Source organism: Uloborus diversus, chromosome 7, assembly GCF_026930045.1.
Source record: "Uloborus diversus isolate 005 chromosome 7, Udiv.v.3.1, whole genome shotgun sequence".
Taxonomy (NCBI): Eukaryota; Metazoa; Arthropoda; class Arachnida; order Araneae; family Uloboridae; genus Uloborus; species Uloborus diversus.
Window position 1 is genome coordinate 161,226,186 of NC_072737.1, and position 134,816 is coordinate 161,361,001.

The window sequence follows — 134,816 nt, forward strand, 5'->3', positions numbered from 1 at the left end:
TTCTTTAAACACCATCGATAATGCTTTTAAACATAATTTTTGAAGTTGGCGCAAAAACGAATAGATGAAATCATTCACAGCCATAACTCAACTACAACTATAAATTTAACCAGGCCCAGTTTCTTCACTATCGCATAAATTATGCATTGATGACAACATATTTGAATAACGATATAAATGTTTCGTTCGTAACTGTGGATGCTTTTCTGAAAAAAATATGAAAGAAGCATGGTTACACTGGATTTTACGTTTTGTTTTTGCGCCAACTTCAAAAATTATGTTTAAAAGCATTATCGATGGTGTTTAAAGAATAAAATTATTTTTTACTTTTTAGAGCAATTTTGAAGTCGGTTCTATTTTTTTTTTCAAAATTTTTTTATTTCTAGAAAAATTGGCTGTGTTCATTTTGAATGTGTGTATTAAATGTGTGTAACTTATTTAAAAAACGAGATTCCGTGCCATGGTTTTTGTTAGTTGCCAGCTAAGCAACACTAATACCTAATGAAGCAATCTCTCACCAATCCACAATTTTGTTTTCTCGAGTTTTTACCGATCTGTGGGTCCAAAGAAGTTGAGGAATGCTGCACTATTATAGTCAAAACATGTGCTTTTCTGAATTATATTTTCTCGCTCTTTTAGGCAGTCCGGAATGTCTATTGTTCTCAATTTGACGAGGCCTTGGCTAAGAATTATTTATTCGGTTCGAAATAGATTGATAGGGAGTCACGTGATCTATTGCGATGCGTCCATTTGAATTCCTGAAAACAAAATTGTTGAAGGGAAAAATTGCGTTTTTAGACATAAATATTGTTTTCCTTTTTTCGTAAGTAGCTTTTCTTTTCTTTCTTCTTTTCTGTTGTAATAAGGGGAAATTACTCTCGGATTGAATGTTCTTTGTTTATTATTTCTGTATATTGCTCGTTTGGAAAAGGAGTGCCACAATACGAAATTTATAATTCTCTTTTTTTTTTTTTTTTTGCTTAAAGGATAATGTGACCAGACGTCTGGTCACGTCTCGCTTTTGGCGGGCAGTCCCGCTTTTTGTCTTACTGTCTCGCTGCGGGAATGTCCCTTCAAAGTGTCCCGCTTTGCCGAAAAAGTCCCGCTTTCTTTGTTTAAATTCCGTCACACAAGAAATATAACATACAATCTAGATTTTTTAAACGCTTTTTCGATTTTTTGCTGTCAGTAAACGTAAGAACGCCATGTAAAATGTTATTCTTTAATGTTGAATACGCTGAACTACCTCCACCATGGATTGAAGCTTTGGAGGAGTTGTTAAGCGACAGGTGTTGGGCGCGAACGGGTGAAAATAAATTCATACAAGGAAATCCTTTATTTTCTGAAAGGCAACAAGAATTTGCTTCTTAAAATTGCTTCTAACAGCAAGTACAACTGAAAATGATAATTTTGATGATTAAATTTGTTGTGTGATGCAATATTCTTTACATCAATACTATTAAATTATTTTCAACTTGAGTCCTTTATTGGTACATTTGAGTTATTTCTTGGCATTTTTCTGTTACGTAAAATATTGAGCCTGTGGAAAAAAAAAACTACTCTACCCCCCCCCCCTGTCATGTGTCCTGATTTTTAGCTAGAAAAATCTGGTCACATTATTAAAGGACCTTTAATATTCAAAATTTTCGACTTTCTGGGAAAAATATATGTTGAGCATAATTTAATTCTGAACAATTTGATACCTTATTTATTACCATACGCAAAAACCTTTCAAGTTATCGTAAAAATGCGTAAACTTTCCTCATACAGATTTACGTTAACAGCAACTGTTACTTTTTCTCAGGTGTCGGTTTCTTGTTTTGCGTGCGTGTTATCTCAGAACGTTTCTTATATATTTCCGTAAAATTTTTCATGCTTGTTTGTCTGGTTTATTTTTATGAGCTAAACCTAAATTTTAGCTAAAAATAAAAAGTTAAATTAAAAAAAAAAAATCTCCCAAAATTTTTGAAAATTTTGTTATTAACTAATAAATTTCAAAAAAATAAGTAAATAATTTTTAAAAAATAACAAATTTAGGTTCAGATTAAAAAGACGTAGTGCGGGCAGAGGCTCCATGATGAGAGGTCCGGGAGATCGCTATGACCTTCCAAAAATTTCTGTATTCGGCGATTGAGTCTGACGGTTCGGCAAAATTTGGAATTCTATCCGGGAAAATTATCATCGTTCTGCAAATCAAGAATTTACACTCTCCTAAAAATTTAAGTTTGCAGTGCCCCTGAGTACGGGGTCCATATCAGATTTTTCCGGAACTATTTTGGGATTTCATTTACTCCTTACTTTTTCAAAGCTGGTTTCATTTTTCGTAAAAGGGCAGTCCACAAATGTTGTAACGCTATGAGGGGCAGGGGTGCCCACAGGGGGGGGGGAAGGATTATGGCGCAAGTTGCGCCATCAAGATTTTTGGGGGGATTTCAATTTTTTTTAACTTATTTATTTAGATTCATTTATTGATTTATTTTTAAGTCGAATTATTTATTTTACTTTATTTTAATCTGTTCATATTTTATTTATTTACTAGTTGCTGTGTGTGTATGTTATTGGTGTAGTACAGAACTTTCTAATAAAATAATTAAAAATAAATAAATAAATAAATTTAAACATAAAAATTAATTTTTAAAAAATAAATAAATTCATATTTTTTTAAAAAAATAAATCAAATAAAAAAAGAAAGTTTAAAATAAAATATAAAATAGAGAAAGAGGGTTGAGAAAAATTTTGGGGGGAATTTGCGCCATTGAACTTAGGGGGAGGGGGATGTGCACACCGACGAATGAGAGAGGGAGGGAGGTTGTGAAATTTTGCTAGGGTTTTTTTTTTTTTTTTTTTTTTGTGACAAGGAGCCGGGAAGGCATAACAAGAAGTGTGACATCACACAAGAATAATATGCTTCTAAGAAACAGCTTGACGTGTGACTATAAGGGAGAGGAAGGGGTAAGTCGAGAAATGTGACACTTTGGGACACATGTAACAGGAGGGTCAAAAATGTTTAAAAAAGTGTGATAACATTTATATGGATAGCCCCATAAGGCATCAGTTCTTGCCTATTTTAGGCAACATAGATAAATATCTTTACATCATCGTCAGTACGTAGTTATTGGTGAACCTTTTTATAAACAAACTAACGCTACGACGTTGAATACAAAGTACACGCACGCAACAGTTCAGGGTTCTGTGTCTGTGGTTCTAGCATGTGATGACAAATGGCTGTGTGAAAAAAACGATTTGTTTTAGGTTGCCACATATCTTATCAATGTTTATTTAAGGTAAACATATTTAATTTTAAGCTGATTGACATGAGCTGAGCTACGTTTTTTTCCCCTCATAAGACTTGAAGACATCTTGTTTAGTTGCGTTTTAAACACGGAAATACAGATAAAAGCAGAGAGCTTATACATTCTATTGAAAAAAGAGGTGCATCTAAAGGACGATAGGTGAGCAAGATGGTTAAAATTAAACTGACAGCATGCAGAGTCTCATACCTCCGATTCTACCCGAACAATTTCAAAAATAAAATAATAGTTTTAAAAAGTAAAAGAACACGCTTTCGTAGCAAAATGAACTAAAAAGTGAAAAATAATCTTTGGATGATAGTAGTTGACCAATCACTTAATTTTAATGTAATACAAAAAAGCGTGGGGTACTGTCTATTTACATTTTTGCTTGGACAACAAATGGAAGAAATTCAAGACAACTGATAAGAAGCCCCCACGCTTTTTTGTATTACATTAAAATTATGTGATTGGTCAACTACTATCATCCAAAGATTATTTTTCACATTTTAGTTAATTTTGCTACGAAAGCGTGTTTTTTTAGCTTTTTAAAACTATTATTTTATTTTTCTGTTTTTTAGTCTTATGTTGGAGAATTATCAGGCAACAAAATTATTTATAAAACGAGTGCGAGGTAATATCTTAAAGTTAAGACAAGGGTACCCCGATGGGAAGCTACTGTGAGTCATCGATGTATGTTTACGGAAATCATATTTATATTACTTTGAAAATTTGAGATGCATTTGAGTAAAAGTTTTGTTCAACAATGGTCGAATCAGCAATGAATTTCTAATTGAAGGCTCACCTAAATTTTGGCATGAAATTAGTTAAAAACAATTATATTTCATGTTCTAATTACCTTGGAACACTGAAACAAATTTTGTCTGATGCAGAAAAATTAAAGGTTTTTGTAGATATTTTTAAATAATTTTTGCGAGCATTTTTTAATGTATTTCTTTATTTTTTTTCCTTTTTCACATTGTTAGATTTATGCCAAAATATTGATTAAAATTGGAGGAAACTAACAATTAAAAGAGTTAAATAATTAATTTGATTATACAATATTGCATTGTCATCGGGTCAGAGTTCGCGTGCCAAATTTCAAAAGAATCTGATCGCAAGAAGTGGGCGAAATTTGAGCTGCAAGATAAGGTTACAAGATGCATACATACATACATACATACATACAGGTGAAGCTAATAAAAATGAGTTTAAAAAAAAAATCCACTCGTACAGAAGAACCTCAGAAATCCGAAGCCCCCGAGATCCGAAACTCCAGATTATCCGACAGCTTGTAAAGTGAAGACCTAAAATTAAATTTCAATAATGAAAATCAATAACCACCACTAAAAAAAATGTGTAAGGTTACCAGTATTAATGGGTGTAACGTTACACAAATTCTGAAGTGTGTAACATCATTGTTTTAAAATCTCAATTGTTTGAGGAACTTCCCACTATGGTTTCAATAGAATTCAAAGCGCATGCGTAAAGATCAGAATCGGCGCAGAGCAGTTAAACTCTCATTAGCGAGACGATAACCGTCCTTGTAGTAGGGGAGATAGCGATAGTTTTTAATACATTATTTATATAAAGCCAGAATTTTTTTAAATATTAGATTAGTTTACTTGAAAGAAGAAAACGCGAGACGACCCAAAAAGTTATCGTTGCAATAATTAATAAAAAATTTTGCAATATGTTGCAAAAACTTGTGAAATTGTCTTATATATATAAGGCTGAAACTCGGTAATATTATTGATTACGTATAAACATAACGAAAAATATGTGTCTACCGCGTCCGAAGCGTTGCCTGCCGTGTCTACCACCCACGCAAGGTGCGAAAAAAATCAGTCAATTTTGACTTAAATACATAAGCCTAAAATTTGTTTAAATAATTGTTTATAATGTATAAAATATAAAAACAAAAGTCTACCAGTTGTGTTATGTTGCAAAGGCATGATAGACGCCACGGAATGTTGACCTCGTACCTCTATGTACCGTTTATCGGGCCGCTAGCGCTCGCTCAAAAAATTTTGCTTGTCGTCGCGAAATTTCAATAAATAATGCTGATTTGTTTTTTAATAAATAGTTTAAATCCTGTTTTTATTAAAATTTTTAGTCTACCGTGACTAAGAGGTTGCATAATCTTTGGTACACGTTGCTTAAAATATAAGGTAGTTGGAAAAGTATGATTATTTTATCTTTTCATTCTCTTTTCTCTTATTCATACTTTTGTTACATTATTCATATATATATATATATATATATTTAACTTGTTCAAAAGTATTTTGAATCACCACCTTTTCAAATACAGTTCGTAAATGGGGAAGTAAAGCTGTTTATTCATCTACTGCGAAGAAAGAAGAGGAGAGAGGGGAAGGACACGCCTTATGGACCTTGGGTGTGGGGCCTGGACCTGAGTAAGGTACCTACAGTGGAGGAGCCGACGCATCCGCCATTTTGGAGCAAACTTGATCTGGTGCTTCGCGGCGATAGCGTTGCTGCTGATGTTTATATTTCTTTAGCATATGTTAAATTGGGTCAACAGATAATAGCCATCTGCAGAACTGAAAAATCTGCCTTACTGCATTTACTGGAAAATAACAGATTTTTTTTAAAAATGAGCACTTTTCATAATGCACTCAAAAGGACAAAATAACTTTTCTGGGTCAGAAAGGACAATTTAAGAATTCCTGTAGTTTTCAAAAATTAGCTAGAAAATGACACCACAAACGAAGAAAAGTGCGATTCTAGTCATGTAGAGAATGTTTTACCATTATCTAGCTTTCAATCATAAATTTGAGTGATGAAACACGCATTTTTTTTTTTTCTTAATGGGAAAGTTCGGTTTAAAATGAGTTGAGCGCACTTTTCTTCGTTTGTGAAATCTTTTTCTTCAAAGAATTAGAAACTGCAGGAATACTTAAATTGTCCTTTCTGACCCAGAAAAGTTATTTTGTTCTTTTGGGTGCATTATGAAAAGTGCTTATTATTATTATTATTTTAAATCTGTTATTTTAAAGTTTTTCGTTTTCAAACAAAATTTTACTTTAGAATTTGATTTTTTAGCGTTAAGTTGTACCTTAAGGTTAAACAAATCATTTAATGAAATTCTGAAGTCTGTAAGTGGTCTATTGCTGAGTATACGCAAAAGAATGGCTCACAAAATATAAGTAACTTGGGATAAAGATCCTAATACATCTTTTTACTTAGCCACGTTATCGATTATTGCCATAGATGCATAGATGAGGATAAAAACCCTAAGAAAGCAACGACTGTGAATAAATTTCATTCTTGATCCAGAGAGAACTTGATTCAACATTTTCATTATGATTACTATTAACATAACATTTGCAAGGCAACAAAATTTGTAACAATGGATTTTATGTTTAAACATTTAATGGGGAAATTACATCAAATTTGCTATTTTCCATCCTAACCGAAATAATGATGTTATTTCAGAATTTTAAATCATTTAGTAAAATTCAGAAGTCTCTTAGTAATCTAGTTGCTGAAATATAAGCAAAAGCATACCTCAGATTACTCCATTACAATCAGACCAAGTGTAATAAAAGTGCTTAAAAACACATCAATTCTGAACCACCAAAATTTCTCATCTATGATGGATTCTTTTTATTATATCTAATGAAAGAAATTCCATCATCTTATGCTATTGAGAAAATTATTAAGTATGTTTAGCAGTATTCGTAGTAATTGTTTTCGACACGTACCCCGTCTCCTTCCATAAAAGATAACGAACATATCGTCGCCTCAGAGCAACAGTAAAATATCGAATCCCAGAATTAATACTAAGATATCTTACTGTTGTTCTGAGGCGACGATATATTAAGCGGAACTCACAGAGGTCAAAAAATTCAGATAGGAGACTCTGCAACACGTCCCTTTGACTTTTTGAATCAATTAAAAAATATTACTTTTAAAGAAGATTTGCTAGAATATTTACTAAAAAACTGGGAACGAGATAATAAAGCGATTTATTTTGAAGATAAATTTGTGTATATTAACTACAAACAGTGTTATAGATTTGAAACCATCAACAGAAAAGTTGTAAAAATAGTAGATCACATTCAATCGTGCCCCAAACCGCGAAGAATCCGTCAGAAAAATGATTTACCATCTTTGTAATTTTTGACAAGCTGCAGCCTACATATGACGTCCACCTACGATGTTCTGATACTGACGTATTAGTTACAATATTGGCTAACATGAAGTTTTTGAATTCTTAAATAAAGGTCTGGATGGAAGTTGGCGTTGGAAAATCATTAAGATGTATCAATGTCTCTGAACTTTACAAGAATTTAGGAGAAACCTTTTGTTTCGCCTTGATTGCTTTACACGCAATGACTGGTTGCGATCAAAATCCGGCTTTTTTCATAAAAGCAAAAGTCCGGCCATACGCTCTATTTACAAAGTCGAAAGAATACACAGGAGCGTTAACAAATTTGAGTAAGTATCAGCCATCGCACAATGTAAAATGCATGTCGCAAATTCGAATACAACTCGAAATTTTGGAAGAGTTGTGCGCCGAATGTACAGACAAAATAAAATGGAAAAAATTAATGATGCAAGAACCATTACGTTTTTAAAAGTTTATCAAAATTTTGAAAAAAAGATTAAGTAATTCTCGAAAACGTGAAGAGTTTTGATCCGTCATCCTTAACACTATGTTAATCTGAACTTCGTGAACATTTCCTCAGAACAGCTTGCAATTCGCGAATTTGGACAAATTCTCATTTAAAAAAACTGACAAGCTTATCATCTCTTGATTGTGGGTGGAAAATTGAGGACAACTGAAAAGTTTTTAAATGGTTTACTGAAAACAAGTACCGCAAGCAATAAAAGATGTTACATTCGAAGAACAGCCTTCTGCCTCAGGTAATCATTTTTTTTTTCGACCAGACTTGGCTTTTAATAAAATTCTTTCTTTATTTATCAATTGTTTTCTCTTACAGATATTGATGATTTTACCGAGGCAGCTAATAATAGTACCGACATTCACAGTGATTATGATGCTAAGTTGAGCGTAAGACATTTTGAATATAAATTTAGCAACGAAAGCTAAAACGAAAATTATTTGGGCAAGTCAGACGTGAGCGGCGATGTACCTGATGAATAGTTAGTTTAAATAATATTATGTTCCTTGCTAGAGTTTTATAGGTTACAAGTGGTAACCGCACGGCTTTGCTCGTAATAGAAAAATTAAAAGGTCTTTTGGTTCGCCTGTATATTTACAAAGAATGTATGGTGAACTTTCTCGCCAATTGGCTTGTACCCATGTTACAGTTCCACGTTACGATAATTTCGTATCTCGCCAATTGGCTTGTGTCCATGCTACGGTTCCACGTTATGATAATTTCGTAATTTACTCGTCCATCTTATGATAATTTTGTTCTTAAAATTGTAATAGAAAAAGAATCACATCGAATTTTCGAAAAATCGCTTGCACAACCCCATGCTACAAACTAACTTTGTGCCAAATTTCATGAAAATCGGCCGAACGGTCTAGACACTATGCGCACCACAGAGATCCAGACATCCTACAGACATCCTCCGGACATCCAGACAGAGAGACTTTCAGCTTTATTATTAGTAAAGATTAATTAATATGTAAAGTACTGTTTATTTGATTGTTTTTAATTATTTATTGTTATGTAAGATCAATGCAAAAAATTTTATTTCATAAGTACTTGACCATAAAAAATAAAAAAATAAATAAATAAAAGAGGCATAACTTAAAAGGTCAAGACATTATTAATGAAAAATAAATTTCACTATAATTTTGTACACAATTTTAATTTTTATAAAATATTTTTTAATTTTGTTTAAATGTTAAAATTATTTTTTTAATATGCTCAAATCATTCATACTTTTCCAACTACTTTATAATTTAAGCAACGTCAGTAGTAGCCCTGCCACTCCGTGCGGCAGAAGGAGGAAAACAACTCAACAGTCCTGAAGGGGGCGTGGTCACCTTGGAATTTTCTCGTAGTCTTTCACGGGGGTATTTTAGGATGACGTCACTGATTTCTTGTAATCTTGTACGGGGGTATTTTTTGGATGACGTCCCTGATTTCTTGAAGTCTGTTACGAGGGTATGATGACGTCATCTATGACGTCATGAACGACGCCATCTTGGCTCGTCCGCCATCTTGTATTACGTCATAGAACATGTTCATTCATGTCTTAGCTTGTATGGCTTAATTTAATTAATTTGATTTAATTAATTTTATTTTATTGAATTTATTCGGAAATATTTACGAGGGTAATAAAATGCTCTCCCCGGGATTTGAACCCGGGACCTTTCGCTCCGAACTAGGATGTGCTAACCGATAGACCGGACTAGGCAGTTAGTTGGGAAGGATAATAAAGCTTTAAACGCATAACATTCAGTAGTGGCGCCATCTATTGGAGGCTAGGGCCATGACAGAAAGCTTATGTAAAAGTGTGAATTAAATTGAGTAGATTTGCTGGTGGCGCCATCTAGTGATAATGAATGATAAAACTGCTTAATTGCGAATGTATTTTTTAAGAGTTGTTTCGGAAGGAAAAAAAATGTATGTGGAAAATATTTTGGAAAATAATTTAAATAAAGATGGTTGTCGATGGATAAACGATGGTGGCGCCATCTATCGGATATTTTATGACTTTATATTTTCATTTTACTTTATTTATTTATTTATTTTGGTAGAAAAAAAGGTTTCTGGTGGGAATTGAACCTGGGATCTTTGGGTTGCAAAAAGGAACCATAGATGATTGGCGCGCGCTTTACCAATCATGCTATGGCGACTTCATGATGTTTAAGTTATTTATGAAAGACTTGGGGGAAACAAAGTTTAATGACGTCAGGGTGTCGTTCCTACACGTTCTAACATGTTTTATGTCGAACAAAAGATTTTGCTACTTCAGCAACAGTTATATACGTCATCAATTACGTCACAGAAAAACTTGACCAATCAGAGATCATTTCAGCAAACATATAAGATCTCCCGCTCATTCGAGACTTCAGTTTGCTTCGCACGGTGTTTGGATTAGGACCTATAACTCTTTCAAGATGAACTCCAATAACAACCAGAAAAGAAAATATCTTACCCCTTCATATTATGAGCTCTGGCTGTGTAACCTTTATGCTCCGGCGAAAATAGCCATGAGCAAAATTGTGCACATGCAGAATACCCTTTGAAAATTCGTTCTGCTTCTAATTCTTTCTGTGCTGCATATTGCGCGACAACAAAGTTCACAACATGTTCTCCTGATGTCTGGTCAGTCTCAAAGTCGAAAAAAATAAGTTTTTCGCTTTGTTTCTTTTGTGGTACCCTGCGTAAATAACATCGATGTTCGTCGGCTACAACAAATTGATCGCAGGAAAGACACTTAACAGTACCGCAACGGTGTTGATCTTTTGGACATTTTCTTCTGTGTATGACTTTGCAACAGTCCTTGCATTGGTAAATCTGGTAACGAAAAATAGAATTCATTAGAAGAAAAAAAAATCAATAAAAAAAAGATAAACATACGTGATTATATTACTTAACTTACCAGATCACATATTGAGAGCTGTTGTTTACCAGAAGTACTTTTGTGGGCAAGATAGCATTCTTCGGAGCGGCACAATCATCGCATCGCTCTGGTGTATTAGACACACAACATTTTCGCAAACAAATGCGGCAAGAGTTTGCACACCAATGCTCTTCTCTTCTATGGTAAGCGACTTCGCATTCCTCACAATAGAAATGCGTACCATAAAATCCATTTAAGCCTTTAATGACGTCATAGTGTTCATCATGCAGCCACAAATTTATCCGTCTTGGCCTTTCAATGCCCTTGTAGGAAACCTGAATAAAAATAGAGTTGCTAACTTAAAAAAAAAAAAAATAAATAAAATTCATTTTATACTTATTATCAAAACATTGAATAAGTCACACTTACTTTCTGCATATTTTCTGTGGCGATAACAACAATTTGGACATTTAAATGCTCTTCGAATTGCGCCACTTCTTTGTAGGTACAAGGCCCTATTCGGACTCCCGCAGCTTCATGCAAAGCTCGAGCTCTGTTCAGCAATGTAGATCTTCGACGATCCCTCAGGGCATCAATAGCCGTCTGATTTTTTTCCAAATGTGCCAAAGCGTATAAAATTGCTTTGGCACAACATAATCCTTCATCATCCGATGGTATTTCGAGGATCGACTGCTTTCGGTGCGGGTCCACAGCAGTGTTAATCACTTTTCTACGGCCGGCTCCCACATCCCTCCGAATCGTTACAACATCGGCTGAAAAACCCGAATCAATGGCAATCTGATCCTTTGACTGCAAAACTTTTAAAATTGCAGCCATCACAGTTTCCAGAGTGAGCTCTGATACCGACATCAGCCTAGTCGAAATCGGCTTGTCCAAGCCATCTGCCTGAATGTATATCCGTATGAGATCCGTTGGCCTCAGTCCTTCGTTTGTTCTACGAAGTAGGGATCTAAACAGCTCCCTAACGGAACTCACTGCTGCAGCCATTGGCGTATTTTGTAGTCGCTCTGGTAACTTTTCCAAACTAACCCGAGCTCTGAAAGTCAACTGGTTCGCCTTATACTTTTCATTCCATCTCCCTCTAAGCAATTCAATTTGCAAGGCATCCTGCATCTAAAAAAAAAAAACCATTTTACTCAAATGGTCAAAATAAGATTTCTCAATTTATTTTTACTAATAAAAATAAAAGCCCTTAAAGTTTACTTACGTCTTGAACTTCATTTGTTTCCTTTTCATCAAACTCGGGTTCGGCATGAGAAGGACCAGGGAGATTCTATAAGAGATTTTAGAAAAAGATATAAAGTTATGAAAAAACGCGCATTGCTATAAATACACTAAATTAGTTTCACAATAATCATTACAAAGTACCTCAAAACCAGAGCCATTTTGATTACTCAACTCAAGCGCATGAAACACTTCCGTTGCTTCAGCAAAAGACTGGGTGTCTGCTCCAATAACCTAAAATAAAATTTCATAACATTCAGTAACTCCGTTAAACATTAAAAATAATAATAATTAAGTTTAAATCAATATAACTTCTTACATCGTTGTCATCAATTTCATAAAACTCTTGAGTTGACTCTCCTATCAACTGTAAAAGAGAAATAAGTTGTAAAATAAACAAACTCGATTAAGAAAACAAGGAAACTGAAAAATAAATTCTGAAGTGTAAAAAATATATATAAAAGTAAATACATGAACAATTAGACATTAAAAAGAAAAAAAAATACTTACGTCATCGTCAGAATCTCGTAACTCTTCAGCATACTGAAAAGAGAAAATAAAAATTAATTAACTCCGCTGAATATTCTTATAGCTAAACTAAAAATGAAATGAGCCAAATTTACTTACATTGCTAGAATCTTCATCCTGTTTTCTCTTATTTCCCAAAGGCATCATGCACAACTGTCTACAGAGGACAAGAAAAAAGCCAACAAACTGTAGCTCAAAAATTCAGAAACTGAGATAACCAGCTGATGGAAATGGTATTTATGTGGTCTAAACTATTACGTGTACGATGTCGTCATCAGAAAGCTCACCAATCCCATTAACGGGAACGACATGACGTCAACAAGAAACAATCAGCGCCCTCTAACACAGTCATATTGCACAGGGATTTAAATCCTGTTCGTTCTTGTCTAAAACAGAACCTACGCAATAGAGCGGAACCTGATTTAACACAGTATGAGTCATATCAGTTCAATCGTTCGCTCTACATGTTTATGCAAATCTGGGAGCTACTTCAAATAAGCAATGCATGTTTAAGACTTTGACTCACATAGGAGAAAAAAATTAAAAGCATTTACCAATATGTCTTTTTTTTTTCCTTTATAAATGTAATGACAATGTTTTTTTTATTTTCTCTTTCCATTAATCTTTTTTTTTTTTTTTTGAAATAGAATAAAATTTTGTAATCAGATCTTTTTTTTTTCCCTCTGAAATATTTTTTTCCTTTTTTTTTTTTAATGTCCTTTTATAAAAATACTGTAAGACAATGAAAACACAAATTTATTCTAAGCAATGACATTTTATTTGAAAACTAGTTGTTTAATACATATTTATAAACTTTCTTTTTTTTCTTACATATTTACAAATTATTTTTTATACATAAATACAAAATTTTATTCAAAATATTCAAATGCATCCGCTGGGCATAGCTTCTCTCGGGCTAATCTTAAAACTTTATTTAATTGAGCTTGTTTGAAAAACAGTTCAGTAAGGTACATTGCAGGCTTCATGTTCAGGAAGGGCTGTTCTTCCCATAGCTTCTCTCGAAATGATTCTGCGATATCCTCTATTTCAATTGTAAAGGCTACCGAATTGAAATCCTCAATGCGGTTCCCCCACAATTCCTCAGCTAACATTGTGGGCTGCTTGAGACCTTTTTCTTTCATGATGCTGCATATGATGAATTCCAACACGTTGAAAAGGTACTGGGTACCTAAACCGCTATCTAGAGATTCAGGTAGAGGGTTCTTGGCTAAAGGTGTTTCCGCGATCGAACTGTAAACCGAAAAAAAATCCATTCCTGCAAACCGATGGTCTAGAAGAATATTGGAGATAGGATTGTATTGGCGGATCATTTCCCCCCACTGCTCTGCAGACAGTGTTAGGGATCGGGTGTTCGATTTCTCTGTTTGTGCTAAACGGGTAAACTTGAATTTCGCAAAATCGGAACTCTCGATGGTCAGCTCATATTCAAATAATGTATGCAGTTCTCTGTCTGTTTGGGGCACGGTTTTTCTTCCAAAAACGTAGGGAATCCACCAGGGGCGCAGAGTTATGCCTTCGGTCGTAGGGTAAAACTTCTCTCCGTGTTTCTGAAACTTCCTTACATGAAGACTAACAGTTGACTTGTAAGTAGCTGCATACACGAAAACATCCTCTCCAATGGGAAACAATCCTTTCGGTATGTTTTTCTCCATAAAAGGTATCCCAGTTTCTTCATTTTTTGAAGATTTAGCTGTTCTCTGCGGCTCTTCATATTTTCTTTTCTGGTTGTTATTGGAGTTCATCTTGAAAGAGTTATAGGTCCTAATCCAAACACCGTGCGAAGCAAACTGAAGTCTCGAATGAGCGGGAGATCTTATATGTTTGCTGAAATGATCTCTGATTGGTCAAGTTTTTCTGTGACGTAATTGATGACGTATATAACTGTTGCTGAAGTAGCAAAATCTTTTGTTCGACATAAAACATGTTAGAACGTGTAGGAACGACACCCTGACGTCATTAAACTTTGTTTCCCCCAAGTCTTTCATAAATAACTTAAACATCATGAAGTCGCCATAGCATGATTGGTAAAGCGCGCGCCAATCATCTATGGTTCCTTTTTGCAACCCAAAGATCCCAGGTTCAATTCCCACCAGAAACCTTTTTTTCTACCAAAATAAATAAATAAATAAAGTAAAATGAAAATATAAAGTCATAAAATGTCCGATAGATGGCGCCACCATCGTTTATCCATCGACAACCATCTTTATTTAAATTATTTTAAAAAATATTTTCCACATACATTTTTTTTCCTTCCGAAACAACTCTTAAAAAATACATTCGCAATTAAGCAGTTTTATCATTCATTATCACTAGATGGCGCCACCAGCAAATCTACTCAATTTAATTCACACTTTTACATAAGCTTTCTGTCATGGCCCTAGCCTCCAATAGATGGCGCCACTGCCTAGTCCGGTCTATCGGTTAGCACATCCTCGTTCGGAGCGAAAGGTCCCGGGTTCAAATCCCGGGGAGAGCATTTTATTACCCTCGTAAATATTTCCGAATAAATTCAATAAAATAAAATTAATTAAATCAAATTAATTAAATTAAGCCATACAAGCTAAGACATGAATGAACATGTTCTATGACGTAATACAAGATGGCGGACGAGCCAAGATGGCGTCGTTCATGACGTCATAGATGACGTCATCATACCCTCGTAACAGACTTCAAGAAATCAGTGACGTTATCCAAAAAATACCCCCGTACAAGATTACAAGAAATCAGTGACGTCATCCTAAAATACCCCCGTGAAAGACTACGAGAAAATTCCAAGGTGACCACGCCCCCTTCAGGACTGTTGAGTTGTTTTCCTCCTTCTGCCGCACGGAGTGGCAGGGCTACTACTAACGTCTACCAAAGACTAAGCAACCTCTTAGTCACGGTAGATTAAAAATTTTAATAAAAGCAGGATTTAAACTATTTATTAAAAAATAAATCAGCATTATTTATTGAAATTTCGCGACGACAAGCAAAATTTTTTGAGCGAGCGCTAGCGGCCCGATAAACGGTACATAGAGGTACGAGGTCGACATTCCGTGGCGTCTATCATGCCTTTGCAACATAACACAACTGGTAGACTTTTGTTTTTATATTTTATACATTATAAACAATTATTAAAAAAAATTTTAGGCTTATATATTTAAGTCAAAATTGACTGATTTTTTCGCACCTTGCGTGGGTGGTAGACACGGCACGGCAACGCTTTGGACGCGGTAGACACATATTTTTCGTTATGTTTATACGTAATCAATAATATTACCGAGTTTCAGCCTTATATATATAAGACAATTTCACAAGTTTTTGCAACATATTGCAAACATTTTTATTAATTATTGCAACGATAACTTTTTGGGTCGTCTCGCGTTTTCTTCTTTCAAGTAAACTAATCTAATATTTAAAAAAATTCTGGCCTTATATATATTGTCGTAAAATTTCGGTCGCTATCTCCCCTACTATTGTATTGGTGGCTGAGAGGTGAAAGCTCTTGCTCTGTGACCAGACTGAGATTCGTTCTGGGTTCTGACCCCACTCAGGTCATTTTCTCTCTTAGTGCATTACAAATGTCTTGCTTGTATATTAAAATAAGAAAAAATGTTTGTTGTTAAAAAGCATGAACTTTAAGTCAGCTGAAAGCTTAACTTTTGTAAACATACAGAAAATTCTGGTGTAACCTTACGCAGAAATGAGTGAGACGTTGCGCTATAGTTACATTACCATGGTGTAACCTTCCACAAGCGACTCACAGTGGGGCGAAAACGCCAAAAAGCGCTTATAAATGGGTTTTCCCCCCCCCCCCCCCCCTATATTAAACCAATGGAGGATTAATAAATTTGCACAGGCCTACCTCTCAGGCAATCAGAACTGGAATTTTAGAGCCCTTCGTCCGCTACAAAGCTGAAAAGAGCCTTTAGAAAGTTGAAGAACCACCAGGCTGTCGTAGCACCAGGCACAATCTAACAGCGATCGGGATTTGAAGGAAAATGCTGACTTTATTTAAAAACTGTTGACCTTGTTCAAATGAGAATTTTTAATTGCCCGTGCTAATTTCTTTTCTACGCCTATAAGTATTATTGATTTATATTTTGTAGGTTTTTTTTTCCTTTCACTTTGTCACACGTATCTCTATGAAATGTAGAGATTAAAAATGTGCTTACTCCTATTAATTAAAAATATTACGATCTGTAACAAAATGTTGGTGAAATTATTAAGTCAGATCATCCCGCACGTAACGATGCCCACTCATATTTTAACCGCAAAAAATTCCACCGTCAAAATTTCTCTCAATTCCACATTTCTTAGATTGAATAACGAGATAGGGCTTGGATTTAATCTGCATTGAGCAAGCGAACGTCTTTCTGAAGCCTGATAAGTGTTTTCGCTCCTTTTTTTGTGCCCAAGATCGTTTCCTGTCTTTCATTCGCTTTCGAACTGCAGAAGGGCGTCTGAGAATATTCTAAATCCACTACTTCTACGAAACACTGACTGATAAGACGAAGAAGTTTATCGGGGAGCATCTTTATGCGAGTGGATCACTGAAAAATCGTATTTTCGAACCGCAGTTGCAGTCAGTATTGGAACATTCTGTGGACGTTGTTTCGGAATACTGTTATTAAAAGGTAAGTGCAATTTGTATGAATCCTTGCCTCTTGCTAAGAATTCATCTGAAGTACAGTGACGTTCAGAAACGTTTGGGGACTAATTTTAAAAAAAAATGGAGACTAAAAATTTTAGTATTATTAGTACCCTTTCTCCAACAGCACCTATGAAATTAGTTAACGTGACATTAAATTTCATTTAACTCGATAATTTTTGTGTTCCAGTAACAACCCAAAAGCTAATTTTTTATTTGGTAACTTTTTTTTGTTTGACAAAAAAAAAAAAAAAAAACCCTCAGCGATTAAAAAAAAAATAAACAAAAAAAAATTAATAATAATAATAATAATTAATTTGAATTTTGACGTCTTGAGTTCAAATTATGTTTTTCGCAATCATGAGTGTGTGTGTGTATGTAGGCATGTGTGTTTGTGTCCAGGCATGAGTGTGTGGGCATGTGTGTGTACGTGTGTGTATATGTATGCGTGTATTTATGTCTGTGCATGCATGAGTGTGTTTGAGTGCAGGCATGAGTGTGTGTGTGTGTGTGTGTGGAAGTATGCGTGAGTGTGTGGGTAGGATATGGACGCAACCTGGAGACGGTTTTCGCTAGAAGAGCAGCATCAGGAGGGGCCGGTCAACGGTGGTGCTGCAGAGAACGGCGGGGAAAAATAAAATCATAGGAACATCAAAATCATCAAGTGCGAACGATAAGCAATGTGATTGCTAGAAAAAAAAAAGGTGATTAAACATATTAATATCATTCACCACCCAGCCCCCATTGTCCCCAAGAGACTTGGATGCAACAGGTGCTGTGAGGTGGTGTGGTTAAGTAGACACTGGGGGGCGCTACAGCCACTCAGGGCCGGATTTGGAAGTGTGGAGGCCCCGGGGCAACGAAGGAGTGGAGACCCCTAATCAACGTTTGAAAAGATCATCATGTTTTCGAAAATATCCAATACTTTGATATATATCCGAATATTTTAATATATGTATATATCCAATATTTTCAACTCGTGAAAGTTAAGATATTTTGTAAAAATTTTACTGTGGCGGCCCCTTTGTTGTGGAGGCCCCAGGGCAGTAGCCCCGCCTGCCCTCCCCTAAATCCGGCCCTGCAGTTACTGTCTAATGGCGGGTGAAAAAGGTAAAGCAAACAAATGCCGTAACTTATAACTTGCATTGAAGCTTAGTGAATGGCAGTAAGTTTTTTATCGTGTTTGTGGGAAGCTTTCTTTTCTATTCCTCTAAAATTACATTACACAGCAAACTGTCTGAAGCCTGTAATTTACTCCAAGAAAACACATGGAACTGGAACGAAATGTTTTACCTTTTCCGGTAGTATTGTTAATTACCACAAGGTAACGTATTCGAGCTCCCGGAGTTGCGAATTAAAAACTATTAATTATGCTACTTAGATTTCGACATAAAATCCCTATTTTTTTTAGGCTTTTCTCCGTTCAAATTATAATTCAGTGCTTCATCTCAACTTTCCGTAACAGCGTTTTGATTAAAATTTGTAGCATGAAGAAAATCATTGAGAAGAAAGATCTGTTGCAATTTTTTTTTCTCGAATATGAACAAATAAAGTACTGGTTTTTGGTTTAAAGGCTTTTTTCCTGTAATCGGAAGATTTAAAACGTTTACTATTTGGTTATTTTCCGCAATCTGCAGCAAAATTTTACTGTTTTTTTTTTTTTTTTTTCAAGCCTGATTGTTGAACACGCGCCACTTGACATTACTTTTATTTTCGAGGTAGACCGTGCAAAGATGGGCGACGCAGCTAGTATATTTTAAATTTTGGTTGTCAAAAGTTTTGTTTAGTTGAAAGATGTTACTTTAAGTGGATCGAAGTTTATTTTTGTCCCTTTTTGGAGTTTTAAATTAATGATGGATCCATTTAGCGGTGCTTCCGTTTTGCTAGTACCCAGTAATTGGCGCATTTATACAATAGTCACTATTGTGTTTTGAAATGTGTCACTGGTTTGATTTCTGATACATTTGCAGCAACAATATTGTATAGGTTGTACTGATGATTTAAATCCTACAGAATCTGCTGTTAAATTTTTAAGAGAAACAGTAAAAACCAAATTTTTTTTAACCATCACAGTCAGATACTGCTACTGTAGAGAATCGTTTCATTTTTTATGGTACTTTAGAATCTTCGGGTAATGTTCCTTTTTCCGTGGAAACAGCAATAATTCGTAAATCAAAACTGCATACTGACTGATGAAACAACAATAATTTGGCTTTTTTTTCCTTGTAACACTCAAAATTAATTTTCATTTTTCTAAAATATTTTTTCAACACATCAAGATGTGTGATTTAACACTAATTTACGTAAAATTATCTACTTTAAATTAACATTAATTTTGTTTCTTATGATGATAAAAGTGTTAGCTAAAAGTAAACGAGCTGATGTGTGCATCACATGACTTCCTTTTACTCCAATTTAATGTCAATTTCTCAGTATTGGCAGTTTTAATGTGATTCAATAGTTTACTTTCTAAAAATCACCAACAATGGCCAAATTGAAACCAGATTTTAAAAAAGGCAAAACTGCCACTAAGTTGGCGACAAAACTTGTTGACTAATAGACTGGCGATATATCGCCAAGTGTCCGCCAAATTATAACACCACTTGAGTTAACACCGAAATTAACAATGATTTCCCCCCAAAAAGGGGCAAAAGACCCCCTAAGGAGCATATAAATGCAACCAAAAAAGCAGGTGCACAACTAGACCCCACTAGGAGTCTAAGTACCAAATTTCAACTTTCTAGGACATTCCGTTCTTGAGTTATGCGACATACATACACACATACGCACATACATACGAACATACAGACGTCGCGAGGAAACTCGTTGTAATTAACTCGGGGATCGCCAAAATGGATATTTCGGTTGTCTGTACGTTCCTAGGCATATATCCACATGTGATCGGGTTGAAAAATGAACTCAACATTCGTTCGTGGGTGAGCAAAATGGAAATTAAGGCCGATTTTTGAGTGAAATTTTTTTCGCGAATACAATACTTCCTTTTTTGTAAAAGGAAGTAAAAATAAAGTGACTTTCCAGTTCTATTAATGTGTGCCAATCACTGGATCACAAGTTGTCCTACACTGTTACATCAGGTGCCAGTGACTGGTGATTTTGTAAAGTTTTTATACATATACTTTAACAAAAATATCTATTTAAATATTTTTGTTTTTATTGAACTAAAAAAATGCACAGATGTGTATTCTTTGATACAAAAACATTTGCAAGTGACTATTTTTTTTCTAAGTAATGAAAAAACAGAGGTAAATTTAAAGACTAACTCTTAAAGTGCCAATTGCCGGGGTCGTTACCCGGGTAGAATCAAAAGTTCCATTTAAATGTACATTAAAATTTAAAAACATCAACCTATTGCAAAAGCAGACCATTAAGTAACATTATAGATTGCACTGAAATGTAACATAATTTTTATACCGAAGTAAACATTAAGTTAAATATTCCAACAAAAGTTGAAAGAATCCGGTAAGTAAATAGAAGAAACCATTCAATAATTTAAAAGTCATATTAAAGTTATTATTTGGCGCAGATGGTGCAAGAGTGGTAATAGCATTCGTATCCATTCATCCCAAAGCTTTTTTCAGGGTTGCCAACTCCTAAAAATGTTTTCCCCTAAACTCAACTCATAAAACCCCTAAATGCGATTGGATAAATTTATATGACGTTAGAAAGTCACGTGATCCTTTAAATGTGACGTCACACATGGGATAAAAAGGTCCTGTGACCATTGCTATTTTTCGTTGCTGAGTGAGAAAAGACATTTTTATCATTTTTATGTCATTTCTGATCAAAACCAATGGTTTAAAGATTCAAAAAATACATAAAAGTAAAAAAAAAAATAACGAAATAGTCGAAAAATAGCATTTCCAAAGATAAAAGAAAACATTTTTTCCTGATAAGACCCTAAAATTTAAACCCCTAAAAAAATCCAAAAAATTTTATCCCCCTAAAGAAATTGCATTCTAAAACTGTCCCCCTACCCTAGTTGGCAACACTCGCTTTTTTGTTGGCTTAGAAAAGCGGTTTCCCGTATGATAACAAAAAACGCCTTGAAAAAAACTGATAGCTAAAATTGAGATATGTTATTATTTTAAGGATAGGTTTTATTGATTCAGATTTAAAACAAATGCGATATGAATATGTAATTGCTCACGGGAAACATTTTCCTGAATGCTGTTTTTAAATTCAAGAAATCATTATGTTACTTGATTTGTTCAAAGTGACTTATTATTGAGCAATCAAGAATTGCTATGAAAGCATACTTGACGGAGCTCTGATTTTTCAGATTACCATGACGACGATATTAGGTCTAGCTCATTGTTTTAATGTTTACTAGCTGCGTTGCCCGGCTTTTCCCGGTCTACCTTGAAAATAAAAATTGTGTCAAGTGACGTATCTTCAACAATCAGGCGTAAAAAATAAATAAAAAAAAAACATCATGATTTCCTTTCCCAAACAATGACGACAGATATTAAAATACTTTTAAGAAATTAAATCCAGAAAGATGGAATTAAAATGCGTAACCATGGAAACACAAAATAAAATAAGGTTAAGGAAATAAAATGTGAAAGAATATGGTTCACAATTTGATGGATCGAGATTTCTTAAACTTGATTTAAAAAGGCTTGAAACTTTTTTTCCTTTTGAGATAAAAGCTTATTTTTTCGACCATAGGTCGAGTTAGATCCGGAGTAAAAAAGGTCGCTTTTTCCAATGGCGTCAAAATGAAAGTTGTGGGACAATTCCTTCACTTTTTATTCATTTTTTTAATGAAGAAAGTAGTGCCTAAATTTCAGCTAAGCCTAAAAAAATTCGAGCTAAAAACGCTAATAACTCCTGTCGTAATAAAGTTAGAGCATTAAAACAAACTGCATAGAACGCGGAAAATTCTACCCTTTCTAACGATATGTAATATTAATTAATATGTGCAAGTAATTTTTTACCCCCATATTTGACAATTTATGTAAAAATTAGAAGTAAATTGGAATAAAAAGAGAACTATTCACCAAGTTTTATTCGAACTGGTCTGCAAACCTTTTCAGGACTTAAAGGAACAAACTGTGAAATTTTCAGCACAATCGGCCGGGTAGTTCTCGAGTTTTGCGAGTTCAAACACACAGATGCTTTTTGGCAACTTCATTTTATACTATGTAGAGATTAAGAGAAAAAATTTTCCTCGCCATGGCTACAAATCGGCATGGTTACAATTATAGGCTGGGCCGTGGCAATCGCTGAATCCCATGGCAACGAAGAGTTCGCTACAAGGCACCCCTGTTTGCATTACTTTGCCATTGATTGGTGGATGCAGAGGTACTCTGTTACGCCTCTTGCGGCCAAAAAGGGCCGACGTCCAATCAAAAATAAACAAACTTTGAAGCATTGTCATTGATTGGTGGATTCATGAGCTGCATTGAAACGTTGACGTTGATTGGCGGATGCATGAGCTGCATCGGTTTAACACAGAAAAATCAAAAAATGTCAAGGTCCGTAAGTGTAAGCGGAAATTTAGTGGGGACAGGGCTTAACTTAAGATTTTTGGACCTAGACCTTTGCGAACAATACTGTACACCGGCCTCGGCGAGCGAGACTGCAAACAGTTACACGGTGTTAGATAATGCAAATACGGAGGTTGATCAAGGATACAAATCTATTTTCTGTCCCCGAAACTGAAAAGTGCAATGAAAGGAGCTTTTTGCGACGATGTTCCAGCAAGAGCCCTTTGAAGAGGACAGGCTAACCTATCCGACATTTTGGTTCCAAGACATCTTTGGATTTAACCTTGTTTATAGTGTTTATAAATACGCTATAATATTCGTTAGTCACTATGTCGCAAAACAATCGATGATAAGTTGAGCAAAATGTCACTTAAGGTAAATCTAGAAAGATAATTTTCCTCTCTAATTCCACAAGAATGTATCGGGAAATGTTTACTGTACGTTTCGTCTTCATTTACAGAATAAAATAATCAAACATCAATGAGGCAATACATCAAAAGCTAGGGCACCAGTTTTCTGCAACGAGGCTTTTGTACAAAAACTAATTTTTGCAACCAAAATGTCAACCAAAATGTAATTTTGGAACTAAATTTTCGGTTAAGTTAGCTCCCATTATGTAGTGGCCTTTGCTCCAGCCATTCAAGCTCCCCTGACATAGGAGGTAACGGATATTCTCCAAACCGAATTTAAAATGTCTATGGATCAGTTAAATAGATCCTATTTTGAGTAAACATTAGCTTTAAAACATATTACCGAGCTACCCATATTTAACTATCGTCCTGTATATAGGACAGATCATATTTATTGCATTTTGGCAAGGGTTATCACATTTTTAGTTTATAATTTGGTATTTTTATAAATCCTACGTTTGATAAGTACTGTAGACAAAATTTTAGAGTTCAATTATAAATATTTTCATTTTATTTTTATTTTTGAATTTGACAATTTTTTGCTGTTTTATAATGCATAATTTAATAATTAATTAAAATATTTGTGCAGAAAATATGCCAATATCCTCTTTCAATTTTATCATTACTAATCATATACATTAGTACTGAGTAAAATTTGCAAAGATAAAACTACATTTAAATAGGTTTTATGAAGGTTTTATTAGCTGTCCTGTAAATAGGACGATGGTAAAATCCCCTGCTATGCGCGCTCCATACAAAAGTAGCTTAGCGGTTGGAAAATGGAGTGGAAATCTTGATTGCTCTCTTTCAAAACTCAATACTATGAAGTTTTCTCACAATGAGAGTTGAAAGAGCATGTTTTTGGGGGTCGTAGGGAGTTTTTTCTTGATTAATTTATCATCCGCAATTAATGCGTTGTGATGCTATCTTCTGGATTGAGTAAAAATATTTGCTGTTCAAAGTATGAACGCTGATCTCATAAGCCCATAAATTAAAGAAAGAGTACATGTGGCATATTGAATAAGAAATTATTAACAACTGAACTAGCTATAGAATATGTAATATTATAGGAGGATGAACCCGTGAGAGTGACCTTGACTTGAAAATATTGCCATCTGATCCAGATACAGTCACTGATGATGAAGAAATTCATGAAAATAATTCTAGCATTCTGTATAGTTACTCTGATTTTGACGAAAAACTTCTAGACTCCTTGAGCAATAAACATTTCAAACGGAATCAACACTAATGAAGAAATGAATATATCAAAATAAAAACGGCCTAAGTGTGTACCGAAGTTTGCATAACTTTATGAATCACTTTCAAATGAAAATTGTCAGAAGATATTGTTGGACATAATTTCAGGAAAACACTCGTGAAACTTTTCGAGAGCGTGGTTGAAAATATGATGAAAGCGGTAAAGGAAAGTAATAAGTCACCCTGGCCTAAGAATAACAACGATTTTTGTTTGACAACCTCAAAATTGAAACACTTTTGAGCATAATGTTATGTAATGGATATTATATAATACCCAGTGAAATGGGGAAGATGCTTCCGATAAAGGAACAACTTTTGTTCGTCAAACTATGTCATGAAAATAGTTCTTCCATATCAAGCTATTTTTACAATTTGATGATAACTCTACTATTGATTTAGATAGCTACTGTAAAGTTCGCCTAGATTCTAATTTTTTGAATGAAGCTTTTCAAAAAATTGGAGTGTTTTCTGAGCATTTAACCACTGTTGAAATAATTGCCCTTTATTTTGAAAAATAGAGATGAAAAATTTACACTCAAGAAGTTTGGTAGTAAGCTCTCGATTTTCAACTGTTTTGGTGGTTACCACTTTAAATTTTATACTATATCAAGGATTACAAAAAAAGATGTCCGATTCCAAAAATTGTTTCGACTGTCATAACAGAGCTGAAAAGATGAAAAATGAAAAGAATTACACTCAGGTAACACAGTTAGTATGTAATGCAGTTGTTGATAATTTGCTGTCCATTATTAAAACTCCTGCAGGGCACAAAACATACATTTTTTTTGTCTTATAATATTTTTGTTCATCTCAGAAACAAACAACTATTTGAAACGGAAACAGTAAGGGAAATTGGAATGAGAAAATGTCCCTTAGAACCATCCAAAATCTTGAACATTATGGCATTTAAACATCCGATAGGAAATTTCACACGAAGCACAAGATCACAGCTGTTCGTTGAAATGATGGCAAAGAACTCATCAGCAATTTCGAAGATACAAAGGTTTTCAAAAAAAAAAAAAAAAAAAACACACAGAATAATGAAGAATTGAAACAAAAAGGAAAACATATGAAACTTGGTGTGGACTTATATGAAAATCATATAGAAATATTATGCATCCATATGTAACACAAAATGGTAGCGATCGACCATAATTACGAAATGCCTTTGAAGCAGTACTGGATGCTGCTTGGAAAATATCGAAGCTGTTTGCTTCTGAAGAAGCTCTAATATGTATTAAAACCTGTAGAAAAGTTAATATTGTTTACATGGGTTTGTGTGTACTTCTAAATATTACTGAAAAGCAACTGTCAGTTCATCAAAACACGACTCGAACCATACAGAAGAACCTTTTGAAGCTGCAGACTGAAAACGTTTTAGTAAAAACTTCGAACTGAAAACAACACAATAAGTTGAAGCATTGTACTAAGAAAAACAGTGGCAGTTCATGAAAAATATTATTTCGGACTTTGCGCAGAGTGTTTTCTTCCATTTCACACGTACCAGAAAGCTTGAGTGAAAAACCAAGTATATAGTAGTGGAATGTACCATCGTCCTAAATATAGGACAGCTTGTAAAATGGAAACTAATACATATTTGGTAATGTTTAAAATTTTATGTGTATTCCTGAGATCTCCTTAGTCTAAAATAGGAATTTTTATGAAAAATATTAAGTTTTTCATAATGTGGTAAAATATGGGTTAAGCTCATTTTATTTTATCATTAAAATGTTGGGTCACTAGGGCAGCCAAAAAATACTGATGACCTTCTGGAGGGGGTGAGGTTGATGAAAAATACCCTCTGGAGAATCTTTTTTGATGAAAAAGACATTCTAGAGGGTTTTTTTTAAGCAAAAATACCTTCTGGAGAGGATTCTTTTGATCAAAAATACCTTCTGAAGAGGATTTTTTTGATCAAAAATACATCTTGAGAGGATTTTGTTCAAAACAGCCCTTTCATATGATAAGTTACTGTATCAGAATTTGCAGTTATGTTAAAACCAATGGCTCTGGGGGGTGTTTTCACCCTCAAAGTCCTCTTCGCTGCACCACTCTGTTGGGTAATTTTTAGATCACACATAGCACATTGATTTGGGAATATAAACTAAACAATGCAACGCACTTTGTGGGGGCTTGTACTTCCTTTATTCTCTTATGCAACTATTATCTCCCTCTATTGGTTTTTCCTTTTGCCTCTCCATCGCTGATAAGTTTCGATAAAAGCAAGATAAGTTTCCACAATTCATTCATTTCCTCTATGACTCATAGTAACAGAATTTACAAATTTAAGAAGTAAGCAATACGCACCACGATTACGGAGCGCTTGAGGTTTGGACACAGACGCGTATGTATATAAAAAGAACTTGGTTCATTTCATCAAAAACTGGACATATGTTCCTTTAAGGGTCGTCCATAAATGATGTCACACTTTTCCCAACATATTTGACACTCTCCCGTCCCCTTGTCACATGTCAAACTATATTGTATAAATATATCGTTGTAAAAAAAAAAGTTTCTAAGTTTCTTTTTTTTTTTTGAGTAGTCACATTGCTTATTGTTCTCACTTGACTGTTTTTGGCGTCCTATGATTTTATTTCCCCCCCCCCCCCGACATCCTCTGCAGCACCACCGTCGACCGGTCCCTCCCGATGCTGTTCCTTTAGCGAAAACCGTCTCCAGGTTGCGTCCACATCCTTCACACACACGCGTACACACACACACTCATACACACACGCGCACACACTTACACACACAGACACACACACATACACACACATATATACACACGCACACACATACAAACGCACACGTACAAACACACACACATGCACACACACTCATACCTGCACACAGACACAAACACACACACACCCACACTCACACACACATACCCACACACTCATTCCTGCACACAGACACAAACACACGCGCCTACATACACATCACACACACTCGTGATTGCGAAAAATATAATTTGAATCCAAGATGTCAAAATTCAAATTAGTTTTCATTTATTTATTTATTTATTATTTTTTTGGCTGTTCATAAGCTGTTTGAGGCAGTGAGAAGCAAAGCAAAGTAAGTGCCAAAATTTCAAATTGGAGGTAACCAGTGCAAAGTAGTAGGAGAACCTCTCCTCTGTTTGGGGGCAAGGCATTTTACTGTAAGCCCTGTTAGGTGCTGATATACAGCATGATTTAGGCAAAAACTTCAATGAAAGCCAGGACCCGATTAAGATGATGAGAAGCCCCAGACCAAACACTTTTTCGACTCCCTCTTGTAGTCGAACTTTACAGTTTTAGATCTTCAGCTTAGACTACATGAGCCAGTTGGTAGCCCCTAAAAAGCGGGGGCCCTACGTCACGGCCTGCTATTCAGTAATCAGGCCCTGGTGAAAGCCGACCTGGAATCTGAGATTTAAACGAGCTTTTCCCAAAACTTTATAAAATCCACTTACATCCTTTTGTTTCTCACTGCCTCAAATGATGCCCAACTTTTTTCAACATTTCTAACCCCCTACTCCCTCTCTTTTTCCCAAAAATTCACTATACCACGCCCCCCACCCTTTTTGCCTCAAGGCAGGCCCTTTTTTTTAATTATATTCTTGCAAAAATGCATATCACTCTTTTTCTTGCCCCCTTACTGCCCTTTGTCACAAACTGTCCCATTATCACAGACCCACCTCCCCCCGTCCCCCTTAAAGCGTCACATCATTTGCGGGCATTTCCTTAAGAAAAACGTGTTCCTCTTATTACATCTCCCTTGAACTTTGTCCCATACTGTCACAATTTTAGGTATCCCTTCCCCTTCTAGGCCATGTAGCCGTATGAAATACGGCTACATGGCCGTAAACTTCGATAACTGCTTTAAAACTTTTTTTTTTAATTTAAAATTTTGCATAAAACGATCTTCGTAGAATAAATTTCTGATCTAATTCGCATCCGTCAGTTTCTGACTTTGTGCGCATATATAGCACGTTAGCAGTGCATTTGCTTCGACACGATAAGTACTTGTTTAAATGTCTTCTATCCCCCTTAATTTTTGCCCATGAGTTTTGAAAACTCTGTATTGAATAATGAAGAGTACTTCTTTAAGTTTCGTAAAAATAACCTATAACTTCTAGCAAAACTCCATAAGTAACGAAACCAAAACTTTTATGAATTAAAATTAAACAGCAGTACAGTAATCTGATCATTTCCGAGGCTAACAGTATTGATGACCGAGCATTTTTGTAAACATGATAATATGCAATATAATCTCAAATAATGAGTAACGCAAATTGAAAACGTATTTGAAAAATAACATTTTAAACACTGTTCGAACAACTGAAAAAACTTTCGAATCTGGAATACCAATTAAAACTAAACTAAACAATAAAACAGGTGTGTTATATCATTTAAAACTTGAAAACATAAATTAAAATAATTAAGGAGCGAAACAAAGAAAGGTATTAACATTATTGAATTACATAATTAAAAAATATAGGAACTGAGAAATAATGACCGTAAGTAAAATATCTCTTTATCTCTCTCTCAATCTCGTACAATTTACACATATTACTTTCAAACTTCAAAAGATTAACTCTATACATTCGTCCAGAACTGAGAATACTATTAATTTAAAAAAAAAAACGAAACGTTTATGCATCAAACTAAAATTACGTTTGACGTTTCATTTTCAAGCTGGTTTTACAAATCTATCTATTCTACAAAATTATTAATTCTTAGTATGACAGTACTGTAGTATGCAACATAATCACAATTAAGTGACTGCAAATTGAAAACATATTTAAATGAAAAATAGCTTTTTAAACTTCTAGACTTTGAATCTGGCATACTAATTAAGACTAACCCACACAGTTACCACCTAAAAAGTTTACTTCCCTCACCGCTCCCACTCTCTCTCACACAGAATGGTGGGTATCGTGCTGAACCTATTCATATATTAATTATTATATAATTGAACATGTAATCCCTAATTTATGTGTACTATAAAAGAGAGGAATTAATTTAATTGCATTCTTAAAATTATTTTAATTAAAAATAAATAATTTTAATGCAGCAAAGGCTTAGTTTATGGCACCCTGTCATAGTGTCATATCTCAGCATCCGGGGAGATCTCCCCGCTCTTCGGGGGGCTCAGCAGGCAGGTCCGTCCTAAGAAGGGACCGCACCCTGAGCGAATATTTTCTGCCCCCCCCCCCCCCTCTCTCTCTCACACAGAATGGTGGGAAAAAGTACTCGTACATTTTTATATTAATTTTGCAATAATTGGATATATAATCCGAAATCTATGTGTTCCATAAAAGGCAAGAATTTCGTTTAATATATTTGCTTCTTAAAAACTTTTTTTTTAATGAACTAGGGGGCTCTGTCCCCTGCTCGCTAACGCTCACCAACCCCCCAAGAATGCTTCGCAATCTTATTTGATTCGCAAAGATTTAAATCGTCAATTAAAAAGAAACAGATTAAAAACGCATTATGATTTACGCCCTTTGGATTAAAAAGCACCCCTTCTCCGGGTTTCAAAATAACTTGCAGAGCCGTTAGGGCTAAGGGGCTCCTGAGCATTGCAAAACTGCAGTTTTGTACGTTTGAAAAGTCGCTTTCATACTCGTGGTCTCTTGTAATATATTTTGCTTTTCAGCTCGAAGCTTGAATTGAGTTGAGCCTAAGATTTTCCGTTAAAATCGAAACCTTTAAAGTTTGTGAATAAGAAAGAAAAAACATGCGAATCGAGAAGACGTAACTATGGCAACGCCAAATATAACATAAAGAATTTTAATGGAGATGATTATTCGAAATCGATTTTTAGCGGCTTGTAACTTTTTTCCCTTAGGAGTTAGAAGTTTAGTTTTTCGACCATAGGTCGTGATATTTCTGGAGTAAAAAATGTCGCTTTTTCCAATGGTGTCAAAATGAAAAACTATGAGAAAATTCCTTCACTTTTTATTGATAGATTTCATGAAAAAAGTAGTGCCTAAATTTCAGCTAAGCCTAAAAATGTTCGAGCTAACGACGCAAATCACTCCCGTCGTAATGAAGTTAGAGCATTGAAACAAATTCGCAACTCCAACGAACTATAGGGGGCACTGAAGTCACTGTCTAATGGCGGACTTAAAAACTAAAACAAACGCACATGGTAACGTAGAAAATGCTAAAAGTGTTGTGAATTTTGTTCGTACGTATGATTTTTTCGCTTTATTCTCTTTTAATTAATTTTCAAAGTCTTGCGGATATTCTGGCCCACGTAGAAAGAAATGAGAATTCAAGAAGCATTACTAAACGTCAAAGATTAATGCAAACTACGTAGTTCGTAGTTCTAAGCAGCTATTTCCACGATGTTGAATTCGATATTTATCAATTCTTGATAAAACTAAATAATAATTGTGGCCTGACAAGAACAACAATTAATGCTAGAAAATTCAATATGACATTACAAATTGTTATCGAAAGAAGATGATACTTTTTTGCCTTGCTTTGGTTAGCGCTTATTGTTTTCCATTTGTAGCTGAGTTATTTCTCTCGAATTCCCGAATCGGTTAATTTAAAAATTTTCTGTTTCGATTTTTCTAATTTCTGAGTTACGATTTAATTGTGTCATGTTATGCAAATCATCAACAAAATTCTCACGGATATATGGTGGTAGTTTTCTTTTCAGTTGATTGACCACTATTTCTTTTCACTTATCGAATTCTGTAATCTTACTACCATTTTATTCCACTCATGATAAAAATTAAAAATGGTTTAACTAAAAACGCGAAATCTCGCCAAGGCTACTTTGCTCGCACTATACTAAAACTATAACCCTAAACAAATTTGGCGAAACCTTTCAGCTGAGAATAAAAGGAATAAAGTAAATTCTTTCTCGGTTATTCATTTTGTTCTACGATAATGTATTCAAGAAAATATTTTGCATACTGTCCATTCCAACTAAATGCTGCTGTAAAATATGGTAAGTTTAATTAATTTAAGATTAAAAAAACCCCCCATATTCTTACAAATTCATACAAAACAATAAAAAATTTTACCTTGTATAACGTTATCCAAGTTTGTTAATCCAGAATTTTCGCTTTCTCCAATTATTAAGGAAATAATGAAAACTAACATTATTTTGAGAAGCTCGAGAATACTACTAAGGGACGAATTAATTTCTGTAGCTGAAAGCAAACTAAGACACATCGATTGCGTTAATAAATACTCAGAACAAACTGCCTGTGTTTACGTCAACAGACACACGTGGAACGCAACGTGGCAATGTTTTAGTTTCATTTGCAGTTTTGTAAATCACCGCAAGGTAGCGTATTCGAGCGCTGGAGTTCCGAATTGCTTAGAACGCAGAAAGTTCTACCCTTTTAACGATATATAATATTAATATGTGCAAGTAATTTGTCACCCCTTTAATAGCCAATAATAGGCAATTTACGTGAATTTTGGACCTAAATTGGAATAAAAAAAGAACTAGTTATCGGATTTTTTTCGAATTATAGCCTATGTTGCTCAGTAAGAAGGCACCTTTCATACAGTGAAAGAATTTTTCAAATAGTTACAATGGTTCCGGAGATTACCTCGAACATATAAACACACAAAAATTCGTCCTCTCTCTTTCTAATATTAGTATAAATAAAGAGATAACTTATTTTTATTAATTTAAAAAAGTTTCGTCTCAAAAAATTTCAGAATGAAAATTTTTTGAAATAAAATACAACAAGAAGTTCCGTCCAGAATTAAACGAGCCTACTTTCCCATACAACAATATCGACTTTCTAGTATCAATATTCTCAAAATCAGCAAAAATCGCAAATTATTTCAAACATATTTCTTAAATATTTTAAGCTGATTTCTAGAAATAAAGTATGCCTCGCTCACCTAAAGAAGTAGAAAAGTAAAAAATAAATAAACGAACAAATAAAGTAGCAGCACCTTTTAAACAAAGCAGCAAATGCATTTTTTTCCATTAAAAAAAATCCTTAACCGCTTTCAAAAAGAAAGAAAAAGGAATAAAATTAATAAGATTATTAAAATAAATATATCATATCAAAAATATTTAAAAAATCGCCTGTTTAACCCCTGTTGCCAAAAAAATAAATAAGTAAATAAATGAAAATGAATTAATGTACTTTCAAAAATAAATAAAACAATAAATGTCAACTTAAAGAAATAATTTTCATTGTTGAAAAAAAAAATCGTCTGCGCATGTAGATTAGCAGTCTTTATGTAGAAACATAAAGGACTCCGAATTTCTCCGCCAAAAGCGGAATACATAAATTAAAACTTTGCAGTGAAAATAAAAACAAAACGTATTAAAAATAATTATTTTCCAGTATAAACCATGGCTGCGGAGTCGGAGTCAATCTCATTTAGTGATACAAGAGCCAAGGTTTTCAATTCAAAGATTCGAAGTTAGAATCGGTCATTTTCTCTTTAAGTGGGCAACTCTGCCAATGTTTCCGGCATCAGAGTCAGGCTATTTTTTTATTAAGGAGTCGGAGTCAGTTATTTTTCCTCCATGTATAATTTTTTTCCAAAGCTACGAAGTCAGAGTCGAAGTCGGGGAGTCGGAGTCCGACTAATTTTCGGGCACAGAAGTCGGAGTCAGGGTCAAGTGCCCCAAAATTCTTGGAGGCGAAGTCGGGAGTAGGTCGTCACGAGCTATTTACAACAAAATTTGTTTGAAGTAAATCCGCCCTTAAGTTCAGAATTTACATACTGACTTTCAATTTCCCCGTAGGCGCTAATATTAAGGGATTTGAACTGTTACAAATTGAACGAAAAATTGTTCAAATCAAAAAAAGGTATCTTCGGTACATGTTCTTCATCAAAAGCTTTTTCCTGCAAAGTTTTTATGAAACCGATTCGTCTCTTCGTTCAGGATTTATAGTTGAATTTTCTCGTAGGTGCTAATGTTAAATTTTTTTGAACTGTTCAAAATTGAACAAAAAATTGTTCAAATAAAAAAAAATGAAATATTAGAACGAGGTGTCCTTGCCGAGATCTTTCGAACAAAAAAAAAGTTGTTCGAATCGGACTATTCACTCAAAAGTTTTTAGGGGGACAGACAGCCAGACTGGCAGAAATTTTTCCCTATCTCAATACCCTACTTTCCAATTTTTAATTGTTCGATATTTATTTTTTTATTTTATGTATTTTAGACTTTTTTTTTTTGTTTTTCGCGATATTTTTAAAATGCAAGAAGCCTTCTTTTATGCTTTCTTCTCTTTTCTCTGACTTTTACTGGGAAAGTAAGCAAAAACCAGATTTTAAAGATTTGAAATTCCCAGCCACAATTTGTGAAATTTTTGCGAGATTGACTCGTATACATCAAATATACTGTCAATTGAAATCTGGAGGGAGGCAAACTTACAATTGGGGGGGGGGGGATTCTTAATTTGCCGAATGAAAAGGTGTGGAAAAAAAAATAGACGTAATTGTGCGCAAGCATCTCCCAGTTTGCCAAATCGTCAGACAAAATGTGCCGAATAAGGAATTTTTGTGAACGTCGCAGAAACTTTCAGAGGTGAGCCATTCCATTTTAGATCAGGCAGGGCCTGTCACATGACCATCACCGATTTTTTTGAAAAAATTACAGTAGTTACAACTAAGGGACATAAAAAATATCCCAAAAGGATTTTGAAAGAAAAACTTTTTTTCTTCAGTTACAATCCACTAAAAATCTGCACAAAATCGACCATTTTGGAAAAAACCAGCAAAACACTCGATTTGAAATGGACACTATTTCAAAAGTATTTAACCTGTTTGGATAATTCTTTTTTCTAAAAACAAATAAGGACCCATTTTACATCTAGAAATCGTTTTTGAAAATTTAGTTAGGTTTTTTGATTTCGAAAAAAATATATTTTTGTAGTGAAAAAAACTGCATTTTTACCGATTTTATGATTTTTTTCCTCCATGAAAAAAAAAAAAGTTTTTTTTTACTAAACGGAGATGGTAGTCTAAAGCCCTTATATGATAGTTTAATAGCATATTTTATTTTTATCCTTAGATCCATACCGTCTTGGAAATAAAGTTTGATAAAGTACACCATTTTTGTTGCTATTAGACATTAATATGATCTGAATTTCAGTGAATGAAATTATTAGACCTTTTCATTTTACATGCATGCCATAGTCGCTAAGGTCACTTTCAAGAAATCATATAACATTTTCTGGAAAAAAATACAGGATGCGGTGTATATCGACTTGTTAAGCATTAAAAGGGGTTTAAATGAGCCAATTTTTAGATTTTTAAATAATGGGTTTTTTGAGTAATCTCACTTCAAAAATCGTTGATTTTTGGAAATTTTCAAAATTTCAAATTTTATTTCCAAGGCTGTATGGATCTAATGATTATGATAAAATATACTATGAAACCATCATATAACGGCTTTAGACTGCCCTCTCTGTTTAGTAAAAAAACTTTTTTTTCATTGGAAATAATCATAAAATCGGTAAAAATGCAATTTTTTCGAAACAAAAATATTTTTTTTTTTTCGAAATCAAAAAACCTTACTAAATTTTCAAAAACCATGTCTAGATGTGAAATGGGTCCTTATTTATTTTTAGAAAAAAGAATTATTCAAATAGGTTAAATACTTTTGAAATAGTGTATATTTCAAACCGAGTGTTTTGCTGGTTTTTTCCAAAATGGCCGATTTTGTGCAGAATTTTAGTGGTCTGTAACTGAAGAAAAAAAAATTCTCTTGCAAAATCCTTTTGGGATATTTCATATGTCCCTTAAATCTAACTACTGTATTTTTTTCAAAAAAATCGGTAATGGTCATATGACACTTATCATACCCGCCTGCCTGATTTGAAATGGAATGACTCAGGTACCCCAATAGGAGTTTATAGAAGACCACTGTGACCTTCCAAAATTTTCCTTTTTCCGGCAAAATTTGTCTGAAAATTTGGCAAAATTTCCATCATTCGGCGAAATTTGGAACTCTATTCGCCAAATTATTATCATTCGACGAAATTTGGAGTTCCATTCGGCAAAAATTATCATCATCTGGCGAAATTTGGAGCTCTATTCGGCAAAATTATCATCATATGATGAAATTTAGAGCTCTATCCGCCAAAATTATCAACAATTGATGAAATTTGGAGCGCTATTTGCCAATGTTATCACTATTTGGCGAAATTCGGAGCTCTAAATGCCAAAATTATCATCATTCGGAGAAATTTGGAGTTCCATTAAGCAAAATTATGATCGTTTGGCAAAATTTGGAGTTTAATTTGTCATATTGAGCATTTCCGCTTACCCAAAAATTTACGTTTGGGCACATTGGGGCCGTCCGTCGGGGCATCCTTGTTTGAAGCGATTACTTGGAAATCTGTTGTGACGTCATTAAAATAATCGCAATAGCGATGGATCCAGTAATGAAAATTGTACTGGCTAAAGCCCTGAAGCCACACCTCCGCCATCTTGGGGCTAAACGACGTTTTCTTTCTATACCTGCTATAATGAAATGAAATAGTGTGTTTTGTTTCTTGGTGGTCAAGGACGGATCCAGAAATTTTTCAAGGGAGGGGCGACTGATTTTTATTGCTTACTTTTTACTATGTATACTGATTTAAAAATATTGATCACAAAGGTTTTAGACTTTAATTTCAAAACTGTTCCTAGATAGGGTCCCAAACCCAAACCTCCCTTCACCCAACATCAATGAAACTCGTCTAAATTTCTTTTTCTTTCTTTCTTTTTTTTTTTTTTTTTTTTGAACTTCATTTTCGAAAACTTACCGGTGGAGAGTCCCTCAAGGGAGGGACGATCGTCCCCATCACCCCTCCCTTGTATCCGCCCCTGTTGGTGGTAGTGCTTTTCGATTGTGGATTAACATGGAATTAATAAAAAACCACAATCAAGAAACAAAATACTTTACTTCTTCATAGAAGACATGGGAAGAAATCATCGTTTAGCTCCAAGATGGCGGACGTGTTGCTACTTATTCTACGATTCAGGGCTTTAGTACTGCTAAGCTCAGGAAATGATTGAATACCAAGAACAGATTGCATTTACAAACATCTGACTTTTTTTTTTTTTTTTTGGAAAATTTGTACAATAGGGTTTTCTAAAACTAGGCTTGCCAGACGTTCCGGTTTGACCGGGACAGTGCCGGTCTTCACATAAAATCCCGGTGTCCCGGCCGATTTGCTTCACGTCCCGGAAAAAGATAAATTTGATTACAAATGACCGAAAAGGTGTGAAGTATTATTTAGGACGATGTAACATTGACTCGTAAAATTAATACCGGATTAATGTGTGAGGATTTTCATAACAAGATTAAAACCAAAAAAGACTATAAAAAAGTTCTATAAAATAAAAAGTATATCTAATAATGTTCAATTTTTTTATTCCTCATTCAAAATATTTTTCTAATTAAAATAAATTGTAAATATTTACATTTAAAAAGTGAAATGTTCAAATTTTATCTGCTTTTGTAATTTTTTATTACCCCTGTTTTAGTTCATAGTTAGTAACCATTGATTCATAGCACTGAGAATAGCTTTGAGAATAACCTTTCGAATACTAGCGACGTTGGAGGAGGGGGGGGGAATTCCAGGGTCCCGGTTGAACATTTCAGAAATCTGGCAAACCTACCTAAAACGCAACTTAAGAAGATTTTCATTTCGAAATTGCAACTTCTTTCTCTTTCACTTCCTTGTTACGTGACACTCAATTTGCACGAATTGCAATCATTTCTAGTAGAAAAACGAAACTACAATCTGCAAACAGCAAGAGGAAAAGAAAATCACAAAGCTGTAGCATAAGGGAACAAAAAGGTATCTGCACGATGACGCTCAGCATCGAAAAGAAAGTCCACAATTTTCTGAAAAATTGTTACTTGAGGAATTCGAAATTGCGCCTTGAGTGTTCTGTCGTGTTGAAGGTTGAAAATGAAAGCGAATAAAATAATAATATACATGTGGTGATAATCAAGGTTATAGTAATTTCTTAGGGAAACAAAATGGATAAAGAATTAATGCTACCGTGCCGTCACTTGGCCCATTAAGGTTATGTGCGAAACAGCAAGGCAAACAAGATTTGAAAAAGTGGAAAATATTTCATTTTTTCACCGCTTGACCCATTTGTTGCTTTCTAGATGCTTCAGATGCTTCTTGTTTACTGCAGAAATTTTTATCACTCGCTGGAACAGAACTTCTGCTTTCGTTTTCAAAATATTACAATATTATCTGAATAATTATCGTCCAGTTGAAGAGTTGGTAATGTAGAAATCATATATTCTTTTAATTTTCCATTTGTGTAATTTAAAATTTCGCTGAATTGAAAAAAAAAAAGATCTTTTTTGTCTTTTGTAGCTCATTGTTTTGCTATTAAATTAAATTAGTTGAATGGAAAATTATTATTTTTTTCCATCATTTTATCTCTTTTTGATGCTAAATTTTTAATTTTAATCCTAAGAAAAATCGGTTGCAAGCGCTTATAATTTGCTAAATTATTTGCTTTTCACTAACAGAAAAGATATTTTCGTTTCAAGGATTTAGTAAAGCTACATTAACATATATTTTTAATATTAAAGCATTTGAAAATGCACGTGTATCATGCACTTCTATTCTAAACGTCTATATTCGTTCGTAACATACCAAAACAGAGGTATTAGTTTAAAACAGTGGTGCCTAACCTTTGTTTATCTGAGGACCACACCTCAACGATGCATTTCATAAAATCTCATCACAATAATTTACCATACAACATCAAAAAACAAACAAGCAAGCAAAAAAAAAAAATAATAAAAGATGAACCCCTTCACAAACTCGTTACATACTACCTCATTCCTTCACTGTCTAAAAATAATTACAAAACTATAACTATTGCCAAAACATGTTTACAAAATGTCATAAAATTAAGTAAAAGCAGACGATAAAGTAAAACTATGGCAGTGGAGTAATCCAATTCTAGAGCTGGAATGCGCTATTAATGGAATGCGGTGATTTAAGGAACCATCGACAGAGTTAAAACATTCCGTTACACGTTTTTCCTTTGTTTTAAAATACAGGCTTCAGACAATTTGTAATGTAGTTTCAACAGAATAGGAAAAAGAAAACTATAACCCCGATCAAAAATTGCTGTCATTCACTAAGTATAAATGCAGGTGTAAGTTAAGGCAGTTTGTTTTACTTCTTTCAGCCACCATTAGCCAGAGATTGCAGCGCCTCTTGTAGTTCAGTGGACTCTTACAGTTTAATAATGTTTAATGTTCATTTTTTAATCGACTTCAAAACTAGTATGTTGTGGCCATCACGAAACTTTTTTCTATATTTTTCTTTTTTTTTCTGATCCCTCCCCATGCTTGACGAGGAAGCAGTATTCCCAACAAAAACAAAATTACACATGAAAAAACTTGACGACCATCCCAATGTCTGCATTATTGCAAAAGCAAAGCAAAGAGCGAAAATTGAAAGTTATTTTAAGAGCCTTGCTTGAATTAATTACAAATATTTTATTTGTTAACAAACATAAGATGGCAACAGTTAAAAATTTTAAATCATTGAAATAATATTTCCGATCATTTCCATACAATTAAAATCACGAGAAATAAGCAGACGATAATCTATTACGATTTATCTTTCTTACTGTTGCACTAATAAAGCTATTTTTATTCGCTAAAAAATAATGATAATAAAAAAAAATCAGCACCTCTTGGCGCGATTGACGCCAAAATTGAACCAAAGCCTGTTTACATATGGATTCACATATATTCCAAATTTCAACCAGAACGTAGCATTACTTTTTGAGATAGGGCAATCACAATGGAAAAAAAGAACGGGCGATTGCGCTACCCCCTTTTTAGCTGTTGACACCAAAATAAAATCAGCTTTTATACCCACTAAGGGCTACTTGCCGATAAATTTTTCTTTCATTCCGTTCATTATTTCTTGAGAAACAGCAGTCACAATTGACGACAAAAAACGTTCTATAGCTCAACCCCCGTTTGAGTTATCGACACCATAATTGAATCAGCACCTGTTTCTGTTACTGGCAACATATGGACCAAATTTTGTATGATTCCGCCAGTTACTTCCTGAGGAATAGCAATCACGTGTAACTCAAAAAACGTCCCATTGCTCCACCCCCTTGTAGGAATTCGCGCCAAAAACCAATGGGCACAAGTTCACATACGGGCACATATGTGTACCAAGTTTCGTTCGATTTCATGCGGTAGTTTTTGCTGTAGAGCGGCCACAAAAAATTGGTCACACACAGACGTGACACACATACACACACGCACACATACACACACACATACACACACATACACACAGACAGACAGACATTTTCCAAAAATAGTCGAAATGGACTCAGCACACCTCAAAACGTTCGAATCCGTCAAAATTCGAAATTCGAAAATTTGCACGAATCCAATACTTTCTTCTATATATTAGATATAGAAGAAAGTAAAAAGGGGCGGTTATCAGTTCATGTATGTACGTATGTGTGTCTTTTTTTTTTCTTGTTAGTCCACCCACAGCGTCTCACCTAGTAAACCGATTTTGATGATTCTTTTTTAATGGATAGGGGATGGCGCAACTTAGGTACCTTTTTTTTTTTTTTTTTGTTTCATCATATTTGTTTTCTAGAAAAAAAAAGTTATGGGCAAAAAACAGTAAATTTCATGCAATTTCCCTATTACTGTCCAACCACGGATTGTATGGAATTTTCAAACGTCCAGATAAGATGAATCTATCTTAATGAGGGAGAAAAGTAAAAATTTGATGCCGGTATTCCGCTCATTTGAATGAGACTCTGCTTCTGCAAAAGCTGGCATCGCTAAAAAATAATAGATTCATCCATTTCCAGCTGTAAAACGGATCTTTGTCTTTCCATACAATCCGTGGTCAGACATTAAATGATTAAATAAAAAACCCATTCTTACAAAAGTTTGGTGCTATACAACAGTGATACTAATAGTAATTGTAATGATAATTTTGAATGAAGACTTCTCTGAAGCAAGCATCAAGTTTCTTCAGTGTCATAGCTCTATAGTTGGGTTAAATTAAACCTAACCTGGAAGCGAGATGGTGCAGTGATTAAGATCTGCTTAACCTTCACAATGCTACCAAGCTTCAAATATATATAGTAGTATTTTTATCCTTATCATCTATGCCAATAACAGATGATCCGGTGCTAAGTAAGGAGATACAGGATTGCATCACAAGCAACTTGTATGCTGTGAAAAGTAAATTAGTTAGGGAAGCCGTAAGGGACAAAGATACATTTTTAGTGCCAATCGCTTAAAGTTTAAGACGTGTTTATAATTTTTTTTTACTTTGGAGCATTTTTATGAAAAAAATAAGTTACAATTTCGTGATGGTAACTTCTTACTGTTGCTGAAATACATTTACACTAAAAAACTAGTATGTTGTGGCCATCACGAAACTTTCTTCTATATTTTTCTTTTTTTTTTTTCTGATCCCTCCCCATGCTTGACGAGGAAGAAATATTCCCAACAAAAACAAAATGACACATGCAAAAACTTGACGACTATCCCAATGTCTGAATTATTGCAAAAGCAAAGCAAAGAGCGAAAATTGAAAGTTATTTTAAAAGCCTTGCTTGAATGAATTACAAATATTTTATTTGTTAACAAACATAAGATGGCAACAGTTAAAAATTTTAAATCATTGAGATAATACATAGACTAATAATAAGAGTAGACAGAGCTATGGCAACCCTTTTGCTGCTCATAAACCAAACCATGTGACTGGTGGATATCCTAGCAACAGCGGGCGTTGATCGTAGCAGACGATCAACGCCCGCGAGAAATAAAATAAATACAATTGATGGAACACGGAAGAATGATCTTTTATGGAGTCCGATTTGTAAATTTGTTATTCTAAGTTGTAAATATTTTGTTAATATAGGGAGTTTTTCGTTTAGATAGTATTGTGCATTTTCTTTAGTCAATTTCAATAACTATCTAAGCAATTAAAGATGAAAGCGCCCAAAAAGAATCGGCAAGCGGTAAGATTTTTACCTACAATTTCAATTTAAGATACCGATTAGTACATTTTTGCGTTAACGCACAACGTTTACGCCATTACGTTTATGCCAACGCTGACGTAGTAGTTCCGAATTAAATAAAAGTTACTAAAAACTGTGACCAAAACTATTACTAATGTCAAAATAATGCATAACTAAAAAAAAACAGTTCAATCTCTGCACTTGGAAATTTTTTTTTAATGAAAACACATTGTCTTAAAATACATGTCGAGTGTCAAACTATAGATAATGCTGCCATCTAGCAACCATGCTGCCAAAGTCTTCGCCAAGCCCTTCCACTAGTCACGTGATACATCTATGAACCAATTTTCTTCATCAGCAAGATTGAAAAAGCTCGGTCTACTCTTATTATTAGTCTATGAGATAATATTTCCTACCATTTCCATACAATTAAAATCACGAGAAATACGCAGACGACAATCTATTACGATTTATCTTTCTTATTGTTGCATTAATAAAAATATTTTTATTCGCAAAAAAAAAAAAAAAATCTACACCTCTTGGAGCGATTGGCGTCAAAATAGAACCAAAGCCTGTTTACATATAGATTCACATATATTCCAAATTTCAACCAGAACGTAGCATTACTTCTTGAGATAGGGCACTCAAAATGGAAAAAAAGAACGGGTGATTGCGCTACCCCCTTTTTAGCTGTTGACACAAAAATAAAATCAGTTCTTATACCCACTAAGGGCTACTTGCCGATAAATTTTTCTTTCATTCCGTTCATTATTTCTTGAGATACAGCAGTCACAATTGACGACAAAAAACGTTCTATAGCTCAACCCCCGTTTGAGTTATTGACACCAAAATTGAATCAGCACCTGTTCCTGTTAATACCAACATATGAACCAAATTTTGTTTGATTCCGCCAGTAACTTCCTGAGGAATAGCAAGCACGCGTAACTCGAAAAAGTCCCATTGCTCCACCCCCCTTGGAGGAATTCGCGCCAAAAACTAATGGGCACAAGTTCACATAGGGGCAAATATGTGTACTAAATTTCGTTCGATTTCATGCGGTAGTTTTTGTTGTAGAGCGGCCACAAAAAACTGGTCACACACAGACGTGACACACATACATACACACACACATACATACATACACACACACACACACAGACAGACAGACATTTTCCAAAAATAGTCGAAATGGACTCAGCACACCTCAAAACGTTCGAATCCGTCAAAATTCGAAATTCGAAAATTTCCACGAATCCAATACTTTCTTCTATATATTAGATATAGAAGAAAGTAAACTAGTATGTTGTGGCCATCACGAAACTTTCTTCTATATTTTTCTTTTTTTTTTCTGATCCCTCCCCATGCTTGACGAGGAAGCAATATTCCCAACAAAAACAAAATGACACATGCAAAAACTTGACGACTATCCCAATGTCTGAATTATTGCGAAAGCAAAGCAAAGAGCGAAAATTGAAAGTTATTTTAAAAGCCTTACTTGAATGAATTACAAATATTTTATTTGTTAACAAACATAAGATGGCAACAGTTAAAAATTTTAAATCATTGCGATAATATTTCCTATCATTTCCATACAATTAAAATCACGAGAAATACGCAGACGACAATCTATTACGATTTATCTTTCTTATTGTTGCATTAATAAAAATATTTTTATTCGAAAAAAAAAAAAAATCAACACCTCTTGGAGCGATCGGCGTCAAAATAGAACCAAAGCCTGTTTACATATGGATTCACATATATTCCAAATTTCAACCAGAACGTAGCATTACTTCTTGAGATAGGGCACTCAAAATGGAAAAAAAGAACGGGTGATTGCGCTACCCCCTTTTTAGCTGTTGACACAAAAATAAAATCAGTTCTTATACCCACTAAGGGCTACTTGCCGATAAATTTTTCTTTCATTCCGTTCATTATTTCTTGAGATACAGCAGTCACAATTGACGACAAAAAACGTTCTATAGCTCAACCCCCGTTTGAGTTATTGACACCAAAATTGAATCAGCACCTGTTCCTGTTAATACCAACATATGGATCAAATTTTGTTTGATTCCGCCAGTTACTTCCTGAGGAATAGCAAGCACGCGTAACTCGAAAAACGTCCCATTGCTCCACCCCCCTTGGAGGAATTCGCGCCAAAAACTAATGGGCACACGTTCACATAGGGGCACATATGTGTACCAAATTTCGTTCGATTTCATGCGGTAGTTTTTGTTGTAGAGCGGCCACAAAAAACTGGTCACACACAGACGTGACACACATACACACACACATACACACACACATACAGACAGACAGACATTTTCCAAAAATGATCGAAATGGACTCAGCACACCTCAAAACGTTCGAATCCGTCAAAATTCGAAATTCGAAAATTTGCACGAATCCAATACTTTCTTCTATATATTAGATATAGAAGAAAGTAAAAATGAAATAAATAAATTTTTGAAAAAAAAAAAAAAAGACGAGAACCTGCTTCAAAAGTGCACTAAAAAGTAAAAAAATAATTTTAGTCTTCAAACACCATCGAAAATACTTTTAAACATAATTACTTTCTTCTATATCTAATATATAGAAGAAAGTATTGGATTCGTGCAAATTTTCGAATTTCGAATTTTGACGGATTCGAACGTTTTGAGGTGTGCTGAGTCCATTTCGACCATTTTTGGAAAATGTCTGTCTGTCTGTATGTGTGTGTGTATGTGTGTGTGTATGTGTGTGTGTATGTGTGTCACGTCTGTGTGTGACCAATTTTTTGTGGCCGCTCTACAACAAAAACTACCGCATGAAATCGAACGAAATTTAGTACACGTATGTGCCACTATGTGAACTTGTGCCCATTAGTTTTTGGCGCGAATTCCTCCAAAGGGGGTGGAGCAATGGGACGTTTTTTGAGTTACGCGTGCTTGCTATTCCTCAGGAAGTAACTGGCGGAATCAAACAAAATTTGGACCATATGTTGCCATTAACAGGAACAGGTGCTGATTCAATTTTGGTGGCAATAACACAAACGGGGGTTGAGCTATAGAACGTTTTTTGTCGTCAATTGTGACTGCTGTATCTCAAGAAATAATGAACGGAATGAAAGAAAAATTTATCGGCAAGTAGACCTTAGTGGGTATAAGAGCTGATTTTATTTTGGTGTCAAAAACTGAAAAGGGGGTGGCGCAATCGAATGTTCTTTTTTTTTCATTGTGAGTGCCATTTCTCAAGAAGTAATGCTACGTTCTGGATGAAATTTGGAATAAATGTGAATCTATTTGTAAATAGGCGTTGTTTCAATTTTGGCGCCAATCGCTCCATGGGGGGTCTGATTTTTTTTTTTTTTGTGTTAATAAAAATAGCTTTATAAATGCAACAATAAGAAAGATAAATTACAATATTCTCGTCTGCTTATTTCACGTGATTTTAATTTTCGGGAGATAATCGGAAATGTTATCGCAATGATTTAAAATTAATAACTGTTGCCATTTTATGTTTGTTAACAAATAAAACATCTAATTAATTCAAGCAAGGCTTTTAAAATAACTTTCAAGTCGTTCTTTGCTTTGCTTTTGCGGGAATTCAGGAATTCGGACGGTCGTCAAGTTTTTTTTTTTTTTTTTGCTGGGAATATTGCATTCTTTTCAAGCATAGGGATTGATCAGAATTCACAAGAAAGATATAGAAGAAAGTTTCGTGATGGCCACAACATACTAGTTTTTGATGTTGGCGCAGAAACAATAGATAAAATCATTCACTGCCATAACTATAAATTTAACCAGACTCAATTTCTTCCCTCCACATATATTATTCATTAGGGTAGGCCGAAAAAACAACCTTTTTTAAATTTCGATGATGGGTAGTGCGGAAAAGGTGCCATTGGTGGAGCAAAGTGCACATAAAAAATTTGAATTTTTTCGCACATTTTCTTGATTTGCCGCAATTGGGTTTAAGTTCCGAAAAAATGCTGTTTTTTCATGTTTTTAGCCAAAATCAGTAAAAATAGTATGTTTCTGTTTCCGATGATGAGTTACGTGGAAAAGTGCCATTGGTAGCACTAAACTCCCATAAAAATTTTGAGGTGTCTGGTATCATTTTTTCTTTTGCCCAAATGAGTAGAAGTTTTCGCAATTTTCAGTTTTTTTAACGTTTTCAATAAATTTTCTGAAATAGTAAAAATCTTGCTTTTGCCATATTTCTGTGCAATAATTGTATAGTTTTATCATATGTGATGCATTTTTAGATGCGTGGTGTGTTATAAATTAACTAATTATTGCGCATAACTTTTTTAGTTTAAAATATGCTATTAGAAGAAGTAGTGCTCTTTGTTTGATTTGCGTTCAAAACCAACCGGAGTAACGCAGAATTCGTTCTTAATCACTGATAAATCTTTTTATAGAACAAAGTTATTATCTCCTACCTAAAAACAGTCGCGTGAAACAGCACTCCAGTAAAAACGTGAAAAGAAAAACAAAAAACAAAAACAACGGTGTCATCGCAGGTGTTAAAAAAAAGAAGGAAAAAAATAAAGAACTGCAACTTTTGGTGTACATTTTTGATGTTTTTTTTTACATACGAACGAACTCCTGGTCTTAGACCTGATAAATAAAATGGAGAAAGTACTGAACCTAAGAACTTTCTGTTTCAATCAAACACAAGCTGATGGCATGCGAAAATCTACTTATGCTATCATTCTAGGAAACCTCTGTCATATATTTCTACATTGGCAAAAGAAAAGGAAAATATTAAAAATTTGAGCACAGACCAAAAACACGTAATTGATAGTTGTGCAACTGTTTCAACTGGACTGTGCTCTCCAGAGCTTCAAGACAGCCGACCAGGGCTTATTACGTAGTCTAGGTGGCTCACAGCTGCTTACAGAGCTCTTTGCTTGCACTCATGGACGACCATATGCAAATTTGTAAGGGGGGGGGGGGCTCAGATATTTTAACCATGGTTTAGCAGGATATTTACCCCATGAAAGCAGATTTCAGGACAGATTAGAGGCATTAAAATTTGACATTTTTAATAACTTATTCATTAATGGCTATCGAAGAAATATTTTTACATTTTTGCAAAGAAAAAAGTACGAAGAGCAAGGAAGTTCTCATTTCTAAGGGGGGCTCGAGGCCTCCCTTGCCCCCCTATATGGGCGTCCTTGCTTGCACTTAAGTACTTTGAAACCCAAAGATGCCTTGAGAGGTCTCGCACTGTTCGTAATATGAATTGATTTGCTCATATGATTCGCCTGAAGAAACGACAAGGGTATGATGCAAAAGGGATTTAAAATTGTAAATAACATGGCCATCCTAAGAATTCACAACAATGCTACCATAGCAATGGAGACTGATGAAATCCAATTTATCAAAACATTGTGATGACTATTAATTGAATAATATATAGCAATTAAAAGAAGAAACAAAAATGGAGAAATTCGAGTGTTTAAGGTTTAAGGTTCCAAAACTAAAATTCCGGTTAACTAAATCGGACAATATGATCGGTTTGGTTCTCAACCAATATCAACCAAACTCGAATCATGAAATGTTTGGAGACATCACTAGAAACTGGAATATAGCATCCGAAACAATTTTAGAATCTGAAATCCTACGCCAGCTGTGTGCAGTAAATAGAAATATTACTTAAATAGTACGGTATTCGTAGATGGCCACGAATTAAATGGTGCTTTCATTGTAGTAATGCTGTAATAGAAGTAAAAAGATAAGAACACTCTGTTAAATTACAAGCAGAAATTTTCTGTACATCCACACCATCTTTTGTTCTTTGCTGAGCTCTGTGCTGTTTAGTCTTAATTTTGAGCGCAGCTGCACAAAGTTTCCGATAACACATTTCAAATTTCAAATTTTATACGCAATAGTTATTTCATGACACACCACGCATCTAAAAATGCATCATATATGATAAAACTGTATGATGGGGTGGTTTCCTTCAGTCAAAAGTCCTACTTTTAGTCATTGAAATGGATAGAAAGAGCAAAAAAACTAACATGGACCCAGAAAATATTTTCATTTTCCCAACAGTTTTTTTAATTAATTTTTTAAAATGTCCGATTTTTCAAACAAGACGTATTCTTGATGACGTCACAAATGATGCACTTTGCCGCATCTTTCTACCACGTTTCCACATTATGATAATCAAGCAGCGAATTAAAATTGCACTCTACGCTTGTTATCAACCATATCGTTGCCAATACACGTGAGTAAAGACGCGAATTAAATATTTTGCACTCTGAATGGCAACACTGAATGGCCTTTTTATCATTTGTGATGTCATCGGCAGAAGCCGTAAACAATAAAAGCGCTCCGATTTAAATATTTCTTTAAAAATATTAAACTTAGTCACATTATTTAAAAAATGGTCAGATTCTATGTTTTAAAGCATGCTCTTTCAGAAAAAAATACTTTTAAAATTTTGGAAACGACCCCATTAAGGCAGAGAAAAAAAGCGAAAGCAAAATTTTTATTATTTGAGAAAGTTTATTGAAAACGTTAAAAAAACTGAAAATTGCCAAAACTTCTACTCATTTGTGGCACAGGAAAGAAGTAAACCACAAACTTAAAATTTTTTATGGGAGTTAAGTGCCACCAATGGCACCTTTTCCGCGCAACTCCTTATCGAAAATAGAAACATATTATTTTTACTAATTTTGGCTAAAAACATGAAAAAACAACGTTTTTTTCTAAACATAAACCCAATTGCAGCAAGTCAAAAAATTGTGCAAAAAAATTAAAATTTTTATGTGCACTTTGCTCTACCAATGGCACCTTTTCCGCACTACCCATCATCGAAATTTTTACAAAAAAGTTGTTTTTCGGCGCACCCTATTATGCTTTGATAACAGCATATTTGAGTAACGATATAAATATTTCGTTCCTAATTTTGAATGATTTTCTGAAAAAAATATGAACGAAGCATAGTTACACTGGATTTACTTTTTGTTTTTGCGCCAACTTCAAAAATAATGTTTAAAAGTATTTTCGATGGTGTTTAAATACTTTTTTGTTCCGCTTTTTAGAGCACTTTTGAAGTGGGTTCCAGTTTTTTTTTTTTTTTCAAAAAATTTTTTTTTTTTTTGACAAGTTACTTTTCATAAGAAGCGAAATTTTTCACACCAATAAAACCTAACACCCAAGAATTTGAAACAAATTCCTAAGAATCCAAGATATCGATTGAAAACCTAAGATCTTGGGAGAAAATCCAAGCTTTGGCTAGCAAGGTCCGCTGACGAAGAGAGCGTCCCCCAAACGGAAACCGAATCTAAATTCACATAATCCTTTCTCTCTCTTTTGCAGAGTGCATCCCCGTACATGCAATGAGTGTCCACTTCCTGCTCGATGTCGCTGCGACTGAACGGTAGGATGTAGCTGACAGATACACCCGCCAAAAACAATAAGAGTGTCCACTCTCTGCGTCGTCTTGGTGTTGTCGAATCTCTCTCGACCCCCCGGTCACCCCGCAGGAGACAACAAACATGGGCGAGGATACTGTGGAGAAGATCGACGCGGGCAACGACGAACAAATGGTGAGTGAGAATCGGTTCAATATACCTTTCTGCTGAAAATAACAGAAAATAAGGTAACCTTAATAAGCTCAAAAATACTGAAAACTGCAATGATAAGCACGAAATTTGCAGAAAACTAATAATAAGTTGAAATTTTGCCGAAAGCTGCAGTGATAAACACAAAATTTGCTTATAACTGCTGTAACATACACAAAATTTCTGAAAACTGTACTAATCAGCATACAAATTTGCTGGAAGCTTAATAATAAGCGCAAAAATTGCTGAAAACTACAGAAATAAACACAAAGTTTACTGAAAGCTGCAATAATCAGCACAAAATTTGTTGAAAGCTTCAATTATAATAAGCACAAAATTTGCTGAAAGAATCAATTATAATAAGCACAAAATTTGCAGAAAACTGCAATAATGAGGACAAAATTTGCTGTAAACAGAAAAAGTTTCCAGTTTTTGTGCTTATTAGCGTTGTTTTGTTTACTTTTGAATAGCAAGTGAGCCACTTCAATACCTTTGTGTTGAAAAGGAAATTTACAGCAAAAAAATCGCTGCAAATTGCTGTAATAATAAACACAGAATTTGCAGAGAAACAGCAATAACAAGCTCAAAATTTGCCTAAGACTGCATAAATTTGCTACTTTTATGAGCATGAACGTTATTTTGCTCCTTTTTCATTGATAAGTGGGAATTCTCAAGAGCTTTGTGCTGAAAAATAGAAGGAACTAAATCAATGTTAATAAGCACAAAATTAGTAGAAAACTGAAAAAATTTGTACATTTTATGGTTTTTAACGTGGGTTTGTTTTCTTTTAAGTGGTTCAATTGTTAGCTTCTTGTCACGATACGTTTTTAGAAACTTCAGATAAGTCTTGTGTTAGACAAATTTATCAAAATGTTTATAAAATAAAACGTTTAGTATTAAAACCACAAAAACAGCTTAGCTCATTTTTTAAAATTTACAGGAGACACGAGAAACATTTCACGCTCTTTCCACTTAATCTTTCCACCATCCACCATTAAAACACTTTCGTTTCACAAGCATTCGACGCACGACTTCATTTCTTTTTCATTTTTTGAAACGGGTATTGTCTAACTATTTAGAGATAATAAAATAATAGTTCAAAAAACTAAAAAAACACGCTTTCGTAGCAAAATGAACTAAAAAGTGAAAAATAATCTTTGGATGATAGTAGTTGACCAATCACTTAATTTTAATGTAATACAAAAAAGCGTGGGGTGCTGTCTATTTACATTTTTGCTTGGACAACAAATGGAAGAAATTCAAGACAACTGATAAGAAGCCCCCCACGCTTTTTTGTATTACATTAAAATTAAGAGATTGGTCAACTACTATCATCCAAAGATTATTTTTCACTTTTTAGTTCATTTTGCTACGAAAGCGTGTTTTTTTAGTTTTTTAAACTATTATTTATTTTTCTGTTTTTTTAGTCTTTTGTTGGAGAATTATCAGGCAAAGTTTTTTTTCTTTTTTTTTTTGTGCGGTATATGAAAATTTGAATCAGATTGGGACTTAATTGACGAAATTATTTATGAAACGAGTGCGAGGTAATATCTTAAAGTTAAGACAAGGGCACCCCGATGGGAAGCTACTGTGAGTCATCGATGTATGTTTGCGGAAATCATATTTATATTACTTTGAGAGCATTTGAATAAAAGTTTTGTTCAACAATGGTCTAATCAGCTATGAATTTCCGATTGAAGGCTCACCTAAATTTTGGCATGAAATTAGTTAAAAACAATTATATTTCACGTTCTAATTACCTTGGAACATTGGAACAAATTTTGTCTGATGCAGAAAAATTAAAGCTTTTTGTAGATATTTTTAAATAATTTTTGCGAGCATTTTGTAATGTATTTTTTAAAATTTTTCCTTTTTTTCACATTGTTGGATTTATGCCAAAATATTGATTAAAATTGGAGGAAACTAACAATTAAAAGAGTTAATTAATTAATTTGATTATAGAATATTGCATTGTCATCGGGTCTGAGGTCGCGTGCCAAATTTCAAAAGAATCCGATCGCAGGAAGTGGGCGAAATTTGAGCTGCAAGATTCCGTTACAAGATACATACATACATACATACATACATACAGGTGAAGCTAATAAAAGCGTGTTAAAAATAATTTGAATTGAGCTAGCTTTAAGGTACTTACGCCTTATTGAGCAAACCGAATTGCTTATTATCCCCGACCGCTATTCGCAACTCCAACGAACTATAGGGGGCACTGCAGTCACTGTCTAATGGCGGACGAAAAAACTAAAATAAACGCACGCCGTAGCGTAGAAAATGCTAATAAGCCTAGTAATTTTTGTTTGTATGCAGGACTTTTTTGTTTTATTCTTTTTAAATCAATTTTCAAAGTCTTATGGATATTCTGGCCCATGTAAAAAGATGAGAATTCAAGAAGCATTACTAAACATTAGAAATTAATACAAGTTTCGTAGTTCGTAGTTGTAAGCAGTAATTTCCACGATGTCGATTTCAAAATTTATCAATTCTTGATTAAAATACATTTTTATTGTAGCCATATGAACACTATAAATATTTCATGTAAATAAACCTTTGTTTATCAGTGTTATCAAAAGAGGAAGATGAAAGATCTTTGTTTTGTTTGGCTAGCGCTAATTGTTTTACATTCGGTTTCGTATGTTTCTAATTTCTGAATTATGATTTAAGTCTGTCATGCATCATCAATAAAATTCTCACGGATACATGGCGGTAGTTTTCTTTTTAATTGATCTTCCATTATTTCTTTAAACTTATCGAATTCTGTTATCTTTCTACCATTTTAATCCACACATGATAAAAAATAAAAATGGTTTACAACTGACATGCAAAATCTCGCCAAGCAAGTGTTCTTTGCTCGCACAATACTAAAACTATAACCCTAAAATATAATCGCACTATTTTGGCGATGATAATTCTCAGCGTTAAACATTTTTCATTCCATTCTACGATAATACTGCATACAATCCTTCTTTTGAGCTTAAGTTAAAAAATAAAACATATTCTTACAAATTCACACAAAACAATAAAAAAATTTACCTTGTATAAAGTTATCCTCTTCCAAAAAAAAAAAAAATGCTTCGAATAGACTTGCAAATGCGAAGTTTGTTAATCCAGACTTTTTCTTTGTTTAGGATTTCACGCCATTTACCACAGTCAACTCACTTTTTAGAGGGAAATAATAAAGACTAACATTATTTTGAGGAGCTCGAGAATAACATTAAGGGAAAAAACACTTTCTATTGCTAAAAGCAATCCAAGACGCATCGAATGCGTTAATAAATACTCATAACAAACTGCCTATGTTTACTCAACAGACATACGTGGAACGCAATGTTTTAGTTTTTTCGGCAGTTATGTAAATTACCGCAAGGTAGCGTATTCGAGCGCTGGAGTTGCGAATTGACGTTCCGGCTCCTGTTTCAATATTTCCACGCAATGATCATCTCCAGTAATATAAGGCAACACCTCATCCATATTTGTAATGTATTTCAATTGTTAAACGTATTTATTTATTTCATTTTACACAAACTGCTGAATGGCAACACCTCATTGCTGAAAAGTAAAAGACGCACGAGATCGTGTTCGATAGATTTTTAATTTTAATTGTGCGACGACTTCTTGATGTGTAACAACATTATGTGTAAGTTTAGTTAAATTAATTATTTTTAAACTGGGCGGAGATGAAAGCCCAAATTTTCTACTGCTAATTTTATTAAGTCCATATTTCTAGCTTAAGAAAAAAAAAACATATTCTTACAAATTCACACAAAACGATAAAAAAGTTTTACCTGATATAACGTTATTCGCAACTCCAACAAACTATAGGGGACACTGTAGCCACTGTCTAATGGCGGATGAAAAAGTTAATTAATTCTTTTTAAATTAATTTTTAAAGTCTTGTGGATATTCTGGCCCACGTAGAAAGAAATGAGAATTCAAGAAGCATTATTAAACGTCAGAAATTAATGCAAATTACGTAGTTCGTGGTTCTAAGGAGCCATTTCCACGATGTTGAATTCGATATTTATAAATTCTTGATGGAACTACATTTTCATTGTGGCTATAAGACTGACAAGAATAACCTAAAATGACATTACAAATTATTACCAAAAGAGGAAGATGATACTTCTTTGTCTTGTTTGGCTAGCGTTCATTGTTTTGCATTTGTACCTGAGTTTTTCTCTCAAATTGCCGAATCGGTTAATTTAAAATTTTTATGTTTCGTATGTTTCTAATTTCTGAATTATGATTTAATTCTGTCATGCTATGCAAATCATCAACAAAATTCTCACGAATATATGATGGTAATTTTCTTTATTATTGATCTTCCATTATTTCTATAAACTCATCGAATTCTGTTAATCTTTTTACCATTTTAATCCACTAATGATAAAAAATAGAAATGGTTTAACTGACATGCGAAATCTCGTCAAGTGTTTTTTTCTAGCACAATACTAAAACTATAACCCTAAACAGTTTTTTAACGGAACTCTTCAGCTCATTAAGTAAGCAATAAAGTAAAGTTGGCGATGAAAATTCTCAGCTTTTGTTTTTGACATTCTAAACGTTCTTTCACGCGGTTAAACATTTTTCATTTCGTTCTACGATAATACATTCAAGAAAATATTTTGCATACTGTCCATTTTAACTAAATGCTGTTTGCTGCAGTAAAATAAGTCGGCTAATGTTATTAAATCCTTCTTTCGAGCTTAAGATTTAGAAAAAAAACCATATTCCTACAAATTCGCACAAAACAATTTTAAAAAAATTACCTGGTATAACGTTATACTCGTTCAAAAAAAAAAAAAAAAAATGCTTCGAACAGACGAGCATTTTTTTTCGCATGCAAATGCGAAGTTTGTTAAACCAGAGTTTTCTTGTGTTTACGCCATTTACGACAATCAACTTAATTTTTTGAAGAAAATAATGAAAACTAACATTATTTTGAGAAGCTAGAGAATGCCATTAAGGGACGAAACAATTTCTGTTGCTGAAAGTAATTTAAGACACATCAAATGCGTTAATGAATACTCATAAACAAACTGCCTATGTTTACCAACAGACACACGTGGAACGCACTGTTTTACCTTTTTCTTTAATTTTATAAATCACCGCAAGGTAGCGCATTCGAGCGCTGGAGTTGCGAATTGCCTATTTGGTGATGTTTTGATAGTTAAAATTGTAACCCTAACTCCGGTGGATGAACACTGAACTCCACTAGGTAGCGCTCATTGTTGACCATTTTTTTTGTTTTTTTTGTTTCTTTATTCTCCTGAAATGACAGTCGTATCAGTAAAACTGTTAAGTTGCCGGATCGAGTTCAGCCTTGTCACGATAAAGTATCTCCCCGCATCTTAAACATTGCCAAAACATATTATCAAATTATCATGCCATGGAGCGAGTTTCATTGTTGAAACACGCGGGTTACTCGTTCATCGGTTATTATATATAAGAGGATGTTGTTGATGTTACCTGTACTTTTTATGGTGGAGAAAGGGTTAAAGCCAGGATTGCGTAGGTTTCGGAGTAAAACGGGTTTTGGGCAGCGACTTTCGAGCCTATTTTATTAAGAGGGATTCATTCCAAATCGCTTTGTGATGTGATACAGTGAACGCCGATTAATTGAATCAGTGGTTAATTGAATCAAATCGTCAGAAACAGAACAAAATCCAACTTTATTGAAGTAGCCGCTTTTTTGAATCAGCCGCTTAATGGAATTAAAGCTTCTTAGAACAAACGTGATTCAAAAAAGCGGTTACTACTGTAATTTTAACAAAGAAGCACCAATTTATGAAGAAGAAATCCTTTTGAGAGTTCACGGTTTGAGATTATTAAGATGCTAAGCGCTTCAAATACATATACAAATGTCAAAGCCTTCAAATATTTTGAAGTGTAAAGATGTTACGAATGTGGGGCACAGTGAAAGAGTTAAGATAACTTACCTTTTTCAAAATGAACAAATAGGAAACTTAAAGTTAGTAATAGCAACGTTTAATTGCACAAAATCGCAGTTATCTGCAATTTTGTGCAATTAAACGTTGTTATTTCTTATTTTACTTTTCAAACACAAAGGTACTCAAATTTAAATAGGAAATTTGTTTTGAAAATTGCAGTATACAAGAAAAGAACAATGTATTTTATTATATTACAGTGCCCGCCACTAATTAAATCACTGGATTATAAAATCAGCCGCTTTATAGAATCAAATCTGGAAGAACAGAATCATTTCTATATCAAAACATGTTAGGTTTATCCTTTAATAAAATCATCCTCGCCGTTTTATAAAATCAAACTTTTGGAGAGCATATGTTAATTCCTCTCTGAATAGAACCAGGATTTTATTTTTTCTTTCAAGGATTTAAAACATTGCAGCACTAATAAAATAACAAATTCCACATAAACAAAAACGAAAAAATAAGGTGAAAGTTTTACGTTTTTTCTTTTCTTGGGCAGTTGAATGAAAGAAAAAAAATTAAGAATGAAGCAGTCTCAAGAGAATTGTTTCAGGGCCATATATTTAGTTGGTGCTGCCAGTATCCACTTTGCATAACTGTTTCGACATGTAGCCCTGCTCACTGACCACTGAGTCAATCAGTTAGTGCTCATTCAGCTATCTACAGGGGTCGACAGTTCATTTTTACAGTTGAGTTAAAATTGTTAGCTCGCAAGTCGTGACGACTTGAGAGTGAAAGATTAATTCGAAATTTTGAATAAGTATGACAAGCTTCCTAAATGTAGTTAGTGTGATGCTACAATTAAAGTAGGGATTTCTCAATCTTTACTTTCAAATTCTCTTATTCAAACAACAATAAGTCAATATTTTGAGACCCTTGTGAAGTTTTAAAAAACTACCTTATGTAAGTTATAATGTCAACTGTATTTTGCAACTGAACTAAAATAATACAATACAACTAGACTAAAAATAAAATACAACTAATCGTAATTTATTTCTTTTTTAGAGTATTTATACTTAAAAACCTTTTATTTTTTTCAGTGCATGAGTGCCGGATTATAAAATCAGCCGCTTTATAAAATCAAATGTCCTCAAAACGAATGTGATTTTAGTAAGCGGCGGGCACTGTATTGCATTGAAACATGTCCTCATCACCGTCCTGATTAACTGAACCAACCCTAAGTTCTTAAGATTAAATTTCTTATTTTTTCCCCTTTAAAATTTTACAGCATTGAAACCAAAAATGTTGAATTTCTTTTTAACTGTAAATAAGACGTCATTCTAAAACGCTTCAAGCTTATTTATCATTGATTTCCCAGGAACAAAACATTTTCTGCTGTAAGAACTCCCATTTAATCCAGCTAGTCAGTTTGGTGAAATTAAAACGCAAAATTTTTCATTAAATTCTGCACAAACTTTTATAGCACTCAAATGTGATTTTTTCATGAATTTTTTAACTAAATCTCTGATCATGTTTTGTTAACTTTGCCGGTTGACCCTTTGCTTACCTTGTTTTCGATCTTATTCTTTTCTTTAAAACATTTTCTCATGCAATTCACTATAGAATATTATAAATGAACTAGTTTGGTGATATTTTGAACCGATTTACCTTTACTATATTTAAAAAAAAAATGAATTCTCGAATGTTGTTTGTTGTTTTTCACGAATACCATTCATTTAAAAATAATAAGCAGAATATTAGGGAATATACAAACAAAATGACTTTTTAGGTATCAACACAATGCAAAAATAATTAAAAAAAAGCGATGGATGATAATTTTAATCACGAATTTATTCGAAAATATTTCAGTTTCCGATGATTTTTGTTACGTGTTATTTCTGTTTCTTCATTTTTTGACTCATTTAAAAAAGAAAATTAGTCTATACAGTCGAGTTCCGACTTACGCGAGAGATGCGTTCCTAGACCCCTCGCGTAACTAGAAATTTTGCGTTGTGGAAAAGGGTATGTATACAGATTTTTTTATGAACGTACCCAATTTTTTTAGACATTTTGAAGTGTCTTTCAAACTGTTTTAAACCATTTCTTAACTATATATTACAGTTTCTAACATAAAGAATAAAATTTTTACTGTATTTTTCAAAAAACTGCATTATTCAACATAAAATATTGTTTCGATGCACTAAACAAATTATTAGTGAGAGAGGAATGCATAAAATAAAACAGTGCGGTACGAACAATATGTAGTAATAATAAAGCGTTTTACTATAATAGTACTGTATACTTACTATTACTATACTAGTACAGTTGATACAATACTTATATTTATAACTTAAAAATTGAAGATGATTTATGCTGCGCAATCTCAGATCGTAATTCTAATATGTTTTTGAATAGAACTGTTGCTTCGCCTTTACTTTTATAACGTTTCACTATGTGGTAACAACCCTTTTCCATAGTCTTTATAATCCACAAAACAAGAGCATCTTTCAAATTCATACTATTTGCATTTTGCTTAGACATTACTCTGCGAGTTTTATATTAGAACTAAGTTCTGGACTTTAACGGATTGACTTTCCTTAACTTTTAATTGTACGTATGAAAGATTAACTCATACCTATAATTGTCGCGCAACATTCGATCCACTTTTTAGTTTTTCAAGCGTATCAAGAATCTTTGAGTTTTCTTAAATTGTCACAAAAATTTTCTTTCTGTCTTGGCAATCTTTAGATAAATCTGTGCGCTTAGGTGGTAGAATATTTCATCACTTTCATATTTAGAATGTAAAAAATAAATTTGAAATGTGGAGTGGTGTTTTATACACACTAACAAACAAGGGCGGATCCAGAAACTGTTCAAGGAGGGGGCGGTTGTTTTTTACTCTTTGGAACTTCAATTTCTGAAAACTTTTGAAGGAGTGTCCTGAACCCCATCGCTTACCCTTATGAATTCAAAAGTGTTCTACAGTTGTGTTTCTTTCGAAAAATATCCAGATTGATCCTTTGAACTTGTCCCTAATATCATCTAAGATTGTCTGAAATCGAGATTTTGGAACAAAAAATCATATAGAATGTTCTGGTGCTTATCCCCAAAGTAATAAGAGAAATGCTACGATTTCGTTTTCAAGACTTCAATTCCAGAAAAATCCCGGGAAGAGCTCCCTTTCTTTTAACACCGCCGAATATTATGTAAAATTGCGTTTTTGGAACTTGAATATCGAAAATATACCTCAAAGAAGTTCCTGTATCTCGGCCCAAGGAGGGGGCGATCGCCAACATCGTCCCTCCCTTGTATCCGTCCTTGATAACAAAACGATGCTCAGACTAGTGCGGTGTGGGAACTTGAAGTTCACGAAACCATTATTTAGTAGTCAATAACGAAGCCGATACTTGACACGCATGATTCCTTTTCAAATATTTTCGTGTCTGCGGGCGATGAATTCGCATTGACGATAAAATTCGTTACTCGTGAAAAACTCGCGTTATAGCCATTTCGCCTAAGGGGCCATTCATTAATTACGTAAGTACGATTTTGGCAATTTTTGACCCCCCCTCCCCCCATGTAAGGGTACGTAAGATTTTTCAAACCCCTCCACCCCTATTCTTACTCAAGGTTCCATTTTGTTTTTTAAAATAATAAAAAACAAATCTTACATCACTGGAATCGTTACTAAATTCACCATTATTAAATTAAACCTTTTTGTGTAAGGAAATATGTACTAAAAAGTTAGAATCTAGACTAAAAGTTTTTTCGAATTTTTTTTTTTTTTGTATATAATGCGATATTCGTTAAAAATAAAACATGCCATATGTCGTGCGATTCTTTTATTATATTTTATACTATTCATTCTTTGTAAAAGAAATAAAAAACAGCTCATCATATGTTTTTACTTTCCAAACGGAAATGATATATAATCCCTGTCAAACCACTTAACCGCGCGATTTGTAATGTAAAATATCGACTTCGAAAATATTACGTAAGAATGGATTTTAACGCCCAATTCCCCCCTCCCCCCCCAAAGTAAGGCTATATAGAGATTTGAGACGCGGTAGTCAACTGTATATTGAAAAAAAAAAAAACTACTGGGTTTTATTTAGAATGATATAGGAATGGTGTGAAAAAATGGGGAGGTTCCATCTGGCCCAAACTGTCAAACACATCAAGATAAGCTTGTCACGTGGAGAACACCTACCTCCTAATAAAGAGAATTGAAAGTCTGGGCCACTCCATCGCCATCTTTGCCCACTGTCTAAAATAAACTGTTTTGGCGATCCTTAATATAGATAAATGCCAATACATGGTGGAAGGATTGCTTGCAATGGAGGTAGGAATACAGGAGGGAACATGCTGTGTTATCTACTCCTATTGTCGAGGGGTGGTGAGAAAGGGGGAAAAGACTCGTATTATTATGGCGAAAATTTCGCGTGTTTTACTTTTCTCGCTCAAATTGATAATAAAAGTATTTATTGCCTGCCTAGAAAACAAAAAAAAATAATGCACAGCACAATTATATTTTAAGCTTAAAATTTCCAAACTATAAACTAATTACATAATTAATGTCTTAAGTGAATTAAAATTATTTTAGTGACAAATGAATGAACTGATTATAAATGCTATTTTTGTTTTCAATAAAACACAATGATTTTCCCATAGAGAAGTTTACTAAATTATCGAAATTATCAAAACTTGGCAGTCTATGTCCAGATTATAAAATTAGATTACAGCACAATGAAAAAAAGCAGCTAGAAATCAACAAGGATAAATAAAAGAAAAACATAAATGAAAAACTTATTTTGATAAAGTTACCAGAATGAGGATAAAAATAAAATAAAACTAATAAACTTTAGATTAGTTTTTAAAAAAGCAATCCCGGGTAAATAAATGTTAAATAGCATAAAATTCTAAACAACTTCTTGAAAACCTATCCATCCAGTTCTTTGAGTTTTGATGATTCATTCTTTCTTTCTTTATTATTATTATTATTATTATTTTAGAGATGCACGGAATACTTGGTATTCGGTACATTGTATATCGGCAGACAAACCGACTATTTGTTTTGGCAGAGTAGGGGAATGTGGGGCAAAGTGAAATGGTTAAGCTGACTGAGCTTTTTCAAAATGAACAAGTCGGAAATTTGTTTTGAAAATTACAGTACATGAAAGAACATTGTATTTTATAATAAAACATGCATGGAAATAGTATTTTTCATTTTCGGCGGTGAATTTTCGCTTTCAAAAAAAAAAAAAAAAAAGTGGGAAAACTTCGCTTTATTTTTTCATGGGGCAAAGTGAAAAATGAAAAAAGTTTGAAATAAAATATTTTCTATTCGTTTATAAAAAATATTTTTGATCAAAGAATCAGTAAATAAAAGGTTGAATGAATAAATGAAAAGATGCTGAAAGAAATAAACGAATATATAATTAAATAATTTAATTAATGTATGGGGACAAATAAACGAGTGAGTAAAACAGTGAATGAATAAGAAAATAAGTGTATAAATGAATGAATAATTGAATTACTAAATTAAGGTATGTTAATAAAGTAATTAATAAAATGCGTAAAAGATTTAATAAATGATTGAATAATTAAACGAAATTAATTCTTCACTTTTCCCGCATGTACTTGTCTGACTGTGCAAAATATTGTAATTAAAATATTAATAGGCTTAATATTAACTAAATAAATGTTGCATCGAACATTAGGTCTCAATTAATAGTTCAAATGTTAATTACAAGAAATTTATCATTTAATAATACCTAGAATAATATTCGACTTACCATAAAGTATTACAGTATGAGAATCATTTTTCGAAAATTGCTTGTGTTATCACATTCTATGATTGTCAGAGTTATTCTTTTCTTAGCTAGAATAGGCTACATTTTTTACTACATAGTTAAAATATTACTAGATAGGTTGCGTTAACAGCAGAGTAAATATTTCACCATTTCACTTTGCCCTGCTTATTCACTTTGTCGCATATTCCCCTACTTCAACATTCGACAACCGCATAGTGAACAAATTTAAAAATTAGAAAATTTCCAACGAAACATTTTTTATTCAATGAATGAAAGTATCAGTATAATACCATATCACAATATTAATTAAAATTCTTACTTTTTTTTCTTATTTAAATTATTTTAAATGTATAAAAAAATACTTAGACCTTAAATTTAAATCTTGTTGCTTTTCAATGTTTATTAAATCTTCTGACACATTACATTAGTTTTACTATTCTAAACAAATATGACACTATAAATAGAAAAAAAAAATCCATAATGTTAATTAGTAATAAATGTAAAAAAATATTAATTTATTGCAAGTTTACATTAACTGCTACTTTTTTTACTTAAAATCATGGATGTAATGTAAAATGTCCAGCTAATTTTTTTTTCTCTCAAGTACAGTTTCAAAATTAAAAGCGAACGATTTGATCAACATTTATATGCTATACATTAAAGGAGAGCAAATTAATTCTTTTCAATTATTTTAAAGCATGGGATTTTAAAGTATTCTTACTTATAAAATCCGAACTATTGGAAAACTTCATATTCAAGTTTAGTTTCTAACGTTGTATGCATCTTAGGTTAGCAATGAAATACAACGCTAAATTTTCATAAAAAGGAATTAGTATTTCAATCTATGTTTTAAGGTTTTCCTCATTCCCATTAGTTGGAGTAGATTGAAAAATAAATATATAAATAAATGAATAGATTAAAAAAATCTAGGAGTCGGAGTCGGCCATTTTCCATCCGACTCTGCAGCCCTGGTTCAGACGAACCTTTTGAAAGCGATTTGTCAAAAATCGCTTTTGAAATATGCGATTAATAACAGATTTTTTTTCAAAAATACTAAGCACTTTTCATAATGCACTCAAAAGGACAAAATAACTTTTCCGGGTCAGAAAGGACAATTTAAGTATCTGTGTAGTTTTCAACTATCCAAGAAAAAGGCTTTACAAACGAAGAAACGTACGGCTCAAGTCATGTAGAGAATGTTTTATCATTTTCTAGCTTTCAATCACAAATTTGAGGGTTGAAACATGCATATTTTTCTTAATGGGAAAGTTTGATTTGAGCGCACTTTTCTTCGTTAGTGAAGTCTTTTTCTTGAAATAATTGAAAACTACAGGAATACTTTGTCCTTTCTTATATAATTGCCTTTCTGAATCAAAAAAGTTTTTTTGTTCTTTTGAGTGCATCATGTGAAGTGCTTAGTATTTTTCAAAAAAATCCGTTATTTTGAAGATTTTCGTTTTTAAACTATTTTTATTTAGCGTTATGGGCTACCTTAAGATTAAACAAATCATTTAGTGAAATTCCGAAGCCTCGAAGTTTGCTCAGATATAAGCAAAAGAATGGTTCACAACATACGTTTTGTGATAAAGAATCTAATATGTCTCTTTACTTAGCCCTGTTATCGATTTTTGGCATGGATGAGGATAAAAATCCTAAAAAAGGAACGACAGTGAATAAATTTCATGCTTGCTTCATTCATGCCTTGATTCAAAATAGTCATTATGATTACGATTAACAATACTGTTTCAAGGCAACGAAATTTGTAAGAATGGGTTTTATATTCAAACATTTAATGGGGAAATTTCATGAAGTTTGCTGTTTTCCATCCTAACCGAAAAAATAATTTAATTTTAGAATTTTTATTTTTCAGCGTTTAGCTGTACCATTAAATTAAGCAAATCATTAAAAGAAATCCCGAAATCCGTAAGTAGTTTAATTGCTGAGATATAAGTGAAAGCGGGCCTCAGATTTTTCCGTGACAATCAGGCAGAGTAATAAAAGTGCTTAATAAAAATGGGGGCTATTTATCCAATTTTCAATTTAAATACGCTGGAATTGGTAAATTGAAATTTGATGATGTTGCTAAAAAAAATAAGTTTTAACATACTTTTTTGTGTATTTCCTGAAAATAATTGAACTCGGCGAGCATGACCAGTTTTAGTTTTTAGTATGGCCCTGGTCCTTAACTCAGGGGCGTGCGCAGGGCGGGGGAAGGACTCGAGATTTTTAAAGGGGGGTGAAATATAATTAGCATCGTAGGAGTTAACAATATGGAAGGGCGACCGTAAAAGTCATGTGCGACGAACCCAAAAATTTCTGTGTATGCCTCAACCATTACTAAGCTAGAGTGACCATAACTGGCCAAACCAGTGCATTTCAATTTATGTCAGAAAAATGTATGAATGGTTGTTGAAAATTAATGAAAATTTCACAGCTATAAGAGTGCAAAGTTCTATCACCATGAGAATTAGTTTTTACCAAGAACCAGAACTGTAACATCACAGTTCAAAAACAATCTAAGTTTAAAAAAAAAAAAAAAAAAAAACCTAAACAATGCCCATAGTTAGTTATTTAATGTAACGCAATTCTCCTGATTTTTTTTTTATTTTTATTTTGTCTATTATATGCTAGTAATGACAAAGAATATTAATGACCTCTCCGAAAGTGGAAACTGAAGCTGCTTTGATGTGTGGGAGAGAGAGAGTGTGTTTTGTTTGAAAAAAGTTACTATGTGTTTGAAAAAAAAATGGCATTTGAACCCATGCACTCCACCAATTTTTGTTCTTGTGCTAAAATATAAATAAAATTATTGAGGTTCATACAATGTAAGTGCGGCTTACTAAACGCTTGTGTTTATAAATTAATACGAGTTATAAACTTCTGTCTGCACATTCTACAAAAAGTACAATACAATTTTTTTTAAGATCACTTTTTTCTTTTTACTGAATTTAAAAAAAAAGTCAAACGCAAATGAGAGACTTTTGCTGGGGTGTCCATCTCTAAACGCAGAAGTAGTCTCTGCTGCATTCAAAAGTGAATATTTTGATCCGATCGTTCAATAATACTGAACTTTATTTGGAACTTAGAAGCATATGAGATGAGAAACGCGGTTTTCGAGATGAAAATATATTTTTAAGTAGTTGGCAAAATCGTCAAATACGACCCCGCCCCCCTCCTCCCCCGGTGAATTTTACTTAAATGCACAACTGATTATGTGCAAAATACTAATTATCAATTATTACAAACTAATTATCAATTATTACAACTGTTATTCAGAAAAATTTAGAGAAAATAGCTTCCAAGTTCCCGATCAATCATTCAATTAATGCTAAAATTAGCTATTTTAAAAAAAAGATTATTTGCTCTTTTTTAATAAAATATTATTAATCGGTTTTAATAAAGTAGATTATTATTTAAATTAGTATTTGATTTTTTACTTTGAGCAAATAATTAATAAAGTCATTAAACTTAATTTTTCAGTTGAAAATAAACTATAAATGTTTATTATTTTTCTTAGAATTAATTAATATTTTATCACTAGAATGTTTTTTAAATTAATCGGAGACGCCGGTTTTCCCTGGAAGTGGATGCCTGAGCCGAATGTTATTTCCTGTCTGCTACCCTGACGATTGCTCTCAATGAACTTTCCCATTTTGCATAGGCACGTGCAACCAGTTTCACCACGTGGAACTTTTCAAAAGGCCCCCCCCCCCCCCCCGAATCCCGAATGGTGCTAGCCCAGTTGCTCTCTTCTCTACCATTTTGAACTTTTCAATGGCAACCCACGCTCTGAACCCCGAATGGTGCTAAAAATTGCGCCAAGCTAAGGCGCCAGATTTTTAAGCTTAGAAATTTACTCTTGAAAACAGCCTTGAATGTCCGAGCACCTAAGCCCCTCCCTTCAAACCCTACGTAGAGTTGGAAGACACCCGATTGGTCAATCGTGTTTCCGGTCCGTTGGGCGGAGTCCCCCGCGGAGAAATTTTTGAACCAAATGGGAAAACACCGAAAAAATATTGGACTTCATATTCGAATTCAGTTTTGCGTTGTTTCGGTTTCACTGCGAAGTTTCAAGGTGTACGAGTACTTTTGGGAGCCACTGTAAATCGAAATCAAATTTTATGTTAAGTTCTATGATAGCTGAAATTTCGGTTTAATAAAACATACATACAAACGGAAAAGTAAGTTAACTTCAAATTTTCTCTTTGGTTCTTTACCTTATCAGAATTTTCTAAATTTAGGATCCAAAGTTAGATTTGCTATAAACGCTACAAATTAATTTTTCCGCATTACCTCAAATTAAAAGTATTATGCACATCAACAAAAAAACTGTATCACTTTTCTTTATTAAGAACGAAAAGCTTACTATCAGAAAGAAAATCTCAGCTTTTCTGTAGCAATAAAAATCGCCTGAGCAACAAAAATCAAACAACGTTTAAAATAAAATAAATAGAATTATTGTATTTACTTTGTTACTTTCTTCTATATCTAATATATAGAAGAAAGTATTGGATTCGTGCAAATTTTCGAATTTCGAATTTTGACGGATTCGAACGTTTTGAGGTGTGCTGAGTCCATTTCGACTATTTTTGGAAAATGTCTGTCTGTCTGTGTGTGTGTATGTGTGTGTGTCACGTCTGTGTGTGACCAGTTTTTTGTGGCCGCTCTACAGCAAAAACTACCGCATGAAATCGAACGAAATTTGGTACACATATGTGCCGCTATGTGAACTTGTGCCCATTGGTTTTTGGCGCGAATCCCTCCAAGGGGGGTCTAGCAATGGGACGTTTTTTGAGTTACGCGTGCTTGCTATTCCTCAGGAAGTAACTGGCGTAATCAAACAAAATTTGGTCCATATGTTGCCATTAACAGGAACAGGTGCTGATTCAATTTTGGTGTCAATAACTCAAACGCGGGTTGAGCTATAGAACGTTTTTTGTCGTCAATTGTGACTGCTGTATCTCAAGAAATAATGAACGGAATGAAAGAAAAATTTATCGGCAAGTAGCCCTTAGTATGTATAAGAGCTGATTTTATTTTGGTGTCAACAGCTAAAAAGGGGGTAGCGCAATCACCCGTTCTTTTTTTCCATTGTGAGTGCCCTATCTCAAGAAGTAATGCTGCGTTCTGGTTGAAATTTGGAATATATGTGAATCCATATGCAAACAGGCTTTGGTTCAATTTGGACGCCAATCGCTCCAAGAGGTGTTGATTTATTTATTTTTTTTGCGAATAAAAATAGCTTTATTAATGCAACAATAAGAAAGATAAATCGTAATAGATTGTCGTCTGCGTATTTCTCGTGATTATAATTGTATGGAAATGATCGGAAATATTATCTCAATGATTTAAAATTTTTAACTGTTGCCATCTTATGTTTGTTACTAAATAAAATATTTGTAATTAATTTAAGCAAGGCTTTTAAAATAACTTTTCATTTTTCGCTTTTTGTTTTGCTTTTGCAATAATTCAGACATTGGAATGGTCGTCAAGTTTTTTCATGTGAAATTTTGTTTTTGTTGGGAATATTGCTTCCTCATCAAGCATGGGGAGGGATCAGAAAAAAAAAAGAAAAATATAGAAGAAAGTTTCGTGATGGCCACAACATACTAGTTTTTTAATAGCTTCAGCTGCAGTGTCCGGCTTTGCACAGTCCATCTCGAAAATAAAAGTTACGTCAAGTGACGCGTGTTCAACAATCAGGCCTCAATTAGAGAAAAAAAATATTGTGAATTTCCCGTCAAAATAATCATTTTTTTTCTTAAAGAAAGAAAAGGGCAAATCAAAAATGCCCGAATAAATTAGACGCTACCCTCCATAAATACAACTAAAACCTTTGATTATCTTCTGCTGGCAGTACAAAAAAAAAAAAAAAATCGCCAAATAATATTCAAAAGGGGACATTTTTACCTCAAAAGAAAAACAAAATTTTATTTATTCACAGTCGAGAAAAAAAAAGAGTGGAAAACTTCTGAATGGTTTTATTCACACTAATTTAAAATGAGATCGCGCAAACGATCTCCGACATGACAATGCTGCTCCATTAGACTTAAAAATACTAAAACTGTTCTTCTGGTGTATTTAAACTTTTTTTCTTTTTAATTCGAAGGAAGTAACTACTCTAGAGGTATTTTTAGCGGGCTTTCGAATGGCACTAAAATCGAACTGGTCGGACAATTATTTGGGATAAAAAGAACCGTTTAATGCCATTTTTAGACCCTAAAAATAAAATTCGAACGGTTCGGTAGTTTTTTGGCGTTTGAAAACCACCTACGTTCCTTCTCGAGTGCCTAAGTACCTCCCTTCCAAGACGAGATCCGACGTAAACTGTGGATTTGTATAAGGAACATACACACATACATATAAATACACACATATATATATATATTCTTTGCTTTATTTACAGTGGCTCCCAAAAGTGTTCGTACACCTACGACTTTCAATGAAATAGGACTTTATGCATTGGTTAGAATTTATATTTCGGAATGGGTATTTAATTATAAGATGTGTGATAAATTTTTAATAAAACTACATTACTTTTTTTTAAAAAAAATTAAAATTTAATTTTTTAAAAATCAGAAACCAAAAAGTGCCGGAAATTGTATTTCTTAAAAGTCTTCGTACACTTTAAAAAATGTCTATCTATTATTGAATAATCTAACCTTTTATTAAGTTATTATTTAGTAAAATATTATACAGTTTCAACAACACCTTTTAAACGTCTGGGAATAGATTTCATTCTTTTTTCTTCCTTTTTTTTTTTTTTTGCATAATTTCTGAATAAGTGTTCAACCACACTTCGAGCCTTACTTTTCTAGCTCTATTTTCGTTTCAAAGCCGTATTTTTCGTAATCTATCCTCCAGATATCTCTAAATATGTTACATTAAGTTCAAATCTTTAGATTGAAGGAGTTTTCTAAATTTTAAGACAATTATTAGGCTCAAGACGCAAGCGTTGAAAACCGTGTGCTTCTTATCGTTATCTTGATAAATATAATCGTGCACTTAAAAAATATATATATATTTTAAAAAATATTAATTTTTTGTTTTTCTCTTTATTTCATCAAGTTTAATCCCTATTAGTAAAACGCGCCCCTAATACTAGCTAAATGCATGGAGGTGGCTCTAGCATCAAGAACTGAAAATGGCGTCGATCAAAAAAACTCCCAAGGGCTACGCGAGAGGGTTTTAGGGTGAACCTCCCAGAACCCTTGCTTTCGATGCATATTACCAATCTATATACGGAAGTTTCCATCCACATGAGAACTGTCATGAACCCCCCTCTTCTCCCCTCATCCCTTCGCCCGGCCCAAAATTTCAGTTCTGGCTGCGTTGAAAAAAATTTGCGAACTTGAAAATCGTCTAAATCTTTTCAGAACTACGAAAAGTGCAGAGAATGTTTTAACCAGTGGTTCCCAAGCTTTTTGAGCCCATTGCCTCCCTCTAGAGAATGACTGACACCTATTTCCCCCTTCACCCCCTTCTTCCTCGAAAGAATTACAAATTGGCGCTAGTAAACATTGATTATTTTTGAAAACATAAATGACTAATTCATATTTGAAGGAAAATGTATATGATTAAGCAATTTTGTCCAATCACTCTTAAACTTCATTAAAATTAATATAAATAAAATTACTTTTCTTGCGTTTTTCTTTCCTTTCTTCTCCAAAATATACCGATTGATATTTGAAGGATAATACTTAACTAAAATAATGGACGTGCTTTTAAAAAATAGCAGTTTTTTTATGAAATTATTTTCTTTTTTAAATTGGAATCCGAGGGATATGAAGAGGGAAAAAAAGACAAGAAGCTGAAAATTCATAAACTTTGAGACGAATGATGAAACACACCCCTAAAGGTGACGGGGCTCCGAGGGAAGATGAGGAAGCTTCTAAACTTTAAGGTAGGCGAACACCCTAATTTCGGGGGGGGAAATCAATTTTTAAAGAAATTTAAGGACCCCCAGTAGTGTTCTTCTTTCTAAATCCGCAACTGTTTTTTAAATCGGTGAATTATTGAGAAAACTAGAAGAAAACTATCAAACTCAAATGCATTGCTAAAACTGAAATTTATTTTTTCTTTCTTGATTTTCTCATAGCCACGTTTTTAAAGTTTTTATTTACGCCAACAGCTCTAGCGAAAAAAGTATCAACTCAAAAGATTTGAAATTCAACCAAAATAGTAGTTGAACATATTACTGTGATATAAACCTTAAAAAGTTAATGTATATGCGATATTTGGTTTTTAAATAACGATCAATTAAGCTTAGAGGGGAAAAAGCACGTTTCTCGGATGAAATTTTCATAATATTCAACCATAAAACCTGTTTTTTTGTTACTCATTTCCAAATTGGTGAGTGATATCACTCTCTGGTATCTAACGTAGAGATCGATATAAAAAAAAATTTTAATTATGAAAACGTGGAAGTGTTGAGAAAATGGTAGTTTTTGCTAAAAATATGGCTTTTTTATTTAAAAAAAAACATTGAAAGCTATTTTTTCAACAAATAAGTAGTCAAAATGTGTTATCTATGTCATATTCAATAATCGTATAAAATTTTAGAAAAGTACAATGAATATCGAAGAAAAACATTTACGGGGTTCGCCTACCTTAATTTGCTTTTTTTCAAACTTGTGATTCCTTCAGTAAGTTACCGCCCAATAGCCAGGGCTAAAGCAGAATTACATGAAATACACCGCCAGCTCAGTCATTTCCAGCCGAGGACTGTAGTTTCGTGCTTATTAGCACTCATCAGCCCGGCATAGGAAAGTGACTGAGCTGGAGATGGAAAACCTCTTAAGGAAGCCAAGAGTGCACAACAAACTGGTAGCTAATATAGAATTAGCGCAGACCAGACGACCAGATTCCTTGTCTAAATTCTGAATATTTGTATACGTTTCGTATAAGTTTTCAATTTCAGTATTCCCTGTATTTTTAATGCTATTATTACGTCTTTTAAACAGTGGCGGATCGTGGGATGGGCCAGAGGGGGCCCGGTCCCTCTCACTTTTTTCAGACCATAATTTATAACTTTTTATTTATTTTCCTTTTTTCTTGCGCGTATGTGCTTGAAATTTAAAAAAAAAAAATGGATTGATGTGCGGGAGAGGAAGGGGGTTCAGGAAATATTTTCAAAGATTTACTTTGTTGCATTTCCCCCCTGAAGTGTCAATTTTAATATTCTCAACGTTTCCTTCAAGAAAGATTGACGCGAAGCCGGCCGATTACTAACGCTAGACATTTTCCCCAGGGCTTGGGGGCTTATTACGAGCTTTTCTCCGTTATCGCAAAAAATCGTTTTTGTTCGCAATTCGAATCTTTGACTTTGAACAAGTTTGAACCTTTCAACTCGTATCAAGAACTACTGTTTCCATTTGCGTACTAAACTTTTACCAGGTAAGTTAATTTTTAAAAAATTCTATTCAATTTTAAAGCGAAGAAAATTTTGCTAGCGAAAGAGCATTTTGCTCTTTGAAATTTTAATTCGAAAAAAATAATGATATTAAGATAAATCTTTCTTCCTTCTTTTTTCTCGACTTCGTCTGAAAATAAAAGAGTGTCTCCTCCAAATCCTCCCTCCCGCCAAAACTTTTCAACTTTCGTTTCCAGATCTTCAATTTCGAAAAAATTTCCAGGGAAAGTCTCCGAATACCATCAACATCGCTTAAAATTGCGTTCAAAAATCGCTTAAAATATCGTTTTTAAGCTTCAATTTTGAAAGATTGTTGTCCCTAATGTTACCAAATATGTTTACCAAAAATCGTGTTTTTAAGACTTTATTTCCAGAAATTATACGAGCAAGGGCCTCCGAACCGCCTTTCTGTAATATCCAAAAAAAAAGAAGGGGGGGGGGTTACAACCACTTATGAAAAATGGGAGTGAAATAGTCTCTGGAACCCTCCTCATAATATCATAGAATATTGTGCTTAAGTTTTTAGGACTTCAATTTCGAAAAAAAATCCAGGGAAGAGCGCCAGAACCCCTTCCCGTAAAAGTCTTCAAAGTTTGTCTACAATTGCGTTTTTGGAACTGCAATTTCGGAAAATTGGAATGGGGAGGAGGAATTGATTTCTACTTATTTTTCAAAAAAAAAGGAAGGAAAAAAAAACTATGAGGGGAGGAGTTTCGAAGCTCCATCCCTTACCCTAACGTCAATAAATATAGCCTGTAACCGCGTTTTAAAACTTCAATTTCTACAAACTTGCGCAGTGTCCCCAGCACCGATCTTTCCCCTAACATCACCAAACACCGTCTAAAATTGCGTTTTTAAAACGACAAGTTTCAAAATTGAGTGATTTGATGAGCAAATTAAATCAATCAAATTGATGAGAATTTTTTCCTATCATGCCTCCTCCCCCCTCCCATTAAGAATTATTTTCTAGTTGCGCCACTGTTGTGTGTTGTGTTGTATGCACGTGTGTGCATATATCGTTACAAGATTTTTTTTTTAATTCAAAAATGTCTTTCCATCGTTACACAGAAATTATTACTTGTTTTGAATTCTGCTCATGTAGTTTAAAGAAAATGTAACAAGTTATCAACAATTTGAAGAAAATAATAAGAGTTCAATGTTTTTTTTTCTTTGTCTGCATAAAAGTTCTGAATCTGACCCATGTGCGCTGGCTGATTCATATGCAGAGGGGTACATCCGCATGAAAATCGCTGATATTTTTTTTACTAGTTTTTTTAATTTATTTATTTTTAGTTTTTTTTTTTTAATTTAGTTTATCTATATTTTCATTCTATTTATTTTAAAGCGAATATTGAGATATATTTTCATCTTTATTGAAGTTAATTAATTTATAATTTTTACATGTTTCTCTGATTACAATATTTTTGCACATTTGTAATTTGGTCTTGCTTAAAATAAAATAAATTTTACCCATTCAAAATAATTAGTTATTAAAAGATTCAAAATAGCTTTTAAAAATTTATTTGTTTTGAAAAGCCAGGTGGTGAAAGTGCCTCCCTTGCAGCCTCTTACTGGTGCTGCAAGGGAGGCGTACTGCAGTGCCGGAAAGCGCACTGGGCATAAACGAGATATTAATAATTTTTGTGATGTATTCTGTTGTTTTTCCTTATTTGATTACGTAAATTTCATTTTTGAAAGTCGGGGGGGGGGGATGAAAGTGCACCACCCTGCTGGCAATCGTAGAAATAAACATGATGTTAATATATTTCGTGATTTAGTTAACAGTTTAAGAATTTTGTAGCTTATCCTGTGTTTAAAATGAATTTAATTTTATTTATTTAACACAAATAATTATTTTAAGAAAGTTTAAACATTTAAAAAATATTTTTAAAAAAAGTTCTTTTTATTTTTTGAAAAACCGGGGGGGGGGGGGGGCAGCGAGTGCACCCATGATCCGGCCCCCTCACTTTTTCAACGTACGAGCTGCCGCTGCTTTTAAACACTCATCCCGCTCGCATCGTCCCTCACGAATTTATCACCCCATTAATAAGCCAAATAGCCCTTTAGGGCTCTAGGTTGGGAACCACTGTATAAACGTTGTGGGAAAACTTTTTGAGAAAAGAATCAAAATTAGATTTAAAAAAAAAAATTTTGTTCATTTCTGCAGCAGCTTTTTATTTTTTTTTTTTCTTTTTACTTGTCATCAGTGCAAAACTTCATAAACACTTCGAATATTAGATCACGTAGTATCTAAATATAGTACAGCATTGAAATGTATTGAAACACTAGATTAAATATAGATCAATATTGATCGACATCCAAATAACCAACTTACTCCCTATCCAGAACAAGGTTGCCATGTTTGACTAATATTAGCCAATTTGGCTATTTTTGATCACACTTGGCTGGAAAAAATTCAAAAGCATCTGCCAAAACGGAGTTTCTTTGCAAGAAAGCTCGCGTTATTGTTATTATTGTAATTAATGTAAATTATTTATTTCGCTGTTTTGAAATTTCGACATTTTTGCTCTGCTACAACTTTTGACCATTTAGTTTCTGAACAATGCAAATGGGCTGGAGGTAACAAAAAGGCATGAATACAATTAAGAAATGTAGAAGTCATTGCCCAATAGATTTGCAAAAAAATAAAACATTACTTAAAAGTATGGTTGAAGAGAAAGATTTCCAAAACACCGAAAAAATCTTTTTTCGCCAAATTTAGCAAAGTGATTTGGCGGTTTTTATTTATTTTCATCCGGCAACCATGACCCAGAATTGATATGCGGAAAAGGGATTCCTTTCAACTGCAACATCAAAAGAAGCCTTTGTGGATCATTAACATCATTCCGAAAGGTGCATGCTTATTTTCTTTAAAGAACAAAAATAATAGGCTGAAAAGGGGTGTTGGGCTACCACGTGACCACAGTCAGAGAGAGATCGTCTTTCGGAACTTTGGCTTCAAGCCATAAATTGGGCGGGAAAAATCGTAACACCGATATGGTTTCGATTGTTTTATGGATCATTGCAGAGGCAACATTCGGTGCTATTCATGGAGATTTGCCTACTTAAAATAAATGAAGATATGTATTGTGTTAGATTGAATCTAGTCTGGTCTTAGAGTGGAAAAGCATTGGAAATGAAATATATGGAAAGGTTCAATTTAGTTCAATCAAGGCAGCTCAATTGAAATTACGGGAATTGCTTTTAGTATGATTTGCTTTCATCGAGTTATTTTAATTCTGCGGTGGTTCGATATTTTTATTTGTATCTTGTGTTCTTATTTGCTCTTGACGGTTTAGCAAATTCTTTTGTTTTACTCATTGCTATCTTCTCCATCTAATTTTGTATTGATGAATAAAAAACATAGAGTGTTGTCCTCCATCTTATTTAATATTAATCAATTTAAAATTTAGAGCAGGGGTTCTCAAACGTTTTCTACTCGGTGCACCCTTTGAACAATTAGAATTTTCTTGCGGCACCCTAGTCCATATTAATTATTTGAGGTAAATGCGCAAGTTCGACAAATCGAACTACCTTAAGGTTCAAAACTGAAAATATTTCACCTTGAATATCATCATATGACTTATAATTACAAGTACTAAGAAAAACTCGAAACCAAATGGAAATTTAAGCTTCCATTGTGTTTCTCAGCAGGTTTAGCAAAAAAAAAGCGATTTAGCCTTTGTAAGAACATGGGTCCTAATAATGAGGACTCCGGACAAAGATTACTTCACGCAAAGTGGAAGACAAAAGCACCAGAACGTACTATCAAACAAAACGAAGTGAAAGAGTCTTTAATTTGAACCACGTTATTTGATAACCTCAAAATCACTACCGAAAATTCCATGTTTACTTCCATGGAAAGAATTACAATCAGTCGTCATATTCGGGGCAGTTGATAGTTCCTTATTTTATTTTATTTTATTTATTTTTTTTTTTTTGTCCCTCATGAGCGCAATTCGTTCATATATGTGCAGCATATGCAGCACATGATCATAACCTCCACCCGATAAAACGGTGTCATATCATAAGGACATGGAGGTGCTAAAAAGGCTAACCAAGGCCAACTATCAACTTTACTTTGTAATCAAATTCAGGGTTAGTCATACCTCCAAGAGCAAGGGCGCACCAATTCCCTATTACTACGAAGACCCCCCCTCCCCTCACCAATTGGGGAGCCCCATCAAAAAGAGGAGAAAATACCCCTTAAAACAACCGCTCCCACCTAAAAATTCCAATGGCGCAGTGAACAATTCGCGGCACTCCTCGCCTCTTCTTACGGCACCCAGTTTGAGAACCCCTGATATAGAGTGTTGTCCTCCGTCTTATTTAATATTAATTAATTTAAAATATAGAGTGTTGCAAATCTACACTGGTGTGCAAAAATTAAGGACGAAGTCGAAAAATTAGCATATCAGCTGAACGAAGAGGCAGAGCGGACAGAAAGACCAATCAGGAGATTAAGTAAGGTGATGTACGGTAGCACATGTGCAGATATGCAGGCAGACGCAATGGAGGAGTGTATGAGTAGTATGAAGCATGTTGTCGGTGTAAGATCAGTATTTCTGGCAAAGAGATTGCACGCCGTAAAGCAGTTAAAATAACAAAGAGTAGCTGCCTCAGCGAGAAATGGCGAATAATCAATCTGTTAGACGACATCTGGATGCTTTTACCCGAGGTCGAATCATTGGGAAGTTGGAGGAAGGCCGCAGTGTGACAAGTGTGGCTGCAGAGTTCGGAATTGCTCACAGCATCGTTTCACGACTTTGGAGACAATTTCAAACTACAGGAACAGCTATCCGGGGGTTCAGTAGTGGTCGTCCACGAGGAACCACACCCGCAGATGACCGGTATATTGTCTTACAGGCCAGAAGAAACAGGCGGCAGACAGCGGGAGAAATCGCTAGACACACGACACAGGCGACTGGACGACCGATATCGCGTTTTACCGTGGCCAGAAGACTGCACGGTGGTGGTCTGTTTGCACGACGCCCTATACGGTGTGTACCTCTAACGCCTGCCCATCGGAGAAGGCGTTCTCTGTGGTGCCGGGAACACCGGAATTGGGGAGACAATGAATGGGGACGAGTACTCTTTACAGATGGGAGCAGATTCAGTCTGAGTAGCGATTCTCATCGCATGCTCATCTGGAGAGAGCGGGGAAGCCCGCAATCATCCCTCGAACATCATTGAAAGGGACAGGTATGGAGGTTGCGGTGTTCTCGTTTGGGGAGGCATCATGCTTGGTAGTCGTACAGACCTTCACATCTTCGACGCATGTTCAGTCAACGGGACCCGTTATTGTAACGAGATTCTTCTTCCATATGTGCGTCTTTTTAGAGGCGCTATGGGTCCGCAGTTCCTTTTCATGGACGACAATGCACCATGTCATCGCACAGTAGCTGCCGAACAGCTCTTAGAGAGTGCGGATATTGAACGTATGGATTGGCTGGCTCGATCTCCGGATCTCAATCCCATCGAGCATTTATGGGATTTTCTAGGCAGACGCTTGGCAGCTCGTACCTTACCACCAGTAACGATTCGGGAGCTTCGATTGGCGCTGCAAGACGAATGGGCAGCAATGCCTCAACAACTCATTGACACCCTCATTCTCAGCATGGGCAGACGCTGTGAAACCTGCCTAGCAGTTGGGGGAGATCATATCCCCTACTAAAGACCGGATGTTTCTTGCTGGACCCCCATCACAGGGATGTTTCGGCCTTCAGTCGCATTGTGCTCCATGCTACTTTTTCAATAAAGCTTCTTTTTATCCCTCTGATTTCTCTTTTAGTAAGTGTTGCTTACATTACACATATCCTTACGTATTGGGGATCTTACGGTATTAAATGTGTTGATTTGGAAAGCTTTTGTACAAAGTTATATTGAAAAAATCGTCTCGTCCTTAATTTTTGCATACCAGTGTAATTTATCAATAAATTAAAAATATAAAATTGTTGTTTTCCATCCCATTTAATATTGATTGATTAAACTTATAGAGTGTTCTCCGACATCTAATTTAATATTGATCAGTTAAAAATATAGAGTGTTATCTTCCATCTAATTCAATATTGATCAGTTAAAAATATAGAGTGTTATCTTCCATCTAATTCAATATTGATCAGTTAAAAATATAGAATGTTATCCTCCATCCAATTTAAAATTGATCAGTTAAAAATACATAGTGTTGTCTTCCGTCTAATTTAATATTGATCCATTAAAAATATAGAGTGCTTTCTATCTAACTTATTATTAATCAGTTAAAAATATAAAGTGATGTCTTCTTCTAATTTAATATTGATTGATGGAAAATATCGAGTGTTGTCATTCATCTAATTTATTTTTGATCAATTAAAATATAAAGTGTAATCCTCCATCTAATTTAATATTGCTCATTTAAAATAGAGTGTTGTCCTCCATCTTATTTATTATTGATCAGTTTAAAAAAAATGTTTTCCTCCGTGAGCAATTAAAAATATAAAATATTGTTCATCTAGTTTAATATTGGTAACTAGATTATCGTCCTCGATCTGGTTTTGTCTTGATCAGTTAAAAACATAGATTGAGAACTTTACATATCTGTTTTAAATTGGATCAATAAAAGTAAAGGGTGTCAAAATTAACGCAAGATTTGAATTTGCCGCCATTTTTGCAATAAATTGTGGGCAATCTTGAAAAAAGAACAATTTGGCAGCTGAGGGTCTAGGGTTATTACAAATGGAGCGTTTTCGATTCTATAATGCGTTTTCATTATCGAACAATTATTTGAAAAATAATGAAAGTTTGGGCGGGTCAAGCAGTTTACTGTTATTTGCGCTCGATATCGCAATTAGGTAATGCGCGGGTGGTTGTGGGATTGCTGACATAGACGTTTGACTTCAAATAACCCCATAGGAAGAAGTCTAATGATGTAAAATCACACGATCTAGGGTACAATTCGTATCACCGAAACGAGAGAGTACACGAACAGGAAATTCCTTATGCAGTCATTGAATTGTTTCGCTGGCTGTATAATAGCATAACACTCCATTTTTACTAACCCTAAACTCCCAGCTGTCAAATCGTTCTTTTTCCGTGGCTGCCAACAATTTACAGCAAAAATTGTGGCAAATTCAAATCTTGCGTTAATTTTGGGACACCCTTTATAAATGTATCTTTGCCTGCCAACTTTAAAATATATTCTTAACAAGTTAAGTAAGAAAATATTTCGCGTTCATTATCAGGTTGAAGGTAAATGATGATTTCTAACATTTTTGCATTGTAACACCATGATTCGATAGTATAACGTTTGGTGCAGGACGAAAATAATATTTTCAAAGTTGCGGCGCCTGCTACGATGAAAAAAGATGAAATTATCTATTTGCCAAAGTTTTCACGCAACTTTAACTTATTGTTTCTTTTAATTTTTCATTCAACAGCTTACACGGGGATGCCCTAAACTTTAATTTTTGGGAAGGCGGAAACTCTCAATTTTTCCGAATGGAATTCCAACTTTCGCCGAATGATGATTATTTTGCAGAATGAAATTCCAAATCGTTCGGAGTGGAACTCAAAATTTTGCCGAATATAACACCAAACGTCGCCGAATGATGATAATATCACCGAATAGAGCTCCAAATTTTGATGAATCGCCAGGTGCCATTCATTAATTACGCAAGGATGATTTTGGAAATTTTTTACCTCCTCCCATATGTAAGGGTACATAAGATTTTTCAAACCCCTCCCCCTATTCTTGCGTAAGATTCCATTTCGTTTTTCAAAATAATAAAATAAGGAATCTTACATCACTGGAATCGTTATTAAATTCAATATTATTTTATAAAACCTTTTTGTGCAAAGAAATATTTACTAAAAAGTTGAAATCTAGACTGAATGTTTTTTCGACATTTTTTTTTTGGTATAAGATGCGATACTAATCTTTATTAATAATAAAGCTGAAAGTCTCTCTGTCCGGATCTCTCTCTCTCTCTCTTTCTGTCAGGATCTCTCTCTGTCCGGATCTCTGTCTGTCTGTCAGGATCTCTCTCTGTCCGGATTTCTGTCTGTCTGTCAGGATCTCTCTCTGTCCGGATTTCTGTCTGTCTGTCAGGATCTCTGTGACGCGCATAGCGCGTAGACCGTTCTGCCGATTTTCATGTAATTTAGCACAAAGTTAGTTTGTAGCATGAGGGTGTGCACCTCGAAGCGATTTTTCGAAAATTCGATGTGGTTCTTTTTCTATTCCAATTTTAGGAGAAAAATTATCATAAGATGGACGAGTAAATTACGAAATTATCATAACGTGGAACCGTAACATGGGCACAAGCCAATTGGTGAGAAAATTCACCATACATTATTTGTAAATATACAGGCGAACCAAAAGACCTTTTAATTTTCTATTACCGGCAAAGCCGTGCGGGTACCAGTAGTTAAACATAAAACATGCCATACAAAGTGCGATTCTTATATTATATTTTACACTATTAATTCTTTGTAAAACAAATAAAAAACGTCTCCAACTTACCTTCCAGACGTAAATGAAATATGACCCCTGCCAAACCATTTGACCGCGCGACTTCTGATATAAAATATCGACTTGGAAAATATTACGAAAGAATGGGTTTGACCCCCCCCCCCCAAGTAAGGGTATGTAGAGATTTTTCCAGATCCCCCTCCCCCTCGGGACCCTTACGTAATAATTGAACGGCCCCTCAGACAAAATTTACCGAAAAAGGAAATTTTTGGAGGGTCACCGTGACCACCCGTGACCTCCCATTGGGGAGCCCTTGAGCCCACAGAGGGGGGGGGCGGATAGAGTACTAGATTATATCCACTATAAAAAGCCAAATGGTTTTGTTAAGGTTTATTACAATATTCTTTTTTTTTTTCCAGACAATCAAAGGCTATCGGCGGTCTTTTCCAAAACTCGTCCTAACATGGATCGGCGTCCTGCTTTCTGGTGGTCTCCTATTGGTTGCAATGTCTTGGAGGCGGAGAATCCTGATGTGCTGCACACACAAAAGATGCCCTCTGGAAGAGGCAGAAAAAGTACTATTAGTGGTAAGGAAAGTATTTTCTGTGTGCCGAACAAACAGATTTTTTTTAAACTTATTTAAAAACCAGAAAATCATCCGTCAAGCAGGGTTGGCAAGGTTTTGGACACTACGGTAAAAGCCACGGTAAAAAATCTGTTTTTTCCATCCTGTCCGAAACCCTTGTGTCCAAAACTGTCCAAAAGTATCCAAAACTATGTTTTTAGAAAAATTGTATTTTGTGAAAAAAACATTAAAAACAGAATAAAATGTATTAAAGTAATGCTTTAGATTGAACATTTATTAAATAAGAACATTCAACTTATTTGTGCAGCTGATTTTAATCTAGTTACATAGAAGTTGAATTCTTGATTACAATTTCAATTTGTATGCATGAGTCTATTTTATTTTTTATTTATTATTTTTTTGGTAATAGTAACCAAATTTCCCTATGTTTATGCATGTGTACAAATGAAAGCAAGATCGGCAAGGTTTTTACCATCCTGTTTAAAACCCTTGTGTCCGAAAGTGTCCAGAACTATTTTTTGGAATATTTAATACATTTATTCAATGTGAATATTCAAGTATATATATATATATATATATATATATATATATATATATATATATATATAGTATATAACTTATTTATGCAGCTGATTTTAATCTAGTTACGTAGAAATTAAATTCTTCATTAAAAATATTAATTTGTATGCAGGAGTTTTTTTTTTTTCATTAACCAAATTTTTCGACATTTATGCATGTGTGCAAAAGAAAGTGTTCAAAATATAGTTCAGTAAATGATTTAAATGTAATAAATTACAAATTTTTGTAGTTACAGAATGTATTATATTAAAAATAGGAGCTAAAAAAGGAATAGCACAAGAGTTTTATAATTAAGTGTTTAATCATCAATTTCTTGTTCTTTAATCTATGATTAAAAAAATAATTTTCATTAAAACATGTAAAAATTATTTGCAAAAACCATAAAAAAAAAACTAAGCTTTTTTTTTCACCTCAATATTTATTGCACATTTAATAACATTCCTTTGAGTTATAAATGGAACTGAAATTAGTTGTCTTGGTAGTATTGTGTATTTCTTTTCAAACTCTACCAACTGGAACATAAGGAAGTTTTTATGTACTAGTTACTGGCATTTTTTTAAGTAAAATATTTTTTAAATAAACATTTCGAGAAAAATATTATCAAATACTCATTAATTAAACCTCATTAATATCTATATTTATGCATTACGAAAATTGCATTAAAACAAATTGATTAGATTACACCCCTTTAGCATAGTTTTGGACAGTTTAAGACAGTTTCGAACATTTTTGGACAGTTTTAGACAGTCCAAAACCCAACCCTGCCGTCAAGGTATGACGGGTGAAAGTTGCTTTTGCATTTGAGCGAAGCCATTGTCTGTTCGGTGATATTTTGATAGTTGAAATTGTTACCCTAACTCCAGTGGATTAACCCTGAACTCCAGTAGGTAGCGCTCATTGTTGACCATTTTATCGTTTCTTCATTCCCTGAAATGACAAAGTTGTAATTTCGATGTCCCGCAAAGGAATAAGCGTGGACTGTATAACTTTATGTAACTATTTTATTTTATCTTAAGTCAGCAGACTATTAGCACTATCAGCATAAAAACAGAAGTCACAGCTACATTTCACATAAAAAAGGGTTGAATGACGAAACACATGGCTTGCCTATTCCCTATTCCCTATTCAAGAGTCACAACTGACTTCAACTGCATTTATGTCGAGGACTGCATACTAAGTGCCTTGCCTCCATTGTTTTTTATATACCGATAGATGGCAGCACCATCACCGGATCGAGCAGTTATTGAGAATTTAGAACTAGTCCAAGAGCTAATAGCTACCTGGTACTAGCACCCCCAGAGGTATCGTTTCACTTGGAGGACATTGAGACCACGAGCATATTTAACGTCGCCCAGTCCCCTTTAATGACGACGGTGGGTCTTCGACCAGCAAGGATCGAACCACATGGCTTGCAATGCTGAAAAAGTTCTTACAGTTCGTTGCCAATCGGTAATAAGAAAAACAATAAATAAATGCAAAGGCTTTGCACAACTATCGGGGGAAAGTTGAATATTTCTTTTAGACCATCAACAACGTTTTACCAGTAAAACAGTTATCTGCCGGATCGAGTTCAACCTTGTCACAGTAAAGCCTTTTCCCTGCATGTACATTACCAAAATATATTATCAAATTTTCATGCCGTGGCGCGAGTTTCAGTGTTGAAACACGATCAGCGGCTATTATTTATGTGAGGATTGAATAAATACCTTTGAGCTAGGAAAGTGAAAGAAAATAAAACATAATAAATAGACTCACATTTTCAAGATGCTGCATACACGTGTTTTGGGGTTATAAGGAATCCATTTTCCAGGGCAAAAGAAGTGAGCGTAGGGTTTTCTTATAACCTCAAAAAACGTGCATGGAGTTTCTTGAAAATTTGTGCCATTGACGTTGTTTGATTTTCTTTTACACTAAGTAGTTTGTTTTTAACTCATACAGAAATTCAACTTGATTTCTAGAAAAAGAGATCTATGCTAAGAATAAAAAGTTTATATTATATATGACAGTTTCTTCGAAATTTTAAAGATGAATTTCTTTTAATGGTATTCGAAAATATTTCATTAGCAATGCTCTTTCTAAGACTTGATTCGAAAAGGTGCTTTGGATAAATAATTTACGAAGACTAAAATATTCAAGTTTAAAAAAATAATAACAATAACAATTCTGCCGTAAGCAGGTAAAACTAATTTTTTCATTTTTCGTTTTTTGCATTTTTGTCATCTATTGTGAGTTGGCTTCGTTGTCGAGGGCGGATCCAGAAAATCTGTCAGAAAAAGAGTGTACTGAACCCATAGTTTACCTTTACGTAATCAAAGGTGTCTTACAGTTGTGTTTCTTTCGAAAAATATCCAAAGGAAGCCCTTGAACCTTCTCTGATATCGTCTAAAATTGAGGTTTTGGAACTTCAATTTCGAAAAAAATCCTGTAGAGAGTTCCGCTTTCTATCTCCACAGTAATAACAGATAGTCTGCGATGGCGTTTTCAAGACTTCAATACCGGAAGATTTGCGGGAAGGAGCTCCCTTTCTCCAAAACCTTCGAAAGTTATTTAAAATTGTCGTTTTTTTGAACTTTAATATCGAAAATATACCTGAAGAAAGTTTTGGAACTCGCTCGAGGAGGGGGTGACCGCCCCCATCGCCCCTCCCTTGTATCCACCCTTGTTTGTCGTACAAACTTGCTTGGCAGCGTCGTAATGATGTGATTAGGTTTAGTGTAGCCTTCCCAATTCTGCCAGAATAGATTTGATTCAAATATAGTATTATTATTAAAGGAAACGGTGAAAAGTGGAATACCACATTTTGTTCAAGAAAATGTTGAACATTAAATTGAAAATTTTCAGGTAACTGCAGACACGTATTCGCTTTGCTTGTCCTTGCCGCGAAGGCACGTTTTTCTCATTTCAGTAATTATAACCTTAAATTTAAAAAAGAAGCAAACAAAATGACTACCGTGGTTTGTAGATGGATGGTGTCAGAATAGCGTAATACCATTGACAGTCAAAAAAATAAAATAAACTGGTCTTCGACCAATCACAACTTACATACCTTCAGTTTTTTTTAGATATATATCATTTTTCTTATTTTAAGCCTGGTTACGCCATGCCGCTTCACCGCTGCTTCGCTGGGACTGATTGAAACTCGGGGATGTTAGGGTAAACTACGCATGCATCGCAATTTGCACACCATGCGGCGGCGTACGAATGCCTACCGGCTTTGTGTGACCTACTCGCGTTGTGCGACCTACCCGCTTTGGATCACCCTCCCTGTTCTTTTGAGACATTAAAAAACATCAATTATTTAATTGACGAAAAAGAAAGAAGTAGTAACACAGTTTTTTTCTTAGTTGCTAATGTTAACTGCATAAAAATTCTATGTATGTTAAATTCTGCATACATTTTGGAACACTCTTTATAATATCAAAATTTCACTTGAATGTTGCTTGTTAAATGTTTCATCCCTACGTAGTCACATGACTTTTCTATTTCAGGATTCTTATAACCAACAATTTGTTGAGCGCGTTTTTAGACCAGTGGAAGCATCACTACCATCGAAACAACACACGTACTTTCACAACAAAAGAATCAAATACATCTGGGATCCACAGCAAGCGAAATTTGTAAAAATTGGGTAAGTGGTGTATTTTAGTATGATATTAAATACTACTATGAAATGTGTTTTTGTAAGTTAGAAACAAATCAACGCATGTAGGTCCTTCTCCCGAAAATAATACTTCGAATTTTTTTAAAATCCATCCTAATAATTTCCATTAATTAATCAAGTGTTTTAATGAACATTTGTATAATGCCTTGTAATAAAGAATCAAATCGTTATAAATAAGTAATTTAAGAAGGGTAGCATAGAGGGGAATGTGGGGCAAAGTGATATAGTAGTTTATATAACTTACTTTTTTCAAAACGAAAAAAAATGGAAATTTGTTTTGAAAATTTCAGTTTGTAAAGAAAGAACAATGTATTTTATGACAAAACTTGCAGTCAAATATTATTTACTAGTGATACCCGCACGGCTTTGCCCGTAATAGAAAAATCAAAAGGTCTTTTGGTTCGCCTGCATATTTACAAATAATGTATGGTGAATTTTCTCGCCAGTTGGCTTGTACCCATGTTACGGTTCCACGTTATGATAATTTCGTATCTCGCCAATTGGCTTGTGCCCATGTTACGGTTCCACGTTTATGATAATTTCGAAATTTACTCGTCCATCTTATGATATTTTTTTTCTTGAAATTGGAATAGAAAAAGAACCACATCGAATTTTCGAAAAATCGCTTCGAGGTGCACACCCCCATGCTACATACTAACTTTGTGCCAAATTTCATGGAAATCGGCAGAACGGTCTAGGCGCTATGCGCGTCACAGACATCCTACAGACATCCAGACATCCAGACATCCTCCGGACAGAGAGACTTTCAGCTTTATTATTAGTAAAGATTATTTTTGACAGTAAACATGTACCTTCAAAAAAAAGTAGAAAAGTTTTATTTATTTATTTATTTATTTTTTCATGGGGCAAAGGGAAAAATAAAATATTTTCCCAATGAATTATTATCTAATCGATTGTTAGAAGTTTAACTAAGTAAATGAACATGTAAATAAAAAAATGAATAAATGATGAAACCATAAATAAATACAATTTTAAAAAATTAATATATGAGAAAAAATAAATGCAATAGTGCGAGCAAAAAGAGTGAATAAATATGAAAATGAGTGAAAGATTGAATAAATATACAAGTAAATTATTAAATAAAGGAATCTCAATGACTGAATTAATAAATGTATGCATAAGTGATTTTATAAATGATTGAACAAGGAAACGAAATGAACTATTTCACTTTGCCCCGCATGCTCATGACTAACTGTACAAAATATTTTAAAATAAAAATAAGCTGAATATCAAACCAATATAGAGTACCCGAATAGTAGTAAGCTTCACTTTATATCTTAAAATGTTAATAATAAGAAATTTCTCATTTTGTAACGATAAATAATTTTTTACTTAACAATATAATATTGCAATATGAGTATCAGCTTTTGAAAATTGCTTGCATTATCATATGCTTTAATGTTCAGAGGTAACTTCTTCCTAACTGGAGTAGATATTGTTTGACCACGGATTGTATGTAATTCGGCAATCTGCCAAGTAAAGACGATTCCATCTGAATGAATCAAGCAGGGAAGAAGGAAAAATAACGATGGGATTTTGATGCACGCGTTTTATAATGTCACTAGTGCCTTATTCATTTTATTGCATTCTCAAAAATAAAATAAGGGGAAACAAAAATAGTTACCATGGAAACAACAAAAAGAAAATAAAAACACTTTCATTTCGTTCAGGAACGTAAAAAGCAAAATGGTAAGCTCAAAACTTTGTTCTGAATAAATAAATCAATTAATTTTTGGTAAGCTCAATGGTAAGCTCAAAACTTTGTTCTGAATAAATAAATCAATTAATTTTTGCCGGAGAGAATATGAATCGAATATACTTTAGATTTAAAAAATGCTGCTGTGAGCAAATTTTCATTTTTACGAAACTAAGGCTAAATAATAGAGAGGCAAAAGTGCACATCTGAAACAAACCAACTAACATCCCTATAAACTAATAGATACGCTCCATTTCCGCCTATAAACCGGATATTAGCCTTTCCGTGTAATCGATGGTCAGACAGTAACATGTGTTAACTACATAGTCAAAATATTACCAGACAGGTGGCGATAAAAACTATTTCCCCATTTCACTTTGTCCAGGGACGGATACAAGGGAGGGACGATGAGGCGATCGCCCCTCCCTTGAAGGACTCTCCACCGGTAATATTTCGAAAATGAATTTCAGAAATACAAAATTTAGATGAATTTCATTGATGTTGGGGGGATGGGGGGTTTGAGTTCGAGACCCTATCACGGGGAACTTTTTCAAAATTAAAGTCCAAAACCTTTGTGACCAACATTTTAAAACCAGCAAACATAGTAAAAAGTAAGTAATGAAAATCAATGAACCCCTCCCTTGAAAATTTTCTGAATCCGCCCTTGACTTTGCCCCACATTTCCCTACCCTTGATTAATTTCTGTTCGAGGTCACTTAAGTATTTCCTCTCTTCATTTCTGCACCCAGTACATTTTATAGTTTTTTTCATAATATTGGACAATAAGCAAGCACGTTTTGAATTTCACTATGAACAACCAAAAATAAAAGGTATGTTTTGTGAAACTAAGGGTTAAAAATTCATACCTTTTTAGTCTTACTCGTATGCATTTGTAAAGATGGTAAAATATATTAAAGAAATCTAAGAAATTCTTTTTTTCTACTAGAGGCTTGGAGGTACAAAATTGCGCCAAGTTTCATAGCCTCGGGGGATGGACTGCACACGACAGAAGCTGTTTTCCGACTGCAGTATTTCGGAAAAAATTCCATACATGTTGAAGTCAAACCTATCTGCAATTTAATACTTAGAGAAGTAAGACTTTTAATGTACGTTACTTTGTCTCGATGAAATTTACACCACGGTCTTGCAGGACAGTTAAAAGAAATTTTATGACTTATACGGCCATATTCACCAGCTGAGTATGAGTTTCAGTCAACCGAAACCGTCGATAAAAGCCTTATGGGATACTTTCACGCCCCGAGAAGAACACTTTTCCATTCGACATGTGACTTTGAGCATGGCGTCACTAGATGGCGCTGACGCTTTCGGGCCTTGACAGTTTATCACTTTTCTGTGTTAAACCTATGCAACGATAATCTGTTCTGTGCATCCACCAATCAATGACAAGTTGCGGAGTTTGGTTTATTTTTGATTGGATTGTAGCCCATTTTGACCGCAAGAGGCGCTGAACGGAACCCCGTGCAGCACCAGTCATGGCAACGTATTGGAAAACTGGGGTTTCCTGTAGTGCCCTTTTTGTTGCCATGAGTTTCAACGATTGTCACGACCTATAAGCGTAAGTGAAATTTAGTGGGGCCTGCTCGAATCACGTGTCAAAAGGAAAACATCATTTTTGACGTCACCTGAAAGTATCTCAGTCGACCAATCAGAAGGCTTCGATCGGCGATTCTAGTTTGGTTGCGTTCGACGAACCTAACCGGTCGACGCCGTGAGTAACGGTTACTAACCGCAGCGTTCTATCATCTACCGGTTACCGCACCGGTTACTGTTTTAAGCTGTTGATTGGTTGATTGAAGCACGTGATCATTAGCTGTCACGTGATCGGTTTAACCGGTACCTACCGGTTGAGCTCGTCGAACGCAAGCTATGTGACTAACTAGGGAACCACACAAATAGTGTAATAATTCTTAAAAAGTTGAAGTGGATAGCATTCGAAACAGAATATTGAGACATTTTTTTGACCCAAAAGTTATTTGCCCTCGTGCCTCCGTTTGCCCTCGAGGTATGCCCCTCGAGATATGAAGTCTGAAAAACTGCCGAAATGTTAAGAAAAGCGCCACATTTAAAGACTTGGTGAGAAATTGAAGCTACCACGCGATTTCACCACCTGCATGTGGCAGGACATCTATCTGCAAAGCGTGTGAAAGAGTATTCCATTGCTCATTGAAAACCGCTAAATTTGGCAACTTCTCTCTAAAATTTTGGCGGAATTTATGCCCTTCTATTTCGACAACAGGGATACGAGGGCAAATAATTTATGCGTCTAGAAATACAGTTTACTATGCTCTTTCGATTGCTATTTGTTTAAATTTCATTTATTATTACACTATCTTATGGTTTCCCAAAGAGTTTACTAGGCTTGTGAGGATGGTCGGTTAGGGGACATAAATGACTGAAATCGTTTTTGCAGCCATTTGGCTTCCTATTAGTCTATAGTTGTTGTTCCGCCAAATTCCGCCAAAGATAAAATGAATCGTTTAGTATTAAAACCAGCTCAATTTATTTTTTCCAAACTCGGAAAAAATAAATTTAAAAAAAAAACATTTTACGCTCTGCCTGTTTTATTCTTTCAAACGTTTTTTTTTTTTTTTTCTTCGTTTGAATAACATTCGGTGCACAACTTTTTTTTTTTTCTGCTTTAGATTAGCAGTAGTATCTAGTTCGAATTTACAGATAAAAATAATGTGGATCGAACTGGTTTTGTAGTAAAACGACGTTTTTTTTTATTTTTTGATTTTTCATTCAAATTCCAATAAAATTTACGTAGTTTCTCACTTTAACGATATGTTCGTACTAGCCTGCGCAATAAAAAAAAATAAGTTGATCAAAAAATGTATTATAATAGTGTTGTTTATGTTACCCTTACGTTTTTCAGGGGGAAAAACGGTTTAAAGTCTGAATTTAGCTGGTTTTGAAGTAAAGCTGGTTTTTGGCAGCGGTTTTCGACCTGATTGAGATGAATTCATTCCAAATTGCTTTGTGGCATAATAAGTATAGGTCTCCCGAAGCATTAAGCTATGAAAAAAAAAAAAAAAAGAAAATTGATAGATTGATTGGTTTTTATAATCGACTCAAATATTATCCTTCATCGCAAAAGATTGAAGTTCAAGTAACAGTAACAAATACATAATACACGTATTAATATAAACGATTATACATAAAGAGTGTGCAACTAGTATTCATGTATTGAACAAACTTTAAGTAATTAAATATGTAACTCTTCCGAAAAAACTAACAAAAAGATAATTCCTCAATATTCATTTGATCAAAGCAATTTAAGGCTAAATTTTGTAGGTATTGATTTCAAGTGCGTTTACAGTCTTTTTTTTTCCCTTAAGAATAAAAGGCATCAAATTCTCGACTGAAAGTTGTTACTAAAAATTTAAACCTGAAAATTGACGATGGCGTAAGTATGGAAAAAACACGTGAGAAATTATACTAACAGAATTATTTACAAATCAATAAATACCGCTCATAATTGCATATTTTTTACCCTACAAGTTTGCTGCACATAAGATTTTCGTCGTATCTTGGTACTAAAGACAAGTTTAATAGAAAAACATGAAAGTCTCACTTTTTATGTTTTTGCCGCGAAAAAATCCTACACAGAAAAAAATGTTTCACACGACTAGGTTTTTTTCCCGCACTTTCAACTTGGTTTTACAATACTGCAACATTTTTCTTATTACATTTCAGATTCGAAGTCCGTTCTACATTTATCAAATGTTCATTGTCATTGTTTGGATGATTCAAGTCTACTACCAATTCGCATTGTGCATCGTTCTCTTATCCATTATATCAATCGCTGCAACTGTTTGGGAGACAAGAAAAAGTAAGTCAATAGTAATTATCTCTATTGTATCTCGTGTATCTCTATCTTGTATGTATCCTTGTATTTGTATAGTATAATAAAGTACCGTTTCGTCAAAGAAATTGTGTCTGTGGCTGTCCCATGTTCAGGAGACCCCATAGCACCTATAGTCTTGAAATTTGACCAAAATTATTGCAGAAACCGGGGGTTTGCACCTCAAAGCGTTTTTTGTTTTTATTCTTTTTTTTTAAATTTTGAATTAGTTTTTTTAGCAATTATTTCTTTTGGCTAAAATTTCATATACATTACTTAATAGAGTGATGGAATAATTTCTGTAACTTTCATGTCATTCGAAAGGGCTATTTTCCTGCAAAATAAGGATGAAATTTGTCCCAATTTTCTCTAGAACTGATGATCTAAGGCGGTTCCCAACCTTTTTTGCGTCTTGACCCCCATTTTCACCAACTAAACAACCTGCGGCCCCCTTTATTCTCCCTGGTACTGCATCTATTTTAAAACCTCGAGATTTAGCATAATGCAATGAAACTATAAAAATATATATATATATGAATAAAATAAGTACGAAATGGAAATATTTATGTGATATTGAATAGCAATAAAAGTCATAATTTCACTCAAGCATCCTTATTTTGTTGATGCAAGGCTTTCAAACTTATTTTATTATTATTTTCATCAATAGGCTATCTTCAATTAAATGTAGTTCAATGTATAAGTTCTCCACTTTTATTAAAAAAGTTCCATGGAAGCAGTGAGCAACGAATAAATTGTGCTGCACAGTTCCCTCATTGCAAAATATAAACTCAATGCCATTCTTAGACAGAGAAAATTAACAACATCATTCTACTGCTAAAATTGAACGTTAGTTAATAAGCTAAATTAAGGTTAGTAACACCAATCTGTAAAGTTTTTCTAGCAGTTTAAAAATAATGCAACATACAATGGAGATAAATTTACTTCGATGGGTTCAAACTCTGATGACAGAATTTTTTTTCTTGCATGAGACTTAAAAGCCAACTTTTTGAAGTGAAAACTTCTTTAGGCGCGTTGAGCATTTTTGAGGACGTGAAAACCATTCATTTCGCGACACCGGAAGACTGCTCTTCACCAACATTTGGAATACAGCGCATGCGCAGCTTCTCTCTGCTCATTTACGTGCGATTGTTTCGTTCATATTACGAGGCTCAATGGCACGATCGGCAGCGCGTCAGTTGTCAAGACCCAAAACAAGCAGCCGATCGTCAGTTCGATCCTCATCCTTATATACTATTTTTTGAAATGAAAACTTCTTTAGGAGCGCTGGGTATTTTTTGAGGTGAGAAAAAAACAATGTTTCTGATATCGGTTAGACATTGCGTTTGGCGTTGCCGCTCGGAAAAAAGCAGATGATTCTTCATGCTGCGGTTTATATTTCACCGGATGAGTCTTCCAGCGCAATACGAGAATTTCTTTTGGTCGGTTGGTTGTATTGAATTTATCGGCACAAGAGCCTTAGTATGCTATACTGCGCCAAACAATTGTCGATAAATAGAAAAAATGCCAAAAAAAAGGAAATTTTATTCAGAGTAAAAGACACAAAACTTCTAGAATTTGAAGAGTTTAGCCGAAATAAACACATAAACGAAGTGTTAAATTTTGAAAAACAAGCCAAAAGGGAAAAAAAAATAATTTTGAACAACTTTAAAACATTTTTAACAGAATAAAGACCAGACGAAAACAAGAACAAAAGGACGAACAGTAAATTACAGAAAGAAATCCATTCTCCTGAAGGAATGGGAACAATTTTGGATGAGGTAAGTCGCGTAGCAGTTCCTTCAAAGATGAATGGAACTGATTAAAGAATTTTAAACGAACATGATTGAAATTTGGACAATCGGAGAGGATATGCAACACTGTCTGATCGACATCGCATGAAACAACCGCTCAGACAGATATGCCTGATTGATCAGACAGATATTGCTTATGAGTGAATCTTGTGTGACCAACACGAAAACGGGCTATTACAACTTGTTTTCTTCCCCCTGGTGAACTTTGATGACTTGAAGCCTTTCTTCGAGGGTTGGATGGATATCAATTTATTTTGCGTTTCTCCATCCCAGTACCGCTGCCAATAGTTGTTAAGACAGTCCCTAATTGAATTTTCAATGTTATCGAAAGGAACAAGATCATCGACCACGGCACTTGCAGCTCTAATAGCTGAGTCATCCGCCTCATTGCCGGCAATACCCACGATTGATGCTCGGATTGCCGATAAACATAAAAACTAGACTGTAGTTGATATTTTTAATTCACAAGTTATAAAATTTTAGTTTTTGAAACTACATTTATTTTTAAATGAAAATTAAACACACACACACACGCGCGCGCGCGCGTACACAAACATACGACATTACTGATTTTGTAGTTTTAAGTTTTCACTTCTGTCGGCAGTCCCATGACTGTCTATTTTTTTTTTTTTTTTTCTTATTTCTAAGATATCGTTCACAGTTTGTTGACCAGGCTTTTCAAAAGTTTTGCCAAGCTGGAAGTATCCAAACAGAAACTATAGTGCTGTTTTCGCACTATTCTCCCTGTCTATGCACTTATCTCCAACTTGCAAATCAATGTGTGTTAAATGCACCACTTAACTCTTAAGGTTATTTATTGCTCTCATTTATGCTATTTCTCATTTCAGCAAAGCCGGGCTTTAAGAGATGCTGTTAGAACTGACGCCATTGTATCCGTACTGAGGGGATGGGAAAGGTGAGTAAAGGTCTTTTTGTCAATATGAACAATACATGAATTTTGTGTAATGTAGTTTTTTAATTAAAAGTCAAAATGAAATTACTCCACCCTGAAATTTAATTACAGTAGACCCTCGTTTAGCGCTGGGATTACGTTCCACGAAAATGCCGCATGAATCAAAGCCTCTTAAACTAAGGCTTAATATTAGCATTAAAACAGGGGTTAGGTTTCATAGATTAAAAAGTACTTTATTCCTGTGATAGACGAATGTATAATAAGTTTAATGTGTACTTATTTCGATACATATGCACATCGTGCTTAGAGAAAACATACAATAACTTAGCGTTTATACAACAGAGCTGGTATGATAGAATTTCTCATATATTCATTATTTTTCTTTGTAGTTCTTTGAGAGACACTAACACATGCAGGATCACTCGCGTTACTTCCATCACAGGATCTTTTTCATTTTTCTATTTTTTTTTTAAATTCATTAAAAAAATTAATTTAAAAACAAGTATTATCTGGCTGCATGCGTTTTTTTTTAATATTATCATTCTATTAATTTTACTAACGAAAATAGTATTTCTGACTGAAACAAGCACCCCCATTGCGAATTTTCTTAGAATTAGCAAAAATATTCATTGCAGTGACTTGTGATGACGATGTACGAGCACAGCCATGTTTTCTTTTTTTGCAGAGGTTCAAAAGAATTCGGAAGATCTAGTACCTGGAGATGTAATACTTTTACCGCAGTCTGAATTCACGATGGTTTGCGACGCAGTTCTTTTGTCTGGCAACTGTGTGGTGAATGAAAGCATGCTAACAGGTAGGATACTTAGTTTTTATTGTTTATTTACTCTCTTTAAGTTCTCAGAATGGTTCATATTAAAAATGAACCTCTAAACAAACAAATTTGATTTATCAAAAAAAAACCTGTTTTGACAAAGGAATGTAACTAGCACATGTTGAGTTTACATTGATCCATTGATAAAAACACGCATTAATGTAGAGCCAGGGTTCGTACTCAATTTCACAAATAAAATGAAGGAGTTTTGGAGGAGTTTTGAAGGAGTAAAATGAGATTTTGAAGGAGTACTTTTGGGCTGTCCTTAAATATCATTCTGCTATAATAACTGTGTGATATCACTTTTTATCACCCTTTCTCTTCTCCTTGTCACAGTTTTATGAACCTGTCTGCCCTTTCCCCCCTTTTCTCCTAACTGGGTGCCATGGCACCTTAAGGTACATTGCTATAGGAAGAAGTGAGGGGTGCCATGAAGTGTCCATGAAATCAATTTATATGCTAGGTGGGTTTACCAAATAGACCAATTAGGTAATTCACATTTTTTTGATATAGCACAATAAAAACTCGCTAGCTTAACTTCATCATCATCAGAAAGTCTAATTAATGATAAAGGATTATCAACAAGCAGTTTTTCTTCACCAAGAAAAAGTGTAGCAAGCGTTATTGCAGACGAGTGATAAAATAACTACCTGATCTTATTTTCTTGAAGTTTTGCTTCTACATGGTCCACCATTAGGGTTATATGAAGTATTTTAAATGACTGTCATAGAGGAAGATTATGTAGCCTTTAATTAAAAAAGAAGGAGTTTTGAAGGAGTTAAAACCAAATTGAAGGAGTTTGAAGGGCCCTTCAAAAAAATTTCCTAAATGAAGGAGCATTGGAGGAGTTTTGAAAGAGCGTACGAACCCTGAGAGCATTGCAGCTCAACCTTTTTTCACCACAGTGTCGCCCCTCATATTAAAGTGATCATCATAAATACCTCTCAGGGTGCACCGCCATTACCCCGAGTGTGGGGACCACCATTACCCCTACCGCATGTTTTCATTCAACGGCTAAAAAAACAAATGCCAATGCTTAAAACGTTAATAAAACACTACGTGGTACAACAATATGGCTTACCTTGTTTTTGTGACATCAGTTTCGTTCCAAGAAAGGTAAACAGTAAGAACTGATAGAGGATTAAACTGTTCTCTTTCTTATAAGACGAAACAGGCAAACGAAGACAGGCAAGAAGGCCAGCGCTTCGGTAGTATATCTATAAACTGCCTTGAAATGGCAGCACCAATCAGTTTAAATCTGGGTTATTCACTTTACAAGAAATCATAATTCCATTACCCGCTGACCGCCATTACCACAGTCTCCCCTACATAAGAGTATATTATTTTGTGGAGTGTTTTGAAAAAAAAAAAAAAAAAAAACCTTGAATACCCTTGTTTTTGGTGATGATGGAAACCGATTTTCGATTTCAATATTTGATTGGTCATTTTTTTCGTCTTTTTACTATCGTTGGACACGAGAGAAATTAAATATACCCGTCTTTAATAAGAAAAAACATATATAGACTGCTTAAAAGCAGTTTTTTTTTTTTTTTTTAATTCCGCACTCACGGTTCTTCACCGTCTTAAGGCTCCCTTTAGCTTTGTAGTGGACGAAGAGCTCTAAAATTCCAGTTCTGATTGCCTAGGTGGTATAAATGTACAAATTTATTAATCCGCAATTGGTTGAATGGAGGGGGGGGAAATAAGCGCTGTTTGGCATTTCCGCCCCACTGTGTGACGTCGGAAGGTAAAGCATAGTTATGGCAAAACTTTTATTTATTTATTTATTTTATTTATTTATTTTTGAGCGATCACGATTGCTTATTGTTCTCATTTGACTGTTTTGAATTCCTATGATTTTATTTTTCTACCACCTCCCTCTGCCAGCACCACCGTCGCGTCGACCGGCCTCACGATGCTGCTCCTCTTGCGAAAACCGTCTCCAGGTTGCGTCGATATCCTACACACACACGCCTACACACACATACACACACTCATGCCTGCGCACAGACACAAACACACACTCCTACACACACACACACACATGCACGTACACACACTCATGCCTGCACACAGACACAAACACATATGCCTACACACATACACACACACACACACGCGCGTACACACACAGCACTGCATACACAACACGCACACACTTGCATACATACACACACATGCGCCTACACAAACACACACGCACATTCATCCACACACACGCTCGTGATTGCGAAAAACATAATTTGAATTCAAGATGCCAAAAATTCAAATTAATATATATATATTTTTTTCTTTTTCTGAGCAATCACGATTGCTTATTTTTCTCACTTGACTGTTTTGATGTCCTATGATTTTATTTTCCCCCCGTCTCCCTGTGCAGCACCACCGTCGGACGGCCTCCCGTTGCTGCTCCTCTAGCGAAAACCATCTCTAGGTTGCGTCCATATCCTACACACACACGCATACATACACACACTTACACACACGCATACGCACACACATACACACACAAACACATACACACCTACACATACACACAACTACCCCATACACATACCTATACACACATACACATACCCTCACGCACAAACAAACATACCCCCCCACACACACAAACACACTCCTACATACACACACACACACTCGTGATTGCGAAAAACATAATTTGAATTCAAGATGTCAAAGTTCAAAATTTTTTTTTTTTTTTTTTGTCATCTATTCTACTTGAGCTTTATTGCGGTATGAGACAGATGTTCGACTAATGAGTTAAAAATAAATGATATTGTAAATGATTTTTTGTTTTGCAATCAACTTTCTGAATTGCCAATATAGCACAATAACTATAAGTAATTAACACACTATAAGTAATTAAAAGGAACAAAAAACGAAGAAAAAAAAAAGGTTCTAGAAAAGGCAGGAATTTGGTGATGAAGAACGAACCGTCTTGATTATCATCTGTACCGCAGTAGTAAATTTGTATCCTATGATTTTTTTACTAACGTTTTTTTTTTTTTATTGGTCAATACTCAATTTTTGATTTTCAATATTCTTTAATTTTCTTTTCTTCTATTGTGTTTTACAGTAATTTGCTACTGTTTTTTTTTCTTTCATTTTACTACATATCATTTAAGCCTGTCTTATGTTGAAAACGGAACTCCATCCTGCATAAAAATGACCATTTACAAAAATGAAGTAAACATGATTGTTTGAATGCCTCTTTTTTCATTTAAAGAAATTGTATTTACTTTTTACAGGCGAAAGTACACCAATTACCAAGGTACCCGTAAGCAATGACATGTCTAGTAAATTTGATACCATGACGAACAAGAGAAGCACTCTTTTTTGTGGAACGCAAGTACTTCACAGTCGGGACACAGATGGCTCTGGGATCAAAGCAGTTGTTTACAGAACTGGTGAGTCCAAAGCATTTTCTTTAAATATTGAATTAATACACCAGTTCGTTTTCAACATTTAACCTGAAAAGCATACATTTTAACTTAAGTATATTCCATGTAAGAATATTGATGGGGAAAAAAAGAGAAGAATTTGCAAAAAAAAGGTACATTTCTTAGAGGTAACTTTGAACCATGTGAGGTAAATTTGCACTATTTCAAACTTTTTAGAAAATATGACTTCAAAAAAAAAAAAAAAAAAAGGCCCATTGCTGCACATCAGCTATTTTAGACATAAGTTTTTTTTTATTCAAGTGGTATGTGCAACAAGAACTGATGTGAGGAATTTAAACTTAATAAATACAACAAAAATCTTCCGTTCTTAATATGCATGTGTTAATAGATAATAATTAATTAATAAGTTTAAAATATTATCATTAAACATTTTCATTTAAATTTTTGTTAGATTTGAAACATTTTTGACGGTATTTATACAGGATTCTCAACAGCTAAAGGAGAACTTGTGCGAGCCATTCTTTTTCCAAAACTGTTAATTTCAAGCTTTACACGGACCTGTTCAAATGCATGATCATATTTTTTGTTCTAGGTAAGAATTTTCTAGTTTCGTACACCATAACATTAAAACTTTTTATAGATCATAAATTTCTTTTTTTTTTTTCTTTTTCCAGGAATTCCACCGATGGTTTATACAGCAATAATATGGATTGACTTGGGTGTAAGAACATTTGTCTTTGTAATTTTAAAGTTTAAAACATCGTAAAGTGAAAACCGGTTAATTGAATCAGTGATTAATTGAAACAACCGCTTAAATGAATCAAGATGTCAAAAACAGCACAAAATCCTGCTTTATTGAATTAACCGCTTTATTGAATCAGCCACTTTATGAAATGCAAACTGTTTAGAACAAACTTGATTCGTATAAGCGGCGGCCACTGTATTTCATACTTATTTTATCAATCCGAAAATAGTAATATTATGGAATAGACTTGGCTACATATTTACATTCCAACTTGGGGTAAACAAAAAAAAAATCGTTTTCGTAACCACTTTGTTTGCTCCTTATTTTACATTCTAAAGGAACGTTCATTGTTTTTTTTTTTTTTTCGTTTTTTGTTTTTTTAATTTTTTCGACATATTTATTTGGCGGACTGTTTTACACTTAATGGAGCATTTACTGTTGCTTAATTAGTTGTCGGATAATTGACGTTTTAACAGAACTTTTAATTTTATTTAATCGACTGTTTTATTCTTTTGGTTTTGCAATTTTTGCAATTTATTTTATTTATTTTTTTAAAAGTAATTGGCAGATTGTTTTTCATTTGCACTGGACTTCAATCTCGTTAAATGTCTTTTGTTTTAGTTGAAAGTAATTTACGTGAATAAAAGCAACGATAGGTTGGCTCATCTCTGGTCCTGATGCAATCTGGCTGCGCATTGATTGGTGAAATTTGCAGATGTTCTTCTGCAGAACTGCTTAAAATGCTGGAAACATGCTCCGATCGGCAAGTTAAATTGGCACAATCTGGGGATTGGTTCTAAATACCTGTTTAAGTTCAAACGAGCTATGTTTGGGATCGCATCAAGACGAACTTTAAATTGCTTGAATGTAAGTTCGGGGGTCCATGAAATAAAAAACAGCCCCACGGGACGTAAAGTATGTCTCTGGTAAGATGAGGTATGATCTTGAAATCGTATTTCTTTCTTCTTGGGGAGAATTTTTCAAAAACGGGAAAGTAATACTGGAAGTAATGGAATACATTTATAGTACTACTTTTAAGGCAACTCAATTCATTTAAACGTTGATAAACCTTTGTTTTCAGGTAGTATTTAGAGTCAGCAAGTGCTGGTCGTTGGGGCTTATTTTAAAGCGAGATTCGTCGCTGAATGCAATTCTGCTCCGCGAGATAACATTCCAATTGCAATAGGACTTGATTTGGATGACTCCTTCTTATAGTGCCTCATTTTTTTCTATTATAGATTATAGTTTTAGTAAACACTTTACTCGCATTTTTACATTTATGAAGAAATAGAGAGGAATAATAGATAAAAAATATGATGTGTTCTATTTAAAAAATAACTTATGATTCTTATTCCAGGCATACGTTAAGGATATCGTTATTATAGTAGTGGATGTTCTGACGTTTTTGGTACCACCTGTACTGCCAGCGGTACTGACAAGCATCAATGCTCACGCTCAAAGACGATTACGGAAACATGGAATTTTTTGTCTTAATTCTAGATACATCAATTTTTGTGGTGGGCTGGACGTTGTATGCTTTGACAAGGTGACAATATTATACGTTCTTTAATGTATTTCTATTTACATGAGTAGTTTTGCAATTGTCCCGAAAATTTGCATCTGTTGTGTGTCGTTTATCACCCGTAATTTTCAAGTTGCACCATTTTTCCACAAACGTTCGCCACTAAATTGTTTGATTCCCAACAATTCTCCTTTCATACAGAATTAAAAATTGCTTTTCTTAGACAGGAACACTTACCGAAGACAGCTTAGATATATCCGGCGCAGTTCCTGTTGAAAACGGAAGGTATGACATTTTTATTTATTATTATTATTATTATTATTATTATTATTATTATTATTATTATTATTATTATTATTATTATTATTATTATTATTATTTCTAGAAAATTGCATTTTTATTTCATTTTATTTATTTATTTTTTCATTTTTAAATAAATGATTGCTAGGAATAAGTGATAGTGTATCTGACTAGCAAACCGTTATTAAAATTAATTTTTAAAAAGTTTGTATGAATAAGCGAAGAGTGGGGTAACAAAATTTTTACAAATTGCAACTTGTGAGTTTCTAAAAGTAGAAAAATTTGTTGAAACACAAGCAGTTGTGGTTTCTAAAAAAAACATCAGTAACTAAGAGGAAAAATTGAGTAAAATGTTGATTCCATTAATATGAAATGGCTTAGTTTTCATAGATCTCAGATTCGAGGAAAAGAAAAAAAAAAGAACATTTTTATATAATATTGCTCACAGTATATCGACTTGACTTTTTAAAAGTTTTACCGGGCTGTAAATATCCAAACAGAAAGTATATTGCTGCTGTTTCACTGTCCCCCTGTCTCACTATAATCACTCTTCCCCAATGAGTTTCTTAACCTACGAATTGCATTGCTTCTTCCAGCGAGTTATAGTGTGGCTCAAAAAAGTTAAAACTCTTCCTTCACAATACAATATAACCCCGATTTAACGGTTGTAAAGTGACTGGGAAAAGTTATCGTTGAATTAAAAAGAGTATTAAATAGAGGAGCATAGACGTTCAATGCAGTCAAATCTGAATTCGTGGAATCTATCATAAAATTGAGGAAATTGTTAAATCTGGTACCGTTAAATCGAAGTTATACTTCTTGTGTTGAGTTTATCTGCTTTCTTTTTTTTACCGCCAGTTTGGGCCAAAGTATTCTAATTCAGATATGCGCCAACAGCACATCTCCGAAAAAGAAATAAGCATTGTCAAGGTCAAGCTTCAACTTATCAGAGCCACACTACTTAACTTCTGTTTTGCCGAAGTACTAATTATAAACGAGCTGATGTGTGCATCACATGACTTCCTTTTACTTCAATTTAATGATAATAGTGCCTTGGAGTGAGCAAAAAAAACACTTTAAATACTTTCATTCAAGGTCTGTTGCGAACCGAAGCAAAGAAAACGTTTTATTTAGATAAATTTTCCCAATATTGGCAGTTTTAATGTGATTCAATGGTTAACTCACTAAATATGGTCAAATTGTAACCAGATTTTTAAAAAAACAACCGCCAAATTCGTCGCCAAGTTGGCGACAAAACTTGGCGACCAAAAGCTTGGCGATATGTTGCGAAGTGTTTGCCAAATTATAGCACCGCTTGAGTTTACATTGAAATTAACAATGATTTTACCCCAAAAAGGTGTAAAAGATCCCCTTTGGAACATCCGAATGCAACCAAAAGAGAAGGTGAACAACTTGACCCCGCTTGGAGTCTATGTGCGAAATTTTAACTTTCTAGGACATACCGTTCTTGAGGGCTCTACCGCTCTTTGAAGTTTTGCATATTTCACATTTTTGACAGACTTAAACGATATGATTTAAAAAATACAAAAATAAAGTTTAGAAAGCATTTTATTTAAGAAACTAATGACACAAAGCACAAGAAAACAAAATAAACAAACTACAGTTTATAAATAATGACAAAAGTTTAGAATTTAAACTTATTTTGTGTCCAAAATTTGGCATTTCTGCGCGAGATTGCAACCTGGTTCTAACGAAGCCATCTCTAGAAGTAGCGTTAGTAACACTTTGTGAAGCCTGTGTTATTAGTTTAACACATCTTTCCACAGATTGTGAGTGGCAAGGAAAGTCAACGATTTCCAAGCTATTATCTTTACTCGACGTTAAATCCCGGTTATCACAAATTTGCCATTTCAACTGCGCTTGCGCGCTTACTTTGCCGATTTCGAAGCTCTTGCTCAAACTAATGAAAAACATTTAAATTTGTTAATATGAGATAAGAACAGATAAAAATTAGAAATTACAAAGCTGTCTTTGATTTAGTTTTTACGCCTCGGTAAAGATTGAGTTTTGCGTCTTAATTATTAATGGATTCGGAGCCTGATTTTTCTATCAAACAAAGGCCCTTTTCAGGGCCAAATTTTTAACCTCAGAAGAGCGTACTCGATCTGCAGCATCACTTCCAATACAAAGCGGAACCCTCAACCTAAATACAAATGTATAATACTAAGCTGTTTACGCCTAACGTAAAATATATGCAAAAGACGGATATTTGTAATATTCCGATCATTTTTGAAGTACATAACATGTTTTACGTTTACGTTAAATAAAAATTTCCAAACCAATAAATATTGAAGTGTAATTTTTCTCTTTTCTTTATGAAGATTATCAGTTATTCATATCCGTAGTTTCATATAATGTATCCCGAAATCGCTGTGAAAATACTCTATAATCGCATTCATTTATTTGTTGGGACTCTAGCACAACCTAAATATAAACAAGCAACACGAAATCCTAAAACAGAAAGCCCAAAAAGCTATGTCCGTGCGCAAGCGCAGTTGAAATGGCAAATTTGTGATAACCGGGATTTAACGTCGAGTATTATCTTTTGCCATAATTTGAAGGATCTCGTTAGAAATATGTCGAAGAACCGGTGGTGCTGTAACCTGACACTCTTGCCAGACAATTATTTCCGTATAATCTTTAGCAGAGAAGTTAATTTTTGGTGTTTTAAATATTCTGCGTTTAGTGCTACTTTCAGCATCTCTAGCTTTTTTTTATTCTTCGTAATGCTAACTCCCGAATGTGCTCCCTATCATCAAACAACATACTGACCAGCACTTTTTCTGGGTGCGCAAAAAAAGCATTTCTTTCGATAACAGAATACACAAGAGATTTCAAGTTTTCGAGTAACAATCGAGAGTACACAATCATTTGAAAAAGATGTTTGGCTGCTTCCTTAAAAGATGACTTTTGCTTGATTAAGAACCAAACTGGAGCGTACACTTTGACCACGTAGTTAACAAGTAATCGCAAATTTTCTGTTGGATTAAGAATACTTACATAAAGTCTGAGTATACGATTAGCAGAAGTAAGCCATCTCGAGTGCGCCATTTTTCCAGGTTGGCTATTTGCCAGCTCAGGACTACAGAAACCAGTTGATACAGCTTGACAAATCTCATAAAGATATTTTTGATCCGTGCTTAGTTCATCAACCACATTTTTCGGCAAATTAGGCAAATTATCATCCACCGCGCAAAAAAAACAATGTCATTTTATTTTCACAACCAGCTAACTGTTTTCCAATAGGTCCGGAATATTCTTTAGGACCCAAAGTGCAACCATCTAAGGTCAAGAATAAATGACGAAGGGGTAATTCGTTGGCATGAAGCATACACACACACCATTGCAATGGTCTTTCCAAATACTCCTCTAAATATTGAATCACGCCACCCTTCCAACCGGTGTTTATTGCAGTTCCGTCACATCCAACGCAAATCACGTCTTCTAAATTCAAGCATTGACCTTCTAATAGAGCTGTAATCGAAGTTAGAATTGCCTTTGCAGTGCCACGACTTGGCGTTGTGTGTCCCAAATAAATTGATCCGGGTTCTGCTAAAATTGAGATGTGCTCTTCAAAAATTTCTTTGCGATGGTAACGAGCTCCTATTTTCTCATTTATCAGAGTCTTGTCTTTACGTCCATCAAAGTAAATGCTTTTTATAACAATACTTCCAATATCTTTGGAAGCTTCTTTCCGAGCTTTAGCTACAGCTCTGTGGATTTTGTTTTTATCAGCAACTAGAGTTAAATCTTCTTTTGAAACCAAGCCGACATCAGCTAAAACTGCAGAATCAACAGCAGCAGCAGATCGCGTCGACAAACCGTATCTATCACAGACCTTAGCAACTGTTGGCAAGATCAGTGTATTCCTGTTTGTAGTTGAAGTTGATGGTGTCCCTGTAGAGGCCGTATTCGTCTCTGTTATGGGATACGTTTCTGGAGAAAATTCACGCATCGAATCGTCATCAAAATTTGCTGAGACAGAATCGTTATTTTCAGTAGAAGACTTTTTTGCTGCCCTTTCAAGTTTTCTCTGCTGTTGTTTCATTAATCTAGCTGTTTCTTTCTTACCGACACCTCTTATCACCATTTTCCTGTCATTTCTTTGATCCAACAAGAAACTTCTCTCATTGATGGGAACTTTTTTAGGTTTTAAACACAAACAAGACTCAAATACAGGGCACTTACAAGCCGCAACGTCGAAGAGCTTCTCAGATGACTCTAAAACGCACTTCAGTTTATTTTCAAAACTATCACTTCGTTTGCTTCTGGGGTATCGTTTCAAATTGACGTACTTTTCGAAATAGAATTTTAATAATTGAATTACTCGTTCCTTAGTTACGATTGGAATTGAAGCTTTTGTCCAAATACTGTTGATTTTTTCAGAAACAATTGTATATATATCTGAACTGGAAGGGTCCTTTCCATTATGCATACATTTCTGTTCCCTCCTGACAAATAAAATAAATTTTATGACGTCTTTTACAGTAGGTAGCTGCCGATCATCAAGTTCCTTGTAGGGTCCCAGTATAGCACAAGTAGTCTCACTACGTCTTGAACTCATTACTTAAAACTAACAGAATCGGCATATAACACTAACAATTGCAACTGTACTTTTATAGCATTAAAATTACTTTGGCTACGAAGAAAACACCCGTGAGTCAAGCCAAGAAAGTCCTCGAAACAAGTAAAAGGAATTAGCAAGTTGAAACCAAACAAAGTCGAAGTCGTCAGTAACATATTGTTGCATGCAAATCGAGACGTGGCGCCAAGCTTCGTGGACGATTCTACTGCGGAAATGGGGGTTATTCCCATATAGGCATTTACAGTAGTAATCACCATATGTTTTCTTTTTTTTTTCTGTTCGTGTTGATATTACGAATCACGATCTTTTTATTTCAGCTGTCGAGCTTTTATTTCACAGTAAATTTATAACTTTATTCACAGTACTTCTTTTTCAGTTGCCATAAAAATGACAATTTTTCAAAACTTTGACGATCGGTAGAGCCCTGAAGATATAGTTTTATTCTATTTTTTAAATTATTTTTGTAATTTACGATCGATTTCGCAAATTTTGAGAGGTCTTGCATTAAGAAAAACGGAAAAAAAAATTTTCGGGACACCCTAACGTACATACGGACGTCACGAGAAAACTCGTTGTAACTAACTGGGGGGGTCGTCAAAATTGATTCTTCAGGTATTTATACGTTCTTAGGCATGTATCCATGTGTGGGCGGGTTGAAAAAAAAATTAATATTCATTCGGGGGTGAGCAAAATGTAAATTAAGGCCGATTTTTGAGTGAAAATTTTTTCGCGAATACAATACTTCCTTTTTTGTAAAAGGAAGTAAAAAGTCTAAAATATTACAGCACTAAATGTGACAGCACTCAGATAATTTAAATATTATATCCTTCCAGGTTTGAAAGAGCTGTAAAACGCCTCAGTCAGCTCCCGGATACACCACTGGTGCAAGCTATCGCAACCTGTCATTCTTTGACCAAAGTTGAAGGGAAATTACTGGGTCACACTCTGGATGTGAAAATATTTGAAGCACTCGGATGGGTAAATATATTTTAATGTTTTTTAATGCGATTTTTTTACACTAAATAATAATATTTCCTTTCTTCCAAAAATGTGGTGTTTCATTTTAAAAAAAATCGTGGTGTTCGAATTTTAAAATACAGTGAAAACGCGATTTAAAGTCCACCAAATCTACGTTTTTCCCGCATTTCACGTTTTTTTTTCATCCGTTCCCAGTTTTTCCGTATAACTGACAGTGTTAATTTAATCCGGATTGAAAGTTTGTTATTTATGAATTTCCTTGCATACTTACACTTTTCCTGGGAAGTTTTAAAAAAAAAGTTCTGAAATTAGCAATGTGTTTCATTTGGGCTTTTTAAAAGATAATCCACGTTGTATAAAGTTAATCTATGGAAACAGAAATGCTATTGCTCCATCCGTAGCCGTCCGTGTGGACTGTTCGTCCACCAATGAAGATGAACAAGAAAAACTGGAAGTTAAGCACATCCCTTCGTTTTATATAGCATTGAAGAGCTTACAAATAGTACAAGATGAATTTCTTCCTCATAAAGACCAGACAAAAAAGCTTGCAAAGTATTTCAATCCTGAAAGATGCTGCATGTACTTTGAACTCAATGACTAAAAACAATTCACTATTACGGACTGTTTTAAACCTAAGCGCCAGGATTATCAAATAATGTGTTAAAATGACCTAAAATGATGTACAGTATAACCCCGGTTTAGCGACTGTCAAGGGACTGGAAAAAGTTATTGTTAAATCAAGGATATCGTTAAATCAAGAAGCACAGATATTCAATGCAGTCAAATCCGGACGAGTGAAATGTATCATTAAATTGAGGAAATCGTTAAATCGGGTATCGTTAAATCGGAGTTATACTTTATATAATAATGTTCATTTCGTGAGGTATAGATATTGTATCATTCAAAAGATTCATCTTTACTACCTTTAGTTTCTTTCTATTTGATTTTTTCTTCCTATCTATTTCCGGTATTTTACATTGTCCAGTATTTTACGTTTTTTTTTAACTCAGTCCCTTGATAAACGTAAAACCGGGGTTTCGCTGTAATATAATGTTCTGCTACAGAAGTAATGTATCGCCGTAGGAGTCATTTTTTCAATAAAAAGAGATCTTTGTTTCTAAAAAATAAAAATGATAACATTGTTATATCGCACAATTATGCAAGTATGCAGTTGATATGGAAGACACACGTGTCTCTATTTTAATTTGCATCCTTGTGCGGTATAAGGCATAAGTAACTTCAGTTTTTATGAATACTACTAGAATGAAAGTCCGCTCTGAAGCTCAGAGAACACCGGGATAAAGTCCAACTCCCCATCTATCAAAATTTCGATATTTTTGTTCCGGAAAAGGAGCCAAAGCAATGATATAGTATTTTGCTGTGCTGAGAGCATAGGTCGTATAGATGCAACTGAGCTCAAAATAAGGTATTATTGTAATGTTTCACTTCTCCATACGCTTCCCTCGTGCGCCTCTTTTTCAGAAGCTCTAAAATTATTTTCCATCCATACATGATTATAAAACATTGCACTTGGGTAAAATAGGTTACCTGTTGACTCGATTTTGATTTGCAGATACGCAGTGGCGTCACAACGGAGGGCCGAGGGGGGAGGTCCTCCCCGTGTGACACCCAAAAGGGAATGGCAAGTTTTTGAAAAAGCTAAAATGCATTTTTAAGACTACAAATTTAAAAATTTTCCAGGGGTAACCCACCGAACCCTCTTCCTTCCAGCTCCATATTATAGAATTAACGAGCTGATGTGTGCATCACATGACTTCTCTTTACTTCAATTTAATGTCATTTTCCCATTATTTGCAATTTTAAAGTGATTCAATAGTTTACTCTCTAAATATCACCAACAGTGACCAAATGGAAACCAGATTAAAAAAAAAAAAAAAAAAAATCGCCAAATTTGTTGCCAACCAAAAGATTGGCGATATATCGCCAAGTGTCCGCCAAATTATAACACCACTTCAGTTTACATCGAAATTAACAATGATTTCCATCCAAAAGGGGGCAAAAGACCCCTTAGGAACATCCGAATGCAACCAAAAGGGAAGGTGCACAACTTGAGCCCACTAGGAGTCTACGTACTAAATTTAAACTTTCTAGGCTATACTGTTTTTGAATTATGCGAGATACATACGCACATACATACGTACATACAGACGTCATGAGAAAACTCGTTGTAATTAACTCGGGGATCGTCAAAATGGATATTTCGGTGGTCTATACGTTCCTAGGCATATATCCACGTGTGGTCGAGTCGAAAAAAAATCCCAGCATTCATTTGGAGGTGAGCAAAATAGAAATTAAGGCCGATTTTTGAGTGAAAATTTTTCGCGAATACAATACTTCTTTTTTTTTGTAAAAGGAAGTAAAAACCCTTTATTAAGTGAATATTCTTACTCAGGATAAGGTTCATATTGTCACTTAGACCTAGTACTGAATTCTTAAATTAAAAAGAACTGAATCTTATTATCTTTCATTGTGTTTGAGATACGTTTGAATTAATTAATAGGCCATCAATTTTATACATTCCCTTATTTCTTCGACATCGCGACGGCCCTGCACATGCGTCTAGGGCAAGTTACATAAAAAACTTTCATGGTTTTACTATTTTTTTGTACATTAACCCACTCAAATGTAGTTGTTTCTGAAAATTGACTTTTGTGCGCTAGCCCACTTAAAATTTCGTTACAATACAAATGCAATTGTTTCTGAAAATAGTATGAATTTCATGTTTGCATAGAACATTAAAACTTTTTTTTTTGTGTAGGGGAGGGGAGATGGCATCACAAATGACCGACCCGGGTGTCACCCATGCTAATTGAGCCACTGACATACGATATCTGTACTTAGCACGGCAGTATTTCTAGTTTCTGGTTCCTTTAGAGTCCCTATATAGGTTCCTTTACTCTATCTGCTCAAAAACACTAAAAACACCAACTACTTGTATCACATGGACATCATTCCTCAACTTACATGCAACACTTAAGAATGTTTTATTTTTTTTGAATAGATGTCGAAAAATGGTGATTTATCTGCATCAACCTTCCGAGAAGTTGACATAACTTTTAAAGTTTCATAAACATTTTAAAATGGACATCATGACGTTGACAACCATTTTAAAATGTCTGCCTGGGATGGTGTACTTGATTAATCCTCATTATTGTATTCTCATAATTTTGCTGCCTGTTCATTAAATTTGCTGTGTTTTTCTAGGATTTAGAAGAACCTAGGTATGGTGACGAAGTTCCTTTCGAAAGACTACCTCCGAGAATTGTGTATCCAATATGTTCAAATTTAACGAATCAGGTAAATTTTCATTTTTTAGATAAAACTTTTCGTCAAAAAATACGTTTAATCAACAATATTTTCTTTCTATGCTTCAATTTAACTTGCATATTACAAAAATTATTACCTTTATATGAAACTGCAATTATGCTTATCATTTAATCCATCGGGCGTATTTTGTTTCTTCCGCGGATATAGTTTAAGATGAATAATTGTAGGTCGCGCTGTTCGTGAAGGTTCTGTCGGTCAGTGCACTTTAAGAAAATACAAAACTATGAATTAAAATGTTTTCTCTATTGTATTTTACTTGTTCTGAACTAACATAAACTAAATCACCTGAAAATCGGTAAACCAGGAAGCAAAAATTCCAACGGTAAAAGTAACCCGTTCCAGAGATGAATGTCCCTCAAAAGTACATAAATGATGTCAGACCTTTTTTCAGCATTTATGAACCTCCTCCCCTCCTCGTTTGTCACGAATTGTCACTTCACCTCCCCCTCCCCTTGCCATATGTCCCGCTGTTTTTTATAAACATTTTCGTGTTGAAAAAGTAAGATACCTCATTGTCACAATTTCACGAAACCCCTCAAAGTGTTGTATCATTTTTAAACAGCTCCAAACAAGAAAAAAAAACGTCAAAAGGGTTAATATTATTACAGTCAAATCTCGATAACTCGAAGCTTATAACTCGAATGTTCCTTTATCTCGAAGATTTCATCGGATCCCAAACTTTTGAGACTGTTCTGGAAACTTCCCATAACTCGAACTACCAATAATTCGAATGTTTTAGCCGGCAACTTTGGGACTTCGAGTTTTCGAGAATTGACAGTATTATTTTTGTTAAGCAATCACGAATTGCTTATTGTTCTCACTTCACCGTTTTGATATCCGTCCGTCTGTTCTTTGATTTTATTTTTGTACTGCCTTCCTCTACAGCAATACCGAGTGAATTATCATAGCTTGGACGAGGGAATTATCATAGCGTATGTCCAGCGACGCATGTTCAACACTCAGGCTTGAACAAAAAAAAAACAGTAAAATTATGCGGCAGATTGCGGAAGAATAACCAAAAAGTAAACATTTTTAAATCCCCCGATTACAGGAAAAACCTTCGAAACAAAATCCAGAATTTTATTTGCTTATATTCGAGACAAAAAAATGGCAACAGATCTTTCGTCTCAATGATTTTCTTCACGCAATAAATTTTAATAAAAGCACTTTTTGCGGAAAATTGAGATGAAGCATTGAATAATAATTTGAATGGAGAAAAGCCTTCGAAAAATAGGGATTTTATGTCGAAATCCAAGAATCATAATTAATGGTTTTTAATTGATAAATCCGCTAATTATTATCGGAGGATTATGTTAAACAGACAAACATAAAGACCGGAAGATTACGAATCCATCGATACCTGGTTCGATGGTCAGTTCACTCTTCATGGTCCTTCGGGAGAAGTAACTCGGACATACACTGGTGTGCAAAAATTAAGGACGAGACGGTTTTTTCAATATAACTTTGTACAAAAGCTTTCCAAATCAACACATTTAATACCGTAAGATCCCCAATACGTAAGGACATGTGTAAGGTAAGCAACACTTACCAAAAGAGAAATCAGAGGGATAAAAAGAAGCTTTATTGAAAAAGTAGCATGGAGCGCAATGCGACTGAAGGCCGAAACATCTCTGTGATGTGTGTCTAGCAAGAAACATCCGGTCTTTAGAAGGGGATATGATCTCCCCCGACTGCTAGGCAGGTTTCACAGCGTCTGCCCATGCTGAGAATAAGGGTGTCGATGAGTTGTTGAGGCATTGCTGCCCATTCGTCTTGCAGCGCCAATCGAAGCTCCCGAATCGTTACTGGTGGTAAGGTACGAGCTGCCGAGCGTCTGCCTAGAAAATCCCATACATGCTCGATAGGATTGAGATCCGGAGATCGTGCCGGCCAATCCATACGTTCAATCTCCTCACTCTCTAAGAGCTGTTCGGCAACTACTGAGCGATGACATGGTGCATTGTCGTCCATGAAAAGGAACTGCGGACCCATAGCGCCTCTAAAAAGACGCACATATAGAAGAAGAATCTCGTTACAATAACGGGTCCCGTTGACTGAACCTGCGTCGAAGATGTGAAGGTATGTACGACTACCAAGCATGATGCCTCCCCAAACGAGAACACCGCGACCTCCATACCTGTCCCTTTCAATGATGTTCGAGGGATGATTGCGGCTTCCCCGCTCTCTCCAGATGAGTATGCGATGAGAATCGCTACTCAGACTGAATCTGCTCTCATCTGTAAAGAGTACTCGTCCCTATTCATTGTCTCTCCAATTCCGGTGTTCCCGGCACCACAGAGGACGCCTTCTCCGATGGGCAGGCGTTAGAGGTACACACCGTATAGGGCGTCGTGCAAACAGACCACCACCGTGCAGTCTTCTGGCCACGGTAAAACGCGATATCGGTCGTCCAGTCGCCTGTGTCGTGTGTCTAGCGATTTCTCCCGCTGTCTGCCGCCTGTTTCTTCTGGCCTGTAAGACAATATACCGGTCATCTGCGGGTGTGGTTCCTCGTGGACGACCACTACTGAACCCCCGGATAGCTGTTCCTGTAGTTTGAAATTGTCTCTAAAGTCGTGAAACGATGCTGTGAGCAATTCCGAACTCTGCAGCCACACTTGTCACACTGCGGCCTTCCTCCAACTTCCCAATGATTCGACCTCGGGTAAAAGCATCCAGATGTCGTCTAACAGATTGATTATTCGCCATTTCTCGCTGAGGCAGCAACTCAGTGTGATTTTAACTGCTATACGGCGTGCAATCTCTTTGCCAGAAATACTGATCTTACCATGACAACATGCTTTATACTACTCAGACACTCCCCCATTACGTCTGCCTGCATATCTGCGCATGTGCTACCGTACATCACCTTACTTAATCTCCTGATTGGTCTTTCTGTCCGCTCTGCCTCTTCGTTCAGCTGATATGCTAACTTTTCGATTTCGTCCTTAATTTTTGCACACCAGTGTAAATGATTACATAGATACATAGGTACACACATAGATATGTACGCTCAAGTTTTAATAATATAAGCTGATTTTCTGAAACACTTTTGCCACTCACGATCTTATGTCTAGCCAGCTTCTGCAATCGCTGTGGTGAGACAGTTCCCTTTCGAGTCCTTGCTGAGGAGGATGAGCGTAGTGGCTAAGTCGCAGGGGAGTAACAATTTCGAAGTATTCTTGAAAGGAGCACCAGAGCTCGTCTGTGCCTTGAGCAGAACCGAAACAGGTAATGAAATAGCTTTCTTTGCATACCCAAGTAATACTATTGGTCATATTCATCAGCCAATTCGAACCATTGAGTAACACTAGAGCTAGAGCGCGCCAAGCGGTCAGCCCTGGTTAAAGCACAGTCCTGCAAATCCTTCTGCCTACGCACCATAATTCTAGGGGTATCAATCCATTTGCACGTGTGTGATATTTTCCCGCATAAAGATGCTTTTTATTCCTGGAATTTTAAGTTTTATTCAAAATATTCTAATCAAGAGCTTTCCAAGGACGCCAAATTCAGGTTTCTACGTAATACGAAGTAACAAACTTAAATATGAAAGATCAGCTATGTGATCAGCTGATTAACAATAACACTTCAAAGTTTTCACTATTGGTTAAAATTATTCACTCAACACCCCTTATTTATTAAGGCTGTGGAGTCGAAGTGAATAGGTCTGACTTCGACTCTGGGAGTTTTAGAGCCTTCGACTCCGACTCCTTTACCCCAAAACCAGTCTGATTTCGGTTCCGACCCTGCACGCACTGGCAGAGTTGTGGACTCCAACTCCGCAAAGCTTGGTTTTTACTATGAAACGATTGTTAATAGGATTTGTTTTTATTTTCATTCTAAAGTTTAAATTCATTTATTCTATTTTTGGCAGCGAGAAATAAGGGGAAATCCAGAGTCACTCATGTTTTAACAGAGCTTAACAAGCAGTTTTTTTTTTTTTTTTTGAATATAAAGTTTTTCATTTTAAAGATTTTTTTTATTGTTATATTTTCTTCTTTTTGAAAGCGATTGAAGAATATTTTTATGGAAATAAATATATTTTATGCATTGTTTAAAAGATGCTGCTACTTTATTTGTTCGTTTATTTATTTTTCACGTATCTATGTATAATATCAGATGAACGAGGTATAATTTGTTTCTAGAAATCAGCTTAAAATGTTATAAAAAGGTATGTTTGACATAATTTGCTGTCTTAGCTATTTTAGCGAATATTGATTAGATACTAGAAAGTCAATGTTGGTTTAACGCGAAGGTAGGATTGTTTAGTTCTGGACAAAACCTCTTGTTTCTTTGCGCAAACGTTTGTTTGCGAGCGTTTGTTGGTTTACGGACCTTTGAAAAAAGGCTCTCTTAACACTACTCATTATGATTTTATTTACTAAATTTTTTTCAACTTCAAGTTTTATTTCTTCCAGCTTTATTATTACTAAAGATTTACAACTATGCACATTGCTTACTGAATGGATATATTTTCAAAGAACTTCTTTATGAATTATGATGTAGTTGTGGTTCAATAATGTTCTTTTCGTATAATATTTACTGTGAATAAAAAGCATAGGAATATAGTCAGAAACGTAAACAAAACTATAACTTTTAGAAACATGGAGTAATCAACTATGAATAGGGTTACCGTGATTTACAAAGGCCAAATCGGAAAATTTTCATTATAATGAAAGAGAGTGGGGGAGGTTGAGAAAGATGCTGGTATAATGTTTCGTTTATCTCATTGAAAAAGTACTATATTTATTTATTTACTTAATTAGTTTAATTAATTTATTTATTTTATTATATTTAATTATTTTATTATATTTAATTATTTTATTTTATTTTATTTTATTATTTATTTGGACTTACCTTGAAAAAAAGTTAGATTCTTAAAACATATCAGTATTAAATTTGGACTGTGGACTAATTTTATGTGATCATAATGGTGATAATACACTCAGAATAAAAGTCCTCCCTAAGTGAAATGCAACTATCTTTCTCTATTCCAAATACAGTCGAACTTGCTTATAACGAACGCAAAAGGACCGCGATTTTTGCTCGTTATAACCAAGTGCTCGTACAAAACGAGTTCGTTAAAAATAAAATCATAGAAATTTATCATAGTTACTTTTCTTTATCTTTTTAATCTCTGTACAGCACTAAAGAAGTTGGTTAATTTGCTTTGAACTGTCTGAATGTCCATTTGTTGTGTCATTGTTTTTGAGCAATACACATATAATTTTCCATTGTTTCTTTTCTACACAAGTTGAAAAAAAAAAAAAGTGCTGTCATCACTTGTTCTTTGGATTAATTATTTATTTCTAATTTTCGGTTGACTTCGGAATGTTAAAGAAAATTAATAATAATAATAATAATAATAATAATATAATAAAATAAAATAAATAAGCTGAGCCAGAAGTCAATAGAAAATTTTCGAATCGCAAGAATATTGCTCGTTAAAAGCGAGTTTTAGTCCCATAGACTGAACATCGTACCCACCACATATTTCAGCTTCCCTCGCTAAATCCGAGTTTTTGCTTAATCAGGGTTCGTTATAAGCAGGTTCGTCTGCATTTACAAAAGTAACAAAAAATAAAACATTGTTGTTAAAATTAAAATATATTCTAATAATGCTGTGAAATCAACCATTTCAGTACCGGAGAACTTTAAGGACATTCTGGAATTCTACACACGTCAAGGATTTCGAGTGATAGGAGTTGGTTCCAGAGTTTTGCCTGAGTACATAACCTGGGATGAGGTGATTAGAATGCCAAGGTGACGATTTTTGTTTCTGAATATTCATCATGCATTCCTAAACATTTATTTGTTATCAATGTACAGGGTGTGTATAAATGATGGACCCGATTTTAAAAAATCGTATTTTCAAAAGTTCTCGACGGAATAAAATAATTAATGCGTAAAATTAAGGAGAAAAATACCAAGTTTTTTTTTTACTTTATAAATGTTCGATATGGGACCCTCTTGTCACACGACAGACGTCCATTTGATAATCTATTTCATTCCACACATTTTCTAACATGTCTCTGTTAATGGTTTGTAATGCTGCAGAAATGCGTTGTTTCAATTCTGGGAGCGTTTTCGCTATTGGCTGTACAAAAACACGATCTTTCACGTCATCTCATAGAAAGAAATCGCATGGGGTTAAGTCTGGAGATCTTGGTGGCCATGTGAATAACGTTAAATCATCGTCATCCGCACTGCTTATCCATCTGTGTGGAAGCACATTGTTTAAGTAACTACGAACCGACAAAGACCAATGAGGAGGTGCTCCATCTTGTTGGAAGATAAGATCGGGACTGTCCTCAAACAGTTGCGGAAATAACCAAATTTCCAGCATGTCAAGATAATTGTCACCTTTTACAGTTTGTTCTGCGAAGAAAAACTGCTCATAAATATTTTCACGTGACATTGCACAGAAGACGTTCACTTTTGGTGAATCTCTCATAAAAAACTTGGTACTTTTCTCCTTAATTTTACACCTTAATTATTTTATTCTGCCGAGAACTTTTGAAAATATGATTTTTAAAGTCGGGTCCATCATTTATAGACACCCTGTATTTTGATCCAGTAAAGGGTGTTTTAATTCCAGACGCAACAAGAAGGAAGTTATAAATTTGACATGTTTATCTGTGTCTGTCCGTAGACACCGTAGTCCCTAAACGAATGAACCATTTTTTTTTTTTTTTTTTTTTTTTTTGAAAGGCGACTTGATCGAGAGTGTTATTTTACGGAAGATATTATTTAAAATCCTCCAAAATAAGCGCTTTCTCGCAATTTCGGTAGTGAAAACATACTGGCACATTTAAGATAGTATTAGATCAGAAGGAAGAACAAATGTTTCGGCATCTGATGTAATTTATTTGGAACTTTCATGTTATGTGGAACTGGGATTATAGTTTGCCTCTAGTTTCGCCGATATTAAAAATTTCCTCCTCCCTTAAATATATCAAAATGTATGATTGAACCTGAAGAACATGAGGTAAGGAAATTTCGTGTCGGCGAAATTGGAGGGGGGGGGGGGGCACTGGAATTATGCAGACAATTTTTAGCAGATTTGAAATGCAATCTAAGCCTTTATTCACGTGATTGCTAACGATGTCATTGTTGGCTAGAAGTAAGGAAATATATGTGAATTTCCTTCCTCTATGTCGTTGGCCGATAAGGGAACAAAAGCTCAAAGATTTAAATTTTTATCTGTTTCCCGTTCTATTTGTCAACACAACAAACTAAATATTTGCAATTTATTTTAGCATGTATGAAAGGCTTTTAAAGAGATTTTAATTTTTCCCTCTTGAGTCTACGTTTGCGGCTAATAAATTTTACCAGATGTGGTGAACTTCCTTTTCTGTTTTTCCCTTGTCATCTAGAAAAAAATATGAATTTAAAATTTAAAATTGTTTCGACCCGCGTTAATCATCGTATTATAAGGTTGGAAATCAGAGTCGGAGTTTTTTTTTTTTTTTTTAATTTTTAATTTATTTTAGTCCCTGTTACTAAGTGACATTGTTAACTTGACTTTGTAATTCCACCTATAAAGAGTCTAGCTCATACCATACCATTCATCCTGTATTTGGTGTTAGCCTTGCCAACATACACTTTTTAGATACGTTCTTTTTATTGTTTCTTATAGCGGTATATTGTGAAGAAATATTGATAATTGCATAAAAGTGTTTGAAAAGTGACTATTTCAATATTTAAGAGTTAAATTTTTAAAGTGTTATGCCCGATAGAGATAGAGCATTTAAGTTTTAAAAACTTCATAAGTAAAAATTTTATCGATATTCTCCCAATATGCGAGCTACCGTTCAAGTAATATACAAGTTGTTACTCAATAGATGACGCAAGTGAAATCAGCTGCTATTTATATGTAATGTAAGTAGTGTCACATATTGAGGAACTAGAGTACTTGAACGGACGATCGCCTATTGGAAGAATACCAAATTATCTATATTGCAATTTTGTCTTGCAAACCACAATTTAGAATCGAAAAGTTTCTGACAAGAAATCATTTTTTGTGGTACAATTTTGTCATTTGAGGCAGTAAGAAACAAAGGGTTATAAGTGAACATTTTCAAGTTTTGAGTAAAACGTGTTTAAAGATAAGGTCTTTGGTAGACTTTCATTGAAGTGTTTTTTAAAATCTGGCTGCATAGCTGCACCTACTAAGTCTACTAGTACTACAGTGGTGGTAAAAAAAAAAATTGCATCACCCGCGTCGCAAAGGAGAGGAATATCATCCCGACTGCATTCAACACACAGTCAAGCATCCCGTATCCCAGATGATTTGGGGATGTATTTCTGATCATGGAGCTGGTGGGCTTCACTTTGTGCAAGGAACAGTAAATGCTCAGGTGTATATTGGCCCTTTGGAGGAGAAATTGCTTCCTACTATCCGGGATCACTTTACTTCAGTTCCAAATGTCATTTTCCAGACTGATTCTGCTCCGTGCCATAGGGCAAAACTAGTAAGTAACAATTTAAAAACCTTTTTCTTGCCTTTAGACTTAAATTGACATGGGGCTAAGTATTTTTTTTCTCTAAACTCACAGGCAGGTTCAGAAATGGAAAAATGAGCATGGGGTCAGCAGTTCGCCTTGGCCCGGAAAGAGCCCCAATCTACGTAAACAGTTATCGGATTCCTGCTGTTAAATGTTTATTTCATAAGTTTTGCAGAATTTCACATACATTCATCGTTAATCGCTCGACCAAAACTTCTCCCATAATCCCATTGTTGTGAAAATGCGAGGGTGATGCAATTTTCTTACCAGCACTGTATCTCTGGCCCCAAGACAGAGGAGAGGTTCTCCTACCATTTGTACTGGTTATTTCCAAATTTTTAATTTTACCACTTACATCCCTTTGCTTCTCACTGCTTCATTTGCATTATTTTTTCTCATCTTTTAAAAAAGATTTCACATGCGTGCATCATAAAATGATTTAAGTTGAGTAAAATATTTACTTAAATTTCTCGATTTTAATGAGTTGTATGTTTCAGGGAAGAACTGGAATGTGATCTTGATTTTCAAGGACTGATAGTGTTACAAAACAGATTAAAACCCGAAACAATTCCGACTTTAAAAATTCTGAAAGATGCTGATATTAGAACAGTTATGGTTACAGGTAAGAAAATTAAGTTCAATCTCATAGGTATGTGCATTTTTATAGTAATTATGTAAGACAAAACGCTATTATTATCAGCTTTTAGTAATTATGACCGTCTTATTCGTAGCCAAAAGGAATTTTATACTACTTATTAATGCTGTAAGAAAATATAACTGATTTTCAGTTACTGTAAATTTCAAGTCATACTATTCATAATGTACTACTCATACGTAATGACTGAAATCAGGATTTGCTGTTGTTGCCATTTTGTTGCTCTGAAAAAATGTGTCGAATCTTGTCATGTTACCTTTTGTCATGTTACCTTTTCAGTTTGATATTTTTTATATATGCATTTATTTATTTATTTATTATTATTTTTTTTTTTTTTTTTGGTTAAACGGACTGAAATTTCTACGGCCCGTTTTGTTTCCGAAAAAAATACATATTATATTGCTTAATGTTTGATCTACCGCGTCAGTTAGCAAGTTACTTCATAGATGTCGCCACGTAAACTATACATAGAGAACGTTTTATTTAAGTTGCATCACTCTCATCCTACCCCCCCCCCCCCCACCGCGCCCTCCAAGAAAAAAAAAAGACAGAGAGTATGTGCCTTCTCTCGTGTACCCTCATTAGAAGTTCTATACGAAGCTCTTTTTATAGGAATTTTAATTTGAATGCATTTTTAGTTAAAGTAGTAGTACAATTTCAACATGCAACAGAAGTAATGTATGCAATGTGCTACACAACACCATTGAGTTAGATTTTAATCACAGTTTATAAATAAATTAAAAGAAGCATTAAAGTTATTTTTCACTCTGCCATTGATGATTAATCTATTACAAAGATTTAAGATCCCAGCGAAAAGGGTTTTAAATCTCTTAGAACCTCTGGTTTTGAACACATATTGCCAATTCTAATACGGTAGATTATATACATGTAAGAGCTGTAGTGAGTAAACGACCCCTTCCACACACGCTAGTGCAAAGATTTTGATACAACTATGCTTACCATTAAAAACGAAAATCCAGTGACTATCAACCCAGGTGGAGGAATTAAAAAAAATGTTAATGACTTTCAACAACAAATTTGAGCATTTTCTTAAACGCTCTTAAGAATTCGCTATTTTATAATCAACTACAGGTTCAGAAAAAAATGAACATTTTACGCTTTTTATTCATTTTTATATTATTTGTATATTTTTCCCGATCTTTGAAATACAGGGGCTTATCTACGCATAACCATGAAAGCTCCAGATAATTTACAATGCATTCGTAAACGTAACTAATTACTAAACGTAAATAGTTACTGTTTGACCACGGATTATATGTAATTTGGCAATCGACCAAGCTAAGACGATTCCATCTGAATGAATCCACCAGGGAGAAGGAAAAATAGCGATGTGCTTTTTATGCAAATGCGTTATAATGTCACTAGTGCTCAATTAATTTATTGCATTCTCTAAGATGAAAAAGATTGGAAGCAAACAGATTTTTTATGGAAACAACAAAAATAAAATATTGTTACAAATTCTATAAATAGTAATTATTTTTGTGATTAATTTGCCGCTAAATTTGGAGTTTGTTCCATTATTTTTCATCTAAAATTATCTTAGTAACGTAACCTGTAAATAGTTTCTTGTTATAAATATACAACCCCCCAACATTCGTATGATGTATATGGTCCCCGGAAAACATTTGTGAATGGAATAAAAAGAAAACATCGAGAAGTATTTCGATTTTTGTCGAAACTTCTCTAGGATTTATAAATAGCCTCCGCGCGTGATAAAGTTTTAGTTTTGCTTTTTAAACTGTCCGAATTTCGTCTGAGCCGTTAGCTCTGTTATTGTATGTATTAGCCTTTGCGCTATGTTTTCGCGTATTTTAATGTAAATACGTGTGTAACCGTTGAGTTTACGGTGTTAATTGATATTTGCCTAATTGTTATGGTTAATTTAGCAGTTACTAACGATATTTCTTGTACATATTTGTAAATAAATCTCCTGTGCTTTCTCAAGAACTGTGTGGTCATTTAAAGAAAGTTTGAAGTTTTACCGAACGCGTAACAATATAATTTCTTCATTTCATCAGGAAATGTAAAATCAAAATGGTAAGCTCAAAATTATGTTGTAAAAAATGTATATTAATTAATTTTGTAGTAAGAATATAGATCGAATATAGTTTAGATTTGAAAATTGATTGCCGTGAACGAATTGTCAATTGTACAAAAGTTCGTCTAAATAATTAAGAGGCAAAAGCGCACATCCGTAGCGAACAAGCTACAACCCCTGTAAACTAATAGATGCGTCCATTTCCGCCCATAAACCGGATGTTAACCTTTCCATGTAATCCGTGTCAGACAGTAAATAAGCATCCATTTCTTTGTGTCCGCATGAACAAGATTTTAGACTACAGAAATCTTGTTCTAACTGTTAAATGTATAGATCGCGAGAGTGAAAACAAAGTTTTTGGAAACTGGGAGAAACTGGATTTTAATTAATTTTATTATAATTCGCAGGCGACAACCTGCTGACCGCCATAACAGTGTCACGTGACTGTGGAATGATCGAAGAGTTTGATTCTGTCATCGCCGTCGAAGCATCCCTTATACCTGGAGATCCAATGCATCCGGACGCCAAAAATCGTCTTCAGGTGCAATATACATACGCCAAGTTGCCAGGATTCAGCGAGAAGTTAAACATGGTTCAGAACGGTATAATCGACGTAAGACAAAATTCAGATCATCAAATATTTTCTTTCTCATTGCATTCCATTATTTTTTTGTTTTTTAATTAATCACGTAAGGTTTCGACTATTAGAATGATATATACTGATAGTCGACATAAGCATAAATAAGCTAGACAGGGTTTCATAAAGTGGGTGCCGCGACACTCGGACTGACGCATCAACTTAAGTTTAGCCATTTTGGATCGGATTTTTCATTGTTGCGCAACTAGGGTTACCATAGCAAAGTTACGAATTTTGCAAAATCGTCCAGCAATAATATTTTGTTTAATAAACAATTCACGTGCCGTTAATAATTGCTCGCAGTGAAAAATCACCAAACGTGATAACTTGCCAGAAAAGGCAATCACTCAAACAAGCGCTCCAATCCAAAACGGCTGATCTTAAGCTGATGCCGGCTCGTATATATAAGGGCCTTACTCTGGGGTGGCCATGTATATACAGGAGTGTCCCAAGATTAAATTTTTCGGGAGAAATTCTCAATTTGCCGAATGGAACCCCAAATTTCGCCGAATAAGGATAATTTTGCCGAGAAGAACTTCAAAGTTCGACGAATAATGATAATTTTACCAAATCGTCAGACAAAATTTGCCATATCAGGAAATTTTTGGGAGGTCACAGTGACCTCCCATCGTGGTTCCCCTTATTATATATTTGGGATAAACTAGGGTGTAGCGAAAAAATTGTAATTCTTCAAAGGGTGTAACAAATCAGGAAAGTTTGGGAACCCCTGAGCTAGAGTGTACATTTTAGAAATGTGATGAATTTATTCCTCTAAGGTTAAAATATCGGTTTCTTAGTTGCCGACGTTTAACAACTGTACGATACCTTATATTTGCCGCCAAGCTTGGTCAAAATTGCTTTGAAACTACTAGTTTGACGTTACCACACATTATTTTGTCCATTAACCCTAAAATACAAGGGCACCCATATGGGGGGAGGGGCAAAGGGGGGCTCAAGCCCCCTCTTAGAATTTAGAACTTCCTTGCTTTTAGTACGTTTTTCTTTGCAAAAATGTAAAAACATTTCTTCTTCAGCCGTTAATGAATAAGTTATTAAAAATGTCAAATTTTAATAACTCGAATCTGCACTGTAATCAGTTTCCATGGGGAAAATATCCTGATAAACCATGGGAAAAATATCTGAGCCCCCCCCCCTAACAATTTTGCATACGGGCGCCCTTGCTACAATACAAAGCCTTTTATTAACTCCCAAAGCAAAAAGAGTAGGGGTATCTGTGTCTGTAGCTCCTGAATAAATGACATGATTTTCATTGATGATTGAGCAATTCTTCTTTTGATCAAAAGATCACTTAATTGAGAGTGTTCTTAGCTGTCTCATCTTTATAGAACTTTTATATTATTTAAAAACCGTAGCTTAATAACCATATTTAATGTTTGAATATATCGTATCTAAACAATGTATGAGTATTAATTGGAATTTCCTTTTTCACTTTAGGACATCTATGTACCCACAGTATCTGAAGGAAGATACCATATTGCAATCGAAGGAGTTTCCTTCAACCTTATTCGATTGCATGACCTACAGCTACTGGAAAAAGTAAATGTTCTTTTCTATTTTTTAGTTTAAGTAAGAGATATCTGAAGCATTCTGTTTCAAGTATATCCTGCTTAGAGTCTAGCCATCCAAGTTTAGGCTATTAACGCTTATAAGCAGTAAAAATACTGAGACATACAATTGAAGTCAGTAGCGTAACTAGGGGTTGGCAGGAGTGGCTCTCGCCAGGGGGCGCCATTTCGAATAATTAAAAAAAAGATTTTTCTTTTTTGATTATATAGAATTTGAAAAATACTTAAAAAAAGTAAAACAAAACTCGCAAGAAAAAGAACTAGAGGGGCTATATATATATATATATATATATATATATATATATGTATGTGTGTGTGTGTTTGTGTGTGTGTGTGTGTGTGTGTGTGTGTGGTGTTCCGTTTTAACGTGCAAAAACCTCTATTTTCGCAACCGTTAGTCCTAGACGCATACTTCCAATTGCAAAAATGTTCAAAATCAGATGCAGGGTTAACTAAAAAACGGCACGACCTTGAGAGTCCCAGATCTGGAAAAAATTCTGGATTTTGGTCATTCCGCACTAGATATGAACCCAGGTAAAGCGGATTGACTGCATAGGCCCTAGTTCGGCTGCAACAGGGATCCAAAGTTGTTATTTGAGTCCAGAAAAACAATAGTTTTTCTTTGAAATGAAACTTTTTTACCCTTTTCTTGCATTTGCATTGCAGTATGAGCCAATTAAATGCATTCGCAGTACAAAATAAATCTCGTTGTACTGACAAGAGACGCCGAATGTCATTGGAGGCTAGATATTGCCCGAAAGTTTCAAATTCCAATGGAAACGCCTTTGCAATTCTAGAGTCTTGCAAATCAGTGTGGTTCACATAGCAAAAACTTGAGAGTCACGAATCTGGATAAACTACTGGAGGGTTTAAATTTGCTTGTTTGGCTCCAGAACTGCAATAGTGTTTTCTTTGGAATTTGAAACATAGGCACAATATTTGGTCTTCTAACATTCGTCGCGTCTCTTGTTAGTACAACGTAGAAGCAGTGAAAAATACTCTATACTGTGAATGCATTCAGTTGGGCGATACTGCAATGCAATATCAAAAGGTTAAAAAAAGGGTAAGGAGTAAAAAAAGGTTAATTTTAAAAGAAAAACCATTGCTTTTCTGGAGCCAAAATAGAAACTTTGGACCCCCATTACGGCCGAACTAGGGCCTATGCAGTCAAACCGCTTTACCTGGCCTCAGATCTACCGGGGATTGACCTAAATCCAGAATTTTGTCCTGATCCGTGACCTTCAAAGTCGTGCAGTTGTTAGTAAGATATTGAAAGTTTGAAGCAAAAATAAAAATCAGTCAAAAGAAGCAAAATTTAACTTTTTATATGTGCCCTATGTCCCCCAACTCATATTTAGGAAAATAATCTTCATTGAAAGATATTATTAACACAAAAAATTTCACATTTGTGCGACCAATATTCACCAAGATATGAAAAGCAGTGTTTCGTGACTTACACCACTTTACACTCGCCGTCAACAACACCTTTTGAGGAAAAACATAATCTGCTTTAGCCCATGCTAATGGGCGGTAATTTGCTGAACAGTTAACAAGGGTTTAAAATTATATATGTGCATATAATAGAGTGGTTTTTCAAATTGATCGAGGTTTTGTAGTGTAATTTTGCTGTCATTCTTCTGAAATGGCGATAAATTCCAATCTCATTTTCTATATGGTCCCTTAAAACTTTGAACTCGAGTATCTTCTTGAGTTTTGATCGCATGAACGTCAAATTTTTTGTGCTAGTAATATCTTTCAATGGAGATTATTTCCCTAAACATAAGTTAGGGGACCTTAGGCCCCGTATAAAAGGTTAAATTTTGTATTTTTTGATTCATTTTTATTTTTGCTTCAAACTTTCAGTTATCTTAACTCTGCATCTGATTTTGAACATTTTTGCAATTGGAAGTATGGGTCTATGACTAACGGTTGCGAAAATTGAGGTCTTGCAGGTTAAAACGAAACACCCAGTATACATCCATAACATCTACTGAGAAGGAACATTGGGCATCATTGAAAAAAATTCTAAAAAAGAAAATAAGAAAAAAAAATTACAATGCTGTCTCCTATTTGTCGAATCAATTCATCAAAATGTTCCAAAAAAAAAAAAAATTAAGTAAAACAAAACAAAACAAATTTTTTGGGAGGTCACAATGACCTCCGGTGATTTCCCATGAGAGCGACCCTATGGGGGGGGGTCAATTTCTTAAGCTCACCAGGGGCGCTAGACCTCCATAGTTACGTTACTGATTGAAGTATGAATTAAGTCAGGGCTGTCCAACTGCAAAGAACTCACGGCCAGAATTCCGGTCACTGATCACCTGGCGGGCCGCAGTTTCAAAAAGGTGAACAATAACCTCTTACTTCTTATACAATAACAATTAATAGTTGAATTATTAATTATAATACAATGAAACAGAAGGATTATAAAACAATTTGCTTACATTTTAATGGGAAAACCAGTCAGATCAATATCATCAACGGAAAAGAGAGGAGAGTTGATGAGAGCAAGCTCTCAATTTCATTTTGAGAAATCAACAAAGGTCGTAAAGTCAGTGAGGGGGGGGGTCTTTATTTTTAACCAATTGCAGGCAGGTTTTGCTTATCTGAAATGTTTCCCGCCAACGCGACTATTTCAAGGAATTCGTTTGAACATTAGCGTGCAGGGTAGGACTGCTTGACCTTGAGCTGTTGATGTCCTGTACCTTTTTCTTTCAATACAGTAAAATGAGTAAAACAGCGATCAAGAGGAAAGTTCGGAGACCCCTGCTTGACCGAGAATGGTCGTCTCGGATGCTTTTTGATACCATAAAGTGTCAAAAAAAGAAATATGCTGAAGAAGAGGTTGGCGGGCCGCACAATGTGTGTTGGCGGGCCGCATGCACTCCGCGGGCCACCAGTTGGACAGTCCTGAATTAAGTGATTTGTGACTACAGTAGTTTTACCGTCATTTGCAGTAAAATGTGGCAGGGTAGAGTAATGGTAGGCTTGCCAGATTTCTGAAATGTTTAACCGGGACACTGGAACGCCCCCCCCCCCTTCCCTTACCATCGCTAGAATTCAAAATGGTTCACGCCCCTGGCTGATTTTTGGAGCGTTTTATTGGGCAGTTTATTCTCAGTGCTATGAACAAATAGTTACTAATTATAAGCTGTAATACACAAGGGTAATTAGAACTAGTATGTTGTGGCCATCACGAAACTTTCTTCTATATTTTTCTTTTTTTTTCTGATCCCTCCCCATGCTTGACGAGGAAGCAATATTCCCAACAAAAACAAAATTACATATGCAAAAACTTGACGACCATCCCAATGTCTGAATTATTGCAAAAGCAAAGTAAAGAGCGAAAATTGAAAGTTATTTTAAAAGCCTTGCTTGAATTAATTACAAATTATTTATTAACAAACATAAGATGGCAACAGTTAAAAATTTTTAAATCATTGACATAATATTTCCGATCATTTCCATACAATTAAAATCACGAGAAATACGCAGACGACAATCTATTACGGTTTATCTTTCTTATTGTTGCATTAATAAAGCTATTTTTATTCGCAAAAAAAAAAAAAAAAAAAAAAAAAATCAACACCTCTTGGAGCGATTGGCGTCAAAATTGAACCAAAGCCTGTTTACATATGGATTAACATATATTCCAAATTTCAACCAGAACGTAGTATTACTTCTTGAGATAGGGCACTCACAATGGAAAAAAAAGAACGGGCGATTGCGCTACTCCCTTTCTAGCTGTTGACACCAAAATAAAATCAGCTCTTATACCCACTAAGGGCTACTTGCCAATAGGACTCGACCGATGCATCGGCCTGGCCGATGCATCGGCGCCAATGGTGGTTCAACAATTTAGCCATCGGCATCGGCATCGGCGGCCGATGCTAACTTGCAGGAAACATCGGCCCATCGGCCTTAAAAAACATCGAAAAGCCGATGGAATTGGCCGATGTTTTCGGGAAAAAAAGACCTTTTTACTTTTTTAATACGAAGTAAAGGGAGTTACTGTTTTCAAATAAAATTAGTTACTTAAATTTCTCAGTATGAATTTCTATTTTAATCACCCCTGAAAGAGTATTTAATACTGCATTCAGTTACCAAATAAGTTAATTATTGCGTTGTTTCTTGCGGCAGGATGTACGTATGTATCTCTCATAAGTCATAACTCAAAAATGATAAGCTGTAGAAGGCTAAATTATCGCATGTGGGGTGTGCGTACGTTCCAGTTGTGCACTTCCCTTTTTGTTTTCGATCGGGTGTTCTAAAAAGCCTATTTACTCATTTTTTGTGGCTATTAATTACTTATTTCAATGGAAAACTAATATAGCGTCTCAGACTGACGATCATTTGGTGATATATTGCCGAATAGGAGGCAGTGGAAACAAATATGAGATGGCGAAACCGGTTTCGTTTCATTTTGTTAGATTCCCGTTGAACCGACGGTAACTTTTAATTTTTCGATATTTGTAATATGAATCACAGTAATGCAGTCTTTTCTGTATCGCTTCGGCGGAACTACAGGTTTGGGGCCCGTCAAAATACATTTTGGGGCCCTATTTCTCTGTCACAGAAGTTGTAAAACATTTATTATAAGCATTTTTGTAACTCCCACGGTGCCCCTATGGTTATGGGGGCCTCTCGCGCAATTGCAACATTTGCAATATTTTAAATCCGCCACTGCACGTCAAAACAAACTCGGGTGCAAGTTTTAAAAGGGTTTTTCTGCTCAATGTTTATGATTGTTTTGAACTCTATTTTTTACGAATATTTTTTGTATCTCCGAGAACACTTGCGTGCCCCTCCACCCACTCCCTCAATTTCTGAAATTAAACTCTAGTTGTACTTCTTAGTTGTTTAAAACTAACACCATTCATAAAATTAGAAAAAAAAAAATTTCAGGCTTTATCTATTGTTTGGGAAGAATTTAGAGCATTAATGTAAGAAATTGATTAAAGACGTTTTGGATGGTGACATAATTCGGAAATCAAAGGGACTTTTAAATTTTTTCTTCGGAAGTGCTGAAGTAGATTCAGAAACTCTTCCAAGGCGTTGGTGGTAGCGGTTCTGTATTAGAACGAGCTGATATGTGCATCACATGACTTCCTTTTACTCCAATTTTAATGTCATTTTCCCATTATTGGCAATTTTAATGTGATTCAATAGTTTACTCTCTAAATATCACCACCAGTGACCAAATTGAAACCAGATTTAAAATTTTAAAAAAAATTGCCAAATTTGTCGCCAACTTGGCGACCAAAAGACTGGCGATATATCGCCAAGTGTCCGCCAAATTATAGCACCATTTGAGTATACATCGAAATTAACAATGATTTCCGCCCAAAAAGGGTGCAAAAGATTTTTTAGAAACACCCGAATGCAACCAAAAGGAGAGGTGCATAACTAGATCCCACAAGGAGTCTGTACCAAATTTCAACTTTCTAGGATATACCGTTCCTGAGTTACGCGACATACGCACATAGATACGGACGTCACGAGAAAAGTCGTTGCAATTAACTCGGGGAATGTCAAAATGGATACTTCGGGTTTTTATACGTTCTTAGGCACTTATCCGAGTGTGGTCGGGTTGAAAAAAAAACTCAACATTAATTCGGGGGTGAGAAAATGGAAATTATAAGGCCGAATTTTGAGTGAAAATTTTTTCGCGAATACAATACTTCCTTTTTTGTAAAAGGAAGTATAAATGAGGCCGAAGTTTAATGTTGTGAGTTACTCCAAAATCAGAGGGTGACCCCCCCCCCTCCAACCCACCCTCGTCGTTTCAAGCATATCTTAAATATTTAGCGATTATTTATTTTGGTCATGAAATGTCATTTTGCGCATTTCTTATACTTGTATCACCTATATTTCGTAATGCGCCATCTTTTTTGCATTATTAATTGCGATCGATTTTTTTTCTGTTGTAAGTAACTATTTTTATGTATTTATATAAAATCAACGAATAAGTTATTTTCGTTTTCATCATATTTTTAATAATATGTTATAGAAAAGTTTCAAGGATTTTCTATTATGCAATTTTTTTAATTTCAGAAAATTATTGTTCAACTGAAAAATTTAATTTGAACTTGTTTGTAGTGCTTCATAAAAGATTAAACAATCAAATTGTTCAATATTACGTGCGCAAACATCAGATAAAGTAGTATGTGTATTCAGTTATTAACTTGGTGTTAAATATTTGTTTATTGTAGCTGCGTTTTAAGAACCTCGATCTTTTCATGGCTGTTTCTTTTTTCTGCAAGATTTATGTCACTGTTATAGCTTTTATGAAAAATGCAAACTTGTCTATTCATAAATTTTAAATAAGAATAAAAATATTCCTATTATGATTTAATATTGTAATTTATCTGTTACCTTTTTTGTTTCATTTGATGACTAAAAAATGTCTACGTGCAATCTTTCCACTTTAATTGCGTAATTTGTTGACGAATTCATAGTTTTATTCTTATTTATTTATTTATTTTCTTTTTTTGTGAATGATTAAACAACACAATTTAATGTTTTTTAACTATGTTTAATGTACCTAAATCCATACATTACTACAATATTACTGAAATCTTAGTTATATGTTCAATTAAAAAAAAAAAAAAACAAATCAATTGGTTATTAAACAGTCTCTTCGTTTTTCTTCCCTTTTTTTTTTCCTTTCTTTCTTTCTTTCTTTTTTTTTTTTTTTTTTTTTTGGCTCTTGTTCTTTGTCTTTCATCATACAGCAGTCAAAAAAGGAGAAGCATAACTACACTTTATACAGATTGTACGTAGTACGATCCAAAAGTTCGAGGGACCAGCTGTATAAAACCTTACCCAGAATAGTTCACATTACCGAAGCACATCCACCTTCAAAAGGTCACCTTGAGGGATTATGTACTTCTGCCAGTGTTCATAACTTTTGGAAAAACTCCTGGAAGCCATTTTTCGCTACCTTCTGGTGATGCAGCTTTATCTTCTCCTGACGGAAGAAAGCGGCGTCAAGTCCGACGAAACGTTATGTTATTTGTTTGTCAGATCAGAGTATTGACCAATCGAACCGTGCATCCTCAACATGAAAGTAGCCTTCTTCCCCACGATAAAGCAGCAGCGCAAGAGGCCTTACAGGAGGTTGCCATAAATGTCTTCCAGGAGTCCTTCTAAAAGCTATACGAACGTTGGCAGAAGTGCATAGTCGTTCAAGGAGACTATTTTGTAGATAGATGTATTTCGGTACTGTGAACTATTCAGGTTAAGGTTTTATACAACTTGTTCTCGAACTTTTAGATCATACTACGTACGTATGAGTTTTCAACTTACTATTTCATAACGTTTTTGAGTGACGCAAGTTTACGCGCATGAAGACATCACAAGAGAATTTGCGATAATTAACTAAGGAGGCGTTCAAAATGGATATTTCGGTCATCTATATGTTCTTAGGTACATATGCATGTACAGATGTGCCGAAAAACCTTGTGAAGTTTAAATTGGGTGATCGTAAAATAGACATTTAGGTCGAAATCTGATTTTTTTTTTTTTTTTTTTTTTTGTGATTACAATTCCTTATTTGTAGAATGGAAGTAAAGTGAATTTAATCAATGATCCTTTAAATCCCTGAATATCTTATCAATTTATTTCTATTAGATTTTTTTTTCTTTTTCTTTTTCTTTTTTTTTTTTTTTGCCATCAGCCAACGGCATCGGCCATCGGCAATCGGCCATTTGGAGGAAAACAATCGGCAATCGGCCATCGGCCATCTTTGAACAATCGGCCAACAATCGGCATCGGCCCATCGGCCAAAAAATGCCATCGGTCGAGCCCTACTTGCCGATAAATTTTTCTTTCATTCCGTTCATTATTTCTTGAGATACAGCAGTCACAATTGACGACAAAAAACGTTCTGTAGCTCAACCCCCGTTTGAGTTATTGACACCAAAATTGAATCAGCACCTGTTCCTGTTGATGGCAACATATGGACCAAATTTTGTTTGATTCCTTTGTTGACTTCCTGAAGAATAGCAAGCACGCGTAACTCAAAAAACGTCCCATTGCTCCACCCCCCTTGTAGGAATTCGCGCCAAAAACCAATGGGTACAAGTTCACATAGGGGCACATATGTGTACCAAACTTCGTTCGATTTCATGCGGTAGTTTTTGCTGTAGAGCGGCCACAAAAAACTGGTCACACACAGACGTGACACACACACATACACACAGACAGACAGACATTTTCCAAAAATAGTCGAAATGGACTCAGCACACCTCAAAACGTTCGAATCCGTCAAAATTCGGAATTCGAAAATTTGCACGAATCCAATACTTTCTTCTATATATTAGATATAGAAGAAAGTAAAAATGACATAAGCAGATACAATTTGAACATTTCAGTTCAGACATGTAAATATTTACAATTTATTTTAATCATAAAAAACACTTTGAATGAGGAATAAAAAATTGACCAGTATTTAGATATACTTTTCATATTAAAAGACTTTTATAGACAGTCTTAGTTGGCTTTAATCTTGTTTTTAAAATCCTCACAAGCTAATCCGTTATTAATTTTACAAGTCAATGTTATAAATGACAGAGTAATTATCCTAAATAATCATTTACAATTAATTATTTTTAGATCCTTTTTGTCATTTGTAATCAAATTCATCCTTTTCTGGGACGGAACGTCCCAGGAAGAAGTAAACCGACCGGGACACCGGGATTTTGTTTGAAAACCGGGGCTGTCCTGGTCAAACCGGGATGTCTGGCAAGCCTAAGTAATTGATCGGCGTTGGTTTCTTACGGTCAAACGCTTCGTGCGTTAAAACGTGGCCCGGATCGGTGAATTTTATAGGTTCAAAAAATCGTCGGTGGCCACGTCGCATGGTTATGCGGCAATATAGACAATTGTAAAGAGAAAAATGCGCTATTTTCCGGCGTCAACCACGTGGTTGGCTTGGACAAAAACTAATTGGTGCCAAGTAGACGTTTGATTCAAATACTATTGGTTCACTTTTCTTCATTCCAGAAAAAATCTCCAAAAGTGGCATAGCGGCAAACTTTCTAGTAACCTTTTTGTTTACTTCTTTTCTATCTTTTCCGTGAACGTAGTATAGATCCTTAAATGCTGTAGAGCTAAGGCAGCTTCATTAAAAACTTCCCGGTAAGAGGGGTTAAAAAAGGTTTAATGTTTCATATGAATGCATGCAAAATTAAAATCAAGCAACAACGAAAGTAAGATACATAAAAATTACTAGCTTAAATGTACGTGAAAAAAAAAATAAACAGCTAAACTTAAAAAACAAGAAGTTCCGTCTAGAAGTAAACGAGGCTACTTTCCCGTATACCCATACTACTTTCTTGTACCTGATCAATATTCTCAAGAATAGCTAAAATCGCAAATTGTTTCCAACATATTTTTTTAATATTTTAAGCTGATTTCTAGGAATAAAATATATTCCTCACTCATCTAAAAAATTAGATGCGTAAAAAAAAAAATAAACAAACGAGCAAATAAAATAGCAGCACCTTTTAAACAAAGCAGCTAATACAATTTTTCCCGTTAAAAAAAATTCTTTAACAGCTTTCAAAACGAAAAAATAATAATTAAAATTAATAAGCTCATTAAAATAAAAACATCATATCAAAAAAAAATCGTTTCTTTTTCCCCTGTTTCCAAAAATAATTTTTTTAATGAATTAATGCACTTACCAAAATAAAAAAAACAATAAAATGTCAACTTGAAGAAATAATTTTCACTGTCCAAAAAAAAAAAAAAAAAATCGTCTTCGCATATCTTTATGTAGAAACATTAATGACTTCGAGTTTATCCGCCGAAAACTGAATACCTAAACTAACTTTAATTTTAGCTTAAACTCCAAAAAAACTAAACCTTTAAAACCCCAAAGAAACTAACTAAAACTTTAGCGTGAAAATAAAAACAAGTCATATTAACAATAATTATTTCACAGTTAAAACCATAGCTGCGGAGTCGGAGTAGGAGTAAATCTGATTTTGAGAAAAAGGAGTCGGAGTCGAATATCCAAGAATCGGAGGCAGTCATTTGTCCTCCGTGTATAAATGTTTGCTAAAGCTACGAAGTCAGAGTCGAAGTCGAGGAGTCGGAGTCCGACTAATTGTCGGGCACAGCAGTCGGAGTCGGAGTCAGGTGCCCCTTAATTCTCGGAGTCGGAGTCTGGAGTTTGTCGTCAAGAGCTATTTCCAACAAATTTTTTCTAAAGTGAATCCGCCTTCAAGTACGGAATCTGCATTGACTTTCAGTTTCCCCGTAGGCGCTAATGTTAAAGGATTTGAAGTGTTCAAAATTGAAAGGAAAATTGTTCAAATCAAAAAGATATTTTATATACAAGTTTTTCATCAAAAGCTTTTTCCTACAAAGTTTGAAGCAAATTCGCCTCACAGTTCATAATTGCCTTGCATTTCCCCGTAGGCGCTAATGTTAAGTTTTTTTGAACTGTTGAAAATTGAACAAAAAATAGTTCAAACCAAAAAATGAAATGTAGGAATGAGGTGTCCTCGCCGAGATCTTTCGAACAAAAAAAATTTGTTCGAATCGGACTACTCACTCAAAAGTTATTAGAGGGGGACAGACAGACAGACATTTTCCCCCATCTCAATACCCTACTTTCCAATTTTTAATTTTTCGAAATTTATTTAATTATTTTTTTTCATTTTTGACTTTTTTTTGTTTTTTGTAATATTTTCTAGATGCATAAAGCCTTCTTTTATGCTTTTTTCGTCTTTCTCCGACTTTTACTGGGAAAGTAGGCTAAAAAGATTAATTTTCCATTTTGTCTATCTATTTTTGCTTATTTGTGACAAAACTTGTATGAAATTAACTAGCAATAAACATATACTATATCACCAAAAGTATTCTGACACTTTCAAAAATTCACATTTTTACTGATTTCTCGAGAAATAAAAGACCAGTTGCTCTGTAATTTTTGTAGCATAAAAGGTATACTTCAGCTGTCATTTTCCAATAAAAATTAATTCTACTACACTGTAACAAATTTCGGAAACGTTTCTAGATATGTCGGAAACGTTTCCGAAATAGTAGGAATCCTTCATCCAATAGCGAACTCCTCAATATTCAGAAAGCTTTTTGTTATTTCAAGATATCTAGAAGCGGAAGTGATGACGCAACGCTTCGAAACCTATTTCATCCTTCCAACACAGGCGCCAATGAGTCGGAAATAACGAGAACTTCTTTTTTTCTTATCTATGGTTGCTGCAATCAGCAACTGTTTAGCATTGGATTGCTTGTTATTTCATGTCTAGAGAGTAGTAAAATGTGTCGAAACTAATTTTACGCCTTTGCATTTTGTACTGCCCTTGATTTTTTAGACGATGTACGCAGCTATTAAGTTAGTTAATAACCATTTGCTTCTTTACAATTTCCAATGCGACCATAATTAGATATATATTGTGTGTTCAAGCGTGAATAGTTTCAACACCCGTGTTTGTACTTAATGAAACGAAACCCTTTGGATTACTTATTCAGTTGTAATGGAAGTACTTAGATTTTCTTCCGCTCATGTTCACTTGTAAGTATTAATGAATATTTTAAAACATGTTGTTATATACATTTATATTTTTGTTGATTTGCATTTGATGAGGTTCCAATTGTAACTGTTTTTGGGTTTATCGAATTAATTTAAAGTTATCCTACATACCTATGTGCGCGGTGTACTATTTTTTGTAACTAACTGAAACTGATTAATTACGCAAAAGAAGTAAGATTTATATTTGAGAAGCAATCACAGAAAAGTTATTTCGAAATACTTGGATGTACATACATTTTGGTTCAAAAAGAAAAAAAAATCAATTGTTTAATTCATTAGAAATATGGTAATGCAAATATTTTCTAGTATTGTAATATGCTTCACAAAAAATGTGCCGGTATAATTTATCTTTTTTTTATTATAATTTATTCATTCATTTAAAGATATTTATACCATTAGAAAATGACCATGTTATCTATTAGTAAGAACATAGTTATGAAATTAATTCATCTGCTTATTCATTTTGTTAAATGTGGTTAACAATAAAAAAATTCCTTGACATTAGTTCCGAAAATAACATTTCCTTCGTGGATATACTAGTTTAATGTAGGACACTCAGGAGGAATGAGTCAGTGGCAAAAATGGAACAGCCGCATTTACATGCTGAAATAAAAAGTAATATTATTTCATGTCATCGTTTTAAAAGTGATCAGTTTTTAAATACTATGTTATTAATATGCAATGCACATATGGTGAGAAGACGAGGGGCGTTCACCACGCAGACTGTGCCATTGACATTTTCAAGGGGTTGCTTTTTTTTAAGATGGGGGGCGCTTTATATCATTTTATGGGTGCACCATCACTCTTATGGTGTGGGGGGGGGGACTCGCGTATATATGAAATGGAATAATCATGTAATAGAGTTCAATGTTTTAATAAATAAATTATATAATGCATTTTGCGCACACTCTAAATCAGTAACCTATTTTGATTAAGTATCTATATTTGTGATAAACTGGAAAAGGGCAAGAACAGAAGAATAAACCCGAATGGTTCCAGCAGGGGGACTTTGGTGTCATATTTAAATTCATCAATTTCTCTGTTGGTACTTTTCGGTACACTTTGTTCGTCAAAGAAATTGACTTGACGTGAACGAATTTCGGAACGCAAAGTGTAGGTAAGTTCTGTCAAATTTTATCCGAAAATAAAAGCTATCAAGTTTGATACAAGATATGTTTTTAAGTTCTGCATTAAAAATACAATCTTACTAATATTATATATGCGAAAGTTTGTCTGTATGGATGTATGTATGGATGTATGGATGGATGTATGGATGTTTGTTACTCTTTCACGCAAAAACTACTGAACGGATTTTGATGAAACTTTACAATAATATAGCTTATGCATCAGAATAACACATAGGGTAGTTTTCGTCCCGTTATGGGGGGCAAAACCCCCTTAGGGGGGCAATAAAACACAATTTTTGTATAAATTCTCTAATATTGGGATGAAAAAATACTTGCACATATTTACATTATATGTCCATCGAAAGCTCTGATTTTTCCGCTGAAGATGGCACCTGTTCGAAATTTCTAAGTAGAATAAAAAACGAGTTATGAGCTTTTTAGATCCATGTTTGAAGGCTTTCCTCAACTTAATACAGTATTTAGTGTATCATCTCAACTCCCTGTCGATAGCGACAATTGTTGTATTGTTGACTATCTTTGCTTTTCGTGACTGTTCAAGGCTTTTTCAAGTCAAATCTTGAAGTAAGATTTTTGTACAAGATTGGCAAATAATACATGATTTGGCTGATGATTTTCCATTTAAACGGAACTTTAATGTAATTAATGGTTTTTATTATTATTTATGCTGATTGAACACTTACTCATTATCCAAACAACCAGCAGATCGCCAAAATATTTGCAGAAAGATTTCCGTAGCTGATGTATTTGGCAGTTTTTTCAACGTTGCTGTTTTTGAAGCCGAAGACTACGTCATAATGTTTCTCAGCTTTCACCATGTAAACAAAATATCGCCAATCAAAAAATTTTCAAAAGACTTTTTTTACTGTATTAAATAATCCAGCAACTAAATTAGGCAAATCCATAAACAGCACAAAAACTTCCATTAATTTTCCTTTTTGCACAATTTCAAACAATCACCAAATTTTATTACTTATTTCGGTAACATTTCGGATGAAACTGTTTAACGCCATTTTATGGTGACCAAAAATATCTCAGCATCTGGCGACGATATCTCTGCAACGAAAATTAATATATCGTTTTACAAAGTAAGGAAAGAATGGGGGAGCATCATCGAAGGTATCCCGAAACGACTTTCGCAAATTCGGTAAAATCGCACCAAGAGCCACAATGATTGAAATTTCCCGAAATAACTAAAGCAAGTATAAGGGGATTACGAGCGCAGCTACTTTTTTTTAATCACTTCGTACTTCATTAGCCAAACAGAAAAG

The 134,816-nt window shown here is 34.4% G+C and overlaps 2 protein-coding genes across 2 annotated transcripts; one reads left to right on the forward strand and one right to left on the reverse strand.

Annotated features, from left to right (window-relative positions):
* Nucleotides 1-11,207: 11,207 nt before the first annotated feature.
* Nucleotides 11,208-13,852, reverse strand: LOC129226964 (uncharacterized). The gene is made up of 5 exons (XM_054861593.1): nt 13,551-13,852; nt 12,678-12,735; nt 12,561-12,593; nt 12,034-12,099; nt 11,208-11,939 (listed from the first exon to the last, which is right to left on the reverse strand). Exons 1-5 carry the CDS (start codon nt 13,850-13,852, stop codon nt 11,208-11,210), a joined length of 1,191 nt encoding a protein of 396 aa, XP_054717568.1.
* A 3,323-nt stretch (nt 13,853-17,175) lies between these two features.
* Nucleotides 17,176-120,838, forward strand: LOC129226965 (polyamine-transporting ATPase 13A3-like). The gene is given in 23 exon segments (XM_054861594.1): nt 17,176-17,218; nt 48,702-48,931; nt 78,943-79,110; nt 83,177-83,316; nt 86,013-86,052; nt 86,054-86,158; nt 88,784-88,923; nt 91,596-91,647; nt 91,649-91,658; nt 92,341-92,469; nt 95,742-95,900; nt 96,377-96,424; nt 96,427-96,486; nt 96,569-96,615; nt 97,997-98,185; nt 98,385-98,446; nt 103,901-104,045; nt 107,271-107,363; nt 110,471-110,624; nt 113,036-113,156; nt 116,398-116,522; nt 119,022-119,227; nt 120,707-120,838. Coding segments are annotated over 22 exon segments (2,376 nt in total). The 5' UTR covers nt 17,176-17,218; nt 48,702-48,880.
* Nucleotides 120,839-134,816: the final 13,978 nt, after the last annotated feature.

What these genes read in the sequence shown, in the direction of transcription:
- LOC129226964 (XM_054861593.1), bottom strand. Translation starts at nt 13,852, where the DNA reads ATGGATTTTTTTTCGGTTTACAGTTCGATCGCGGAAACACCTTTAGCC. An exon ending in TACGAGATTCTGACGATGAC is followed by an intron (nt 12,100 to 12,560) that starts GTAAGTATTTTT and finishes AATCTCTTATAG; the next exon opens with AATCTCCCTGGTCCTTCTCA. An exon ending in AAACAAATGAAGTTCAAGAC is followed by an intron (nt 11,940 to 12,033) that starts GTAAGTAAACTT and finishes TTTTTTTTTTAG; the next exon opens with ATGCAGGATGCCTTGCAAAT.